Source organism: Grus americana, chromosome 9 (assembly GCF_028858705.1).
Source record: "Grus americana isolate bGruAme1 chromosome 9, bGruAme1.mat, whole genome shotgun sequence".
Classification (NCBI taxonomy): domain Eukaryota; kingdom Metazoa; phylum Chordata; class Aves; order Gruiformes; family Gruidae; genus Grus; species Grus americana.
This window is the reverse complement of record NC_072860.1, coordinates 24,985,466-25,129,644: the sequence shown is the minus strand read 5'-3', so window position 1 is coordinate 25,129,644 and position 144,179 is coordinate 24,985,466. Positions and strand designations below refer to the sequence as shown.

Genomic DNA, 144,179 nt, shown 5'->3' with positions numbered 1-144,179 from the left:
TAGTTTTGGTGGAGAACTTAAGTGAAAGATAGTCCTCCTCTCTGGTACCAAGCACTTGCTGAGGACAAAGATCAAATCTGGTGGAAGAGGAAATTCCCTTCTTGTCAGAGGACGTGGCTAGCTGTCTCCCACACAAGGATCTCGAAACTGAATCCTCCTTTGAGCAGTAGGATCTCAAGGTATCCTTGGAGAATGCCTTTATTCAAGACTGAGTTTTTGTTTTATGTAACAGTCAAAAAAAGGCCAAAGGTCCACCTTGAGACAAACAGCACTCCAAGTCACTGTGATTAAAGCCCTTCAGTTTATACATCAACAGCATACTAGGAAATTATGTGGGTAGTATCCTTGCCTTTTGATCACACTGCCCATGGAACTCTTAATCCCATATATTTTTAGATCAAGTGAAGATTTCATTCAGCCCATGGCTGCAACTTGGAATTTACAGAAGGAAAGTAAAAGGTGCCTTCATAGTTCCTCCTGTGTGGGGAGCTTGACTGGTCTTCATTTTCCCGGCTCTCTGCTGGACCATCCAGCTATGACTCCAACCACCATGGTGGACTTGCATGAGGAAAAGAAAATTAAGCCACTTTTTCTTTCTTCACTTTTCCTTGAGGTAGTTTGCTTCAACTGCACAGTAAAATGTCTTTTACAAGGACATTACATATTTACAGAACAGAGAAAAAAAAGCTCCTTTGGGGGGATGAAGGAAAACATCTGAGATGGGGGGAAATCTCCAATTCCTGAAGGAGCTTATTAGTTTCAAACAGCCTCGTCTTTCTGAAGGGAGGGAATAGGCAGTGCTGCTTCCGTGGCAGCTGAGACTTTTCAGCGACATTTTTCAGTCTGTGCATGACAAGTGCTGAAAGATAGTAAAACCAAGATGTATTTGTTGTTGATGCAGTAATAATTACTAGTAAAATTGCAAACTCTAATTTGGAATTGTTGACTTGATTCAGAACCTTTTAATGCCTTTACAAGACTTGCTCTTACAGATAGCTGGAAAAGGAGATTGCTTTTCTTTTCTGCATATGTTCTTTTTGAACATGCTGGTTTTATTTTTTATATTTGTGGCGAACTGAAATTTCGGCAAGTCTCCATCAGGCAGGTCATCAATAAGTTATAACGATCCAATATGCTCATGGGTATGGTTGTAAAAACTTCTAACCCAAAAAAACTCATGCGCATGGCATGCTTAAAATATTTTAATCCTTTGGTAGTAAGTGAAAATAATTTCTGTAAAAGTGTGATTATAGCCGAAGTCTCTAACCAGTCTTTCCTCAAAAGACCTGTGTAAATGAAGCTTCTCTAGGCATTTCTACATGATCATTCCACTCCTTTTATTTTGCATACTGGTATTTATTTTAAAATATCATTCCTATCTCCTTAGCTGATTCCATGCTGCTTTCTTAGATTATTCTTCACCTTATTTTGACACCGACCCGTCTGGAGCACCACTCTAACCTCACGTTAGATGTCCCTGCCACGTACGCGTGGATCAGCTGCAGAGCATTACAGCTTCCCGAGCCTCGGCTCCGAACTTCAAACAACAGCAGCTCAAACTTCCAACTCAGAAGTTTGTCGTTTTGGGTGCTGGCCAAAAACCATGCTGTCAAGCTGATATAAACCATCTGCTATTGTATTTACCATTTTTCTGGCTCTATATAACTCTCCGGTTTAGAGGCAAGTCCTTCAGCGTAGTCCTTGAATACCAAGTCTTTGATGGAAGGGACAATATGGTCATAAGCCATCAATTTAACTGAGCTCAGAAAAAAGTGCCATTAAAATCACAAAATGCCCCCCCCAGCCACCTGTGGGACCGTGGGCCTGTTGCAGACAGAGCCACAGAAGGTGGCTGCACAATCTTGGTTACCAGGGACTTGGGAGGGAAATTGTTTTTGTGATGACAACAGACACAAGCACAGATTTAGAGCTTTATCTTTTCCTTATTGAAATTTATGTCAAAGCTTCCTTAACCAGATAAAAACGTTTCAAATGTTTATCCATTTGGTTGAAAGCTATTTCAGCTGGAGGATTTAATCAGAATGCTAACATTTCCACCAAAGAGAAGACAGGGAAAAGTTTTATCATAGTATTTTGGCATGATTGTTTCTCTTCTCAGGTAGAATCAGAAAGGACAAACACAAGCAAAAGGCAATCATGATGCTACTTGCAAAGCTGGCTTTCGCAAAGGGGGTCTGTCTCTGCCAAGGTATGCAGGTTTGAAAAGAATGTCTGTGGATAAAGGGATTATCATATCTGACCTGCCTCTAAATGGGCAAATAACATTAGTTTGTAACAACTAATTATTTTTTTATATCCAAGATGACTTGATAAAGAGTAGGGGTCAAACCATGTAGCAATTTCATCCAGTTCGTGAAAATGCGGCAGGAACTAATCTCTTCGTTGTGCTGCTGTGCAGTGGTTGCAGAACAGCGTCGATGGCCCAAAGGCACGACCCAGACTCCTCTGTTCGTCGTAAGCGTGAAGCTGGGGTGAAATGGTAGCCTACGAAGTGAAAAACTTATTTTTTTCAGAGCAGTCACCTGGCTATCAGTTTTGCCAGAGTTGACAGAAGGGAAAGGACAGCAGACGCAAGATGATGATTCTGGAAAATCCAAATAATAATAAAAATCCACTAGAAGTAATAGTGGTTTAAGTAATCTACTTCACCAGACTTTAGAGCATGTCACTCTATAATCTCCACAAAAATAAAACATCAGTATTTATCTGTCAACACTGCTGAATATATAGTCAGCAAAATCAGAAATAGGCCTACATAAAATAAAATCTGGCAAAAGCACAGAGACTGCTTTCCATCCGGCACTTTTCAAAATGTCACTGAATGACATATTATTGTATTTTGCAGCAGAAACCACTGCTGTCCAAGTACTGAGATTTAAACAGACATATTTATTCCTGATCTGGCCCATCAGCTAATTAATTTTCTTTTTTATTTTTTTTTATTTTTTTTTTTTAGAAGTATGTTACAAAACTTCGGATAATATTGATGAATTTGTCATGGTATTTTTATCCCCGGACTCTACTATGCTTTAAGGAATCTTTTGGCTAAACAAAATTTCTGGCCTGTAATAAAAGCGATGAAAGAGAATACAAGCTTTTGAACTTCCAATCCTCTCCATGTCATGAGATTACGCATGAAGCACAGAAATTATTTCAAACCCAAACATTGTCTCTGGGTGTAATAGATGCAAAGCCAGAGCCCTTTGGCATCTACAGCACTCATCAGCATCACGGCCAGAGACTGCAAATCCTTCCACAAAATTATGACAAACCTGATTACTAAAAAACTGTCAAATCTTTCCCCGTCACGTGCAACCCAGCAATCAAATACGAGCCTACAAGAGCTTATCTGATAAATCCTATTTCTCAACCTTATTACCAAAGGATAAGCTGCTAAAACAAACCCCACCCATTTTTTTCAATATTGCTCTGAGTTTTTAGAATATGCAGTTCATCTATATTTACCTGAAAAGAAATCATAAGCGTGAGTGGGGAGAAAAAGGGAAAGAAGCCATTTTAAATATGAGGTTTAAAGAAACTGCTCAGCAAAGAGAAAACAATCCCGCAGAACTGGCCAAGTATAAAGTTCAGTGTCTCCTCTGTTTCCACCTTAGGTCCCTTCAGTCCCATCTGTGTCTCCTCTTGAATCTGTGGATTTGATTAAGGGCCCATGCTTAAACTAAACCTTCGCCATCATTTAATATCATTAAATCACACATGTGATAATGATGAGTCACAGCAGTGTCAGGGAACTAAAAGACCCTTGAAAACAGTGTTAAATGAATGGCAAATCTTCTGCCAAGTGTTGTATTTAAATAAACTTGCTTTGGTATTGCTTATGCCTCAGCACTCATCTTCAGGACTGGGGCTATTGGTGTTTGAGTAATGTTTTACCAAGACAGATGTCCATGGAAGCAATTTTGAAATTATCGGTGTTCAGGAAACCTGATTTTAGGTAAAAAGAGTGATTGTCCAGGGACTAGAAGTATTTCTATACTCAGGCTAATCAGGGAGAAGGATATAACTGCTACACAAAGGCAGAGGTAAAGGTAAACAAACTCAAATAATAATTTTATTCAGGATCCTCCTTATAAACACTTCTAGGTAATTAAAATTATTATGAGAAATAGTGCATTATTGTACAGCAAAGACACATGATACAGTTGCGCTATTTCTTATTGCTAATTGTCCTTTAATATTTCTACCAAAGTTGAATCTTTGGCTGTTCCTTGTACACCGACCCTCTCTCTTGTTTTTTGAAAAAAGGTAAAGGACAATGCTGAAAATCTCATCTCAGGAAAACATTTTCCATTCTCTAGTCACATTAGTTTTATCCCCAAACAATGCGCTGTACACACAAATTGATAAATCATATTCATTGCTTATGCAAGGCACAATATATTCACCACATTGCACTCAATAGATCAACATTACAGTGATTGTTTTATTAACATTAACATCATATTATTAATGTACAATTTCAGCAGCTTCTTTATGCTAATAGTGATTAATTGTATTTCTATTTTGGAAAACAGCCTACCTCCAGTGATGTATTGGAATAACATTTGGTGCTAGCGTATTTTCTGCAAAACTTACAAATAATTTGGTATAACAGATAAGTATATGACAAAGTCAATCTGTCTTATTAATCCTGTAGCAGATTTCATGAGACCATTCTTTTACAGAAGTCAATCATTACACATTTTTCTGTTGTTTTTCACTAAACACGTCTCCAATGTCACTATTTAAAATCCGGACATGCTAAATCAGGATCTCTCCTAGGTCTATGTCATTAACTTCACTGGGCTTGCACCATGTTTTATTTAATCCAAACATTTCTGAAGTTCTGAAGATCTGTGACTCCATCCTGTTTAAGGGGAAGAATGTGCAGAAATTTGTTCTGAAAATAATATATGTAATATGGAAATATTTTTTATGTGAATTTAATACTTAGTACATAATCAAACAGGTTTCAGCACTAGAAGAAGCCCAAACACCAGAAATTTAATTCACATTCTGTGAGATCTGCAGGGAGAGTCAAAAAAAGAAGTATTAAATGCTCATCATAGAATTTGTACCTGAAATGGTGGGGAAAGGTTCATAAAAATCATTCCTATTCTCAGAAGAACACTTCCATATTAATTTTATTTCCAAAATAGGTCACTCTTTGTTATTAAATAACTATTGCTTGCTTGATTTCTTTTTTAAGAGGAAAACTACAAGGCTGGCATGAAACTTGGGAGGTATTTTTGTCTGGAATGTACTTTTAAATGAGACCTACTTCTACTCCTCCTAGTTCTTTTCTACATCTTGTACTAGTTCCTCTTGTTGAACATTCACATTCAGAATGAGATTATGCCCTAATTTCTTTCCTCTCACTCTGGGTTGGTTGCAGAGCCTTTTTTCCCCCCACTCTGTTCACTGTCATCACTTTTTCCAAAGGAGGTGGGATGAAAGGGATATATTTATGGCAGTCCTTTGTGATTTATTTTATATTTTTTAAAATGTGTGACATACTGGACCAGATCCATGGGTGCACACCTACACACAAATTCAGGAACAAGAGAAATCAAACAATGTTGGCATGTGGACAACAACTACGTTTTATACCATCGTGAGGGCAGGGGTGATGTTTTACCTATCATATTCACAAGCCATATAACAAAGACGCAAGAAATATTCAAAACACTGAGTAAAATGCAACGAGACCTAAAAAACTCACTGAGTTTATATATGAAAACATCAAAAGAATCTCGGATGGAGATTATCCAGATTGTGGAAACAGTGGAGTCAGTTCCTCTCTCATCTGCACGAGATGCCCAACCCACCAGTCCATACGCAGTGCCCACGCTGCAGCCACCCGAACGGCACTGTGACCCACCAGCACTGTCCCTTCACCCCTTTCCCCACCACCTGCACCCCCACAGATACAGATGTGCCTGCTCCATCATGGGTGCTTGGAGACAGGCAGCCTCTCATTAGGTTTCCTGATGAGGAGGGAATTTATTACCACGGGCAGCTTGTCCCTTTTGCCACAGTACCAGAGCATCCACTGTAAAGATGGCAACCATGGTAACTGTAGCTGTATAGTTATATAGCTCACTTTTCTGACAAATTGGCCGCAAAGTGCTTCCCGTATCTCTTTTAAAAGTAGCAATTATGGTATCTCCTGCATTTTATCTTGCAGTAAACCACCTGATTTTAGAAGTTTTTAGGAAATATCAGTACACAGTAGTTGCCATTTGGTGTTTCTTGGCCTCATAAACCCTGTTATTATTCATTTTGTTTTGCGCAACCGCATGCCAATTAATTTTCTGTTAAACGAACTTACCTATGCAGGAACACGCAATCCCCAACTGAGAAATACTTGTTCATTTCCCCTTCTCATTTTCTTCCCCAGGTGAGCTGCAGGCATTTAGATACCCATTATAACTGGAAATCTCCAAAGCTGTCTAGTGAGAGGTCGTCTGTAGATACCAAGATGCAATCCAAAATTTCTCCTAAACGCTCTGGGACCGAGCCATGAAGATGAATTCCTGCAAAGCGCTCGTGTGTTTGAAAGGGAAGCTCAACTATATTGCCTTTAATGTACTGGGTTTAATCCTCCAGGTTTTGTACCATTTCCTAGTGTTGTCAGGTCAACTTTAGAAATAGGTGACATACCAAGATGTGACAAGGACCTGTTTTCTTAGACCTCTACCAGCTAGAGGCGATTGCAGAGTATGCATATGGTAGCTCTTCTGTGCTTGGTATAACCTGTACCTGGACCAAAGTCTTTACTGTATGCAGTATCTTAGGAAGTATATGGCCCTTGAGACAACTGAACTGGCATTGCTGCCAGAATAAGCTATGTTACGGCTAAATAATGTTACGACCAAAAGAAGATCATTGTGGTACAGGAATTGGTGGGAAAAGGTTTAAAGGGAACTTTTTTTTCCCAAAGGGTCTGTGATTCTTCACCTTCTATCGTTACAATCTAAAAATGTTATCTGTATTACCTCAACAAACTGGTTTTTAAGACTTTACAAGTTATTTCTGTGTGCATGTACATCTTTTCCTCTTTGCTCTCTTTTATGTGTGTGTGAAAAATGAATAAAAGCTAGGCAATAAAATAAAAGATATTTCATTAATAAAAGCTTTTCAGATCTTTACTTTATTAACCACTAGTACCACTAGTCAGGGGGAAAAAAAAAAAAGATCCTTCACAGTCAGAATTCCCAAGTGGATTCTCTTAGACAGCAAAAAATGGGTAAAAACCAGCTGCATTAAAAAAAAATATGGAAAGTACCAATCTACTGCCTTCATTGCCTCATGATTATGTTACATTTATCTGATGAAAACAAATACTTGCTATAAATGTAAAACAACATGATCTGAAGCAGAAGTACTGGTAGTCTGGCACACAATTGAACCATTTACATCAAATAGATTGCAGTTATTGCTAACATACCATTTTCCCATCATATTTTGTATTTTTGTGACTAACCATGCACTAAAGAACTGTACACAAATGCTTCATTTAGGAACTTTTGATTTGTCATGAATGTTCTACAGCCATCAAGTGAATTGCTGAATATTAAAATCTTTTGCTGTTTCATCTAAGTATGAAAAAGAATGACATATTTTATAGGATCAAATAATCACATCCTTCTTCCTGTATTCCTCTTTTTGGAATGTAAAAGCCAATGTCACACTAAGAAATATTCATCTAAGTTTCCTACTCTGCATTTCTCAGATAAATTTTTATCATCATTTACATATACGTGGTATTTGGCACTAACACACAGGAAGACAAGAAGCCATCTTTCAACTTGTGATCCCTGCAGTAAATTCTATTTTTGGGCAATTCCTGAGCTCACCTGAAGCCCTGTTGAGGCTGTGCAGCACAACATTCTCATACACACTTTGCAAGTCTCCTGCAAAATCAGTCTTCTCCTCTTCACATCTACAAGGGAGCTCTCCAAGCGTGTAGGGGGAACTCTCAAAAATACTAAGTATTTTTAAAAGGAAGAAAGATCCCAAAGGTTTGATGGTTCCATGAGCCAAGGGATATGTTTCCAATGAGATGGTTAAAGTGATAGGGTGACATCATGCCTATAGTTAATCAGATACAGGCATGAATGGCCTTGCTATTCTGGGGACACTGTTCCTGAAGAAAACGAGCCCCAGGTTGGCTAGGACTCAGACTTGGACTGCAACTGGTGCTCCATCCTGGAGCGCAGGATTTGATTTTAGATAGACTGGGACTGTTATGATGACAGTGCTTATTGTGGCAGCTGGTAATTTCTATTGCTCCAGTCTGTAAGTCTGAAGTGAAGAACGACGGGGAAAATATCATGAGGAAAAGTTTTTGGTGCTCCAAATGTGAAGATTATGTGAGGCTCAAAGGGGTGAAGAGAAGTGTTTGTACCAGAATTGATAAAGCAATCTAAATGTTTCAAACATCCCTGTTTTATAAACAATGATTAAATTATAGTAAGTAATTAAAACCAGTACTGTTTGATTTCTCTTGCTAGTTAGTTTTTCTTAATAGAGGACATTAGACATCTATGATGATGCTCTCTGACCCTTTGTACCAAACACGAAGAAAAAAAACATGTTGCAATGTTGTGCTTCGATAGAGTACTGAAGTTTAACACATACATTCTAGACATCTCATTTCTGCAAAAACAGGAGTTGATTTTCCACTAACCGAGATAATTTCCTAGGTCTCAGTTGAGATAATTTCCTAGGTCTCAGTTGAGACACTCCTTATTCGTATAGCTGTGAAAAAGGAAGGTCCATAGTGTTTGCAACAAACTCTGCTTCTTGCCTGAAGATAAAGCAACCAGAATTACATTTGTAGCAGGAATAACCATGGCCTCTGTCCTATTGATTTGCTGTGCTATTGCAGATCTGGAATAGTGTCTGCTCCTGCCCAGCTGGAGGTGTTCAGTGAATTTCTGAGATTTAAATATTTACTGTTCTTTCAGTAATTTCTCAAAGTTTCTCTGAGTTTTTCAACTTGCCTAATCCTTAGACAACCTACACCTATGGAAGTAAAACGTTTAAAGCTGCCAAAAGCCAAAGTACTTTTAGAGAGGGCATCGTGTATTGATTATTGCCAAATCTCAGTGGACTAAGATACTATGTTATTGTCAGCATTTTTATTGCTGCCATTGCTTTTTCTTTTTTTTTCCTTTAATAGTTACAAGTGTCTCTAATATACTTTAGACCAAACTTCCACCGGCTAGAAGGCACTGAGAACTTTTCATAAGAACCATATCTAGCTTTGAGAGACAGAAAAATGAATATACTTGCTGCGCTTCTCTTTCTATCACACGTTGTCAGTCAACAAGCAAAAAAAATAGAAATGCTGGTTTTGTTTGTTTTGACGAGCAAAGGGAATAATCTTGTTCTTTTCTTGGTCTAGCTATCCCTTTGCAGACTACGGATATCTTATATATAATGTAAAAATGTTATAGAAATTGAAATGTGTGAAGGGTAGAGAGAAACAAATCTATCGGCGTGCATAGAAACAGGAATTCATCAGGGGAATTGGGCTCAGAACGCACACGGATAATTTGTGAATGACGAAGATTCTGCCCATCTGGCAAATTTTATGAAAAGTTCAATTTGATGCATTGTATGAGAAGCAAAGCCTTCCTTTCTTCTGTTATCCTCTCTCTGCAGCTTGGTACATATTTACCCTCTTAAAACAACCTTGCACATAGCACAATGTCGAAAAGAGAGGCGCCGGCTCTTGGTCCCAAACTGTTTATGGTCCTGTTGGAGCCGACAGGAGCGATGCAGGGCTGGTAATAACCATAGACCACAGAACAAATAAATAAATTCAAAATCCTGAGAACGATCTACCTGTTCTGCACATAATGATGCATCTTAGTGGCTAGCAAAATTTTATTTCTGTATTTGTCTTTGATAAACAGTTTTTTACATCTCCTGCTTTAGCATATTCAAAAATCATATCAAGAGATTTTCTCCTTTTCTCATGACATAATTTGACATACTCCCCGACATTAAGCAGACCTTTTTTTTTCAGATACCAATATCATGTTTCTGTTCCCAAACAGACCCAGATAACCGAGGCCACTGCCAGCGAGACTTATCTGCAGAGTTTCTATCAGAAAAAGTGCAGTGTAACACAGGTCAAGTAAGCTGGGCTTCGAGTGAGAGAAAGGCAAAATTAACAGAAAAGCCCAGCTTACAACATCTGAAATGAAACACTTGTGCAACTTGCTGGTCTCTGTGATTTTAACGTCCAGGAGGCTCAGGCTGGCCTGAACGTGCTGTGCTCAAGCTGTGCATACAGTACTCCTCCCTGCAGGCATGCTAAATAATATTTTTATTTCTTCCGCTCCTCTCTTCTGGGTCAGCCCGAAGTAGGGTTAGTGTCAGTGGGGATGGCATGACAGTTCAAACAGGAACCTCAGGATTTCCTCCTGCATTTTGAGACGTGCCATTCCTGTGTCTCGGTGTCCCTTGTAAAACGTACTGGGGTGGAGGGAGGGCACCCAAGGGGTCCCCGGGAGAGACGGAGCGGAGCAGGAATGCTGCAGCCGGTTTCCGCCGGCACGTGGAGGGAGCAGAAACCACTCCAGAAATGAGGTGTGGAGGTAACCGATCTCCACTTGAAAGGACTTTGAGAAAGCATGCAACTGCTCGGGTTACTGGGATCAGCGGGTGGCAGGGAGGAGAGCTGCCCCTCAGCTCCGTGCCCGCACAAGGCAAGCGCGCTGGAAAACGTGCTGGGCTGTCACCCAGGTACGCACATTGTCACATCAGGGGTCTTTTCTCAGAAAATGTTTCTTCTCCTCCTCTTCTTTGGTCATTCCTATTGCTTAAGAGGAAGCATGGAATGAGAGTCAGAGCTGTACAAACTCCAAGGATGTTTCTGCGTTTTACGAGCTCGTTTGCTTATCTTCGCTTGCTCTGCAGAGCACCTTTCAAACCGTCTCTGCAAAGGCAAAACCTAACATTGCCATTGTGCTCATGCTTTCAAACAATGCAGATTTTTTAGCAAAGTTCTAAGCAAAATCTAAAGTCTTTCATAAATTCTACGTACCCGGAGAGAAGTTACAGAGTAAATAATATGGATCACATTGTGAGTGTCCTAGCTAAACTCCTCCTAATATACAGTGCAGGTCAGCAGAACAATTCTGCGGTGAATTTAATTAGCAGAGTTCTCCCTTCCGCATTTGTTACACACAAACACTTCTTTGTACAAATAACATTATTTTCTTTTTTCCTTTGCTTGTGTTATTCCCAGTGGCTATCTTTTTAGTGCCATTTTGCCATTTCTTACAGGTTTCTCTGTACTGTAATTATGCCAGTCTGCTTTCCAAATATACTTTTTTGGTACTGAAATACAAAGGTTGGGAGTGCATGAAGAAAGGCAGAATAATTTTCACAGAATTATTTCAGTTACTTCAGAGACTGCACATAATGTTTTTACAACTTTCCATAGATTTTCCTTCTCCCTACACTTGCACATATTTGGTAGTCACTCAGACAATGAAACATCCCGACTATCGCAGAGTAGGAAAAGAAACCGCTGCGCCTCTATCTATTATGAGCGCATAGTGCAGTCTACAGAGATATTTTACATGAGACAAGTGGTTATTGTCAAAGAGACTGGTAATATGTTGCCTGAACATTTTCAAGCTGGCTCTAGGACTGTATATGCAATGCTAGCAGTGATGGAGTAGGTACAATATTCCTACAGTAGCATAGTTCCCTGCAGACGTCAGTAGGTTTTATCAGGCTCAGAGGGAATGTCTGACTGTTTATTGCACTGCTGAAGTTCTCCTGCTTTGAAGAGCTCAGACCAGATCAGTCTTTTTAAAAGCACTGACTCTTTAATTTTATATTTTTGTGCTTTTTTACTAGGAGTGGGTCTGAACTTTCTGCAAATTTTTATCAGAAACAAAAGATGCAAAATATTTCCCAGAGATTGCTCTACAGTCCATAATCTTGTATAATTTCAGGTTTGAAATGTGTAAACATGATTAGCCTACATGACGATTGCCATATAAGATAAAACTGCAAGAATTAAGTTTCTAAAATTCCGAGCAGACTTTGGGACTGGGTGGTAATAGTTAAACGTATAAACTCCAGCTCTCTTAAGATAAACAACAGCAATCCACCGAGGCTGGCTGCGTTGAGGTACTGGATGGATATTCAGAGATACCTACTTTAAAATATTTGTTCATCAGTATGGGAGGCCAGCTTTCTTGCATTAGCTTGAAACTCTCCCTCCAGCAAGGTTATAGAGTGGCATTATAATTTCATAATAAGATGTAGTGAGGCATAGGATGAGCACAATCTTCCCGATGATATGTATAAGACTACTCTGAACTGAAGGCACAAGGAGGTGCCTCACATTAGACTATGGGAAATTACACAGCCCAGTTAAAATATTGACTCAGAACTTTATGCAGCAAAGTGCTTCAGCTTAAGTCCATCCTTTTTCAGCAAAGCACTTATTTTTGTGGGTAGCTTTAAGCACCGACATAAGTCAGTTGATTTTTAATAGGGCTTTGCTGCATAGACGCAGCTTGTTGAAACTAAAACCAGAAAAGCAGTTTCGCAAGGGCCATCCAGTTTTCCTGGCAGAGCCCAGGAGGCATTAGCTCTTACATTAGCTCCCCTCTCCTGAGAGCCTGAAGCAGAAATGAGATTTTGCTCCCTGCGGGCACAGCACCTCTGCCTTTCTCCGAACCCTCGGCTCGTTTGCTGGCCGAGGGACAGGTCTGTCACCGTGCCAGGCTGGGGAGGAGATGCTTCTACCCGAGCAGCTTCACTCTGGTACGCGATCCAGGGCAATGGCATTTCTGCTATTCCCTTCCGTTTCCCGCGTGTACCTACCCCAGATAAACTCTTCTCGTCACTCCTCAGAGCACGGCAGAGACAGTAACCAGACATCTGACTCCATTTCCTTCCAGGCACCTGCTTGCTTGAAAACTGTCAAGGGCAGCAAGCACTGCGGTAGTATTAGAAAGATAACGAGCAAAAACCTTACCCTGCCAGATCTGCACGGCTGGTTATGAAGGAGCTAGGGGGCCTTAAAGTCCAAAAATTCTGAACCACATACGACCCAGGGTTGCAGTAATCCTGTTGATGGCAATTTACTTACACACACACAAAAGTAAAAAGAAAGAAATCCATATTCTTAACTCTACCGTTACACAACTATGATTTACCATCTTAGTATCCATCACAGTGTTGAAGCCATAGCAAAGCAGGTAACCTCCACAGGGTCGCCAGCTAACGCACCGGACTTTGCAGTGTCACATGTCACTATTTCTGAGGTGGGATGAAGTCCACAGGAGCCGTCGTATCACCCCGCGATGAGGTTTGCTACCGTGCCGCTGCTGTTAACAGCCTGCAGGAGCAAGCTGAAGCTGCTGAGATCTCTCTGCTTTATAAGGCTAATCTTGTGTTATAGTATATTATTGATATTTCCCTAAAGGAGGGGGATTCATCCTTTCTAATTATAAGAAGCTGCTAGAAAATAAATGAAACCAATTAGTAATAAAAGACAGATCTCAAGAGGGTTGAATCCAGATTATCCATCGCAGATGTGAACTGGAGGCAGCTAATGGCAAAAGACTTTGGTCTCTAACTTCTCAATTGAAATACTACGGCTGAGTTGGTGGCTGTATTATAACACTATTTACAGACACTGTGTGAAATCACAGGCATAATAAATCCAGGGAAAGTGCTAGCAAAATTGAGAGGGAAATTCGCACTTCATTGAATTCAGTGTCAACTTCCATTAAATTCAAAGGGACATGAAAGTCTTCACGGTGTTACTGAGCATCTGTAAACATTTCCAAGTATGCCCCAAGTTACAGGTTTATTTTTCAGTCCAGAGAAATTGGCCAGGCAAAGGTACATTTATTTCTTATTATAGAAATAGGAGAACAAAGGATGAGATGAGAGACTTAATAAGAGAGCAAAGACATTTTAAAAATTTATCCAAATCTTATGATATTTGGGGTGCTACACAGTTTGGGAACCCCATTGGATATGGGGAACCTAATCTAATATGACTTGGTTTTTTTTTTTTCCTAATATGACTTATGGAGGGGGGGTTATGGTTCTTGGCAACATACATTCATCCTAGTGTGGCCTCAAAGGCACTCAGCATCCTCACATTTCAGGTCTGATATGCTTCATGTTGAGGCACTGAACTAATGGACATGTTTCACAGAATCACACAATGGTTGAGGTTGGAAGGAACCTCTGGAGATCATCTGGTCTAACCTCCCTGCTCCAGCAGGGCCACCCAGAGCCAGTTGCTGAGGACCGTGTCCAGATGGCTTTTGAATATGTCCAAGGATGGAGACTCCACAGCCTCCCTGGGCAACCAGTTCCAGTGCTTGGTCACCCTCACAGTAAAATAGTGTTTCCTGATGTTCCTGTGTTTCAGTTCTTGCTAATTGCCTCTTGTCCTGTCACTGGGCACAACAGGAAAGAGCCTCGCTCCATCCTCTTTGCATCCTCCTTCAGGTATTTATATACATTAATAAGATCCCACTTCAGCCTTCTAGGTTGAACAGTCCCAGCTCTGGAGAATGCTTCCTCCTTAGCTGTTTTCATCAAAAGGCAAAATATCAGCTAATCTCAAGGCAGGGGCAGCAAGATCACTGGATTTTATATTAATTAATAAGAAAGTTGAAATGAGAAAAAAAGAAAAACCCAACCACACTGTGATGAGGTTAAAGAGCTCTTGTTTAAATAACGTTTCTTGCTTAAATAGCACAGGAAGAAAAGAAGAGAGGAAGGATATCTAAACATTTCAGCGATAAACAGTATTTAAAGTCTGTGCCCCCCCCAGCACAGGAGAGGCAATCTTCTATCCTACAAAAGCACAGCTGGCATTAACTCTTTTCTCTGTCTTCCTGTGGTGAAGGTTATAGTCAACAAAGCATTGCAATTCTTGGGCATGTGTGACATGCTATTACTCATACATTCATCTTAGTTATAAACACCTGCTTAATTGTTTTGGAGTTTGTGTGTGTGTGTCAAAGCATAACCTGTACATTGACTTCTGCTGAAAGAGTTATTGACTTCTGTTAAGAGAGCGGGGGCTGGCTCAGCGGCTAAATTAGGGTTCACTTTAAAGCCTACAAACTTCAACTGGTTTTCATTGACTTCAGTCACCTTTAGATGAGGTTTCTAGTGCAAAATATTGAACCTATTTGCAGAAAAAAAAAATCTTAGGGAATGAAATCAAAAGAAGATTGAAAATAAAATCATAAAGTTTTCTTGAAATCTTGGTTTTTAATTGCTGCTCAGAGCTAAAAGGGCAAACACAAGAGATGGGGTAAGCTCTGCTAGCCTGAAGCGTTAATCGTTATAAACTACCTGGAGTGGTAGGAAAGGCAAAATTATATTTCTCAAGAAATGGACTGCAGCTGAATTCTGTGTATGGGAACACCCTGGTTGGCAAATATTATGGAAGATCACCTTGTCTGGTTTTTTAATGATAAATCAAAGCAATACAGAGGAATACTGCAGATTTCTTACGGTTCCATAACACTGAATAACAGTCCAGGCAACACAGAGAGGAAAAGCAAGAAATATAAAGGAAAGAAGAAAATATACCTGAGTAACTGAAAACTACCTGATGCAATTTACTAGAAGGATACAAAAGGAAAATAGAGGGCTGGCTTAGTTATTAGTGAGAGATATTAATTAATGACAAAGGAAAATGACCTTTTCTGGAGATTAAAAAGTATCACAATCAGGTGAACTCTGCATTCTGGTGCAGAAAAAAATGTATGTGTTCACATGATGTAGTTTACTGAATTTTAATAATCTAAATAGTGACTGATTACACACACACACACACACAGAGGCTATTTGACTGGAGGAAATGGTACTTCTCGTTGAAGACTTTCTTGATTAATGAGTTTCTTCTTTTACTGTTGTACGTTTCAGGTTAGTCACAAATCCGCGTCTGAAGTTCGGTCGCTGCATGTTGCTTCTCTGGTTGGAATACTTGATGAGACTGAGTTCCACCGAAGGAAGCAGCAAAAAGTTTTTCTTCATAATGCAAGTGGCAGTGAAGAAAAACTACACTGTCAGCAGTTCTGACCACCTTTCTGGCTATGTTTGGCAAACCTGAGACCTACAATCCATCAGTGAACTGAGCTTCTCCATATAGTATTGAATTATAGCGTGCCTCAGAAGCAGCTAAGATACCTGGCTAGGGGACTATAAAGTGAAGTCAAGCAGATAAGTCCTGATTCCCAAACAATGAACGAGAAGTTCCATAATTCACACAGAAATACCCTTGGAGCAGTACACGTATTTATTGCAAACCACAATTCATTTCTTTACATTTTATTTTACAAATTCTCCATTACTTGCTTCAGTTACAGTGAAATGGCCTACTGTATTTCAAGATATTTCAAGCTGATCTTGTACTTCACTTTTCTATGTCAAGAAATATTCAGACAATTGAACAATCAGATTACTGAAAAGCTGTTAAGTGCCTTGTGATACAAGGAAGTTTCAGCTATTTAAGAACTAATGTGAAAAATACCAACTTATACGCTATCAGGTATGTCTAAAAGGGAAAAAAGGAAGAATAAGTCAATACGATTAGACAGAATGGCATTCAATAAGCACCCTTTTGTTTTGAAATTGTGAGAGAATGTTATTTCTTAGGAGATTTTCCTTTGGATTATACAGGAAGAAACCTCTACTCTGTAACATGCATTTTGCCCTCGCAATCTCCACGGTTTGTAAAAGTAATCTGAAAAGAATTGGACACACAGAAATGAGAATTTTTTTACACTGGAAAAGCTAAAACGAATCCTCAATATTAAAAATTGCAAAGATTACTTATACAAGAAAAGAGGTGTTCAATCCATCACTTTTAAAGCAGAAAAGAGGTCAAAAAGAAAAATGTTGCATTAATGACAGCTACTTGGCAATTCTGGAGAGATTTCTCCGGAATCAGAAGTTGTTGAGTTCATTTGAGTGGGAACACCACAAAACCATTACTTTAAACATCTGGTAACTTTGGCCAAAGGACTGAGTGAGTACTTGCAACTAAGTGCCACATAAAAACTGAATAAAACTTAGAATCGTAGCGTCTGTATTTTGCTGCTCTTTATAGATTGATACTTCCCAAGCCCTCAGTACTGAACTAAATCTGCTCGCTCTGAGGTTAAAAAGGTAGGAAACTATTAACAGACAAATTCCCAGAACACCAATAGGTAAAATGAGACGCAGGAGGTTTAAATGAATGTGTCCTTCTTTTGCACGAGCTTTGAGGAGATCCAACTTGCACTTGGTTTCTGTTCTGTGTGAACCAGGCAGGAGGAACCACCGCCATCCATTCGGAGGTTGCATGCTTTTACCTGCAAGGTTTGCAAAATGGGTAATTTAAAGGGGCTGGGGGGGGGGAAGCAACTTCACTGTAAACCCATAACTTTTCAGCACTGCACTGAACAAGGTGTATGTGAGCGAGCAGCCTCTAAACTGACCCACGGCACATCGCAGTGGGAATCGTGGGGCTGGGTCAGCCAGGAGTAGGAGGAAGGACCCTGACATGAGCCCACTCCTCTTTGCTCCCGGATCCCAGGTTGGCCTGACTGACACGGAGGGAAGCCATCCGCCACTGATTGCCAAAGGGCAGCAGATACTGGTTTGTATCCTAAACTGATGTGTGTTGAGCGTAAACCCCTTTTTCTCGCTGCCCTGCTTTCCCTCCCAAGCAGATACTGCGGTGCTGCCCGTAGCACGGCTTTATAGCTGCCTTAGTGCAGTGTCGGAGAATGCCTGGTAGAATAAGCGACTGGTTTTAATTCTTATAGGATATCCTGATCACAGCAAATGAATGAAATCTGGCTGTCAAACACCGAGGCTGTGTTCCAACTGCCAAACCCTCGCTTTCCAGTCTCAGAAATGTCCCCCTCCCATAGCACTATCATTTCTGCACTATACAAGTTAACAGCCTGAGTTTATCTTGCTAAAATCCTACCGCTCTAAAACATATTTAAGTTACACTGAAAGTCTACATCTGTCTTAGAAGGTACCGGGAAATTGGCAATGCAGAAAATTCAGTAATTTGTGAGTCATGTGGTCATAAAGTGAGAAAAACCTTCTATCAGAAAATAAGGTTTTTTATATTATATATCCAAAAGATAGTAGAAACTGTGGTTTTAACAGAGTCTCTGGAATGGAAATGCAACCAGCTTGCATTCACATTTGAAAAAGATCTAAGAATTTATGGTAATTGAAGATGGAGTGCCAAAGAATTTACCAGTGCCCATTTCCATCAAAATTTAAGTCAATGACAAAGTATTAAGACATTTTCATGAAGTCCAAAGGATTGCAAGGAAAGTGAAAGATACTTTTAATTATAGCATTTTCTATCAATATATATTTACAGAAGTAGATATACCCTACAGAAAGATAGCAAGTATTTGTATGAAGAAAGGTGAAGAGGGTCAGAAAAAAATGCACATTCTAGAGAAAATAGGGAATATGGGTACTGTAATTAATGGATCAAATTGCCGGGGAATTGCAAAGAGGATCAGAGGGTAAAAAGATAATTAGCAGATCAAAGGGTAAGAAGCCATGTGTTGAAATAAAGCGGTAGTGATACAGACAGCTAAAGAGGAATTATTGACCAATAATTGTATTGCTTTAGGCAATGTATGCTTTGCTAGAACCATTATTAACAAGGGTTTTAATGGACTAACCTGTTTTTATAAATGTGAAGTTATGAATGTCAACCGCCATGAATTCATTGTAAACCCACAGCGCGCTAACAGTAACCTAGTTTTTAGGAGTTTATAACTGTAATACCGAAGGGTAATAGAAGGAATTCTGGCTGCAGCGGCTGGTTATGTGGTCAAGGAATCTTCCTTTGAATACAGAAATAACAGAGTGTGATTTTCAGAGATTTGACATAAGGCTTGTTCTTATATCAACATAAATTGCATAGTTTATCCTGGAGCGTGTGACATCCTCTGTGAATCCTCTCCATCGCTCTGAGTGAGTTTTATTCCCTCCGTTATTCAAAAGGTTCAAAAGTCTGCCAACAGAAGACCATCTATTTTCATGCTACAGCACACCTGCCTCACCAGTAACGAGGCTAGATTGAATGAGTGAAAAGCTAATGGGGATCCAGAGGTTTCCAATTGTCCCCTGAAGTACTGTCTCACCAAAAGAGCGAGACCTCTGCCTAAGTGGGGATTTCAGTCCTGTTTTCATCAGCCCACCGGGTTACAGGCATCAGGTCCTGCTACGGCTGACAGCATGGGATGCGGTTAGCCAGAGGTTAACTAGGTGGAAAAAGCAGGTAAGACCCTGTTTGTGCTCTGTACTTACAGAGTTCAGCGCAAAGCGTTGTAAGAAACCTCATACCGTTGCTGCCTTACCACTGTTTGAGGTAGCTAAAGCTATTAATCTGCCATTTTTGTGCCCAGGGATAGGGAAGAAAATTCAATGAGATTTTTCTTTATTGCTTTCCTTGCTCCGAAGTGTTGTCAAATTGTATTGCTCAGACCCAATCCAGCCGTTCCTTGGTGTAAGAGTAGAGACCTATAGGCTGAGTTTTGACTAAGATCCCTCTTTGCAGTTCTGGACCCACAGGGGACAGTCACAGGCTTGGGAGCTCCTGTAGCGGTTGGTCCTCAATACCGCTCTCTAGAAAGGAGTTCTTGGATATACTGATCTTAATATTTTTAATAATCCATACACCACCTGAGTGTGGATCAGGATGGGAACTGCTGCAGTGGATCAGATTTATGGTACAATTAAACTAACCTGTTGAGAGCCTTGATGAGGGAGCAAAGGACCCTCAGGTGAGCCGAAGGCATGCTGCCAGTTTTGCTAGGGATTGGCCGAGGAAAATTTTGGTTTCTGCTTCCATTTTTCAGAATCCATTCATCAGCAAAATAGTAGAAACACGTAAAATGTAAAGTAAATGAACTGGTGGTATTTTTACTTAGCATCTAATGGATTTTCCTCTGCAAAGTGAAGCACATAAGTACAGTTTGTCCACAGGTTTACTCTCCCATTTATCTCATCATTAAGAGAAATCTGGGGGGGGGAAGTATGTTCTGAGGTGTGGACTTTTTTTTCTTAAATAGTAAACACCTCCCAGATTACTAAGTGATGGAGAAGATTGAAAATGTCAGTCAAAGGAGCTCTTGTGCTTCTGCTGAAGGCAGTGACAAAACTTTAATTAACTGAAAGTCACCCAATGGTCTAAAACTGGGAGTGCTGAGGTCATTCCCAAAGACAAACGTAATATAAAAGTCTTGCTGAATGGAGGCAACTGTGTGTACCTTAGTATATACTTGCAGTTTTGGGTTGTAATAATCATTCCTGAAACCAGCATTATACCAGCAATGAGAGCTACAAGATTCAGCTCTTCTAGAGAGCAGAGATGGGGAAAACTATAACTATTCAAATCACTGTAGCACTGAAAACAAAACATGAAATGAGATGAATGTCTAGATAAAAAATTTGCTGAAAGGTAGCAAAGCAACATTTTTCTACAATTCTAATTCCTAATTTAAAAAAAAAGTTAAATATATTTGCTTTAAGTCAGGAAAAATGAGGCATGGTCAATGTTATTCAATGACTGATGTAACTTCAGCTAGCAGTTTCTATAAAATTTGTAGCTCTGTAATTAGTGAGTGAGAAAAGCTTAATATTTCAGAAGTATCACTTTGGATGTGTAATTCCAGCTGGTTCTCACAGTCCTAAATAAGGTCCTTGTGCATTACTTTCTAAATAATTCTTGATAAATGATCAGTCACATCTCTCGCTGCTTTTTCTGGGTTAATACCCTAATTGTCTCACATACAAGATAATAAAATAGGATCAATCTAAAAACTCAGTTGAAACGTATCTATTTTGTAAGAAATGGTGCTGCATGTACTGTAATAGAGAGAGGATGATGAGGTACCCTGAAGTGATTAGACATGCTGCAAGAGTGAATTTAATTTGGAAGATTGAGAGGTGTGGAGATAACTGCTTTCTGCCTACACACTTTCACCACTGCTCAGTATAACCGAGGACTTATAAATACTTTATAAATTAAAGAAATTAACCACAGCACTCCCAAACTGCAAGAACCACCTACACCATTTGTACATTGTTCTATTAATAGTGGCTAAAACATTAGCTCCTGCAACCATGGCATATATTAAAATGGAGCAGAATTGAAAAGATCAGAAGCTGGTGCTATTTTCCAGGCAAATACATGGATTTGGAGGGACTACATACTCTCCAGTTTTAAAACAACAATAACTTCCTGGCTATGTCCAGATCCCTGACCAGAATGATGGTATTTTTAAAAAGACAGTGATATATCTAATGACCAGATTCAGTAAATCCCAAGAGACAGACTGCCATAGCCTCTGCAAGTGTCCTCAAGGTGCTGTGATGCTACCAGGAAAGGAACTTTCTCATCGTTCACTTTTGCGTAACAGATCCTGTGCTAAAACTAAACTTCATTTTTCCTCCTAATTCTCCCCACACTAACCAAAATCATTATGCAACTAACCCCCCCAGCCCAGCACTTCTGCTTGCAGCATGCCTAGAAGCCTTATTTAATCTCACCTGCAATCCAATTAAAAGCCTCTCAAAAATTCACACCTGCGCTAATTGTAGATTCACATCACTGCTTTGTAGTCATTAAGTCTATGAGTTAAAGTTTTTATGAGTGCAACTAATCTAGTTTATCAACAAAATGCTGGAAGGTTTACGTGCTAAAACAAGATAATCAGTATTCATGCTTCAAGATTTCAGCAGGGGTCAGGAAGGAATTATCTTGTCTTATGAAGCATTTCAAAATGGCTAATTATGTTTGTTCATAAAATTTGGTCCTAAAACAATTGAAATCAGAGTAAAAGCTTTTGAACTTTTAACTGTGAATGACTAATTTGGCTGAGGTGCTGATTTATATCAGTTTGAAAATACAAACCCAATAACGTGTAAGCCTCCCTCTCCATGTTGCTTGCAAAGGTTGAAAACCTACTGTTGAGAGGCAGTTGCTGATGAACCTATATTTCTATGTCTGTATGTGTGCACGGATGCATATACTTGAAGAGACAGGATTTTTAAAGCAGTGGTTGTCTCAGCTCACAGAACAGAGTTAAGGTTGATAAAAATTAACCATGTGCACACAGTTTCCAAATACCTCTTGTAGATCCCTCAGATACAGTACTGTCTAAAATTTTCCATTTTGCTAGAGATTTTTTTTTTTTTTAAAAAGGGTTTCTTCACCCTCATACAGCAGCAATCACTGACCAATGGAAAACCCACCTAGAACCTTAGACAGATGAGGGAAAATAAAAACACAGCAATGAGAAAGAGAGAAATACTTGTAATTCAGCCAGGGATTTTTTTTTACTTTTTTTTTTTTTTTCCTAATGGATTTTTGCTCCCAATCCACCCAGAGTAAATCAACAGGCATGTGGCATGTACTACAGATGGATCAGCTGTGGTAAACATATACAGCTGCACATATCTGTTACACAGGTGCTTGGGTTTAGACTCGCCGGCTAGCCAAGAGCAGTCAGAGTTTTTGGCAAATGCCCGTAGTTCCACGGATTGGAAGAGAAGAGGCAGTGGGAAAGCAGTCAGCTGGCACTAGCACTTTCCATAGCAGCCCCCAAGCCCGAGCCAAACCTGCCGCTCTCATTCCTCACCCCACGTGCTGAATCGCTGTCAAATTCCTAAACCTATTTTGCAATTCAGTGGGAGGTTTTTTTGGCTGGAGTTATCGGAATGGAGACGCTGGGATACTTAGCACCTCTGCGTACAGTATTAAGCCCTTCAATTGCTGATCATTCTGGGGGCAAAAGTGCTTGTGTGGGGTTTTTATGGGTTTTTTAACTATTACTATTTTTCCCTCTTGTCTTTCCCCCCCTCCCCCCGCCTTGTAGTCTTGTATTTTATTTTTTCCCCTTCCTTGTCTTTTTTTTTTTCCTTCTTTTTTTTTTATTTTATTTATTTTTCTTGTCTTCTCCGTGCAACCGGAGGGGAAGGAAGGGCGGGCAAGAGCCCTGTGTGGACAGGCTGGCGCGTGGCAGTGGCAGCACAGGCTGCTCTTTGCTAGCTGGACACACCACAGGTGTAACTGAAGTACAGTGACGTTTATTATGTCCCTCTAAATAGCTGCTGCTGAGGTTGCAGAACCGGTGCTGAGCCAGTAGAAATGCATGAACCATAATCAAGCCTGAGAAGACAACGTTATGATGTTGACAGGGACAAATATATATCTCTCCACTGTTAATGTTACGTTCGGATTAATCTATGTGATATCTGCATATGACAATGGGCCAAATCACTTGCTGATGATCCATTGTGATAGGAACATTAGAGAGGCCTACAGAGGTCATATTAAACTTGTACATCATGAAAGATGTATAAATTTTTCTGACCATTTCATCAGTTTTTCATAATCTAAGATAATTTTCTCTCCAAGACTCTATTTGAAATAACTAAAAAAAAAAAAAAGGACTTATATTCCTGATGTTGCAAAGATACCTTTCCAACTATGACCTGATAGAGGTTTGCCTCCACTCCTTGCGATTAACAGACATATATGAGTTGTCTGTTCATGAAGATCTAAATTCTGCACATATATCTGTGTTGACAGAGCAGCAATCTCTGCTCTGTAAAGAGTCCGAGACTCTAGTGACCAAAGAGGGCCAAAAATCCAGGCTTCCACTTAAACAGAAATTTGGCTTTATCAGTATGATCTTAGAATCACAGAACGGTTTGGGTTGGAAGGGACCTCAAAGATCACCTAGTTCCACCCCCCTGCCATGGTCAGGGACACCCTCCACTAGCCCAGGTTGCCCAAAGCCCCATCCAACCTGGCCTTGAACACTGCCAGGGAGCCAGGGGCAGCCACAGCTTCTCTGGGCAACCTGTGCCAGGGCCTCACCACTCTACCAGTAAAGAATTTCTTTCTAATGTCTAATCTAAATCGACCCTCCTTCAGCTTAAATCCATTACCCCTTGTCCTGTGATAAACCTAGAGGTATGGCCAAGGCTTAGGACAGCATACCCATTCCAAAAATCCAAGTTTTGAGTGTCAAATCTGTAATTGGGAGGAAGTCTGGAAACCTTGGGGGGGGTCCTCAGTTCTGCTAGAGATCAACCTTTGGGGTCTGAGGGGCGCTGGTCAAAGCCAGAAAGCTTTAACCTTGGCTAGTCCAGCTCTGCTGGTCAGCCCCAGACCTAGACTGGGGTACCCTAGGCATCCCAATTCTTTTATTTTTTGATACTCCACCAGGACCAAAGATGGGATTTCACTCAAATAACACTTAACTTTACTGAAAGCTTATCTAACCCAAATTCTTTTAGACAAAACAAAAAAATTGGTGGTTTTAATTAAACAGTTTTGCTGGGAAATTTCTGACTTCAGTCCTCTTATGACTGTCTCTAAAATATGTGTGAAGTGTCTGTAATTTAATCAGTGTGCTGTTAGCTTATAAACCTAATGACAACTGGTTTAATGCCAACATTTTTGTTGGCACTGCAGTTCATCTTATTATAATCTTTCAGCAACTCTGGGAATAAATTCAGAATTCTTGTTTCAGATATCAAGAATGATAAGAAAGAATAAACACATTTGCTCTAGTTTCACACACAAAGCTTGGTTTCTTGCCTCTTTTGAGCCAAAAGAAAGCTTTAATTAACAACATTACATCTTCAGTGAGGTCTGGGTGAGATATCCTTCTAATATGTAATCATCGCTTTAAGCAATGACACAGTATCCTCAAAACAATTTCCAACATAAGTTTGTTTGACCTTTAGTCTGCAACTACCCACAACTGGACTGTTTTTTTTGTTTTTTTTTTTTTTTTTTTTTTTTCACTCTTCATTACCTTAGCCACTTGCATGCAAGTACTTAAGGCTTTCCTTCTTTTGCATAAGTGTGGGATATGAATATATGACTACATGATATATTGATTTCATATGAATGATAAATGGAGATATTATTTCCCAGCGTATGAAAAAATACAAAGCTAGCAATTTATTTACACCAAGAAAATCAGTAAAACCACACTTCAGAAAGTGGTTTAACCTTTATTTTAATTCTGCTTTTCTTTCTTCTTCCCTTCACCTTTATTCCTTGTTAAGAATGTCATAGGCATGGTATGCATACTGTGGAAAGTATATTAGTCTTCAAATAGACCTTATCCAGCCTAGCTCAGAGCACGTACAGACAAAGGACACCTTCCCAGCAAAATATTTTATAAACTGCTTTGCAACCTGCCCTTCCCAAAGGTTATTTGTGCATTTTAATTAGCTCACATTTTTTTTCCCCCCATTGATTAGGCTGATTAGACAGACAGATAGTGAAATATAGCTAAGAGGAGGATATCTAGAGATAAATGCTGCTTTTAAATGTGCTTAGGTGTTGCTGGTGCTGCCAAGGCTCACTGTGGCAGATCAGCACCCGACACGTCCATGAGGCACACCACCTAAAGAGCATGGGGAGAGCCAGACCTGGCTCAGCGACGGACAGAATGTTCATCCTTTCATATTTTTTGTTCAGTAGCTCATCACTGGCATGAGGGATATCTGGTAAATACCCAATACACTGTAGACTGACACAGTTCTCATGCAAATATTAATAGCGGTAACTATGCTAATGTACATAATGAGCTAATTACCTGTGGTATAAACATGAAGTGCTGCATAAAGAGGGCTTTTTAATCCCAGATAATTTCAAGTTTTAATCAGCTTGTTCAAAAATGACCAGTTTTTCTGATTGCGCAGGTTGTATTTCCAGAGAATACAATAAAGTGCTAAAATGTGGTTTTCCATAATTTAATCGGGAAATAATTGTATTTCCTTAGAAATAACTGAAAAGATAAGTCATCATCTCTTGCAGAATTTGTCCTTTCTGCAAAAATAAATCCTTTCAGCGTAGGACTCCTGTGTGGTCAAACTGATTGCCAGAAAGAAAACATTCTCTGTTCATTATCTAGATCTCTTCAGTCTACTCAATTCAAGAAGGAATTTTGCAAGAGCTCGCAAGCACTAGAACAGAAAATAGATGCACTGAAATGTTATTACATTTACAGAAAGATTCAGGATAATTTATTTATGAGATGGGTTGTTGTTTTTACATACTCCTTATGTTTATAAAATTTTTGGCATTTATTCTTCTCAGTTGGGCCAGTGAAAAGCAGCCAATTAAGGTGTGATTCAGGCATACAGCTTCCAACCCCATCCAGAAGCAGAGGTAGAAAGAAGAATTATCCAAGGGTTTTTTTTAGAATCTTCTAATAGATTCAGCTCAAGTAGGTAGAAAGGGATCCAGGAGATGCCTACTTGCATGGCAACTAGAGCTCACTTGACCATGTCAAAGAGCTGGGTCCTTCCCACCAAGGTCACAATGGCTCTCTGCAGTGATCTCCTTCCCCAAGAGGAGCCAGAGCTTTGCGGCCAGGTCCCGCTCTCCTGCTGAGAGCTGGCTGGCTGAGCAGGGCTTTCAGGGCTGATTTCTGATGAACATGCTGATGTGCGGATCGATGCTCTTCTGCAGGTATAAAAATGTGTCCGTCACGTTCCAGTAAATGTGGGGCTGTCCCTCAACTAGGAGGCAACTTGGTGGACAAAAAAATACCATAATTGGAGTTTACCTCCATAGCAGGGACTTTTTACCAGTTGAAGACAGTGGGTGCCCGAGCAGGGAAAGCTGCGAGTTCATTACCTTGTGAATCTGTAGGTCTTTACTCCTTGAAAAATGAGGATAGCAGAAGCAGAGGTGTCAGTTTTTCTGGCTTGTTTCACCATTGTACTTGCACACAGGGTGTCGATGATTTAGGCCTTCAATACATAGCTTGAATACTCTCTTGCTATGGTTTTGTCCTACAGATTTGGCCATAAAGCAGCAATGATTTGGGCTTTAATGGCACTCTTAAAACTTTTCGCTCTAACAAGCAAATGTCATTTGGTGCGTCCAGCAAAGTTGTTATCTCTTTATGTTTATGTCAATTAAATTATGTCTGAAGCAAGGTTTAAGTGCGGTGCCATTGCAGTTAAAGATCAAACCCGACTGTGTTTTGCGTGGCAATACTGTAAAACACTGCTATTTCTATTAAAAAAAAAAAATCCATTTTTCTATAACAGATTACATTGTTTCTTTGAAGTGTGAATTTAAGCAGCTAGTGTTTATAATATGTACATCATTAATCGTTAGGTTTTAATCTCTATAGTCCTATTTAACACAGTGAAGCTTCAAAGGGTACAGATGCCTTATTGTTTATTGAGGTATGAGGTAAAATATAAATGAAAGATCTGGGGAATCAAAATTATATCCATAACACTTTTTTAATCTGCATAACATATTTAATGCTAGATGTGTTAGAAAGCTACCTGTGTATTTGCCTGATGAACAATATAATACGGACCTACTGGAAAGGGTAAACATATTAATTAGAGCCTGCACATCTCTGCTTCTTGCTAGTGTAATCATTAAATTGATTTTTCCAGTCTGACATGTAATTGTTCCAGCGATGGAATCCTGCTTTCCACTCTCGTTCTGCTTCATCAATATTTCCTGTAAAACATGAAACGTGTTACATTAATCTAAATTTGAATCTCTTTATATGCTAATTGAAAAATAATTTTGATTATTAATGTCATTTGCTCCAAATACAGTATAGGATGGTCTTTTACCTTTACATCAGGAAGGAAGCACTACAAAGATGTTGTTCTGGCACACCACAGTGTAATAAATATACTTATGTATGGGCTTTTTGCTTTTGGGTAATACTTCTGTCCATGAAATTCATCATTTTAGAGCCACCTTTTTTTTTTTTTTTTAAAAATCCTCAAAATATTACTTTGGTTCAGTATACTCTACAGTGAAACCTACATACCCTAAAAGACTATGATATGCAGACTGAGATAGGTGCTTGCAAAGATGTGGTGAAATCGCAGCCTTATTCAAGGCAACACCAGTATTGCCATTAATTTCAATGGATTCCAATGGAAGGCCAGGATTTCGCCCTACCAGGGAATAAACGTGCAAGTTAAATGAATAAGGGGCACAAGTTTCAGGAAGGATGCTGTAAAATGTGCACTATGTCAACATGAAACCATCTTCTCTCTTCTTTTTCATTCTAGCATATAAAGTATTTGCCGACTAATCCTGTGTCCCAAGGCAATATTTATTGCCAAATTTGTTATAGGCATCAGAGCAGAGGGTGAGGATGAGAAGAGTAATAAAAATATATCATTTTACAAGGTTCCCAGAGTATTTTACGGACAGGGATCACTTCCTCCAGTCCCAAAAGGTAATTAACGCTAGGGAGAAATGCAGTGACCTTGCAGGAACAACCCATGCAACAGCTAAAGGAAAGATAACATGTGTAGGCTGTATTGCATACTGTGGATTATTATTTTGGATCAGTTGTAGACTTTTTCTTAAAGTTTAGAAACCATTTATGATCTATGAATGCCTTTATTCATTCTGGACTTAATTATCTCAGTGTCCCATATTGACATAGCTTGCTTCCAAAAAAAAAATTGGTAATTGTGTTCATGAGATAACAGTTCTATGGTTTCTTTATGCTCTTTTGACTTTATGTTCTTCTGCTGCAGTAGAGCATAGGCCCTCTCCCTCCATAAATACACAGTTTCCCCCTTTTTTATGATCTGCCAGCACTGCAAGTTTAACTGGTTATGTGAAAATGAAATACTTTTGTGTTTTACACATCAGTAGAGCAAATATTCTGGAAAGAGAGTTAACAGATTCAGAGATTTAGTTTGGAGAAGCATCCAGTAATTTGGTTGCTTATCTGCAGTTTAGCTCAACATTTCCAAACCTTTTTGGTCTGGAAATCCAGATGGCAATTTAATGAGACTTTGAAATGAGATTTACATTACTTCTTGGTTTCAGTGAGACCAGAAATAAAACCAAGATACTTTTTCTTGGGGAGGTTCTATACTTCTGCTTATATTCAAGAGGAAATTGTGAAGAGCAGATCTAGAAAAAAATATTAAAAAAATTAACTACACTCTTCTCCCTCAGTTTATAAACTCCCTCAGTAAATAAACTTGGTTACATCGGAGATCAAAGAAAAGTTCAGATAATTTTTAAAATTTTTCTGCAGGCCACAATTGTCATTAACTCAAAGAGGATTTGTAAATGCTGGTAACTACAAAATCATGTTTTGATTACTAAGCCGTGCAGATGTGACTCACAGAGGTATGGGGAGAAGATATGCACAACATTTTACTTTCCTGACTCTAAGAACTTGCCTTTGCATGTTCCTTCATTTAAAGACGTAGCCCGTGTCTTGCGTAAAGACCAAACTTTCCACATATGTCAAATGGATTGGTGATTGAGCGTATGAACCAGTACTAGTAGTATTTGGGGAAAAATTCCTCAATCGTATTTCTTGTCTTATTCTTGATTATGAGTATCCAGTTTTATTTACCCAGGCAAAGCCTCCACTTATGAATTAAAAAAACCCCTGTTCCTTCTTTAATTATTCAGGTTTAAATGTGTTTGAAGTCTGGCCAAAGACTTTAGAAAGTGGAACACCTCTACCACACACACATCTTCAATTAAAAGTCACTGTTCTAGAGTATAAATTAATGAGGCATTTCAGTGCTTCTTAAAGATCACAGTAAAGAAGAGAGTCAGCTAGAGAAAGCAGACAATGAGAAATTCAGACTAGCCACCATTATGAATCTAAAAGACAGCAGGAGGAAGGAAAACACTGAAATAAGAACTTGGATTCCCATTTGTTTGCTTTTTGCAGTGATAAGATCCAAATTGAAGTCACAAGTCAATGCATCCCATTATCACCAACATCATCAATCTCTTTGAAGCAACCACCCATGACTTAGATGAGCTGACAGCTAGAAGGCAAAAAAAAAAAAAAAAAAAAAAATTAGAGAATTCAACTTGACCGATAATTACAGCTCAGAGCACTGGGTTACTACAATGTGCTGCAATACTACGGAAGTCAGCTAATAATACCGTGAGGTTATTTTGCTATATGCAGTCATTTAGGCAATGCCAAACTTCAGAGTAATACCAATTAGCCTAATGCAAAGCCCACTGAAGTTTGCAAGAAGAAAAGGGGAAATTTCACAAGGCAATGAATCATGCTCAGAAAGGTCCCAGTTTAATGGACCAAAAAAAAAAAAAAAAAAAAAAAGAAAAGAAAAGATTTTAGGGGTTTTTTTTTGATTCTTCAGCAGTGTCAGTGCAGACAGCTGGCATTTCTTTTCTTTCCACACAAGCATACAGCCCTTACTTTAATGGCATTATAGAAAAGTTAAATTTATCTCCATACCATCATTTGTTGAACTGCTGGATGTGCCAATAAAGTGCTAATCTGAAATGTATTTTTGTGTATTAACATTAAGATTGGGACAAAGGCCACGTAGCTGTTATGATATAGTATAATTAATAAGGGAAGACAAGTTAGAATTATTTTTCTGTCCTCAACAGCTCATAAATGCAGGTACCTGTAAACATCTCGATTCATTAGTATGATAAATGCTACAAGTTTATCTATGCTGTAGATTCTCATGGTGATAGTTTCTACACAGATGTTCAGCGAGGAGAAAACAAATAGTATCTATACTTCAGTATTTCTATTGAATGTTCTTTAATAACACACTCTGAATATCAATTTTTTCTTAACCACAACAGTATATTTGTTTCCATATGCATTTTTAAGGACTTGGGTGTGTGTGTGTGTGTGTGTGTGTTATTTATTTATTTATTTTCTTCTTCCAAAAGTCAATAGAGCTCTCTGGGAGATGAAATATTGTGAGGGCTGTTATCTCTCCTATGACCTGGCATGCAAGGTACTGGAGTTAAAAAGAAATCAGAGTGTTAAGGTACGTAGCTTATTGCCCATAGGTGCACTGCCTACGATCTTCCTTTGTCGGTAGGTGCAGTAGCATTGGTGAGGTGACTTTTAACTAATTCACTTTTCTGCAAGCATAATGAGTGTATCATCTAGCTCTGTGGAAATCGAAAACTAATTCTAATTGCTCACATTTTTAATATTCTTACTACCCTGAGTATTTAGCTCTATAGAATCCAGATACTGTTTGGAGGATCAGAGCAAGTACAATTATTTTTGGTACTCACTGGTCAAGAGGTTGAACTTTTCACTGCCTCCACAGTCAAAATCTTTTTAGGGTTGTTTTAAAATATAATGTATTTATATTACCCACTTTGTTTGATTTCTCTATAGATGATATATGATGCAGTGATATCAAATAAAATAGAAAAATATGGATTATGTGCATTTGGCACACTAAAATAGTAATGGAATAATAACTGGAAAGCTTGGCTGCCTGCAGCTTTCTATAATCAAGCGGAAATGGGCATATATATAAATTCTTAGGGCTTTAGATGCATTAAAAATTATGTTAGGCTACCTCCTTAACACAGATGCTTTTATAATTAACATATGATTGCTCTAAAAGCTACTTGAGTCACTTGCTGTTTACTGTCCCTCGGGTGTGTTTCTTTTAGAAGCAGTCATCACAAAAAGTTCTGGTGGTTGTCCCAGCGCTCACGCCCTCGAATGAAATATCAAATGCTTCTCCTGGGGTGAGTGGGAGCGGAGGGTGTTCTCGGTGCCTTTGCGATAGGGTTGAAATCTGTGTAGAATTTGTCTCCAGTTGGAATTGAGAGCCCACGTAAGGCACGTCTGGGTCCAGTTCGCCTGTCTAGTGATTAGTATCAAGCTGGACACAAAACTACAAGTTTTGACTCATTTCTTCAATCACCCTTTTATATATTGAAATTGAAGGAGAAAACATTGAGAAATCTGAAATCATAGAAAGTACAGATATAAAGGCCAGTATTTTCTATATGGCTGTTACTGTTGTGTTACTGTGTGAGGCTTATTTCTTTCTCATCAGTTTTCTCGATCCATAACCATGACAATTTTTTCGGAACACATCTCATTGGGTTGCTTGAGGAAAATGGAAAATATCTAACCATAAAGATGGCAGGAACTAAATATTTTCCTCTTTCATACATTTAACTGCCTGAAGGAACTCGTCTTACCCAGCCTGTCATGGGAAGAGGCTTGCTCGGGTGCTGGACGCGTTTGGAGCCGGCAGTTACATGCCGAGAAGACCTCGAGGGGGTAGCAAGGCTTGTGCTAGGAGTGGATCAGCAACTAAACAAGTGGTTCGTTACCAAGCCCATCCATGTCAAATTCTGACCACCTGGCACAATGAGAAATCCCCTTGCAATTTCTGCAAAATAAGTTGGTTTGATTGTCCTTTTCAGGTTCTACCTGATATAATTCCACTTTGTCTATCTGAACACTACTTGAGCTATAACTTGCAATAACAACATAAAATTTCCTTGCTTGTTGTTCTCTGTCATCTTATATCATATCATGTTAAAGAACCTTCTTTTTCTAAGAATATTTCAATGGAAGAAGTAATAGAAAAGCTAGACCCCCAGAAATGGAGGAAATACATGTATTTATGGCATGCGCTGTCCTCTGGGCATAAAAGGAGATAGGAAATGCAAAATAAGATTTCAGTGAAGAGAATTATTACAATATAAAGTATTAGATCATGTTTGTTAGCAGAATCTTAAAGGTTTCTTTGTCAGAATTGTATAAGATTGTATAGGCAACATAAATATAAACCATAGTATTTCTGTTACAATATTTCAAGGACTGATAGATGTAGATACATGACAAAGCAGCACTACTTCTTGACAATATTCTTGTCTCCTTTCTACATTAGGATCCAGGCACCACAATTTTTTTTTATTTTTATTTTTTCTAAGAATATGCTGACAAATTTCTTTTAATTAAATTCTGTAAATTTGTGTTGTAAATTACTGAATATGACAAAGTGACGTATTTACACCTCCTGGCAGATCCAGAGCATTGCTTTGTCATCCCTTGCACCACGGGACCATGCAAAGCAACGCTGCTGTCCTGCCAAGATGTGTTGAACTGTGCCTGGTGATGTGCCCTCTTCTGCTCCAGCACAGAGCCTTTGGTTATGCACGGTCCATTTGTAAGATGCACGTTACTCAATAGGGGTTCACAGCCAGGTTAAAGAAATATGTAAAATAGTTCAGTTCTCCTGGCTCAGCATAAAGGACTTCTCAGAATTGGAGAAACCTCCCTAAAATCCATCCATAAATTTGGTATACTGTGATTTTGAAATCACAGAGTATGCTTTATAAATTATTCATTTTACCTACTGATTTTGCTTCTCTTGATTTAATTGAAAAACATCTATTGAATTGAGAGGGGATAAAAGTTGAGCCATAATACAGTTATAAGCTCAAATGAGAAGGGAATAAATTATTTCAGAAAGAATCATCTGTGCACCGTGAAAGTTTACATATTTTTAAGACTAACATTTAAACTGAATCTTAAAGAATGCTTCTAAATTACTAATTAACATTTTAAAAGTGTATCTTATTTTTGAAATGAGACTTTTTTTCCTCCAGTCAAACTGCAGAATGCAGTACCAGAGCTGCAAAATCACTTTATAAAACCAATTCCTTTCAAAGTCCAGAAGCACAGAGGCTTGGTGTGTTTGGTGGGTTTTGCAAAAACAGTGAGTCAGGCTTCTAAAGAAAAATCTGAGTCCTTTGTGTTCAACCGAGCTTAAAGTTCCAAACAGCTCGTTATATTTTTCTGGGTAGTGAAATCTCATAAACATGATGTATCCACAGTCAGGCACAAATCAGTTCTATTTTGCATAGGCAAATCCTGAAGTCTTTTGGTTGTCATCAATGACTGACACTCTAGAAATAAAACACAAGGCGCTCTCGTGCGAGATGTACAACAGAATCCCCTTCTGGCAACAGCAACGTACTTAATATCCTCTGTGGATTAGTTGCATAATAACATAATCCCATAAATAATAGATAATATAATCCCCATATAACATCCCACGATGTACCTTAGACACACAAAGTTTATACAGAACATCTAAAGCCTCCAGAAATCCCAGTGCAAGCTCCCGCTTCAGCGATATCTTTCCTGCTCTCTCCAGTCCCCCCAGAACCAGAGCCAGGCAGCGCTGAAACTCACGGGGGGGTAGCTCGAGAACAGAGGGATGCAGCACTCTTAAAACATCTCACGCTGTGGCTGCATCTGCGTTTTGGGGCAGAGGAGCTCCACACCACACTGGTCCTGGGGCTTGGCCTGTCCCCAGGTTTTGTCCTAGCACATAACGGGGTGGTGAGCCCCTGGCCAGAAGCATAGGGTGCTTTACAGGGTACGCCATCACCATAGCATGGACGGTTCTGTCCAACATTGAACATCTCATGGAAATTTGGTTACAAGTAGGAATGTAAAGATGTAAAATAAAGTACTATGCTAATATCAAGCAATAATCCTTGTATAAAAGTTATATAAAAGCACCTACAAAAGCATTTTTACCTGTCATTTCCAGGACTTTGGGAAAAAAAATATTCCAGAATCGACACTGCTGAGCACGTAGTTTTGTCAGTATCTCTGAAGTGTCGGTATTTAATGTCAAATATTTTTGTTCGGTACTGGTGAAGACTGGCCATCTTGTTCCATTAATCAGGGTCCCATTTGGAGTTCTAAATGAGAAAAGAAGCATTTCATTCGGAATGAGAAATTACCTCAACACATCAATAAAGCATTTTTTTATTATTATTTAAAAGTTATTTCAGCTAAAGTATGTTAGTTTGAAATTACTGAAGTGTACTCTTGTAACAACAGGGGAAAAAAGGAAGATAAATTTGATTTAACTTCATTTAGAAAAAAAGAACATTGTTTATATTCTCCTTTTGGGGTGTTCTGTGTTATCCCCAAGGGGAAAAAAGTTGATAAACAACCATATACAAACTATACTTGTAGAATTTGGAGATTCTCACAGAAGCTGTAAATTATGATAGATGATTTTAGAACAAAGTAACCAACCAGTTTAGGAGGTTGAGTGGTTGATGTTTTAGTTGGAAATAATAGATTGGACTAAATAGCTCAGATAAAAATACAAGTAAAGGTACAAATAACATTTAAACTTTGGATGAGAGCTATATTGGGAGAGAAAACAATTATTTCTTCTTAGGGAACAGTTCCTCCTTGAAGTATGCTGAGCCCCATCAGTGGAGTGCCAAACATGAGCAATCTCAAATCTTTTGGAAACCAGGGAAGAGGAACAGAGCGCTTGGCCCTTTATAAAACAGGCTCGGCACGTTAAAGGATCACAGCTGTTGGGATTAGAATAGTTGTGATAAATATTTATAATACAACACAACTTTTAAGGTTCTAGGGACAGACATATAGTTTCTCCCCTCCAAAAAGGACAGTATGTAGTATCTATATGACCAGAGAAAAAATAATTGGTTTAAGTGCGTAGAAAAAGAACAAAATGGGGAGCATTGCATAGGGGACAAATGAAACAGATTATGATTTTAGGAAAAAGATGATTTGTGACTGTTTAAAGTATAAAGCTACGTTAGCTCAGAAGAGGTTAAGAATACAAAATTATACATCTTATTGCAGTGCAAGCAGAAGGACTCCTTTTCTAGAAGCTGGTATAAAGGAATGTGGAGTTTAGGGCAGAAAACCAGTATCTGATGATTCTTGGTGGGATAAATTAAGGAGCGCTATTAGCTAAGTTAATTTGATTATCTCTACTTCACTTTTCACCAGGACTCTTCCCAGAAGGCAGCGGTCAGAGAGGAGTACAGGGTGTGTGGAGCCCACTGGAGTTCTGTTTGCCAAGAGTGGGAACAAGGTACCGGGTGTAGGTGGGAGCAGTCAGAGCACAAGGTTCAGCTGCTGAAATAATATCGATATCTCTTAGTCCATTCAGAATGCATCAAGTTTTCGGCCCATGCTTTAGCCTTCTGGAGTCTTTGGCATTGGCTGCTTACAGAAACGATGTTAGAGTAAGAGATTCAGCATGTCATTTCCTGAATTGCTCACTTCTTTACTAATTTTTCTTTACTAATTCAGCTCTGATTAACCTATGGCACCCTTTTAAACTGCACATTTATTTGTGGCTCACGAGAATGATGACTTAAGCAGAGCTGACTTGCACTTCAGTTCAAGATCGGAACACTAATGGTGCTGTCAGTATTCATTTAACTGCTTTTACGCTATGAAATAAATCATGACATTCCACATTATAACTTACAGGTGTGGGGTGGTGACACAATGGCTGCAGATGTATTTTACTAAAAGTGATTGAAAGAACTGTCAGATGAGCGTCGCATTTTGAAATACCTGAACCTGCTGATTATGACATTCTCTCTGCATTTCTAGGAAGCTAACTGTTCAAAGAAATGTCCAGTAATTTCCTTCTTAGCTTCATTATTGAAAATTTCCAAAGTTAAAAAGTAGCTCCCAGTTTCAGCAAAACAGAGATCACAGGAGTATAATTTTTAACTGGTAAGAACAAGTTATGATTATAACCTCATTGTTCTATCACAATTACCATTCATTCCTTCTTGCTAATACCTTCATAATGAGAACTGCAGTGCCCAGAATAATCTGAAAAATTCCCTGTTCTTTGCACCAAAGTTTAATAATGTTCATATAGAAAATTAAAAGTATTGTGAGAATATCCTTACTGAACAGAAAGGAATCGAATAGGCTGCACAACCTTGTCTCCGTCCATCTATGTTTGGACGGACATTCTTGGTAATAGATTATAGGAACTTGCTTCTACTGAAACAAAGCTCAAAAACCTCTATCTTGTGCATCTACCTTGTGAAACACCGATCGCCTTTCTTAGACCTCTGTCCATATCTACAAGCTCTAGTTGGGAAGACCTTCATTTTGTTTGCAGAAAATGTGAGCTACTTCACTGAATGTTTTTAGAAAGAAGCTAGCTCCTTTTCTACACACTTTTTAATGTCTGCAGGAGCAAGTCTTATGGCAATTAAGAAATACAATTATTGTAATTGCTTCCAGAGAAGAAATGTAAGAGGGGAAAAAAAAAAACAAAAAATAACAAAAAAACCCCAAACCCAAACAAAAAACCCACCTGTGCTTAAACTTTGGTGTAAACAGAATTTTTTTCATTATTTCAGCCATTTTTTTCCCCTTTGCATATGCCCTGGTGTTATAGGCTGGACTCTCTCCACTTTCTGGTAGTGGTACAGCAGGCTATTTATAGTTAATTACTTCATTAAGATATGTCCTGAAGACAACTGAACTTATTTTCTCATTAACTTGAAAAACAGAGCATCTTTTTGAGCTCGGTCTCCAGTAAAGCTGCTCTCATGTCCTACCTTTATACTTCTATGTGCTCTCAGTGAAGTTCAGGAGCCTTTTTTAGCCCTGTGCTCAGTGGAAGTTGCTTGGTATTACTCACTGTTACTGAGGTCAGGTTGTTCCTCCTTTGGGTATTGTATGTCCACAACAGCCAATAATATGTAATTCTCAAAACTCATTTATAGGGAATATGCTAGATTGGACATTGGAGTGAAGAGGGTTTTAGAGGAGCTTATTCACTGATAATTTTTATATATTTAATGTTCATCTTCAACAACTTTAGAAAGAGAAAGTTAATTTGGTTCAGATGGAAAATGCAATAACCTGAACACAGTTTTGTTAATCATAACATACGCGCATTATCATTCTCATTAATATGATCAATATAGCCTGAAATACAATACTCGCTCACTGCACATTTATTAATTGTTACATAGCATTACTTCCACAGATGGTTTATCGTACACATAAAAATATAATTAATCATCTACCTGTTTTTTGGTAATCATTCATGATATAAAGTACCTGTAAAATATTCACTTTATTTTCGTGAGTGAACTTTGAATAGTTTTCATTCTGCTGTGGTATCACCGTTTCTTTTGTACTGTTAAGTTATATTTTGATATAGTCCACAAAAGAAATATTTCTCTGATAAGTCTCTTGAAAACAGTTTTAGGCCTCATTTACCTTCCTAATGAGCACTGTAAACACTAACCATAGCACATGCTAGCTTAGATTGTCCCCAGCTCTCACTGTATTCCCGTTTAGCTGCTGTATTTGTAAATGGATCAGGTTAACATGTTGTGTGTTTCTCTAGAGGAAAAGAAAAACAAACCCCACATCATTTTAGCTGTCTAACACCAATGAATTATACCAACCCAAACTCACTAAGAGGTTCAGAGGCTGAAACACAATTTTACCTCCAGTCCCCGGTAGCCCCTTCCTCCAGACAGACAAATATTTGTTCTGCCTGGCTGAAGCTGTTCACAGAGATATTGCTCCCTGAGAGGAAGCATACACTAATTTCACCTGAGCGTGTGTTATTGCTCTTAATTGTCTCTTTGGTTGCAGCTGCCTTCCCTCCGACCTGCTCCGAGAAGAGCTCAGCAAGCTCGTTTGCCCGCAGCTCACCCCGCAGAGGATTTCCCGTTCCCCCCGTTGTGCGGAGCGGCGGGAAGATGGCCCCTCCACGCACCGCCTGCCCCCCTCCTGCTCCCATCGGCGTCCCCACCAGCCGCAGACCCCAAGTACGCTGTAAGGCAATTTCTTCCTTGGTGCTTCCTGCAGGTTATCACCAGACCGGCGTTCTGCTGGCATGGGTCTCGTTAGCTGAACGGGTCGCCAACTGAAATTAATGAAAAGTTATGATAATGCCGCTGCACCCTCTGCTTCCCCTGTGCGGGAAGAATTGAAATCAAATGGAGACCTGTTCCTCCTAGGCGCGACTTTATTGACTTCACCGCTGATGCTCATTTTCAATTTGGCCCCCTTTTCTTTTAAACAGCTGGTTTAAAGGGAGGAGAGAGTGAATATGAGTAATTTTTTATTAGCTTTCACGATTCCTTGCAGCTGTCAGGCAGCACTGGCAATCAGCTGTTTTTCATGGGATGGCGTTTCACGGTGTGTTTCCATGGGCACAAGATAACAGGGAGGGGGAACGGCCTTAGAGCGAATGCGACAGCGCTAACCCCGTCTCTCGCACGTTTTCTACAGTTGGATTGCAAAGCCTTTAAGAATTATGGAAATAGTCAGCTCAGCATCAAATAAGAAGCATACTGTAAATGTTTCACGCCAGGGGTAGCTCTGGGAGCGACGGATGGTTCTGCACGTGTCTATACTGAAAAAAAGGAGCTGCTGGAGCTCACGCAGTTGTACCCGAGGCCGCCTCGGAGCGGCCGTGCAAAGGCTACCGGCAGCCTGGGTATAAAACTTGATAGGAGTGAATGTAATTAATAATGTGCTGAGAGTTTGTGCTTGTACAAATACATATTTAACTGCTTTTTCTGTAGCATTGGAAATTTTGGTTGTGTCATCTCCTATATGCATTTTCTGCCTGCTGAAAGGGAATAAGATAGCACAGGGCAGAGAAATCCAAGGTTCAGGAAAAATGAAAGAAAGGATGAGAAAGCATCAACTGGGCTATAGTATCAACAGCTGATCTTGGTAAGGGGTTGGAAGCAGAGTTATCCGGTTTACAACCGAAACAAAGATGCCAAGCTAACCGATACCACAGACTAAACTCTCACCGCGCGACACGTAAACATGCCTGCTTGCTTTAATGAAGCTACAGGTTGATTTAAAAAATGATAGGATGGTAAGGGCTCCTGGATAACATCATCCTGTGATGGGTCCCCATCAAAGCTCTGGCCTCCAACTCTTTGCTCCCCCACGGGCCGGGCCGGGCCGGGCCAGCCTTTTGGGCCTCCTTCTGCAGCACAAGCCTGAGTCCCTCCTGCTGGTGCCGCCATCAACTGGCGATCACGCTGACCTCAGAGGACTCACAACGGGGAGAGCATACGCTTTGAGGAAAGGCCACAAGATTTGTACCTTAAAAATTTATCTCAGTTTTACAATTGCTTTATTAGTGGTTGTGTCAGGTGGAACACCATTAATCATCTTGGCACTAAGCAACATACCCAATCAAAATATATTTATTTATCTAACCCAAATGAGTAAACCTTTCCCCCCCAAGCCTGGAAGAAAACATTTTGTTGCTTTCCTCCTTTGCCACTTGGACGGAAGGGCACTCCTAATTAGCAGGAGAGCTGACGAGGAGCACCAGGTATGTCTGTGCAGCCTCAGCCCTCCGGAGCACCGCTCGCTGCAGAGGGGTGGGAAGCGTTTGCGGCATTAGTCAGGCGAACGTATCCAGATGTCTCACATAATTTCTAAAGGCCACGATGCATGTATACCTACATTCATTTTCTCGTTGCAATGTAACAGCTGTCAGGTTAATATCATTTTTGGGCGGTGGTGTGGTCCCCAGTAGGGTGACGGTGTAGTGACAGTGCATGTTTGCGTAAGGCTTTGCTTGGATGGTACGACTGGGAGATTAAAAGATAATTTTCAGCCCAGTCCTATTAAAAGAAGAGCAGATTTTACTGTTAACTACTGGTTGAATTTTCTCAAAACCTCAGACAATTTGGCTTAATGCCAGTTTCTTCATACCAGGCTATTAGTTTCAGATGACTCAGTGTTAAGTAGACACCGGAGAGGGCCGTGAGGTTGAAGACTCAAAGTCCTTAACCTGAGGTGCGGTCCTAGCTATTGGAACAAAGAAAATGAACCTGTTCAGGAAACATTCCTTAGAAGAGTTAGCAAGGGAAAGGATGAAGAAATATCTGTAAAATAACACCTGTAAAAAACCAAATATATATATTTACTCTAAAAACATCCCCAGAAACTCTAATTACTCTATAAACTTTCCATTCAGAGACTGAGGCCTGTATAAATCTAAAAGGCTCTCACTGCATGAACATGTAGGGTCCGTCTGATGCAATATCACCATCAACTGGGTCCACCTATGTATGATTCTGTACAATGAATTTATTCTTAGATTTTTTAAATTCAGACAGTTATCCAGACCATTTTCCCAAGTCAGCTAATTGCCTAACACCTACTAAAATGATTTGATCCCTGGATAAAATCTTTACATTATTCCAAAAAATTTTACATTAAATTGTACACATTGATGTTTTTGGTTATTAGAAACTGCAAAAGCTAAGACTAGATGACAGGGGCACTTTTCTGTCTGTTATCCAAAGCTTATGAACTGGCCCATTTGGAATAACAAGCAGGGGGAAGTGCCACCCCTAAATAAGTGAATTGGAAAGCTGACACACTATCACTCCACAAATACATATATTACATTTGATGGCGCTACTGCTACCAGTTGGTGCTCTTTATACATGATACCATGTAACAAGTTACCTCGCTGGTTTTTATTTAATTGAGACAGCTCTTCAGAGTATTCCTTAATATCAGCTAATCGCTAACCATCCTGCCGATTGAACTGATGGACCCTCTGGACAAATGCGCTGCCACACTTAATATTTTATTGTAAAATATTCTCTTAAGGTCTTTATCCTCTTAGACTAAAGGGAAAGACAGCAGCTATCTAATCTATCAGTTGAAAAGGCTGAGTGGTGCCATTTGTAGTAACTAAGCTCTAAAAATGACCATACTGAAAGGTGACAACTCAGACAGAGGTATTGTCAACCTGTGCAATACCGGGTGGTTGGAAAGCATCCGTGATTATCTGTTTCACACACTAAGCTTCCCTGCAGCCTCATGGCATCAGCATTCTCAAGGTATCAGGCCTGTGTTCCTGTGGCACTATGAAGAACTGGGGAACTTAGAAAAAAAATAATTGGTCATATTTAAAAACATTGCTCTATTTACTACAATTTAATTCTTGCAAGAACTCTTGCGAGTCTTGTAGTAATTAAACCTTTCTCATTTATTTGTTCCTTAATAAGATGCAAAAATCATTGGTTCTGTTTCTGCGACGTTTGAGCCTTACTCGGATTCCCACTGTCACGAATGAAAGGACTCACGATTGAGTACTGCAAGTCTGAGAGAGGTGGCAGATTTGAATCCTGCAAATTACTTTTCTTAAGTGGCTGTTTACGGGAAGTTCACTATATTCTGTTGTGCCCAGTTCTCACTCACAGATCACATACGTGAGTTCATTGTCTAGTGACTATGAAGAGCCCCTGATCCACAGCAAAAGGAAACCGCTTTGCAAGTTATGTCATAGGTAAATATTATTTCTTCTGCTGATCCTTGAAGAAATCTGCAGGATCCAGCTGGCATGCTTTTTAACTGACAGAAATTGGAGAAGGATCATGGCAGCTAGGCTTTCTTACACCTTCACGGCCTAAATAAAGCTCAGGATATTCCTTCCAGATTCCAGCTTGGTGACAGCAGTTGTGTGTTTAAATGTCTTAAACTATAAATTATCGTGGTATGCGCTATTACAACTGATATCAGTTTCAGGAAATGAGGCAACAAGCTGTTGCTTCTTTTTTGGTCTTATTGTGTTCTGCTCAAAACAGCCTCATGAAGCACCCATCAAGTTGAGAAGATTCTTGCTTGTGCATGTCTTGGTACTTGTTTCTGAGTTCCTGCTATATATATATTAGGGATTGACAAGGTAGGTCTTAAGGTATTGGCCATAAATAATCTAGTATTTGAGAAATTTAGATCCAGGATGTTCTGTCTTAGCTCTTTAGGCACGCTTGCAATGCATTTAGGAGCTCAGTGCCTGAAATCCCCGGCTCCTGGCTCAGAGTCTGCTCTGCTCTCAGGAGTAATAACGAGCCGGGTCAGCCGAGCCAGAGCTAATGATCGCTTCAGACCCCGGCTGTGTATTTGGAACCCCCTGGGCCCACGCTGGCACTGCTGCACGTAGGTCTCCACTGTGAAAGCACCAGCAAAGCTTAGTGCTATTTCAGGAACCCCTGCCCCAAACTCCACTATCTTTATATCATATGATGAGATGTGATTATCATGCAAGGTCTGGAACAGCAGTCCCACCGTTCTGTCTCAGAGACACTAGCACTAGAAACCTGAAAGCAAGTTAAAATGTCCTTTCCTGAGCAACTGGTAAAGTTAAATGTGACCAGACCTTTCTCTAAATTTAGCTCTAATTAACAATGAAGATCCACATTGATTTAAATTGTCCCGATATCCTCTGGGCCCCTCTGAGTGAGGACTATCAGACCTGTGTCTCCTGTCCTCTCAGCGAGTCTATACTACCACCCTCAACACCTGATGCTCAGAGATCCCACAATATCTCAGATGGCGCATCCCAAATACATGCATGTTCTGCACAGTTTTGAAGAGAGTCTAAAGAAGAGAGTGAGACCATGCTGAGCCTCGCAGCTTTCTCATCACAGAGCATTATTTCTGGCCAGAGAAAAGAAAGTAAGCTCTGAAAATGGAAAGAGCCTGTGATGCTGGAGGGTGCCACAATAAGAAGGGTGATTGGCAAGAGGGGAAAAAAAGCCAACAAAAAATCCCAAAAGTAAACAACCTAAAACCAGCAAATGATCTTCAACCTAATGGTATGACTTCAAGAAGACAAAAGATTTGAAGTTAAATTGAGTTCAGGGAAATGGATGAAATTTTGACATTAATGTGGAGATAATTTTAAACCACCAAAAATATGTTTTATCCTGTCTTGTTTTAAGAAATACTTATTGCTCAGCGTGATGTCCGCAGTCACACTAAGCTGAATATGACAAGTGTCTAATATAACATACCTACAACATATAATTGTAGTTGTTCACACATTTAGATTATGTATTGGGATAAAGCAGTAAAGAATTTTCAAATGTATTTTATTCCTTCTGTTTAACATGCCTTGCATCTGATAACTCAATTTGCATGGTGTTTAAAGACCAGCGCAGCACATTTTGAGGTGAATCAACTTACTAGTTAGGGACTGATCCAAATTCAAACAAATGGAACAGACTCGTTGACTTCAAAAGCTTTGGATCAGGTCCCAGCTGGAGAAATACCTGTAGCAGTTTACAAAAGAAGCTTTTTCTCCTTCTAGATAGAATTCACAATGATGATTTCACACATTCTCCAGGACTTCAGGTTTTGGTGTGAATATTCACAGTTCATCTTTACGTCACTTTTGAATAGACATAAGACAGGCAAAACTATGGCTTAGTCCTTCTTTATTCTGAAGGAATTTTTTGCCTTTTTTTTTTTTTATATTTCTGTAAAGTATTTTGTAACATCCTTATGCCCTTTCATATGGTATCAATTTTAGCTTTCAAGGATCTCTTTTCAAAGCTGTTATTTTTTTACACTCTTGGCTGCAGCAAGAAATCAGATGAAACTATAGGCTTTCGTCTTACTTTTAGAGGTTGAAGAGGGTTATTTGGAAATTGAAGAAGGTGCTGAACCTTCTGAAGCTTATGGAAGCTTCATTATTATGAAGCTAATGGAAGACGGTGCTGAACTTATTGAGAACTGAGGAGGAAATAACTGCCATAGAAGGGAAATAAAAGAATGAGTAGACAGGAAGGCACATGGCACTTGCTCTTTTATTCATCCTCTGAAACTGGCTTGTCTCCTCTACAGCCTCACTTCTCCTTCTCATGACCTGGAAAAACATAAACTTACATAGTGTTTTAACCAGAATTACTCCCTGGGACAAACCTAAAGAGACTGTGTAAAGGGAGAGAAAAATGTTTTTATTGCCATGGAACTATTAATACTGTGTTTTAAATTCCCAGCGGCTTGGGTGAAATTTGTCAGCCCAGCTGGTTGCGAGAAAGAATAAATACTGTACTCATATGTATATGATTGCTGTTTCCATCTCTTGCTTTCTCTCCCATTAATAGTTCATCCCAGACACTCAGAAATTGTTAGATAAATGGATCCAATGCTTTCCTTATCTCTAGAGACCAAGTTTTCAATACAGGCTGTGTAGCAGATACTATACTAGGATATAATATTTGAGATTTGTTTTCAATTGTAATTGCCCTAATCATGATTTCTTTTCAAGATGGATGATCCACATAGCCCTGCACCAAATAAAATCATCTAGATTCATTGGGTCCTGATGGACTTCATCATAGTAGCATTTTCTTGGTATGTTCCACTACTGCCACTGTTTTATTTCAGTGAATGGTAGGAAGAGCATAAGTCAGAAACTTCAACTACCATGTAATCTAGGCCAAATTGAGCAGTCCTATAAATGAAACCATTATGTAGCTTTCAGTAGCGTGTATATGTGTTATTGCTCCATCTGAAACAGAACCACTGATTCTTCATGATGAGAAATGTAAATAAGAAGTTACAGTGTTCATAACCCTCCAAATAAGATATTTTAAAAAATACAATTAAGTTGTTTTCTTATCGCTGTTATAAATTCATTGTAGGTTTGACATCTACAAGTGGAGATTACATATCTTTCTACAATAAACACATTCCAATTATGTCCAAGCATTATAACATCCTGTGAATCTGATTTCAACTACATTCTGGCATTAAGAGGGAGATCTCCAAACATAGATATTTGGACTGAGAGTCATGAAAGGCATGCTCTCAAGAAGAAATACTATATAAAGAGAGGAGGATATCTCAGCCTATTCAAAGTCCCTCTCTTTCAAAGTTGGGTGGACTTTTGTGGAAATTATAGTATGCAGATTACTTCATAGATAGGAAAAAACAACTATTTAAACCTCTAAGCATTTCCTGTTATATAGAAAATTCACTTGGAGGGTACTCCTTGAGAACACCATGGTGAATAACATTCGTGAGAGGCAGATATTTAAAACTTCATTAGTTAAAATAAAAATCATGCTATTTGAACAGCAGCTCCAGTAGAAAAAGTATCTCTCTGGTGTAAATTTGAGGCAACACTCTTTAGAGTTTGTATTGTATGAAATTAGGAAGTTGTCTTATGTTCCCTCAAGGAAAGGTAGAGAACACAGATGGTGGCTAGAGATGTCTGGGAAAGCAGATGATGGCAGCTTTTAATTTTCATCTGCACTAGCATATAATTGTGTATCATCACTAACTGTAAGCATGAAATGCCTGATTTCCACTTATGCAGCTTCTAGACTTGTGGGGACAGAATCTCACGAGTCCCATGACTAAATTGCTAACTACATTTACCCACAACTGACTTCTCTTGCAGCTGATTGGAAAAAAAATTAAACACCATATTGAGCTACCTTCAAAAATATGGTGTTAGGTAACCTCTTCTGCTCCTCATTTCCTCTTTTCTCCCCTTTGCCACTTCCCTGAAACAAGTCAATATCTTGTGTTAGGGAGTAAATTAAAATGTGTACCAAAAGGTTTCCATTCTTCATGTGAAATTTCTCAGTAGGACTTCAGATTAGTGTTCCAGAACCACCTGGAAAAATGGGGTTTGCAGACCTTTTAAACTTCAATTTCTGTCTCTTGATGATGAAACAAGGAGTAAGCTGCAGAAAAGTAGCATGGAATAAGAGTGCCCCTAAAAAGAGGATTAACCGTGGGTGAACACTAATTAGAATTTCACAGTGGCTTTTGCAACCATGTGTGTACATGCCTGCAAAAGTTATGATATAGGGAAAGTAATCCCTAAACCTAGATTATCTCTGAAGCATATTGCTTTCATATGTGAATCTGCCTTACACGTATCTCATAGCAAGTTCATGTGTGCATTTACTGCATTTCACTGTTCACAAACCCTTTCACCTCCCCAAATGGTTAGCAAGTGTCTCATTTTTGTCTCTTATGTTTCCATCTCTTTTTGCTCTTTCTCTCTTCTTTAGGTCTTTTCTTGCTCATCTAGCCTCTTGCATCCATTGCACTCCCTTCTCATGTTTTCCCATCTTCCTTACTCATGTACTTGCCATCAAACACTAAATTATTTCCATCCAAGCTTCTTATACCCACTCCCTAATTTAAGGTAGCAATCATACTATGGTTGTATTTCAACTCTTGGAACAGTTGTATCTCTGCATTCCTCTCCTTTCCCCAAAACATATCTGTGTAGGTTCTCTTCCCAGTTCCGGGCACAGTGGGGAACCATGTCCAGTACAGGCTCTTCTACCTATTTCTCTTGCAAGAATGGGAAAAGCCACATCCAAGACATTTCCCTTTCTTTTACAGGGTCAGCCAAAGGCAGCATAGCTCTACAAAAACCCACCTCAGAGAGATCCGCTTTCTCATTTCTTTTCTTGTGCCTGTGCGTGCATGTTTATGTGTCTCTGCCTCCGACACAGGGAGTTCACCTTGCTCAGTCCCAGGACCGTGCATTATCCCTGGGGGGTTTTGATTTTGCAGCCTTTGGCAATTGCATTAGAGCTTACCCTTTTCCATAAAGCATTGCCAGTGCGATATTCAAGGCAAACCTTTGCATTGTAGTTTCAGGTTTTAGTTTTATGTGTCATTCAATTACTCCTACAATATTTGGACATTTCCTTAATAGATGTTCTCACCTCATGTTTGAAAATAATAGTTTGACTCATCTGTTGGGAGAACAAAATTTCTATGGACGGAATTGCTTTTGCTGCACATATGGAAAGTAACAAGACATCTTCTTGTAATTTTGCAGTATTTGTAATAATATTAAGCCAATCTAAACCATTTGTATCCCAGACCTATTTTCAAAAGATGACTGAATCAAATACTCCTGGTTTCAGTTTTGAAATTCAATGACAGCTCGTCAGCTTGCAAGCCAGGAAGAGAGAGATGACTGCCAAATGAGAGTCTCTAGTTACTGATTTTTTCCATGATGCACTATTTCCAAATAGATTGCTAAAAAGATGTTTCCATTACTGCTTCTGAATATAACAATATGTATGGACCCTGGAAAGATGATGAGTCACTTTTAAGAACCCAAAACCAGAATGTGAAGGTAGAGAAACAGGAGTAAGTTTCCTAAAATTTGACTTTTTTTTGTTCATGACTATGATTTCCACATTTTTTTTCATGGCTCAGAGGTAATTCCAGCGAGTGTGAGAATGCATGTGCCCTTTTGGGTCAAAAATAGAATCATAGAATGGTTTAGGTTGGAAGGGACCTTTAAGATCATCTAGTTCCAACCCCCCTGCCATGGGCAGTGACACCTTCCACTAGACCAATTAGACTATTAAAGCTTTGCTTTTCCCTAACATGGGAAGGGAAGCCTTTCCTTTCCATATATCTTTTTGTATTTTTAGAAACCCTTCTCATGCCTCACACTCCTTTGGTTTTCACCTCACACCCAGAAATCTTCTGTTCTGGATTCTTGACCTGATCCAGTTAAATCACTAGTTTAGATGACAAATTACTTCTAGGTAAACATGAGATGCCAGAAGCAGCAGCAGCCTCAGGGAAAGCCTCTTGGTCCTGCTGAGCTACAGCTCCCGTGCATCTGAAGACCCTGTGAGGACCAGCACCAGGTCTCAGCTGAGCAGATCGAACCCAGGCACCTGCCTCTCTCGCCTCTCTCCCCGCGAACGTGGGCTAATCTCAGAAAGAAATACAAGCCACGGTAAATTTCTTACCATGAAATGGCTGAGTGGTATGTAAAACTTCCTAGTTTCTGAAGTATTAGAAAATTAAAAGTGGTTGGAGTTTTTTATTTTCCTTTTTCCCACAGTATATTCATTCCCTTCCATACATAGAGTATATAGGTCCCCAGTTCAATCTGCTGTCTGGACTCTATATGAGGCTGTTGGTTTTGTTCTCACTGTTCTGAAACTACTCTCTATAAACATGTTGTGATAAGTTGGTAACAAAAGCACTGAAATTTATTATATGTCTACCAGTGGAACATCAGGGAAAGGCAATAATAACCAGGAAAAGTGCTTCAGAGCTTTAGTGGGACAATCAAAGCCTCACAAATTCCCCTAAAACATAGGAGGAAATATTTCAAAGGCTTCACTTTATAGAAAAAGCTGCAAAGATTTGTTTCAGCAGTTGTAAAACTGGCAGTCAGACAAGTTTTGCCAGTTTCCTTTTATCCAAAACATTTTTCACAAAGCCTTAAAAATATTATCTTTGTACGTTCCACTACATTCTTATTTGAGTTTTCATCTCATCTGATTTGTCTGTCTCCTTGTCACTTTACGTCACTCACGTCTAAAGAATACAGTTACCAAATCTAATGAATAAAGTAACGCAAAAGGCATAACCTAGCAACCACTGATTTGGGATGCCATATATTTTTTCATGATAAATAAAACTTCCTCTTACTAGAGTTAGCAGAGCATTCTGCTGTGTATGATTGATAGTACCTGTTAGTGGCACTTGCTCGCTTTCAAAAGCTTTCTGAAGAATAACAAAAGTGCAGCAAAGAAATGAATTTTAAAAGTGTTTAAAAAGAGAAATTTGAATTCTTTTACCATGGATGTAATTTTAAAAAGCATGCTGGAAAGCATTTGGGAGAAGGCCACTGAAAGCTAACTGAATATTGCTAAAATTAACTCTACTTATACACAAACATAATCATACCAAGCCCTTCCATATGATATCACACTATGGTTTCCTGCTGAATACAATTTGGCCACATCTTTTTGCCGGTTTAATTTTGATGACATCTGGAATTTTATCAAATTATTTTAAGGCTAACAATTGATATTCAACTGCCAATGTTCTTAAATACAAGAATCAGCTGAGAACACCCTAGGTCAGGGTACATGGAGGAATTTTAAATCAAAGCGTAAATCAAGAACATTGATTTTGGAGTCTGTTCTTTCCTATAACCCAAATATTTTATTATACTTGATTTGTTCAGACAGTACCAGTAATAACCCTCTTTCTTCCCTTGCTGGTAGAACAGAGAGTTTTTGAGGACGTGACAAAAGTGTTGTTCTTTCAAGGCTCAAATACATGCAAAAAAAGGTATTTTATGAAATTATGCTGATAGGACCAGGAACAGCTCGCGTACTTGGTCAACCTTACTTGATACCAAAAGTTCAGTTGTTAAAAATTGTAGTGATAATGAAACAGAAGTGTTCAAGTGATGGAAAAGGAATTGCTGCACCTGGAAGCTTTTGTCTTCCAGTCCCAGGAATTTATTGGCATTTTAGTAATAGTTACCTTTCTCTGCACCTTAACGGACATCAGTATCCACCTCAAGATTGACTTGCGCTGATCAGTCAGGACGTTCCTACCTAGGCACTTTCTCCCTCAGTACACTGAATCCAATTTTAAAGTGAAAAGGCCATTGGAAGATGACAAGTGTTCAGCTGCTAGCAGACCGCAGACACCAGCACGCTGGGGAAACTGGAAATGCCCGGGACTGGAGGGCAGAGGCACCTCAGCCATGCTGGAAGGGCAGGAACTGGCTGCACCTCTCACAGAATACAGGACCGATTATTGGAGTGATGCTCTTCTAAACACTGTCAGTCATAGCATGGGATTTTCGTCCACGTGTAGCACAGCCTTGCAAGAGTCTAACAGATAATCTGTACCACCGATTACTTAGATCTGCTCTTGAAATCAATCCTAAGCGTATTTATGAGGAGAAGAGATGCTGCGAGTGTATAACTGGAGGGCACGTTACACTGCCAGTCTGCGTAGCCACAGCTCCGTGGTGGGTGCTTACCTGTGTCCTGTGGCCTATCTACGAGCATCGGGGTGAGCAGTAGCTAGAAGTGATCCAAAGGGCTGATCCTAAACATCACCAGCAGGAATCTTAGTGGCCCCCCAGTCTGTCCTTTCTTCAAGCTACTCCGCGTTAAGTGCTTGAACAGTCAGATCAACGAGGTAGTTTGCTTTTTTTCCCCTTCATTTTTCTCAGACTATTGATATGAAGTAACATTATTTATATGGGTAAATACTGCAGACAGTGATTAGCAGCCTGTCCCTACGTGCAGTAACAGAGGTAGTTATGGTATCCATAGTTCCAAGGGGTTCCCAAGCTGCTTAATCCTATTCTGGACAATGAACCTGCAGGGAATCTCATGACTGAAAAGCAGTGGGTTACTGTCAAAGACGACTATTTCAGCAGGGTCTTCACAGAATTTATGCGCATGTAAATATACGGTAGATTCCTATAAATGATGCTATTTCCTTGGGTACTGAAGAGATATTGGTGTATCATGACAGCATTTAACTTCAAGCCTCACAGATGAAATGTCAGTTTCTGTCTCCTACGGAATCATCTACATTGCCCATTTCCCATTCATATTCACAAATAAAAAAATCTTTATTTCTGTTAATTTTCCAGCGAAAATGGTCAGTTATTACCTATATATATTTTTAGCAAGGATGGGAAATAAGAAGTGCCTAGAGACTTGGAAAATTGCATCAGCTACTGATGGGGGTGGTGGTTGAGTGGGAAACTCTTGGGCTGGCTGAAAGTCTCCTTTTGTTTGCTGAGAAACGTAGAAAGCAAGAATTTCACGTACACTCTTGGGATCCTTTGAAGGAGTGACTTCTCTTTTTCTCCCTAGCATCTTTTCTTTTGTTCTTACATGACATTTGGTATTTCCAAGAAACAGAAAATGCTCCTACCAAGCATTTGGACTTTTGACTTTTCATATCACCATTTTTACTCCTCGTGCTCATGTGAGAATGAAAAGCAGAGAACAGTAAGGTCAAAGTGTGGCCTTGAAGAACCCTCGTGAGAAACACGGAGCCACGGGCTGCGGTGCCAGCGGTGACATGGGGCACACGGCTCCGCGTGCAGTGAGCCGGGCCACATCTCGGTCCCTCCCAACCAGAAACTACCAGGAGAAAACCTATTTCTTTCAGCTTTTGTTGCCTCTACCTTATCTCCTTTCCTCTGCGGGCTGCTCTTCCCTCCCTTCTGCTTTTGTACTTCTGCACATTAGAATATTAGGTCAAACGCCCTCAGTAAAAGTTGTGCTGTACAATCTTTCTGATTTTCATCTTTTTGCTTGATTTTCTCCTCATCTACTGGAGACATCAATGGTAAAGTAATTTTCCTCTCAGATGTTTGTCCTTTGATCGTGCCAGAGTTTACTATAAACATTATGCCAAATGGGGCTTCCCCAGTTCTTTATAAATGTCTGCTGTGTGGTCAAAAGTGCCGGGAAAACAAGGATCAGCTATTAGTTTTGTAATTATTAACATTTTTTAAATTTTATTTCCCCACTCATTGTACACTATGAATAATGTGTAACAGAGCCTAAGGGGTCTGTCTTTGGGACGATGAGGAAAGTGTCACCTAATGGGTTAATACCGATCTGATCTTTTCCTGGCACATAAATTGCAAGAGAGTATTGTCTACCCTAATAGTGATGTTTTTAATACTTGCGGTGGAAGCAGAGGGAGGGATTATTTGCTGTTTGCTGTGGAAACCACTTGAAATTCGATCTGTAGGCTAATCTAATTATAGTGCAAATGATAACCAGACTAGATGACAGGACCGTCTTCTATAAACTTAAACCTGAATGCACCTTATGTTGTTTAATTTTAGCTAACTACAGTGACAGGGACAGTCTACTCTGTTTTGCACAGCAGGTAATTGAGATTTTATATATGTATCTATATTTAAACATAGATAAATATATAAATACATACTTGTAAATACATATAAATATATGTATTTATATATAGATAAATCTATCATATCTTTTAAAGATGTTTATATTTAAATAATACATAAATATATAATATATTTTATATAATGTATAATACATTTTAAATATTTTATATATTTATGTAGATATAAAAGATTCATAATAGATATTTTATATATATATATGTGATCCAGGGGAAAGTAATAGTTCACAAAAAAGAAAATATATATTCTGAGAAATCTAATATAGACCCGAATTTCTCTTTTCCTGCTAAGAAATAGTTCTGTTTAATGGAAGGATCCACTATGTGTAGTATAAGAACCTGACTGCACACTCCTGTAGGGCAGGTTGTAAAGCTGCAGTATGTAATAAGGAGCCTTCACTCAGTCTACTCGCCAGGAAGGGCCTGATGACACCAGCTTCAAAGCAATGTTGTCATAGCATGTCTTCATGATGCAGGAACTGGTACCAAGCTTTACCTGACCTCATTGTGCAGACTTCATCTTGGGAATCTATCAATCAGATGCATTTTTGGCATTGAGAAATCAACCGCGCAGCTCGATTCCAGAACGTACACCCCTGCTGAATGCTTTTCTCAGTGCTATGGTCTTTCACACCAAATTCACATGGAGTGGTGTCATCAGGCTCCGAGTAAAGAGGGAAGCAGGAAGAGCTCATAAATTAAAGTTTAGATCAAATTTTACAAGAATAAAACCTGTATTAAAACATTATGCATTTGATGAGTATAGCTATCTGTATAGTAATTTTCTGAGTTCTAATATCCTCTTCACTTATACAAAAAATATAATAATTATATTCAACAAAGAAAGGGGAAAGAACTTATTAATGTAATTAATATTCCTAAGTATCAAGGCAAACAATCTATCACACCTATGGATAAGCAAATCTGTCAAAAAAAGAAAAAAAAAAGGATACATTTAAAAATAAGCTGTTAGTTCACCTTGGAGCGTAACATAAAGGGACTACGCAGGGCTCGGGCAGCGGCCAGGCTGCCCGCAGGTTGGTGCCAGCCCCGAAGCGCAGCGTGTTTCGGAGCAGGGCAGGCACACGGCAGCTCCTAGCATAACACCACGGTCACGGCAAATAGCACTGTCCTGGGATGAGTAAACAGGGGAATATCAGGTTGAACTAGAGGGGACGGATGACAGCTGTAATTAGGACTCTTTGGGGACGACAGTGTTTGGTTCTAACAAGGAAAGTTCCAACAAGGTGTTGAGGAGTCACAGTGTTAAAGAAGATGCATGGTTATTATTTAAGGACCTGAAAAATGCATTCTAGTGAAAGCCTCAAGAGTGTAACCTGTTTTGTTTAAAAAAAAAAAAAAAAGGAGGATTTAACAAAGAAAAAAAGGAGGGGGATTAAGGGTTATTTGCATGGAGCCTAGAATTATCTCTATATGAAACACAAATCATAATGTAAAGCTTAGAAATTGTCAAGAAAAAAATAGTGTCTGTAAATTGGAGAAGCAGAATAGGCAAAACACAAAACTTCCTTTTATAACTGTAACTGTTTAAATGTTATTAAGCTGTAGAACCTACCAACATTAGTTCTGGCTTTCCCTCACTGGAAATGTTTAAGTCCCACCTGTGTTTTGTGTTATGTGCAAGGTTGTAAGGACTAAATGAGCACAGTGGTCTCCTCTGATTTCTAATCTATTAAGAGAAATAGTTAGAGCCTTTTCCAAAGTTGATTTCAGTCTTTACAAATCTACATATCCTTCACAAACCAAATGAAGAGTCCAGCATGGAAGTAAAATTAATGAAGGATTTTAAAATGTAAGTTATTTAAACATTTTTACAGTGTGAATTAAATGTTTGATTGTATGTTTTCACAGTTACAGATTTTTATATATATAACTTTCTCAGGGGAGAGCACAAACTGTGCTTCTGAGGAGACAAGATACCTCGCCATCCCATCAGGTTTGCAGCCTTGAGACTAATCGTACACGACTGTGGTAGCGGCTGTTTTTCTTATCGCACTGAGATGTTTTCATTTCAAACTGAATATTGCACAACCCCGCCATGCAGAGCGAGGGCTGTCTCACTTCTCTTGGGCTCCAGCTAAACAGACTGAATGAGGGGTTGTATTTAATCCATTTCAAACATCCAAATGAAATATGCTTATTTGCTTCTTAGGCAGGCGAGGACATATTTCACTTAAAGATGAGTCTAATGGAAATAGCAAGTGCTTTGTCATGGGCTTCAGTGAAACCCAGGATTATACTTACAGCACACATGGGAAGACAGGCTTTCTGAAAAGAATATCCTGCAATTCCAATCACTTCATCATGTGAACATAATATACCTCCATATTATACACCTGCATGTTCTGAGCAAATTACATCTTAAAGGAAATGGGGCTTTTTGCTCCTACTTCTACTGTTGGAAGCCTTTCCCTGAATTTGAAATATTTTGTTTCTAAAACTTGAAACCGTGACTTCCTTTGTATCAACTGCTGCCATGGCAAAAAAATGTTTTGTATTTGCTTTTACGGGTGGATACACATTGTTTTCTTAAGATCATCCAATACAATGAGCTATGCATCAAGAGTTTGTTCTACAAAGACAGTGTTTTTATCAGAACTAAAACAGGAATTCTGGATAGCCGAACAATTAATCCTTCCTCAATAGTCTCATCAGGCTTCAAATCACCATCAAAACGGTTAGGGTTTTTCCACCTATGAAACAACAAGCAACTGACCAAGCAAACAAACTTCCATAGTAAACTTACCCAGTTTTTGCAAAAGTTGCCCAGTATCTCAACATGGACCGGCTTAAGATTTCTTCAGCTTTAGTGTAATTCACTCTTCTTTCTAGGGGCAATCCGAACACAAACTCGATCTCATAACCATGCATTACTCCCATCCACTCTGGCCAAGGGAGCTTTGAGGATCGGTGTTCAAAGAAATAAAAAAATGCATTGTGTCCTACTTGTGCAAATTTTTTGGTGAATTCCATGGCAGGACATATTATATTGTAGTCACCAATAACATCATCCATGGCATCACGATAATGTTCTGGCTTTTGCTCATTTTCCCAATCTGTATACTGAAAAATGATCGATTCTATCGCAAGTTGGCTTGCTTCTGGGAAGGACAGAGTTAAAGCTGCTTCAAATTCTGTTTTATTGATCAAGCTATCGCTATCCTTGCTGAAGCCAGGGACTCCATATGCTAGAAATGCTGATCCTTCATCTTTATTAACACCGACTAAGATCTGTGTTTGTTTGAAAAGGCCATTCTCAATCAATGTTTCTGGCATGTCCATGAGAAAATCACCATCCACAGTTGGACAAAAATATACTTGCAAAAGAGAGTCATATGTTATAACAAAAATTTCATTCTCCAGTATATCCTTTGGGTCCTTGTCTTGGAGGCAAAGAATTAGCTCTGTCTCGTTGCTGGTGGGACACTGGAGTTGTTTAGCTAAAGCCACTGTTCTGTTTCTGGCTTCAGATGCTGTTATTGCAGCCCAAGGGGCATTTGCAGATCCACTTTGCATGATGGCTCTTGTGAATAAAGGATGGCTTTTAGGAGAAAGGATATGGTAGCTGACAGAAGCCGAGCCAGCGCTCTCTCCAAATATAGTCACACTTTTTGGATTGCCTCCAAATGCTGCTATGTTCTCCTGGACCCACTGAAGTGCCAATCTTTGATCAAATAAACCTGCATTTCCAGGAGCTTCCTTGTTTCCTGGCAAAGCCAAAAATCCTAATGCACCAGTCCTGTAGTTCATGGAAACTACAATGACTCTTTCTACCCTGGCCAGAAACTTGCCATCATAGACTGGTAGGGAAGTCGACCCACTCTCAAAGCCACCACCATATATCCACACCATGACAGTTGCATTCTTTGGTTTGGGAGAAGGAATCCATACATTAAGGTATAAGCAGTCTTCACTTAGATTAGTTTTTGGATTCCACATCTCTGATCCAGGAAATCCCGGGTAAGTTGTATCTATAAGCTGGTAACAAGAGTTTGCATGTTTTGTGGCATCCCAAACATCTGACCACTTCTCATGAGGTTCTGGTTTTTGAAATCTCAGTCTACCGACGGGTGGCTGTCCATAAGGTATTCCAAGGAAGGCTGTCACAGTTCCCCCCAGTACCTGCAGGTTTGTCCCTCTGACTCTGCCTTTCTTGGTTGTAATGATGTTATCTTCAGGCATTACCTTCCTGATGAACATATACAGGAGAAGAAGCCACATAAGAAATCTGGTGTAGAGATTTGTACCATTTGTCCAAATCATGATGCCTGAAACACAGGAAAAAAGAAATTCAGAATTAGTATTGCAATATATCAATACCAGAGCCAAAACAGTTTATTCAAAAAAGGTGTAGGTCATCCCAAGGCAATTGAAAATAAGATGGTGCTGCTGCACAAGGCTCAGCAGTCTTTAATCAGAAGTTCTTGTTAGTTGTGTTGCAAAGACTGTGTTTAGTATTTAGTATGTGGTACAGTGCGTCAGAAAAACTTTGTCACTAAAAAAACCATAGAACTGAAGAAGCCAGGCCAGGGAAGGTAAAGTCATATAAGCAGACTCCGACTACTTCAGTTAGCAGATGACTTAACCACTCGCATTTCCACTGGCACGATGAACATTTTATGACCTGTGACGGAAAACACCATGCCCGACTAGCCATTACTCTGTTAGAGGTTACTCTGGCGATTTGTATTCTCAAATCAGAGAGTCATAACAAACATCACTAGGCACAGAATTTTCCACACATAAACACGCACCCGATGAACACTGAAAAGGGGCTTGAAGCCAAGCTTTAATCCAAGGATTTCCAGGTCCACTTAAGTTTTGAACTATATGCCTGTGTCACAGCAGATGCCTGGGCTGAAGACGCCATGGAGACGGCATTGCTATGAACTCAAAGCACTGGGTGATTTCACTGTCCTACTCATATGTCTTAAGATCCAGAGGTGTTTTACAAGGGAAGCACATGAAGGACCTCTGAACTGACTGTCAGTTCATCAGCTCCCGCGGGCGCCTGCCTACAGAGGTACACCAAGACCTAAATGAAACATTTCTTTCAAGAGCTTTTTTTCTCTAAAGCAACTTCACCAAGTTAACAACCATCATAGTCACTAGAAATAGCCATACTTCTGCTACTTCAAACGAACATTAAAATGCAAAAAAGCCAAGGATTTTTCAATATATGTAGGTGGCGCCTAATAATTTAGTCTTTGTTTCCTGAGAACTTTTCAAAGTGACAGTTAACATTGTCTTAAAGCTAAGGGTATAGATGCTGATTATGCGCCACGTTTAAGCATACTAATAGTCCTATTTACTCCAACATTTTCAAATGCTGTAAGAACCCCAGTATCTTGCCCTTGCAAGTGAAAAGTCAGAAAAAGACTATTTACATAAACCCATTTCTACGGCTTACATATTTGAAAATGCTCAACAAAGCTTCCTTCTATTTTTTGCTTTTTGCCCCGTCGTACATAGTGTACTCTGTCCTGCCATTTTAAACAGGCCATTCTTTGTTAATGAGAAGCACTTGTGTCCTTAAAAGGCATGAGGCTAATTTCTGTGGAAAGTACAGCTGTGGCCTAATCTGAGCTCCTCTGCTTGTTTGTGTGTTCTTGGAAATCAACGGAGAAAATACGGGGGGTGGAGAAGGAAGATTTTGTGCAAAGAGGTTCCTAACGTTGAGATAGCATCAAAGGAGCAGGGAAGAAACTTCAGAGGCAATATTTTTAGCGTACATCTAAACAGAAAACAGATAAATTTTAGAAAACAAACATTTACGCTCTTGTCTTGTTATTTAAAAAAAAATAGATAAGGTGGTGAATGGGTGCAATAGACTTCGGAGTTGGTCTGACACTCCACCTAGCCTTCAACTTAACTTATAGAAACCTGCAAATGCCCGCACGTATGTTAAACTTTAGAGGTGTGACTAAGTCAACCTGGATGACTCACGTGGTCCAGCAGCTCCCAAGGAGTTTGGGCAAGCAGAGGCTGGCTCCGGCAGCCTGCAGTGCCCACACAGGAGGCTCACATCATTTAGTGGCATTTACCTCCCCTCTCCATGTGCCAGTCATTTTTTTTTTTTCCCCATTCATTCCCCTAATAAAATCTTTTAAGAGCTGGGTGAGAAAAGGTATGGAAAGATTAGCTCAGGGCTAAACTCTTTCAGCCTATCTCCCTGTGAGAAATGTTAACAGTATCTAGTTGGGTATGTGTGCACCCAATGCACAGCACTGTCGATGGGAAAAATAATTCCGGTGTCTGTTGTTTCACTGACACTGCCTTTCTTCGCATACTCACTTCTAACATACCACCGAGGACAGAACCACAACAACAAGCTGGAAATAAGAAGAGATTTTCAAACAAGTGAAAATGACACCAAGAAAAGCAAGAGACGTTAAAGTTCCTAACGCTTTTAATATCTAAATAGTAATTAAAATTAATTCCCTTCTGCACTTTCCTGTTAATTAAAAAGAAATGGAATGGGAGGAAAACACTGTAGCATTGCAAAACACAGAGGCATAACTTTTGACCCTAAGAAGTTTTAGATAAGAATTTTATGAAGAAAAAAACTAACAAAAAATTCAGGTCTGTACCTTTGTAATTAGTTCTGCAAAAGAACAAGTGGCATTTTAAAGAAAAAGTTTGAAACGGATCAAGCTTGAAAAACACAGAAGTTTTGTACTGCTGAATGAGAGGACTTGTCTAGTCTCGAGTTACTCTGCTAATATTAACAAAAGTAGCAAGTGACAGAGAATGATTATTACAACTTGAACATATGGCAAATATTACTTTTAATAAGGTTTTTAATGCTGCATTAAAACAAACTCAACAACGTAAAGCACACCGAGCAAAACAAACATTACTCGATTGTTACTATGAGAGTGAAAGGGTCAGAAGATTGCTTTAGCTCATCAACCTTAACCGAGCAGAGATATATCATATAATGTATTTGCATACTTTAAAAAGCTGCTTTCGTAGTAGTTTCCTCCAGCGAAAGTTAAACAGACTATACTTTTGTATTCTTATTCAGCAAGGGAACACAATTTATTTCAATGACTCTTTCCTCTCCTTGTAAATCTTTACCCAGCCAAAAAATCTATACACAAGACTATATAATCACTATTTAAATAGAAAAGTGGCTTGAATTAATAAGCGATTTCTAGCTCAGCTTAATTTACTTAGCCCAGGATCCCTTGAATAACACCAAGGTCTGCTACGCACGCCTGCTTACTCGTTCCATTTGCAGAGCAGAGTGAGTTTTCCCAAGAGAGCAACAAATGGGCAGAGCGTAACACGTTAAAAGATCCCAATCCCCGTGCAAATCAAGCTGAACTGTCAATTATCCTGGCAGACAGAGACGTGTAAACAGAGAATCACTTACCCCACTTCTATTACAAGAACTACAAAGTTTTTAAGAGTCAGGATCTTTGAATACTTCAGGGAAAATGCAGTATGCAGCTGCTGCTTTAAGCCCGTGAATTGGACAGTACTGACATTATAATCAACTGTTTCTGACACAAAGCTCGCGAGAGTTGGCAGCAGCAACTTGATCTGCAGGCAGCCGTTCCTTCCCGTCTGACATCTGCTCAAAGGCTAACGGCAGAGTGGTAGAAACGCTACAGAGAGAAAATCAGGCACGAGCTTTTTATAGGAAAGGGAAGATGCAGTGGTTTGTTCTTAGCACGGGGCAACAATTTTATAATCTGGAAAGACAGAAAGAATTATAAATATAATAAAAACCTGCCTCTCTTTCCTTCATCTTGCCTAGAGCACTGATCTCACCTGTACATTTTTGCTGTTGTTCAACTCAAGTTTACGACAATTCTAAAGTACCTAAAATTTTTGTTTTCTCTCTAAGATAAGTAGTTATTTTGGGGTTGAAGCAACTGTGGCCGATAAAAAAGGAGTGTCCTCTGCACAGACATGTCTACAACTGGCAAGCACCAGTTGTGTTACTTGACTCATGGCCATCTCTAGGCTTCTGTAGAAATCTGCGTTGTCCTCTTCCGATGGTACCCATACGGCGTCACGCGCTGTTCTCTCTCTCTCCTTAGGCTTCAAAGAGGAAATCGCCCATGGTGCTTGGTACCCCGATACCCTCCTTCTGCCTGAACCTCTGAAGCATTGTTTCCACCAGAACGCAGCACTGCAGGTGCAAAGCCAGTCTAACCCGTCGTCAGGGCTGCAGCACAGCCGGGGACATGTCCCACAGTGCAGGGGGGGATAGTTAAACTGCAAATGTTTTGAGGGACAGACGAAGGCAGAATAGAGAAGAGGGGTGGAGAAGATAAATAAATTACATCTACCCTCACTACAAAATGTCTCGTCGAACCCACATCCCTGAGCCCCCACATGAAACCAGGTGGCCACCCCGTGGTGGTGGGGCGGCTGGGCCCCAGCAGCATCTGCTCTCTCGTGCTGCTCTGAAAAAAACCCAACTTTTCCACAATTTAAGGTTTTCTTCCACCAAGAGCCTTTGCTTCCCCCGTGAGAGCTGAAGACAATTACTTTCCCTCTGTTTAATAATCAAACTACAGCTCTGTTTCAATTACACAAAAGCAATATTTGGCAATGCATAGAACAGGAATAAAGCAGAAATAAAAAATTAAGCATGAAGTTTATAGACCTTAGCATGGAGACTACAAATGATTTTTAAAAGCTAGCATGTGAAATAGTGTTTTAATAGAAAAAAGCTCAAGAAAGCGTGGTCATTTAGATCCTCCCAGTAATTTTACAGTCTAACTTTAGGATCAGGCGTTTCAAAGGTACATTGGGGGGACCTGTCCACCGGAGAGGACGTGTCCCAGTCTAGACCTAAACCAGGTTATAAATCCCTAAGCTTTCAGCACGGAAGCCTCCAATATAGCTGCTAGGTAGGAATTCAGAATTCTTAGCCGAGATTGTTATCTCAGTAGTGTAAATAGAAATATTTAATAACAAAATAATAATTTAATAACAAAACAGGATTAATTTGGAATTGACTCTAGTGGCAACTCTTGCTGATCAAAACTTCTCGAGTGCAGTTTCCTGCGGGAAACGCTAAGTTGTGCTCTTGAAATGGAGGCAGTTTGCAATGTTGTCTGATGTGCGCATTTGCTGACTTTCTCTAATGCCTCTTCAACCCATTTGGAAACACGGCCAGGTGACACACATTTGTTTCATCGCTGTGACATCAGAGGAATGGATCATAAGCCCCAACTCTTGTTAGAGGCCACTTTTAAATAAGGTATTTCTGATGTTCATGACAAACCATTGTGTTCTCAACCGTCATCGCTGCCTTCAGCAGGAGACTCAAAACACTGAAAATGCTCGTTCTGGCTACATCTATGTTCCAGCACCGGCCGTGTCGTCCTACCCCGGCTGTCACCAGCGCTCCCTTCCCCTCTCCTCGCCGCCCTCCGCTCCCCTTTGCAGCGCCCAAGGCACCTGAAACAGCCTCCTGCTCCGAGGTGGACGCCGTTACTAGACGCGGAATGCGGAGCACTTCTACGGACGCTGAGGAGGTGACCCTGGCGTAGGTGAATCAACTCTCTCAGGCGGTAGGAAACACCGAGTTCAGCCGTGGGGTCACCTCGTGTCTTCAGGGGAAGGGAGGCATTAGGACAGACTGTTTAGCCTGTTATACTTCTCGGCTATTGTACTTTAATGTTAGACCATTATGCTGTACTTTTTAAGAAAATTAAGCCCTCTTCTATAATTTTTTCCTTTAATTAAAAAATTAACATATAAATTAAGGTTTCACAAGTGTGTGCTGTGAGAGGAAACACTTATTTTAGTTATTACTTAGCTTACTAAAAATACCTGAGCGAAAATTAGAGATTAAATACATTTAATGCCTTTAGTAATTCTGTGTAGAGTGGTCATTTTCTCAGTTTTCCTTTGGGAGCTTGAAAGGAAAGGAGGTACAAACCAGCAGATAGAATATATATATGTGTGTGTGTGTGTGTGCGTGTGTGTGTATGTGTGTATAAGAGCTGTTACACATACATACATACATACATATATGTACATATGCTGATACTTTTAAATATCTCTATCCATTTAGCTACCTATCTATAATGCTGGGGGTTTTTTGGGTTATGTAATTTTTTATTTAAAGCAAGGTTCTTAAAAATCACCACCAAAAATGAAAGTGCCTTTTCACTGTTGAATGTGTACGTATGAAATAGATGTCACACTGACACAGTAATTTTGATATGAGAGAAGTCCAAATCTCTTAAGAAATGAAAGGAAAGGCCAGCTTTAGGAAAGATTGACATTTAGTAGACTAAGAAGCTTAGAGAATTTAAACAATATGTATTATAGAAATATCAAACATTTTTGTTATGATTTAGTTCATTATTAAACTGCCCTTCAGGATATTACCTAAGCATATGCAGATGTTTACACTTATGAATACCCTAAATTCTGCACATTTTGGGTTATCTTCAGGACTTACCTAATAGAGCTGAGAAATGTAGGAGAGATAAAACTGTTTGGAAAAACATATCTCAGATATTTCTGGTGGAAAACACATGCCTCTCTCCCAAGGTGTCCTCTGAGATTTCAAGGTCCACTTGCACGTGAAGAGTCCCGTTCACCAGATTTGATCCTACCCTTCCAAGCCATCTACAGCCTCAGAAAGAGCACCTGGGCTCCTGTAAGGGTAACTGGGCTGAAAAGCTTTGCAAATGTCACTTCCAAGTAAATGATGTCACGTATGAAGTGTGTGCATGTGTGAGGAAATATTTACGTGCTAATAGTATGTAAAAGTAGGAAACTTTTTTTTTTTTTTTTTAATTGCTGAGAGGAAAATCTACTACACTATATGAAACGTCACTTGTATGAAAACGTGGGGAGGTTTTGTTTAAACTCCAGCCTTGGTAAGCTCCCTGGGCGGGGGGGGGGGGGGGGCAGGGGTTTGGTTGTCTCTGATCTCCGCCTGAGTTTTCATGCTGAGCATCTGTGTGACCTTGGCTCGAACCTCTGAGAAGCCCGCTATATTGTGAGAAAAAGCTGTGAACAAAACAAGTAAACTCAAGCTGCACAAAATACGAAAGGTGAAATTGCAGACAGGGGTAAGATTGCCGAGACGGGAACAGTTAGCAGCTCGAGGACGCAGAGGGAAAAACACCGAAGCTGCAAGCTGTGATATCTTCAGGTAAAAAACCCAGAAGACGGGAGCTCAGCAGCAGCAAGGAACTACAGATCTCAGCTTTGGGGCTTGCATTCATGTTATTCTACTGTGCATAGGAGGAAATAAATCATTGCCTTTACTTTTGTGTATACCCTGCTTGCAGAGTCTCTTTCCATACCCAAATACAGTGACCCCAAAAGGTTCCACCTTTCTCCTCTTTCTACATTTCTTCTGTAAATCTCATACCTGGTGCTGCACACAACCCCTGTGTATACCCAGGAATGCAAAAAAAGGGACACCCTAAATAAACCTGGAGAGCACCTAAGTGCTGCTGCAGGGATTGTAGCTGGTGGTCAGAGCCATCTGAAATTCTGTTGTTATTCTGGATATTGAAAGAAGCCTCACTCCAGGGGAGCTTCCAGGACTAGCAGAAGTTCCCAACGATAGATCTGAAGGGTAATTTGATAATATTAGGAAAGGTGTCTTAGATACATACCATGAAAATGGATACCAATTTATTAAGTATACAGAAGACACTAACACTCACATAAGCCATTAAACATGATTATATTTTCCTCTTACTGGTTCAATTATGATCCGCTGTACATTTTTCCTTATTACTCTAATTGTAGGTTGGTATAATTTCCTCTTTATTAGCACAATTATGGTCTGTACTTTTATAAAATTCTTGAAGAAATCCGAGCCAATGAGAAAATATTGCCAGTTAAAAGACAAAGGTATTAATATTATTATTATTTCTTTGGAATGTTCACTTACTCTTAATTCCTTATGGTATTCTTACGTAACTCAGTATTTTGTATCATATAGGGATCAGATTCAATAAAGAAAATAATAAATGATTAATGTGCACACAGTATGTCTTGCATGACGTTATTATAGCCTGCTGTTTAGTTTGTAAGAAAACAGGCAAAACTGGAGTGTTCAGCAATGAGCTGAAATCTTGTGTGAGCATGATATAGCTAATTAAATTGTAAGTTAGTTTTCACGGTTTTCTGCAGAAGATTAATTATTTGACAGTATAACGGGTTTCCATTTCTGTTTCCTTTTTCCTTCCTATGGATAATAAAGCTCTAATTGTTTAAAATTATGTAAAGATATCTGAGTAACCAAGCTTGGTTGCTGGTTATCACCAACCGACAGCAGTGTGAAGTTCACAATGACAGTATGTCCTCATACCCAAACTCTGCGAATAACTGAGAAGTTTGAGGGATAAACGAGCTCATTTGTTAAGTAGAATTTGTATCTACCTGGAAGGCACAAACTCTTTTCAATGCTCCCAATCCTCACTCTTTGGTTTTTGCCTTATCACTAATACGACCCTCCATCTTTCAGTTCCTGCATCCACAGGAGAGATACACATCTCTCATGAAAAATGCCACAGAGATGTTCAAAGGTTTAGCTTGAGCCACTGCAGTTTTCAGATTTCAATTTCAACCAGCATGTTGAAAACAGGAATGAAAGAATTGAGCCTTACATCAGGACCTGCTGGGACCTGCGGGTGGGAAGTTACAGAGGAAACAAGGTCAGTGTGCCCCAGTCCATTCTCCAATAAATGGTTATAACATATAACAATACCTGAATATGTCACAACTATGGATTTTAGTGGAAATAATTAGGCGTTTGTCATGAAATAAAACTTCAGATCCACTGGTGCCCTGTCGTTGCTCTGCATGGGTCTGAAGCCTGTGGGAGAGGAGGTCTGAGAGGTTACTGCAGCCCGCGTGCAATGAAGGCAGCTGGGCTGCACCTTGCCAATAGCTTTGCTCAAGAAGGAGGAAGGCAGCGTCGATGCTGGTCAACATCAGGTCACAAGTTTTATTTTTCCTCGCCATGACTGCATCAGGGCAAGACTAAAAAAACATTCCAGAACCATCCTTCCTTTATTTTCTATAATTCACAGCTGATTTGATCTCTTTGCCTATGTGTTTCATGAAAGAAATATACCTTTGGGAAAAACGGATGACCCGGGAAGAGGTTGTGCTTATTTTCTTACCTCTGCGGCACAACACACGTATGCGCACACTGACCTCGGCCATCGGGTCATGCCCAGAGACCGTTACGCTTGTGAAAGCTCAGGCACCGCTGAGCACTGCTGTAGTCCCATCAGAGAAGCAAAATTCTCAGGCTGAGTGACTTTTTAACAGAAGGCCCTTTCGTTCTGTGGATGTGCAAGCGTTGTGTAATGATGAAAATCTCATTATAAACATCTGTGCAAATTTTTCAGGAAGATGCCATGATTGGTGAATATCAGATAATTCATCACAGTGCCATCTGCTTGAAAAACAGAGTTGTCAGAACAGGTGGCTTAATGGTAAAGTACAGTAGACTTCCTCAGGTCTTGCTATATGTCTACATATTAAGTACATAACATTAACTTAAAGGTAACATGATGTTCAAAATACGATGCTCAACATGAAGTTCAAGGATACAGGTCAAAATACTAAGGGCATTTTGATTCCAACGGCGTCCTTACAACATGAATCGCGTATAACTATCAGGAAACATTATTTTACAAAAGAGTTAGAATTATTCTTCATCAGTAATCTTCATTAGTTTGTTAACAGCACATTCTGCTCAGGGTCGTTCTGCCCTATGCAGATTCCTGATGGATTAACCCACCCCATAAACTTATCCTTCCTTCTTCTCACCTTCATTTGCACCGAGGAAATCATACAAGCCTGAAACAGCACTGACTTTCCCCAGTCCCTTTCCATCTATCATGTAGTAGCATTTTAACACCCAAAACAATCCATAAGCGTACTTTCCCTTAGCAGGGGTTGCAGCAGGTTGAAACAGGAAAGGAAAACTTCAGCGCACTGACAGAGAGCGCGGTACCACAGGCAGACCTCGCAGACCTCGGCTGGGGAGAAGAGGCATTTTTAGCAGTTGCAGGAACGTTACCATTCTCTGCTCATTCTCTCACTTTTGCCTGAAGGCAGGTTCAGTACAAAATGTAGAAAGACAGTCGGCAACCTGAAGGACTTTCTATTTAAGTTATCAGACCCAGGGATACTGGGAAATTAAAAGATGTGCCCAAGAACATCAGGAAGACTGAATTACATTCAGATACCCAGAACTTTAAAACACAATCCCTCTCGCTTTGTTTTAAATCCCCCGGTTTTATAGCTGCAGTGTGGTTTCCTCTCAATATATTACTAAAAATTGAAGACATTTTTGATGGTAATCTTGAATAAAAGCAGCATTTCCATCCATTTTCTGCAGTAAACAGAAGTCAGCCCTTGGGATTCAGAGGCTGCGTTTTCTAAAAGTCACCACAGGCAATAATCAGAAGATGCTGCGGAATACTCCTGGGCTCCTGAGCTGGTAGACGTACCATGGGGAAGGAAAGCCACGTCAGAGCGGTCTGCCCAGGAGCTGCCAGTGCCTCTTGTTGGAGCCGCCGCCACAGCTGTGAATCTTTTGTGCGCAATAATTAATCATAATAAAGGTTCTAGTGAGGATTTGGTCTGGAAATGGATTCAGAAGGCACAGATGGACTATCATGGCACAAAACCATGCACTTTCGTTTTTGCCAAAGCAGCGACTCACTTGCCTTGAAGAAAACCCACAGGTAGGCAGGCAGGAGCTGCTAAGTGAGTTTTACGTGGTTTGCCTTTTATTGCCCATCCTGCAGGAGCACAGCTTTCATAAAATGTCAGTCCATTTCCCAGTGCCGCTGGAGGAATAAAGTGCAATGGCTAAGACTTGCTCAGTGAAAACATTCAAGCGATTTTTAATTTTCATGTTCATGCAAAAAAAAAAAAAATCCCATCACAGCTGATGAAAACATCGAAGATTTTGAGTGTCGCACAAAGAAATGCAAGTGCCTGTGGTGTTGCCTTTCTGATTAAGCACGCTTGTACTTATATCAAATATGAACTGTCCTCCCCGGTGCAAGGGCATTTACCAGTGTTTAGGATTTAACCACGTGAAAAGTGAAAAGCAATTTGCTAACTCTCCTATGCTGCCTTTTCTCTCCTCCTCCTTTTATTCCACACCCCCCTCCAATTTTTAGTCAGTTATTCTCAGTGTTGCCAAAAAATGTGCAGTGATGTTATTACGTGCAGAGTATAAAAAAATATTTTTTCTAATAACTGTTAACAGCAGCCGTAAAACAGCAAAATAAAATAACACTAAGAAAAACAATCAATAAAAACCTGTACAAGAATTAAGTATTGGTGCATGAAATAGGAAAAGGGGCTGAATTCAGAGTGCTTTATAGAGAAACCTGGAAGCTATTTCAAGAGAAGGTGGGCAAAAAATAAAATCTATTAAATGTTGCTGAGATAATTATACCAGAACAGACAGGAAACAAGATATTTGACCAAAGGGAATGTAAGTGAATGGATCCAGCTCTTTTCTATGCTTCCCAAATCATTGTCCTTTTGGGCTTCAGTGATCCCAGTGTGTCACCATGCAAATGATTTTAAGCTAATGCTGAGACAACTGTTTCAGCGATGGGTGCCTGGACACTAGGAATTTAGTTTGTGCCAAGCACCTGATGCATGGGAAATGGGGATTCAGTCTATGGGATCAGTTTAGAGCTTCTCCAAATTAGGGAGGAAAAAAAAAAGAAAAAGAAAGAATAAAAGAAAAAAAGAAATAAGAAGCCCTGCAGTGTGTTCATCACCAGTCGCTCTTTTGTTGCTCTCACCAAGCTGCCCTACCCGCTATTGCAGCCACAGTGTGTCCGTGGGTACCTCCCTATCCCAATATGCACACCCAGACATGTCCAGCTCATCTCTGCAAACAAACCCGAAGACCATCTGGTCGGCAAGCAGAAAATGGGACTGTGCACAGCCAGTACCTAACAGCCTTCAGAACTGAGCCAGGGCAAATATAAATAAGCATTTATTTTGGATGATCAAATAAAGACTCAATAGAATCAATCTATATAAACAGCTCCATGCTCTGGTGTCTGTTCTGTGGTCTAAGAGGTTTTTACCCCTGAGCAATGTGGGGTTAAGCATGCGTAGACAGCCCCTGCCTTAAGCAGTTGGAGGGATTTTCAAGCTCTGCCTTTGGTATCTCCGGTGTTCTGGATGTGGGATTGCTACGGGATGAGCTATCAAAGGGTTGTTCAACAGGCATGCTGCTGTCTGTCTAGTATGATACACTTGAGCCAAAATATGAGCCAGGAGCCCGAGGGTTTATGGGTATTAAGTGGCGATTTTCCAGCTCAGCCATTTTCATTGCATACGCAGATTCAACAGCAGAAGCCACAGAAGTGCTTCCTGTGCCTCAATAGATATTCATTCAATAAAGTGGCTGAAAGACCGACATATTGCCTCCTCCTCCTCACCCAAAGATCCTGAGGGGGGAAAACACAGACTGCTAAAGCCAACAACCTCACTTGAATAATGGGTGTGAGGTTCTCCAAGCACAGTAAAACCCCAAAAGTCTGCTGGAGATGGCAGTGACACCGCAGTGAATGCCCAATCCAGTGATGATAACCAGCATTTGACATAGCAACCTTTTATTTACTGATTTGTGCCACTTTAGAAATTTTTCCCTCTGTCCCATCACCGGGTTAAAGATCTTTACCAAGATCTCTCTGAATTTGCTGTAGGGAAATTTTATTGTACATTTATACAGAGCAAACCTTTCAGAAAGGTGTACTGGGTCTTCATGACTGGAGTTTTGGTCATGATCAGGACTTTTCGTGTAACGATGTGTGCAAGGAGGATCAGCTATGAGCAGTTATAGTGAAAAAAAAGCTTTCAATTTAAGATAAGTGGCACCTGGTGGAAGCAGAAAGATGGGACGCACACACTGAAAACCACAAAGCCACATTTGTCAGCACATACAGCATATACCCATATACCACTGAAGAACAGAGAGGTGTTTGTCCGAGATAGGGTCAGCCAGAAATGAAGACTGGAGTTTTTGGCAGGAGCTGGCATCTCAACAGCAGTGAAAATAAGAGGTGGGTTGAGGGCAGGCAGTGAGGATAAGTCGTTCAGACTTGGAGCGCAAGCATCTGCCTGCTAGCTCCTGTTGTCCCCATGGTGCCTCAAAGTCGCATGAAATAAGCCCGATCTTGGCTCACATTAACTCGTTTAGTATAAATCTTTGGCATGGCGTACAAGAGAATGTCAGCAAAAATGGAGCTGTTAACGCATGGATTTTTAGCACTATATACAATATGTCTGGCATTGCTGTAGTGCTGTTAGCAGGAAGGACTCTGGCGCCGTCACGATGCAATATGCCATTGCCTACCGCAGTTATTAGCATGTCTACCTTTGACAGGATGCCTTAAGAGTTTCTCCACGGGACAGCTGCTATATTACATCATGTCAGTGAACAGGATAGAGCTATTAATGACTTTTAATGCGATACTCCGTATCCTGACAATGCATGCTATTAGGCGGTCCTTAATCACCGGATCACGGATATTGATATACCAACCCTAACAGCTCTAAGGATGTACGGTGCCAAAGTGTACTACCCACGTCTGCAACAGTATATAGTAAAACCATTAGGCAAAGACTCAAAACGTTATTTAGTTCAAAGGAAAATTATGAAATTTCAAGCCTGAGCATCCACAGATCCGGTGTATGCTAAAAGTAATCTGAATTTTCATTTTCCAGGTGCCCACCTATTCTTGGGTTAATGACTGAGTGTTACAACCAGCTTTTCAAAGATATAACAAAAAAAATCGCTGTTGATTTTCCTGGCAGACTGCTTGCATCCCTTTAATTTAGGAAGCAAACCATTTTACAATAATCACAGACATGTAAATGAGCCAAAACTGGTGTTTATTTTGTTGCTTTCCAAATTTAAGCTGACCTAAATAATTTAATACAAAATTTGTAGCAATGAGAACCCAATTTGGTGAACACATATGGGAACACGTTGAATTTGTACTATGGAATTGTTACTCCTCTGAGTAAAAGATGATTCGCCCGCTAAATGTCCTGTAAATGCTGATAGAGCATCCACTTTGGTGGCACGAATGGCACTGTGAAAACAGTCCAGACCCTCTCTGTGTTCCCTCCCTTTAACACGGAAACGGGAGAACTTTCTCTCACCCAAGCATGAAAACTGGGTACATGCTTACTCTCTGAGTGGGTGATACTCAGCTGTCAAGACTGGCAGGTGTCCCAAGCAGTATGTTAGGTTGCTGATGACAAATTCTGTTTGCTTACATGAAAATATGGAATAACTTTAGCAAACAGTAAGGGAAGCAGGGTGGGGACTGATCCTGTCAACGGTGGTGTGTGTCCATCCTGCCCCAGACACTACCCAGCAGTTATGGCAGTAGGGGCTGATGGAGACACGTCAGCTCAACCCACCTGATTTGAGGTTCTCCATCCAGTAATCAACACTGTCACCTACTTTGTGAGCAAAGCAAAAAGCAACATCTGAACTGATGGACTATAATTACTGAGTGATGAAAACAAAACATATTAAGCAGGTAGACCTGTTGTCACTGTGCTCACTGATAATTTTTAGCAAGCTGAAAAATATTCTGGAGTTTCTCCACTGGGAAGCAGGATGTGTGGGAAGCTGGTACAAAGGCATTTCATCTCAGAAGTGTTTGTTTTCTGTTCATAGTTACGGCTAGCTGTGGCAGAAATGAACGTGCTTCCATATCTGCTCCAGTGGGATGCAGGGATGCGGGAACCGCACCACCTCCCTGTGCTTCAGTGGATTATAGGGAAAGGTTGTGAACAACAGGATTTGGTCTTTGACCATTTTGTCCTCTAATTCAACACTCAAGGAAAAGAAAACAATTCTTTGTCGTCTTTGTTATTTTTTCCATTCTACACTTTTCCAAAGCTCTTTGTACAGTTTTTCAGAAATATCGTCACTGGTCTTCATAATGTTTTGCCCTATTTATGTTTCCTCTATAAAAAGCTAATTCATATTTCCTCTCTAATAAGCTAAAGCAGAATAAGAAGAATTTTCATAAATTTCAGCACACTTCATATTTTATATATATATATATTCAACCACAATAAATGAAACTTAAGTGTGAGCTTAAATGTAAGTCTAAATGCATCATTAATCATACTTCTGTGTGGATTGAAGAGCTTTCTTGGACCAAGACTGTGAATCATACTTCAGCCATGAACAGGACTAAAGTACAATGATGAAGCAATGAGAAACCTTAGCATTTACTTGTGGTGACAATCCTATAGGAATCTTCGTTGCATAAAAATAATGCTACTTTTAGCTCAAAGCACTTCAGTCTTTCAGTGCCTCGGTAAGCATCTCTTAAGATCCCTTTTCTCTCAGGCCCCAACCCACACAGCCTGAAATCAAGGGTTCTTTCTGTCAAGTTAAGCAGGATTGAGAAGTCTGTGTTTTGGACACAGCCTGAAAGTGAAAAAGCTTGCAGAGTCCCAGGACCAGTCCCAGCATTGGACTGGAGCCCCACAACTAGTGGCTTTTGTCCCATTCTATCTGATCAGCAAATGAACTGAATATTGTAGTTTGCAGAAATTTTGTTCAGCAACCACACCAGTGCCAGCTGCATTGCTAGTAATATCATAGCCCTTTCTTCTGAATCAAGCAAAATAGAAAATGTAATTAATTTTATTTGAAAATTCTGTCTGAGCATATTTGGCACCCGTTTCATTTCACTGCCACATCAGAAGATACACTCTGACCAACATCACATACCCTGAAGACACAGAAGAAAGAGAATAAACATTATTATTGGTGTTTGAATATTCAGTCTATGTAAATGTATTATATACTTTGCTTTGTCATAATAGAAAAAGCAAGCAAGACAAACTTGTACTGTTTTCTGCACCCACTTTCCTTTTGTCTTTTTTTTTTTTCAAATTTTGCATAGTGCGTATTGCAAGCTTTTCTTTTTAGTTATACGCCTCTAGCTATTACCTTGGAACAAAAATTCAGACATACCCAGCACAAAACCACATGAAATGGCTTGTCACAACGGCGCCTCGAGGTTTCAGAATCATAGATGTTGGAAAGGACCTATTAATTTATCTTTTTGCATATGCCCTTGCAGTCTAGTCTTTTCTATTTACTCTGAAAACCTCAGGTAAAATGGTATCTTACAAACGAATTAATGAAAAACAGCTTCAGTTCTGTACAGAAAATGAGTGGGTTTCTGGGGAAGGGAAAGTCCTGTGTTTTCTTGTGCAGCTACCTGATCGGATGCACTGGAATAAGGGTAAACCACCAGGTTGTGCTGTTGCCCTTAAGCAATGTGCATCACCAGGGAGCTGTGCTGCTGTGCTCATCTGCTGGCTGCTGTTCGTCTGGGAAGGCCCTAAAATCCTAGAAAACCAGAAAGAAAACAAGTCCCTCAGACTCATTTTGCTCTTGATTATACAGCTCAATATTTTTCATAGGACCTTGGCTCCCGTTGTAAACCACTGGCAGTGTTTGCTGGCCGTGAAATTCAGGTACAAAAATAAACACTCCATCTGCACAGGCTTAGGATGCAAACAGTGCAGAGCTGATCCGAGAATTGATGTTACACTCAGCGCAATTTCCAACAAACCGTCCGTTAATGTTCAGCGCTGCAGCTTACTTTCACTACTGCATTTTTCCCCACTGCTTAGACTGTTTCAGTTTTTCAAAACTGTATACTATTTCAGAAATCAGAAGTGTAGTGTGGAGAGAGCTCAGAGGATGCCTTGAATAAGCAGAGACTGAAGATGCTGGACACCACGTCCGTTTGCAGTTGGAACCTCAGTGCTGCTTGCACTAGACTAACCCTTTGAATCTTATGAGAGCCTCTGGCATGCTGGACTAACCCATAATTTTTTCAGAATATCTTTCAGGTTACCCTTTTTGATAGTTTATACTTAAGATATTTCTTTTTCTTGCTAATTTCTGAATAGATTTATTTTTTTCAGGTTCCCCATTACACGGTGTCTAAGCAAATCACCACTCAACTGAGCAGATTTTTTTTTCTACAAGACTGACCACCTCAGACAGTGACGTGACTCAAAACTACCTTTCTGCTATGTCTGACTAAAGAAATATATTAACTGCAGAAAAGTAATAACATCTTCCACTAAATAGCAGAAATTTTACATAAGAAGTATGTGCAAGAATGACCATGCCAAGTGACCAAAAGTAAATCAACAAATGTCAGGGAAGTTTGCAAAAGTAAAGTAGAAGAGCAGGCTAAACATATAATGATACGTGTCAAACCAGCACAAAGCTGAGTCTCAATCAGAGGTGATGCTTTTGTATCTTATTGCCACCCAGAGGTTTTTCTTCCTTGAATTTGTCCAAGCACTTTTTGCGACCTCATGAACATCTGGCGACAAGATCCATTGCATAAATACTTGAGCCGTGAAAAACTGTTCCTTTCGCTTTGCTTTTGAACCCACCACCTGCTAGTTGTACATGGCATATAGAAAACCTGGCTAAGATTCAAGGCTGGATCGTGATACTTTCCCTCATAAAACTAGATATTAGACCAGTTTTAGGAGTTTGAGGCACAAGAGACAAGACCATCCAAAACAAAACAAGACAAGACCAAACTGAGGACCTTTAACCCTAGGCTAAGTCAGAGTCACATTTGGAGATTATTTAGTTTAATTTTAACTTCCACTTCACTAAGCATTTGATTGTGTATTCTCTTCTAAATATTCCCAAACCTTTCAGGATCATTCCCCAGCTACCCTTCAACTTTTTGCTCGGTGCTGGAGTAGCTTTTCCACGCTGCGTGCTTTCCTCTCGATTGATGCAACACATACTGTCTTCTATCTTCCCTCAAAGTACCCCAAGAAAAAAAGCTTTTAGCTCCGCTTAAAAAAAGAAGAGGGGGAAAGGCTCCTCCTCTTTTCTGCACCTCAGTGGGAATACACTGGATCGGGAATTGTTCTAATACGAGAAACGCAACTCGGGTTATCGAGCTCCCAGTGGGGACCTGGTACCGTCCTGGCTTGTGGATCACACTTTAGATGTTGCAGGTGACATGCTGCACAGTTACTTTATCTCCTAAAATAGTCTCCCCAAGAACGCAACCAGATTTTTAGCTACCGAAAATCAGAGTAGCACTGTTATAGCCTGCTTCTGTACATCTATTTAGCTGAGGGGCAAGTCTGTGCATTAAGAAAGAAGGTAATTATATGTTGGACGTTTTCAAATTTCCTACTGTCTAAATTGTTGAGAAGCAACAACTATTATGTCAAGCCCAGTGTTTCAGATGGGGTGATAAATGTAAATATAAAACTCCAGGACATTTACAAAGTCGTGAAATAGGGAAAAATCCCCCCGTTTGGAAAGGTTAAAAATCTTGCCCCACAGATCTGTTCAATGCCAGCAAAAGAGTTAACAGAGAATAAAAGCAAACCTAAGGAGATCATTCAGTTGTAGTTTTAGAAGGCTTATGACACAATCCATCACCAAAGCCTATTACGAAAATTTGAAAACTACAGGGTAAAAGGTAAATTTCTGCCATGGATTAAAAACTATTCATGAGAGAGAGAAGACAAAGGAGAAGAAAAGAGATCTGATTCTTGGCATGGAGCGAGGTTAATATGGAGTGCCCCAAGACTTGCTGCTGGGACTGATTTTTGTCCCTTTGAATCCCTGGCATAATGCAAACAGTACTAGCTTACTCAGCAAATATTCTGCACTTCTCTACTGCAGTAAATACTTGTGCTTGCTTGCTTTAGATCAGGCTCCCGAGCCTGTATGCCTGAACTTGTAATAGCACCCACAAGACTATCAGGGCACACAAAGAGGAAGCTTAATCTCGATGTGGTTACACTTCAGTAGAAATGTCCCAAGGGGAGAATCTGTGTTACTTGTGATTGCTCATAAATCAGAACAAAGACAATTTTTCTTTTAAACCATTCGGTGAGTCTGAAGCTCTGCAAGGCAGATAAAACATATTTTTCCCTTGTATATTGAAAAAAATTGTGGGAACCATGCTGCTGCTGTGTAAAACATTGCTATTATGTCTGAATGAATGGCATGCAGCATCAAAAAGATTCTTTAAATCCCAAGTAAACACCATCTTAAAGGTTTAAGTCATACCATGCATGTACACAGATGTTCAGCACGGAAGTAAATGGTATACAACTCATTTACCAGTAAACGTAGCCAACTGGAAAAAATGGTAGAGGAAGTTTCATACAGATGGAGATTCATGAATCTACCAATACAGACACTAATGGATTCAGAGATGGTTGTTTAACTCAAAAAAAAAAAGAAAAAGAAAAAAGAAATTTAAACAGCAACTCAGGAAAAATCTCTGTTCATTCTTCAGAAGCAGCCAAAAGTGACTGCTAGCAAAAAAATAAAGTCCAATTAAAAAGTTTGCTGTTATTTCGCATCCTCTTGATTTTGAATTCAGCTTCAATCACAACATGGAAAACATGTAAAACATACAAAAGAAGCAAACGGAAATGTCTTCTAGGCAACAAGAGCTTTCAAAAGTGTAAACGTACTTTTACACACAGTTCTGTGCATTTTTTTTACCAGCAAAATCAGCAAAACTCTTTCTAACTGTGCAATGTCTCAAAAGCTGAAAAGCTGCCATGGTCACACTGATTAGAGAAATCTGACTCAATTATCCTGTGCACATATATCAAGATAAAAATACTAAGTACAATGAATACTCATGATTCAGAACATAAATTGATTAACAGTCAGTTCAGCCAAAAAGTCGTCTTCGTGGTGTATTTCATACTTAGGCATCATGGCAGGAGGAATTGGCAGAAAACAAAGTTGAACATTTAATTTCCATTGTCAGTTGATGAAGCAATGATCTCAGAAAATCAGTTGCCTTATGCCAATGCATATTGATATGTGTGACTATCTAATGTTTTCATTTTCATTATGAATAATGCTGCCTAGTGTAGGCCACCTAAAATATCTCATTTTTCTAAAAATGTGATTGGAAGCCTTCCCAGCTTACACAGTATGTTTGCCCTTGTGAGAATAATGTAGAACTGAAGTCAATAATCGTATTTTATTTCAGGCTGTGTGTAGCACATGCAAAACATTCCCCTTCTATTCACAACGCAAGATTAGCAGTCGTGAAGCCTTCATGGTCTCTGTAGAGCAACTGGTGGAAATCAACAGTTGATATCCACCTAGAAAGGAATTCACAAAGTATCCCTGATCTTTACTGGTATTGGTAAGGATGTCTACAAAATTTAAAAAAAAATGTTCATAATATTTTTAAAATATGTATTTTTCAGTGTCTCCTTTTCCTTTTTCTCCAATACATAGATTAAGGTCAGCCTGAGGTTACTAGTTTATTTTGTTAGAAATGTAGCATCTCAGTTTCCATAGATTCCTGTGCTACTTTGCTGATAAGAACACAGTTTAATTAAGCTAGAAGGCCTACTAACCGTAGTAATCCCAAAAGCATCTGTTTGTTGGAGCAGGCTGATAGCTTCTGCCCACGTTTTTCCTTCTGAACATGTTGTTTAACAAAATTTTTTTGTTTTTTTTTTTTCCACAGGAAAATTCTTTTAGACTTCCTGCTTATCATGTCCAGACCTCTACTGGTCTAAGAAATCATTATATATTATGTCAGTCATTGCTTGATTAAGCATAATCTTGTAGTTTCTTGCTCACTTTGCTCCTAACGGAGGAGCATATGACAATCTCAATCACTTCTGATTGGAAACTTACTCCCTTTTCCAGAATAAATGTATACACAACTATTTTTAATATGAATGTTACCATTTCCTTTTATGTTTTCCCCTCCTGGATATTTCTTTATGGTTAAATTCATAAGAAGGAAACATTTGCATTAGGTGCCTCATTTTCCTAAGCTAAGCCAACCTGCTTCAGTCCATCAGGCTTTGTGGGGATAGGAAAGAATTTACTTTCCCCTCATCATCCAAGCAAACCTTCTCCACCTTGTCCCTATTTGAAAGCATCATTCTTGGCACAGAAGGTTCGAAAATATATGCATCATTATTGGAAAGTACACCAATATCTCGTACTTCATGTCTTATTTTTATACAGCTATTCCAGATTAACCAGAGCTGTCAAATTCTGCTGTTTGTCCCTGAGTGCATGACACGGTTTGATTTGACGTTACAAAATCAAATAAGCTTGCATGATAGTTTGAGATGAACACAAACGCAGGAATACCAGAAAGTCCTCCAAGACGTAAAATCTGCTTTCTGACTACCCTGCCACGTTTTCTTGGCTGCTCTGGACACAGGGCTTTCTATATCGGGTGTAGAAGTCATCAACACCAGCAGTAAGCTGTGTGCTGGTAACTGTGTTATTATGGTCTTATTTGAAAAAGAAACTGAATCCACAACGTTTTCAGCATTGCAGAATGATGTACTTATTTGAAAACAGAATCCATAGTTTTTCTTCCCCAGTCTAAGTTCTAAAACTTCATCTTGTTTCTTGGAAGTCACTCTGGTAGAGGGCAGGCCATCAAAAGGATAGAGCCAAGACATAAAAAAAGAAAAATAAACACTTTTTGAAAAATAATTATGCTACACAGAAAAGAAGGGCCATTGGACTGTCCAGAGCCATTCCTCCTGCCTTCCTCGCTTGGTTTACGGGACCCCGGTGCCTGTTCTTCCCTCTGGGCTCATCGACCCCATCTATTTTGCAGTTTTGTTGTGGGTGAGAGAAATGAGGGCAGACCATTTCTTGAACCAGAGAAACACTGAGAACACCGATAAAGACACAAAGGAAATAAAAGCAGGGCAGGCGGCGCAAAGTAGGGCTGGGATGACCTGGAGTGAGTAGCAAGACCTGATTTGTCCATTATTTGTAAGTGAGGTGGTAATTCAGCACCATCACTGGATGGTCTACTAACGCAGCCGCTGTGGATGGCACAGCAGGACTTGGGGACCCAGACTCTTTTTTTCCACACTTCTGCCTGATTTCCTTCTCAGTGCAGCTTTGCACCAGTACTCCCCTCTGCTAGGTACGAAGTAAACCGCGGAGGCAACCGCGTTCCCTGTCCACAGCACGCACCCACGTGCACAAATACACACGCAGCTCACAGTGGAAACTTCTTCAGAGATTTTTTTTCTCCTCAGAAAGCTGCTTTGTGTAATTCCATACTGACTGAAGGGATTTGCAGGGGAAAATACATCCAAATTAAAATCAGTCACTTTAAAAACATGGAAGGAAAATTGCTGTGCAACAGTCATACTTCTGCCAGAGAAAAACAGGCTTAGAAAGGGAAGAAAAGTCTTGCTAAGGGTTTTTCAGCTGGGAAAGCCTGGGAACTCTATTTTTCAGAATTCTTAGAAACGCAATGATTTACTGCTATTGCTCACTAAAACAAGTATGCTAGTTATGGTAGAAGTGCAGAGACTTTTATGCAAAGACTGAAAAGACGAGGAGCTCAGGGAGCCTGCAGCAGCCTGACAGACCAGTCCAACTTCTCCAGAACCCAAAGACCTGAACACCAACGCTGACTGTCCAGAAACCAACCTATAAACCGAGATCAATCCCAGGAGGAAGAATGCAAAGATTTAACTAACCCCTACAGCAGGATCACACGTGTTAATCAGCTTAGTTACCTACAGCATCGACCTCAGCACTACATCAGCTAATGAGTAACTTCACCTGTGCCACAGCCCGTCCCTTGTTGCTGCAGATGGCCTTGGGGTCAGCTGGGAGAGAGAAGGGAAGAAGCTGAGGACAACTCGTGCGTCACGAGGAAGCTGAAGAAGAAGGAATAGCCACTCCTCAGCGCTTGGCTTCAAGCAGCGAGCTGTCAGGCACGTTACACTAATAACTCTAATTTGTAACTGCGAAAGCTCCAGGATATCAGCAGTGCCTTGAGGAGCCGTGGCCAAGGATCAGCTGCAAACAGCTGCCTCACCCGGGAGGAGCTTCCCCAGCCCACAAAGCACACAGCCTCCCCAGCAGAAGCAAACAGCACTTTGGAAAGGCACCATCAAGTAATGGTAAACTTCAGTGTCTGAGTTTTGCTAATCTCGTGGCACGACTGCAGCGCAAAGAAAAATACATTTGAAGTATCAACCTTATTGCCAATAGTTCTGTGCCAGTGGAGTAGCAGGAAATCAGCTCAGAAGTGTTTGCTCTGTTTCTTCTGTTTACAACATGCTTTGCACAAAAGACATCTGACAGCATTATCAGCTAGAGAGAAATAGCTGCAAACTGCAGTGTAAGTTCAAGTGCATTTATTATGGCTGGATTTTTGATGATTGGAAAATTCCCAGTGGGATCTAGGAGATGCGAGCAACTGACATTTAAAACATTTTAATTTCACCTTAATGTCCCGCTAACACTTTAAAGAGAAAAGAGTACATGCAGTTTCATTTCACACTGATGGATAATTTTATCTCATTCGGTTTACTCAACCTAATGCTAATTCTCACTCCAACATTACTGTGCAATTTTAAGGCTGACATTTATTTCTTTGACCGTGATAGATTTAGATGATGTCTTTTCCTCCTCCTCTGGAGCACTGCTAATTCCTACACCAGTCCCCTTTGCTCGGGGGTGGCCCCACAGAAGCTGGGCACAAACCATCTCCTCGCGTTTACCTTTCCGTGTGTCCGTACACCTTGCAGAGTCACTGGGTGCGTGTCCCCATGTGGCACGGAGGTCTCTATATGCCCTTTTTGGGGTTGTCTGAGATGAGATTATTTAGTAGTAAAATATAATAGTAAAGTATTGCAATACGTTTAACTGCCTATACGTTCTCCTAGAGCACATTTCAACAATAAAGAGTATAGAAAGGACCAACAACGTGATGTTTTTAGCCATCAGCAATTAGATAATTCTCTTTTGGGGTTCCCCCAGAGGACGACCCCCATTTTCCCACTTAACATCTTTCGCGCGTGCTCTGTGCGCAGCCTAAATCACAAGGCAAGGTAGGTCTAGCGGTCTGTTCCAGGCTTTGGGTGCAATTCAGTCCATTTTCCCAGAAGCACGCCTTGGGATTGGCGTGGCTGACTGCAGCTTTGAACACCCCTGGTGCGGTGCCAGTGGCAATCTCTGCAGGGAGGGGACAGTCCAGAGTTCAGGACTGAAGGACACCAAAGCACCCGGAGCCCCCCGCCGCGGCGCTGACGGGTCCGGCTGGTGCTGCTCTCATCGTTTGCCCGCTCAAATGTCAGACCCGTGACGTCGGCAACAAATTTACACGGAAATGGCGGGAGGGAAACAGCACGTATTTGTTTATTTACTCTAACCTCCCTGCCTGAGCAAATCGACACTTCCACTCTCCCACTTTTAACGCTCTTTCGCCTGAAAAGGAAGCAGAAAAGACCAACCTCAGAAGCTGATTTTCCCGTCTTGCTGCGTCTTTCTTTGAATAAAAGAGCTTGCTCAGGCCAAGAACGGACTACCAAGTAGCCAAACTACTTATATCTGCGATTGCTGTTACGTGCTGGCAGATAAGCATCAGGTTAAGGAGCCAGGAACATCACATGACTGACAAGATATGCTACTTTTTCATGTGTAAATAATGTACTTAAGTAATGGCACTTTGGCAAACAACTGGAGGAAACGCACACATTTCTGCTTGGCTTTGTTGACACATGTGTGCATTTCCCACTTTGCTGAGACCTTTGCCTACTATAGCGTATTTTTATAGTTGCTGATAGGACTGGAGGTTTTTGTTTGTTTTGAAATTCTTTCTAAGATCCAAAACAAGTACATGTAGATTTAATTTTTTTTCTTTAACTTTTTGCAGTTTTAATTCACAGGCTCGATTTGTCATTTGAGTGGAATGTGCCGGATGCCATATTGCTTGTATTGGAAAGAAAGAAGCATTAAAATCCAGTGTAACTTTGGGGTAGCCATCAAATATTTGACTTACTCCAGCTGCTCACACAATCATTCCCGGGTTAAAGAGCAGGTTGCTATTCTGCTCTTGAATCCATTAAGCGAAACATTAAACACCTTAAAAGGTTCAAAGCTTCAGAGGGAGTCTGGAGCCACTTTTCATACAGTGATAAGCTACAAATGGGTGTTTGCAGCAGAAGTAGGCACAGCCACAGCAGCACCATGTGTAGCTAATTAGGCTAATCTTAATGATTAACTGGTAACAGGAGAAATTGTGGTGGTCACAGGTGGTGTGGGTGACACAGACTTTAAGCCTTTTGAAGGACAGGGCTGCTGGGACCTAGGTGGGTCTTCTAGGTGCTTCCAACTGGTTTTCCAATTTTAGATTTGTGCTGCTAGGTCTCCACAGATGCCTGTTGTTCTGGGAGCTTTCATGCAGCCTAGTTAAACCAGACAGGTCTTTCCCCCTGTTGTAAGCTTCTGCCTCGCTGTAGTAAGCGGAACTGCACCCCAAATATAGTGTTTCTCTGCTCAGATTCTGACCATGCCCACCTGTGATATTTTCTGTTCCAGAATAATCCTGGTGAGTACCAGCACATCCCAACAGGATTTTTTTTTATTTAAAGGTGTGTGTGTATATATATATATGTAAAGATGTAAAAATACAGATGTGTTTTTAGTGATATTGTGCTGAAAAGAGCTAAGGGACACCAAAGGAGTCTCCTGTGAGCAGTGTCCTGGGTGAAGCTGATGAGAGTAGCAAGCACATGATGGCCGAGGAAAGAGGTGAGCATCCTCTCAGAGGAAAGAAAGCTGGACCAGGGGAATGACTTTTGGGATGAGAAACTCATTAGGACACCAGACTGGTGTTTCTGAGTTAGAGTTTCTGTTTATTTCTACAGTATTTAAGAAAGAATGGCTTGGTTTGTGTGATTTGTAAATAAATATTATTGCACCTAAGAAATACTTCACATGCCAAGTGTATTATTGTACAGAAGCAGACTGCTTGCTGAGGTTACTTATTCTGATTATTAGTCTGTGAAGTATGTTCACTGAGACCATGAGATTTCGCCTATGGATAGTAGACTTATTCTATATACATTAAGATAGCTCTGGCTTTCCGTATTGCAGTTTAGAAATATAATCTACACACACTTTACAAGACTTTACTGGCACTTTTGATCCTTGACCTGTTCGTATAGTAATTATTAACTAGCTTAATTCTGAGAACTGTGCTCATGTTATGCTTTTACACAAGATATTTTGGCATGATAAAACGATGCCTATTACAAGTCAAGGTTGTTTTTGCTCAACCAAAACAGCCACATTAATTCTAAATTCAGTGTAAACAAGAAACAGAATAAATGTTTTGCAAATAGAAGAACAAACCTGGCAAGGAATAAAACATATTCATGCTTTTAAGTGCATAATACAAGCGTGCAGAAATACAGGATTTCAGTTTTGAAGAATGTCAGAACATTTTACGGTCTATGGTTTCTGTATTTTTTCCCTTTGCTTTTGAGTTAATTCTTCATTTTAACCAGCCTTAATCTGTTTAATTTCAGGTATTTCTAACTTGTACATTTATCCAAGCCTGAATGTTATTTGAGGCTGAATTGGGACTGGTTCTGAATGTCTTTTCAGACAAGTGCCAATCAGAGCAGTCGCTGACTGAATTTACCTGAGGACAACCTACAAGCACAGAACTCCCCTACTGATAACTTAATCTGACTCATGTAATAGCAAGACTCCATCGATACCGATGATATGATCATAGTTTGTGTAAGGATCAGAAGATTTATTGGCTTTAATAACTTACTATTAGATGATTTTTCACATCAGTGCTTCCTTGAGTTCAAGTCAAGAAAGTCATCTCCTAAACTATACTTGGATAGACCAAATACACTCACTTTTGTAACTTTCTCTCTAGCAAATATGTTTTCCAGACATCCTACCATCCTTTTTCTGAGCGTTTCCAATTTTAATTATCAGTTTGGGAACTAGGCTGCAGAATTAAACAGATCGTTACAATAATTGCCTCACGAGTGCTGCATGGACGTATGCCACCACTGCCCTGCTTTTTCTCCTTCCTGTGCTGCTCATGCCTTCACGTGTTGTGGCCTTGCTCTTTCCTGCAGCGTTGTACTAATACTTTATGTTCGGCTTGTTATCTACGATCCTTGTTTCTGCAGTGCAGGATATGTCAATTTTTCTAAGCATAGATATATGACGTTGCAGATGTACAAGACGTGTTTGTCTGTATTTAAAATATATGTGATTTACACTTAGACCTGGCAAACCTTCCCTAGTATTTCTTTAATCCACGATTCATTTTATATTATTATCAAATCAAGACAAGCTCCTGTCAGAAATGGCCAGAAACTATTTTTCAGTGTGTATGACCGCAGACTGTAGTCTTGTGCAAAGTCTAAAAATAGTGTTTTAGTGTTGCCTAAGTCTACTGCTGGTCATGAAAAATGCTACAAGCGTGAGTGAAGTCCCATACTTTAACATGTCCTGAGATATGACATGGTGTAGGTCCTCTACTGGTGTAAGTAGTCATGCTGAAATCAAACTGAATGAACTTGTGATCATTTATACCAAATAAGAATTGGTATTTCCTAAGTTTACATACATTTATCTAGATCTTATATTTCCTTTTTCACACTGGAAGAAAAAAAAAAAACTTACTTATTTGGCTTTGCTTCCCACATTTGGTAAAGAACTGGGAAACAAAATTCAGAGGGTGGAAAATGGCAGAAATTGCTGAATAGAAATAGCTACCTCCTCTATCATAACTACGTTGTGGAATTAAGTCATTTTTTTACATTTTCTCTTTGCTTAATATTTTTGCATCGAGCTCTGCTATGTAAATGAGTGGGCACATGCAAATAAACAAATTTACTAATGGTCTTTAGTGTTATCACTAATTTTAGAAACTAAAGACCTAAGAAAAGACTGTGGTCAGAGGAGAAAAACCTTTGAAAAGAAATCTTACCTCACCTATGGATAGTATTTCTAGCAAAAGACAGAGTAACCTAAGAAAAAGCATGGTAAAAAACTCCTCTGCTAACAAATGTTTAGGTTACTGCTACAAATATTTCCATTTCCATCACAATAAAGCCTTGTTTGCCTCTAAGTAGAGCAAAACAGTTTAAAGATATTGACGTGAATACGAGATTTGAGAAAAGACTATAATTGTAATCAGAGAGGGGTGAAAGTAGAGGGAAGATTACATGATCAAAAGGTACAAAGAGCGTTTATTCATTTCTAAGAACAATTTATCCTATGCTATTTCTGCATCTCCTGATGTAGGCTTTAAAACATACAGAACTTGCAGAAGATGAGGCTGGAAGAAGATACTAGTCTTTTTAAGATAGATGTATTTCATAGCGTTGTGGGGAATAGAAAAGATTACTCTCCGCATTTCAATAGCTGCGATTCAATCTGATTTTTAAAAGTCCCCAACCATACAACTTCCAGCTCTTTCATTATTCAACAGTTTAATATGCTGCATTTCCTGATATTTACATCAAATGTCTTTCATCCCTTATAATATATTCCCCTTACCTGTTAAAACTGTACTTCCGCATAACAAAGTGAATGATTATTACCCTTTCAATAAGCTTATGTCCTGAAACACTTGAAAGCTGTCATTGGGTTCCTTATTTGGTCAAATTATAACCACTTAATTCTCTTCATTTTTATTCCCACTTCATTTCTCACCAAAAAAACCCCTAATTTTTTATTCTATCTCTTCTTTGATTTCCTTCTAATTTAACATCTTTCTGGGAGAGCATTTCTTATAGTTGCAAGCAATGGCCACGACAAGGTTGCAGAAAATCCTTGCTTTGTGACTGCCATCTGTGTCCAGAATCCTTTGAAGTCCATGGCTGAACTTCCATTGGATGCAAAGGGCACTGAATTCTCTGTTTTATGTTGGGGTTTTGTGGGGTTTTTTTTTTTTGTTTGTTTGCAGAGAAATATTTTTACTCCCTTGAATCTATTTTGGCCATTCTTCATCTATGATTCTTATCAGTCCCTTTTTATTTCCTCTCCTTATTGACATTTCAAATCTTCTCAAATGAGCATAATCTGTGCATTTCATTAAGATCTTATTTATGCCTTTTTTTTCTGAATCATTAATGAAGATACAAAGTAAACGCAGACTAACAATCAGTATGTGTTACCCCACTGGACATTTCCAGCCATCTAGTTGCACAGCTGTTTCTCTTAATTTTTTTCATTTGTCTTTTAGCCAATATTCAATCCACGCGCAATTGTCTCCAGCCAAGCTCACTTGAATTAATTTTTCAATTAAGATTTCATGAGACAGTGTCAAATGCTTCACTAAAATCCAACTGCCAACTCCTATACTGTTTTTTTCTTTTTTTTCTTTTTCTTTGCTCCCCCCCCCCCCCCCCCCCCCCCGCTCTCTCTGTTTAAAGCTCATGCCTTCAAGTCCTTCGCACAAAGACATCAGCAACTGTTCCACGTGTGGAGCACTTTAAAATTGTGCTTGCCAACAGGTAGACTTGCAATGCCCTTTTGTCTAAGGACCGTTTGGCTCGGGGTTTGCAAACCCTGGTAGAGACAGACCTCTCTCGACTCCTTGCAGAGTGACCCTGGTGTAAGCTGAAGGAGGTACAGGGTTGTTCTAACTAAATCCCCTCTCAGACTCCTAAGTCCCTCCATGATTTTAGTTCACGCAGCTTGAAAATATCTTCTCTCCGTTCCTTATCATCGTACAAAAAGCAGCAGATGAATTTGTAATTGCATTCACTGATTTTTATACCAATGAGGGAAATTTCTTTCCACCTACAGCCATCATCTGGTGTCCATGGTGTGCCCAAGCCAGCAAATGCAGGCTAGTAAATCCAGGGTGCTGTTCCCCAAAGGGTCTAAAGATTTGAGTTCTGACAATCTCATTCCTGTACATTAATCCTCTGATATTTCTATGGCTTTCAGAGGGACTAATCATGCAGTGAAGAGCTGCTTGTTGTTAATTAAAAAAAAAAATATATAGTCTAACCTGGACATTTTAAACCTACTCTGTGTTTCTCATTGAGGGGAGATAAGGAAAAGATGGTAGCCCAATGTATTTATGTATTCTTTAACATTTAGTTAATTCCTTTCAATCACCGAAAAAAGTCATGAAAGTAATTGTTCTTGGCTATGTTAACTCACTGTATCCTTGATCCTCAATTATTACAAAGGAAGTTTTATGTGATGCAAGAGATGGTAGCTCTCTACGAACCAGAACGTATCATTCATGTCTAAGCCAACAGTAAAAGTAAATCTCCAGCCACCAGGATGGATTTCAAATGAATTCACGGTGACTAATTATAAGGTGACTAAATTTCCTTCATTCTAGAAGAATATTACTAGAAAAATATTTTATAAACTAGTCAAACTTCTGCCAATGTCAGGGAACCAATAAGCAAGTTTTTGAAAGATTAAAATGCCTTCGCCTTCCATGAGAAAAATAAAGGGCCATCAAAGCCTGCTTTTGTGGTAGCCAGAGACTTAGATTAATTGCTGAAGGATTACGTGTTTCTTTTAAAAAATCACATCTGAATCTATGAAAGATTTAGAGAGGCCTTTGAATAATGAAGAAAACCATTGAAATTAAAGAAACCAAATGGCTTTTATTTTATTGCAAACATATTTTAAGACTTGACAACAGTTGCAGAGTTCCCCTAATTTTTGCTATAAAAGGGAAGTAAAACAACGGTTTATTGTAGCAATACTTCATACTGCCCTACTTCTGTAAATTGTCTTTAAGCTCTAGGGGTAAGGATGGAACATTCATGTTTTTAAATTGGATACAAAAGCAGTTTCTGTGCTGCGGCTGCTGTAGCATAAATTGCTACACAGAGACTACCAGATATATCTAAACATACTGATGCTCAGCAAATTGTGAACATTTTTTTGCCTTGCTTTACCTGCAATGCTTATAGTTCGTGCTGCTTTTAAATGCTTTCTAATATTTGGAAGGTATAACGCAGACCTTGAAAATGTTTCCTGCTCGTAGGAGGTAGCATAATTCTCCTTGAAACAGACCCAAAACTCTCTGAGCTGTCCTAAAGTTTTAAAATGTTTTAGCATAACTAATTTATAATATAAATTGGCTGACCAGCGTGAACCTGGATCTTACACTGCAATTTTTTATGAGGACATAATGTTCTGCCCACAATAATGGAGAGAAAATAGTACTTATTAAACTTTCATTTGAGAGCAGCGGTGGGTCGTGTAGCGTGTCACGGAGGTGATGCTCTCTCCAGGCCCCACAAAGGAGGGACTAAAGGGTGGCCTTGCCTCATACGCTCTTGGGCAGGTGATGTATTTGGGATGCCGGCTGGGCGGTGTGATGGCCTCAGAGTCACCCAGCGGGAGCAGTGGCCGTGTCTGGAAAAAGGTCCTGGGACTGCTCGGAAAGCAGCTGAGCCCTTTGCAGGTGGTGGGAGGCTGCTCGTATCTGCTCAATATTCCAGATGGCATCTGTAATAATTACATCTAGAGAGACGGCTAGGAAGGGAGCTGTGCCATTAAGAAGCCCTTGCGAAAGCCATTTGAACTGGCTGCTGTATTTCGCAGACAAGTACATAATGTGATACTGAGCAATTAGACATTGAATTAGCAATTAGATATTGAATCGAGTAGATCTCTGATGTAGATACCAACTGCCTCTGGAAACTCCTGCCTTGCTCATACCTTCATTACGCTTCCTTTGCTGTTCGTTACAGAACAGACTCATATTCTCTGTAGGAAGGAAAATACATTTTAAGGCTATTAAGTGTTAACGATCGGATTGTAAGGTCTTATTCCTTTATTTTAAGATATTCAGTGCGTGAGAGCAAAATGAGCAACACAACTTCTACAGCAGTATCTCTGAGAAGTTTGGATGAGATTAGCAAGAGGCTATTTGCAAGAATAGAAACGTAGCTTTTGTACTCACAAAGGGTGGGAAGGCCAGTTGTTAACTGCAAGATTAGCAATGCAATCATCTGATATTTTAAATATATGAGAGATCTGAAACATGAAAACAAATTAAGCCTTGCTACAGATGAGAAAACGTTACCTGAAAATATGTACGTATTTAGAGCTTAGCTACAGCAACAGATGCTGTGTCTGAAAAAAAGGTATTTACAAAGATGTACAAAGCTACCTCTGCATCTTACCTCCAAATTGCTATAAAAGTCACAATAATTACAAACTAACTTTTAAGAGAAGAAATGTGTACACACACAAATAAGCAATGTGAAACAAATTTTTTCTTGTTTCCAAAATTAATAAATACATTGAGGTTTAATTAGCAACAGTTTATAAGGAGAATAATTTTGAAAGTAATATAGGTGTTCTTATTTGGTTTTAGTGCTCAGGTACTAGATTTCTTTTTTTTTTTTATTTCAAACTGATGTTATGAAACCTTGAATTTGTTATAATAGGAAAAATGGCAGTTTTCTTTATTGCTGTTTCCTTGCCTTAGAAAAAAGCCTGACAAACATGTCTATCATCCTGTTCAGTTCAGAAGACACAGCACAATCTGGATGCAGTGGAAACTCATTATATTTTTTGAGGTAGCAAACATTGTTTCCATATCTCCCGACTAGTACTTAGTTTAAAAGTCAATGTTAAATTTACAGCAAAACGTGAGGATTACTATCTGGATTTTAAGCATCTGCACTTGTTGAGTCCTTTGAAATCAACTGCAATTTCAGCCCACTGGGTGGAATTAGGTATGTACATTATTCGTAGTATTATGTATCATTTTGCTTACTTTCCAAGCATCTCCAGCCGTTCTTCCTGGGTGTTAACCTTTGTTTTTGTCCGGAGAATGGCAAATGTTGGAGCTAACTGGCCTATAAGATGGAAATGAGAAGGCAGTCAAGGTTGGTGTTAAATGCAAGCAGCTGTCTTCTAAGCAGGACCTGACGGTATTTTTTAATCTGCATTTTCAAAACTATGTTTTGCACTGCATAGAAAACTTGGTTGTCTTTGATATTAATATTGTTCAAAAAATTATTTCCAACAAGACTTAGTCTTCAGGTAAGCATACTGTTAATAATTGGATTGTCTCTTGGACTCTCTTTTAGAAAAGACAGAGGAAGAAAACTTTTTCTGAATTAGACCTACAATGTATAGAACCTCGAGGCTGGGTCTGAAGGGGAGGTCGTTGTGGCAGGTGCAGCTTTTATCATCCTCACAAAAGATAAGAGCATGCAGGAGAGAAAGGATGAGGAGATGAGAAACCTACAAATCAGGCTCTAAATATACCGCCCTTAAAAAAAAAAAATCCTATTTTTTTAAACTAAAGAAGGAAATAGGTCTCATCAAGTGATTTGTCTCTATATTTTAATATCTTATAATGTTCTTTATAAAAAATATATATTTCTGTAATTCCTAAAACTCCTTTCAGAGTCCATTCATTTCTAAAGTTATCAAAAATATGTGAATGATGAGCAGCACCATCAGTATGTTAATCTTTCCCAAAAGAGAGTAGAACTACAAACACTGGTACCTTATGCCTTCTTTGTGTTAAGAAAGTTTGGTCCATAAATCGTATTTAAATGGTGTCCTGCAGAAGGTTTTGTTTTACATTATTAGAATGATTTCTCCGTGATATTGGATGCCGTGTAGAAAACGCGTTCACACAGAACAAACTGACTGCGTACTCCACTCATCCAGAAGACGATAACAACAGAGTAGAAGATATTGTTAGTTTGACCTTTTATCTTTGTTAGGAATGTCACTAGACAGATGTCCCCATATCTTTGTGATCATCAAGTATCAAACATATGCTGTTATCTAATCGTGGCTGCTTTTGGTGGATAAAATGGACACAATGCAGAGAAGTAAGGCTTCATTTGCAGAAAAAACCTGGCGAGGCGATGCTATATCATCCCACACTTACCACAAGACAGGTGCTTTTGGCAAAGCTTGGTGTGAAGAAAAAGAAGATTTATACTTACAGATTTTATTCAGATGCAGATTCCATGAGAGATTAAGCGACTATAACAAATGCGGGAATTTCTGTTCATAAAATTATGATTCATATCTATTTGTTCCTAACACAGCAGGAATTCCCAGAGATTCAGATGATGTATTAAAGCTCATTCTTGAGCTACCAAAAGTTAGTTTCCAGGTTCTGGACGACGTCTAGATTATAAGGTGGCTCATGAAACCATGACAAAATCATAATTATCCCTCTCCCTGCACTTCACTTTGGAGACAAAGTATATATGCTTTGGAGGCAAAGTATTTTCTGGTGTCTCTGCAGAATGGGAACTAAATACTGAAGCACACTTGGCCTCCATCATCCACAGGAAGATGAATTCTACGTTTTCATGATAGCAGAAGGCACGCGGGTAATGCTCAGGCTATACCTGGTATTAATCAGCTGGGAGTGCAGGGAGGTGGTGAATCTCTGTGAAGGTCGTCTTCTTCCTTCGTATGTTGTAGGCAGCTATAAAATTCCTGTGGTGTTTTATTTGCTGCTTTCTAAATAATATCCAAGAAGCAGTTAGCCCATAGAGAAAGAGGTAATTCTATGTTTTTCTTTAAGTATGCATCATTTTATCTTTTGTGTTGTGACATTGATTTATATATTATGCCAAAAATAGGAAATCTGCATTGAAAAAACAGCAACGCTGCACACAAAAGCACTCAGTTCAAGCATTCCTTAGCTTGTAAGTTTACCCATGGGACTTTAAATTGCCTCACACGGTTTTTTGCTCTTTGACGTTACCTTTCATTACAATATAATTTACTATTTTTTTTCCCACCATATCCTGCCACCTTCAATTGATATGACTCTCGCTACTCTCTAACAAATAGTCATTAAGTATTGCATCTAACCCTTGCTTTTCAGTGCATGAATTGCCATTATTCGTTGCATATTCTTCAATATGAGGTTGTTCTTCCTAAGTAGATGGGGGAGGAAAATGTCAGTACAAGAGGTAATTCTAGGTGCTGCCCTTGAGCTCACGGGCCATCTTTGTCCAAAAAAGAGCTCTCTTGACTTGTAGCATGCCCGTTTGAGCATCCGCAATGCAAATTTAAGTTTCTCCCTCCAGCAAAAGAGGGACATCTTTGAGAGGGTGTTTTTGCCAACATAATATACATGCTCTTCCACACACATGTGCATGCACACACAGAGAGCAGTTTCCTGTGGGGCACTTGGGTGCCTTCTTAGAGCTGCCCAAACGTAGCTGGCTTGGGGTGGCTGGACACAGGAGGAACTACAAGTTGGATGTTTCCATCTCAGACTATAACCTGATGGGCAGTCGCAGGGTCTCTGCTGGATAAGGTTCTGTGCACGATACAGACATGAAGAGAGGGAGCTCATTCTCTCCTTTACAAGTTAAAGAAGCACCCAGGATATTGGAAAAAAGTTTAAACCCTCCCTTTATCTTGTTTAGAACCAGCTCCCTGCTTCCCCATTTAATACTCAAGCTCCTGCCTATAACTTGCAGGAAGGGGCGGGGGAGGAAGAAAGTAATGCCTGATTTGACAGGAGGCTGGAAAGAGGGAAGGATGTGTGCTTTGCTGACAATTTAACATTAGGAAACCTAAGTGGAAAGCTGTTATCTTGTCTGTGAACCTGCCGTGAAGGGTGACGTGAATTGGCAGACGGATCACAGCTATTTGCTAAACAAATAAGAATGCTAAAACTCAGGAATAAGTTGCCCAATTCTAGTTTTTGCAGAGGTGCATGTTGCAGTGGCTAAATATCTCCTCTACTCCAGTTGACTCTAATTAGCCCTTTCTGTAACTTGGCGAAGGTTTGTTTTACCTTGTATCTCTACAGATATTTTCTCTACAGGTTTTTGTTTTTTTTTTTAAGTCTTTGAAGTTTTGGTAATTATACCTCTGCAAAGCAGTGTTGCTGCCTCCCTTCTCCGTCTCTTCATTCTATCTTTATCTCTACCACCCCTCCCTCCTTTCATCAGCTGCAAATTTCCACTTCTCTCCATTCACTCCTGCTCTTCCCAGCTTTTGCCACTCTCTGTCCCTGTTCACCATCTCTATTCCCGATCCCTCCCAGGTTCACTATTCCTTTATCTCCCTCTCGCTCCCACCAGGAATCTCCCACGCTTTTCAGGTGAGCAAGAGGACCAGGAATACCCCGACTTTGTTTTGTGCCTCTGACCGCAAGAAATTGCCTGCCAACAAGAAATTACTATTGCAGGGAAAATCCTGATCACGCGCTGCAGTAGGCTGCTCGTTTTGATCACGAACAGCGCAATTAGCAAATAGGAGGTGAGAGAGGGGAGAGCACGGAGAGCGGAAATGAACTGTCAGGTGTGTTAGCGTCTTGTCTAGATTTCTAACAAGTGTCTGTGGGCACACTGGGATTTTAGAAGCTTGTTACGGAGCCACGTTTGGATTTGGGAGATTTTTTTAATTTTTTGAGGGTTTCCCTGCATTAAAAAGAATTGTATTACATTAAAAAATCCCATGTTAGCTTCCCATGCTCAGAAATACTAACTTAAAAGTTCCTAGATTTAGCAATTAGCGCTGTTCCTGACATGACTTATGCAACATGACTAATTTCATTCCCTGGGCTGCAGTGCTCCACGGCTGAAACTGTTCTGAAACTCTAAGAAGTACTGGATCATGTGCTGGGGGTATCTTGTAATATATATAGCTATATCTGTATCCTTATCTATATTTACAACTCATTGTAATGTATAGAAGTGGTGTTTCTTCATCAAAAAGCACTGAAAATAGTTTCTCCTGTAAATCACAAATGTTTGAAGTATTTTAGAAGCCAGATGCTCCCACCCCCCAAGTTTCAGCCTGACATGGAAAACACCCCTTAATGATTTGTGAGCCCTTCCAGTAAAAATTTCCAGGCAACCATAACAGCAACTGACCCATAAGAGAAAATGATAAAGTCCCTTTGAACTCTGTGCTACCATCCAGTGTTTTATTACTACATGTCCTCTTAGATATTTTTCCTGTATTTAGTGTTGCAATTAATAAATATCCTTATATAAAGGTAACGAGGTGTCAGCTTCATTTCCAGCTAAGACCGTCTGTTGATTAAAAACTACTTTACAATGACATTAAGCTGCAAAGAACAAGTCAAAAAAAAAAGCATAAGCCCAAGACACTCACTGTCAGTCCCCATAGATTTAAATTTAATTAAATGAGAAAACCGCAGGACTTTTTTTGTTCACGCTGAAGATTCCCAGAGCTATCCCACGAACGGTATTCAGTTATTGCAAGTCATGAGCTCCGTTTGGAATATTGTTTTATCATTAACGCCGCCAGTCATTCCCCATTAGGGCTAGTATCTAAAATGCCACGCTGCCGCAATGAAAATAAAAGGCCTTGGCCTCGTGCTAAATATGTCCTGAGGATGCAGCCTATGTAATCACACCGGTTTATCCGTTTATTAACACGGTTAAGCCACTTGTTTCGGATGTGAAATGCAACACCGAAGTGGTGCTATTTTGAGAGGTGTCGGCCACCTGCTCCTGGATGCGACTGAGCCTTTTGCTCCGTAACACCCCGAGGGTGCTGTTATCGCCCTTTAAAACCAGACCCCCGCGGCCCTCTGCGTCACCCTCTGCAGGTGCCTGCGGTCCCCAGGCAGCATGGAAAAACGCTACGTGTATTCCCAGTAAATCTGATATTTATCCCAAAAAAGTATGAGAAAGAACCGGGTGTTGCTTCCTCACCCCTGCAAATAATTTGCTGCCCTTTGAAGTATGGAATTATTCATCTGACATTTTATCTTATCTATCTACCAGCACCATCAAGTGAAATACAACATCTTTGAGCCCAGTTTTCTTTTTTTTTTTGAATTTTAGCTTTAATATTTGTAGGTTTTCTGTTCTCAAAGATAAATTAGGAAATAAATGAGCCCCCAGACAGAGCTGAGAATATAGAATGTGATAGCAGTAATGTACAAAGATGGACATGAAAATGTCATCAGCAGCATTGCTGGATATGTTCTTGTTAATAATTTTTCAGAAAACTGGCTTATAGTATCAGGGAGAGAAATAAAAAGAGGCTGAGGAGATGAGAAGAGAGAAGAGATAGGGGACCGAGAGCTGTACAAACCAACCTCCCCAGAGCCTCTCACTTGCTCCAAAAAAGGGCACCGTTGTCTTCGTAATTGCTGAATTTTTTAACCTGGCCCAGTCTGTGTGTGAGGAGCTGTCCTTTCAAGCAAACACTGCGACTTTTTGAGATTAAAGGCCAAACCATGTGTTCATGAATTTTAATGTAAACAAAATCAGCTTTTTTCCTGTGTTTAAGATCTCTCTTTACTTTGTTGTGTGGGGTGAGGGGCGCAGGAGCACATCGGCCAAAGGGTAAGTTGCAGCACGCTGGTACATATGTTTTCATCTCCGGCTGAATCTTATCCTCCATGCTCTAAAGAGATCACATTTACAACAGAGACCTGAGAGACTGAGACCAAATAAGTACCTGGAGCACAGCTTTTCCCAAACGCCACTAATAGAAAAAGAATCTGAAACGAGATGAGCCCTTCTGCCTCTTCCCAGGTTTCTCTGAATTTGCTGAAGTATTTGCTGCTTCTGCAACAATAATCATTAATAATGTTATTCATTTCCAAAGCATTTTGCATGTATTTTTTCTTAATTCCAGCAAAGTAGCTAAACCTTTCTGTCTCTGCTTTGTTAGTTGGGAAGAGGCACGGTGAAGGCAGAGCTCGTTCCTTGCTCTGCAGCAACGTATTGACAGACCTTTGGCTGAAGCGTGGTAGCCCCAGCTCCATACCAATTAGCCTCAGCAAATATTCAGGCCAAGGTGACCTGTCAGAGGAGTTCAAAAAGCAGTCTTGCAAAGTAGCATCTGCAGAAGGTAACAACCGCATTTTCTTACATCTTTTCTGTCCTGTGGATTCCTCGGTCGCAGAAGCGAATGTGTTCCTAGCACGGTTGTTTTGAAGGAGAGCTGATTTTACAGGGTGCCTCCCATCCCCAAATTTTTACTTTTGAAGCTCTCCTGCTAACTAATGATGCTGATGCACCAAAAATGCCATCTGCCATTTCTGTACTGGCACCTGCCCTGCACATAATTTTGAGCATCTCATATGGTAATGCCAAAGAGACATTCAGGCTTTTAATCTGCACCATCCACCTCTCTCTCGATCCTTCTCAAATGTAGCATCTCTTCTTGTTAGATATTCCTGTACATACGTCTATACAGCTACAGCAACATCCAGAGATACGCTCTGGGAATTAAAAATGCAGACTCTGTGAATATTTTTGGGAAGGAGCATAACTCCTATTACTTCACAACTTCACTTTGAAATCTGCAAGACAAGAAATACCTTCAATTTATTTTATCACTGTAATTTAATGGTACATATATTTTTCCTGTTTAAAACCAAAAGTCTGGATGAATAACTACACTTTAAGGTATATTTGCTCTAAAATGAAAGGGATCTTGCAACTGGTTTTGATGCCTGCAGTATAATGGTACTGAAACACCTAAAATGTAATAAACACTATACTTTCTTGTAATACATTGAAATAATGTTACTATTATGAAAAATTCTGTTCGTGTCACCAAAAAGCGACTGAATTAATGGTCGATCCCTTTGAGCTGCAAATGCTCGTTCCGGCCTGAACTTCTCCAACAAATGACAGTACTGTGACGACAGCCTTAACTCCTTTTCACAATCTTCTGCCTGCATCTCTTCAGATACTATTATTTTGGTCCAAATTCCACTTGACGCAACCCACCAACTGCAACATGCCTAACTCCAGAAGAACTCTGCCTTGGCTGAGCTTCCCGCTGAAATGACGTTTTTGTTTACAGCCGCGCGTTACTTGTACAGCACTTGCTCACTCTGCTGCATCTACCGCGTCTGTGCTGGAAAAGCCACTCGACTGATTTGTAACAAGTTCAGCTGAATGCCGCTCTGCCAAGGATCAAGCTACACCACGCAGCGCCGTGGGACGGATCGAGGCTCTCAGCAAAGCAAAATGCGGCAGCGCCGTTTGATTGCTCTTCTGCAGAAGGACCACTTGAGAGCACGACGCTCTCTCCGCTGCCAAGACTCAGTACCAGCACAACAGGACTATTTCTTACGGTTTCTTTTTCAATCGCCGCTTGAAATTTCGGTGCTGTATCCTAATAGCTAGAAATTAAGATTATCCATGCACACTCCTAACTTCTGTCCGTCATCTTGCTTTCAATACAGTAATATATATTTTTGCTACCGTATCTAATACAGGCAAAACTGATTCTTGTTTCTCCGTTGTCCACTCTTTGTGTCCAAGCTTAGCTGGGTCTGCTTGTAGGGAACCGCCGGGCACACGTTAAAGGCGGGGGTTGTAGGCTCCACATGGGGACACCGGGGGTGAGGATGCACAGGAGCCCTGGTGCAGCTGGGATGCGGCGTCCGCATCCTGCAGCCCTCATGGAGGAACGGTTTGTACGGTGCGGCTGCTCAGGCATGAAAGTTCAGCGTGGGAGCAACCCAGTTTTGGGGTATTACATTTAGGGCTTGCTAGATAGTTAAAGTTTCAGACCTGAAATGTAGAATGAAGCATAGAATGGTTTGGGTTAGAAGGGAGCTCAAAGATCATCTGGTTCCAGAATATCAAAGTGACTTTTCCCCCCACACACCCCCTAGACAAAGAAAAGAGTGAATTTCAATTCCCATCCCTCTCCCCTTCCATGGAGGGGATTATTTTAGTTCTGCGAAGCTGATATGTTTAAAGTTGGGGGAGGAGGTGTTATCTGTTGTATTGCACTTTTATATTCTGCACATTGGAGATTTGATACAGAATATAAATAAGTCTAATGATAAAAAGACATTGTAAACCAAAAAAACATACAGCATCTGCTTTTAAATTACTTTTACTCCTTGTTCCTGACACAAATAATGGTCAAAAAAGCAAGGCTTTTGCATAAATCATTTCCATTTCAATGAATCAGAGGTAGCCAACGGGAAAATATTTACATCTTTGCTTGTTCTATCAGCTTCTAGATTGCACATATCGTCTCAAAGCAAAAATCCTTTGGTAAGCTACAAAAAGATAAAGATTTTATTGGCCAAGAGAGAAAACTAGAAGGATGAGATACTTTAACATCTCTCAGTTAACGTGGCAGCACAGCAACAGTGTAATGCTGAATTGACAAAAATTACTTCCATTCAGTTCAGCAATCCAAACTATTTTGGTTCCAATTAAGCAAAAGAGAAAATGTAGAAAATTGGATCAAAAAAAAAAATCAACAAAATATACTGATTAGCTCAACTAAAAAGGCCAGAATGAAAAGGTTCAACTACACAAGGGCAGAATAGAAGGTTGAACCTTTGGAAATGACAAGAAGTACGGAATAAAATAAGAGGTGGTTATAGTTATTTTGGTTTTCACTGTTCTATCTTCACTTAAAATGTTTTGATTGCAAAGTCCAGGAAAGATTACCCGCTAGAGGTTCTATTTTACTTGTCAATTATTTAGTTCCTTTATAGGGGGGGAAAAAAAAAACCTAAACAAACAAAAAACCCTTTGGCCTTTGATCTCTCATTTTCTCTATTGAGAAACTATATAATCATTTTATAAAATGGAGCAACTGTTCTTTTATCCCTTCATTACATCAGCTGATTCACTGTGCCAAGAGAGCAATGGAACCACAAGTTGAAATGAAGTGTAAATTAGGAAATCGGTCTCTTTCACAAATTCCTTTGAGCGTGTTGCTGAAGCGGTCTGGCAATAGCCACCCAAGATATTCAGTCATATGAGAACAGCCTAATCCGCTTCAGGATTTGATGTCTTTTCTGTTTGCTCTTCACGCCATTGATGCCGTTATTACCCAGCAGAGAGTGGCAATGAGGCCTCCAGGAAGAGATGAGGTGACTCAAGGTGGGGTCTCGGCACTCCTTTAGCCTCGAGAGGCCTTTGGAAGGAAGAAGGGAAACAGAAATGAAGGAACATCTAGCTGCATCTATCAATCTATCTGGAACGCATCTAAAAAAAAAAAAAAACCAACCCACATTTTGTTAGGAATTAGCCAGTGGTATTTCAAGATGGTCCTCATCCAGCTGCCATTAATATTACATTCCTATTCTCTCCTATGGAAATTGGATTGAATGCGAGCATGCCGCTGGAAATAAGTGTAAGGAACTGAAAGGACTGCCATTGAAAATGCTGAGCCTTCTCTGCACCTGCTTTTTGCCCTGTGTTTTTGTATTGATCTTTTTTTTTTTTTTGTCTTATTGACATGTTGGGAATAGTGGTTAGCACTCAGCCACAGCATGTCGTGTCACAGTGTGTGCCGTGAGTAAAAGCCAGGCATAAAAATAAAAGTTACAAGCAGATGTATATGCTACCACAGCAATAATAACTAGCTCCTTTCTGGCACTGTTTACCCATTGAACAAAGTGTTTACAGAGAAACGTACAATTATTTTCAATTTTACTGTAAGACCTGGACCAAACTGTGATCTTAATCTTACACTTTTGTGGATTAGACCTTCCCAAGTACAAAACTCATATCAGCTTTACTGGAAAGTGTCTACTGCATGTATAAATTCAAATGATGTTAAGGACATTTCTTTATTAAATTTGCTACAGTCCAATGAGACAAGTTTTTAACAGGAATAATTAGGAAATAGTTTCTTTTTTTTTCCAGTTAACATCTGAAAACAGTAGCCTCACATTAACTTTTCAGTTAAGAAATGCTGGGTTCTATACTAAAACATTCCAACCGATCATCTTAATCAGTTGCGTTGATTGCTAATTTTGTGTTTCCCCTGCAAATATTTCACAGCCTCGGAGCTTCAAAGCAGAACGTGTAGCTGGGTCTTCTGAAGCACATAGTTAAAGGAACACTGAAGTGAAACTCTATTCTTGATTTATTCTCAAGCATTTATGTTTCTATTGTTATTTAAATTTTATTTTCCACATTTTTTTATTCTATGTTATTGATTTTGTTTTATACCGTAATCTTTCATTTCTGCAGTATTTCTGTCCAATGTGATGTAAGACATTTGATGCACCTAGCTTGCAATTATTTATTGGCACTTGCTTTGGAAATGAAAGTCCAAACTGGTTTCCGTGGCAGGAGTAGCATTTTTATCAGTTTATTTAATCTGCCAAAGGACTAGGTGCACTCTGCTGCCATTCTGCCCCCCTTATTCCCTGAGTACGTTTCAGCGGAGGTGAGCTACGGCAAGAGGTCTAAGGGGATCGATAACCGCACACCCACAGGCTTTCATCTCCAGATCCTGGTTGGAAAGCTGGCTTTTGACCAAAGTTTGACAGTTTGACAGCTGTTTGGTCATTTATACAAACTGAATTGGTGGCCTCCATCCAGTTGCTTGTGCAAGTAGGCAACTGCATCCAAATATTTAGATTAAACTAGTACCTTTATCTGGATATCTCGGCAGAGCTGTCAGGTTTGAATGTCATGGAGATTTGTCTCAGGAACCGCACCAGTGCCCTGCTAGTGCTTACCCAGGTCTTGCTGGGCTTCACGAATAACTTTTCCAAGTATTCCTAGAGATGTGAGCTGCACATCTTCCGGAAATCTTTCCATCTGTCTTTTGCAGAGAAAAGTAGGATAGCAATCACAGCCCTCGGGCTGGACCAGGGACCAGAACATCGGCTCCTTGCTGTACAACTCACTTTTAGCTTTCTTGAGCCCTAATCCCCCAGCTCTAAAATTCAGATGAGAGAGTAGCGCTGAGGATAGCGTGAGTATCCCGCTACACTGACGCTATATACGATGTTTTGCATTTCAGCACCTTTTGCACCTCGCAAATCCGCTCTGATTTCCCAGGCTGTTGTATTGAAGAGGAAACCAGTTCACCATGACAGCATCACCAGGCACGCCTCAGAAGCAGTGACCCCACAAACGCCTCTGTTGACACTTTCTCTTAATTCTCAAACTACAACATTTTTTTTTTTTTTTTGTCCCATACTATGTGCAGGAATCCACACCAAATTTTATTTAATTAAACATTTATAGCATACTAATTTAATGATGCTGTTGTAGCAACGCTCTTGGCAATGATCCAGTTCCCTCATTGGAATAAACTGCACAGCCTTCGGCTTCATAGTTTATTCACTTGGGGACTGTGTTACTGCCTCATAAAACAGCGCGATAGTACTATTATCACTTAATTATACAGCAAGCTTTTTCAGACTTCAGTGTCTGCCTTCCTACATCAGCCACGGCATATTTCTCTGAACCCCATAATATGCAGGAAATATAAATTGGTCTGTTTGAACATGCATAAATATATCTCAGAAAGCTGCTTTGTCAGTACTTGGGGAATTATCAATATATTATACTCAAATGTGATAAATAGCTACTTTAGAACAAACCAATGAATACATTCCTAATGGAATTAATTCTAACAGGTATTTCTGAGTCATCATCTGTAATTCCTTACATAAAAAAATCCCAGCAACAAAAATGGGCTACTTCTCTGGGTAATAAGTATTCAGAGAAAAAAATAAAAAAGAGAGAGAGAGAGAAAGAAGTGCTGAAACTTAAACTGCATAATCATTATCACTAATTATTGGTATCTGCAATAGGTATTTTTGGAGGTAATTTCAATAATAAAAATATCTAAATGTCACACATAGCCACAATTTATTCCAGGAGATCAAGGTTCCTAGTATATTTTCTGTTTGATGACTAACGGACTTTTTTCTGTGTTGAGACACTTGTTGAGGAAATATTGCTAAAAAAGAGAAGAAAATACACAAGCTAAATCAAAATATTAATATTTATTAAATCCTGCTTATTTTAGGCATGTTTAAGCCACAATTTCAAATAAATTTAACAACTGTAAAGCATAGGATTTATTGGTTTATACCTAATTTCTATAGTAAATGCCATTTATTAAATATATCACTTATGCTTTTTTTAAAAATAATCTTCATACTGATTTAATTAATGCCCAGAATGAAATCTGAGCTAGGTTTATATTAAAATGAAAGGCTATTTTCAAAGGCTATTAAAATGTAAGGATATTAGGTAATCCATATCTGTCTCCAGATTGACAAAATTGATAGAAACGTTGAATGCTTAATTTCCCTTGAAACAGGGTTGGAAATAAGAACATTTGACTTATGTGACTAAACAAAGATTCACGCACTGACTTTTCAAAGTTTTAGATGAAGTGACTGGTCCAACTGTCCCAGTTTAATGAGCTCATTCAACCCATCGCACAGGTCACACCTCTTCTGCTCGCCGTTCACCCCAGATAGTCATCTTCCATCTCCCAGCGTAGCACGACCAGCTGTCTCCAGCCAGCTCAACGGCTCTCCTCCTCATAAATGTTTTTCTTAGAAATAGCATATACAGAGTGACTCTGGAACAAATCTTTAACGCGGTGCCTCATTCTTTTTTTTTTTGGAGGGTTGCGAAACATCAGCATCCACGATATGAAAGACCACAAGTATGTGAGAAATGGAACTATTGTGCTGACTCCGTAATTTAAAGCTTTGCAAGTCTTCCTGTTTATGTTAATATGTTTATACTAAAATACATATCTAATGGTAAAACTGAGGGGTTTAGATTCTATCGTTTTTCACGTGAAAAGGAGCAAGAATGAACTTCACTGTCTTTTCTAAAAAGATTAAGTTTTATAGCTACATTTTATAGGCTTTTTCTTGTATAAATACTTATCCAAAACCCAAAAACATAAAATAAATTTTAATTTGTTATGTAGAAGGGGAGAATAAAATTTTATACATTCCCTGGTATATCAAAAATTGCTTTCAGTGATGACTAATATCCTTTATAATTATTAAAAGGGTATATTAAAGTGATTTAAGCATACCACACTATAGTACACCAATAATAGTTCTCAATAATAGTCAGGTCATAAATACCTTTGAAAGGCTTGAATGATTTTACTTAGTTCTTTTCTCAGACAGTGGAGCACATGAGGATAAACATCTACTTTGTATTTCATTTTAATTGGCTCTTATAAGACACCTGCTCATGTGACAGTGAGGCAAAACGGGGCATCTACTCCAGATATGACTAGAGTCGCCTGGAAAAGAAATATTTATTTGAACATATGGCCCTCTTTTTTTTTTTTTATTTGATTGTAAAGTATTTATTTGTATATCCCCCACAAAAGCTACGACAAAAGCTTTACCAATTTAAACCTTAGAATTATGAATGGCAATGAGTAAACGTAATCTTGAAGAAAATGTAAGACAAAAAGTATTTTATACTTTTTTGTTGTCTAGAATATATAGAAAACTCACACTTTTGTTTCTCTCAACCACTTACCAAATAATTGCATTATTTATATTGTATTAACTTCTCTAATGATGTGCACACAAGTTAAAAGTAATGTTTAGAACATAAAATAATGCTGTTTATGTGCCATTAGGTATCTGCATAGCATTTAAATACTGTCTTCAAGTGGATTTTTTAAAAAAAATAACACTGATTTCTTTTGAATAGTAGAAATTCAAGTCTCTTCTTGGCTAGTAGGAGAGAGATTAAGTGATGGTGTCACACCAAAGACAACGAAAATGAAGTTTTCTTGTCCCTACTGATAGGAAAGGGATGTGAGGATTGTGCGATTTGTATCCCCGTGAGCAGGAATTCGCTCCTGAGAGAGTGTAAGAACGGGGCTCCAGTAAACCTTGAACAATTAGTACCCTGTAAATCATAATCTTTCTCTTCCATCAATTTCTGTCATTCAGATTCCAGTTTTCTTATTCAGTCTCAGCTGCAAAATAAAGAGAAAATACTGGGACTCCCCGCTGGAACCTGCGACTTACCCAGCACCAACTGCAAAGCCAAGCCCTATCCGTTTCCATCGCAGTCGAGTCCCCATCCCCGCACCAGAACTGGATGGATGCCGTCAAGCTCCTGAGAACTGCTGTTCCAGCTCCAGAAAAAAGCATTGAAAGGACATCCCCAAATTAAATCCATAGTTATGGATGTCTCAGAGCATGTCTCATTTCCTAATTTGTTTTACTTCTGCTAATCTTCCTGTGAGCGTGCAATATTACCATCCTTTTTACATAGGTGGTAGTAACAAGTGGTTATTTTGTGTAGAAGGAAATATTAGTGGCCCGGGCTGCGTGATGCAGGGTAGAGGAGTACAGGCGGCTGTGCCAATAGGGACGGCAAAAGATGCTTCCCATACAGTAAATTCTGGCGTAGAGAAGAGCTGCAGGCCACTAACAGAGGAGCACGGTGCACAGCACGGCACACGCACAGCACCGCGACGCTCCAAAACCTCTCAGCCCTGGTCTGTTAAGTAGGAAAAGATTGAACCTCATCTGTGCCCTCCTCTGAAATCTAGGGCAAGAGGCTTGGAAGGTAACTGCTGACACTGTAGCCAGCTGCTTTTTCACAACAGAAAATGTAAAAATAAAAATAAAAATGCTGAACTACAAACTTCGGCAAAGGAGTAAAGTTCAGCTGCTGCATATTCATAGCCCATCTCTGAGTAAGCCTTCTTCCATTGACACATACCCTTCCTGCATATCAAACGCTAATGCATATTTATATATTCATAAAGCATGCCCAATATTTCAGCATTCACGATTATTTACTACGCACAGGTATGCAGTCTAAATTCAGGTGGCATCTAATTTCCCATACTGTAAATTCACCTCCAGACTGTATTATTATACTCCGTGCACCTGCAGAATCATAAGGTATTTCACCGCTGAGGATTTTATCTTCAATTATTCCTCAGCCTCCATATTGCAGTTCTTACAGCATTACGCAATACACAGCCAAATTTATCTCCAGGTACATATTATCTAAGCTTATATGCCTATCAGCATAAACAGCCTATCATAATGCTAATTCTGGTGTTAGGATAGAGGCAGGAAACACAGCTCCAAAGATACGAAGAGGCTTGTGTTGGTTTTTCTTTTTGTTTTAAACCAGCAAAGAGAGCACAGGTTCTCTGAGTCTTTCTGAAGAACTTGGGAGGTGAGTTCCCGGGCCTCAGACAAGCCAGTGCCAAGAGCACGCTTGGCAGAAATTATGAAATATCTCCCAAATTAATCTTTCCATGAAAACGGCCATTTAGTTGGGAGCGAGAGAGCCCACAGCTCACTACTGTGATTTTTTTTTTTTCTCCTCTTTTACCCTTCCCAGCACTAAATATAGAAACATGAAGGCATGAAGTGCCAAATTTTTATACTTTATTTAAAGAAATCAAGAGCTATAAAAAATAACTTAGAATGACTAAAAATTATTCTCTTGTACACTCCTGACAATTGAGTTCTTGTCGCACATCACTCACGGTACTAATTTTAAAAATCAAAGCTGTAGAAATAAGCATTGTTCTATTCTTTGAATGTTAACCTGCAAGTCTGAATCCATATCTAACCGACTACCATAAATAAATATAATAAATATGGCTTTTTTTTTTTTTTCCCCAGCACTGGAATGAATATGTTATGCTTCCTAGACTGAATTCATATCCTAGGCAAATTCTAATTTCATTATTTGTTCTCACGATAGAAAAATGTTAAGGCATTTGTTGCCACGTACAGCAGGAGGATCTTGTCTTCCTTCTGTATCTGAGAATGTATTTAAAAAGAGGAATTCAGGCTGTAAACCAAGACATCCAGTGACAAAGAAGTAAACCAAAGCATTTGGGGTTACAGATAAGACTGGCACTGGCATCGGTGTACTGTCGAAAGGCACTTGTTTCCTTTTAGAGGGACATACACATTTCTGATGAGAAAATTCAGCAGTTACTTTTAGACAAAAAGTCACAAAGGGAAAAAAGAAAATGCTCAGTAAGAAAATATGTAGATAAACATGAAGATGGAGGAACCTAATCTCAACAGAATCATTTCTGGAAAAATCCATGCTGTTAAAGCTGAATACTCCATATACTTCTTACCACTGAAGAGAATACATTAAAAAGAGATGTGTGGAAGATACGTACGTACCCAGATACATTTGAACATATCTTCCTTTAAGATTCAAGTAAAAATACAGATACATTCCATTGTACTTGCTGAAGCTTTGTGACAAATGTGAGGCTGAAAAAAATATAATGCTAAAATACAGTTTTACAGTTTGAATATATAATCTTCTCTTCTTATCCGCTGATAGTCTAAATAACTCCTTGCTATTAATCCTATCCAGACAACAGTTAAGACCTTATCCTGTAAGCAGTCATAAGATGCTTGTATTATTTATTTCAGTTATATATCAGATTTAATCTTCAATTCCTTGAGATAAAACCAGTTTTGTTTACTGTAACCATTGGCAAACCCGTCGCTGCAGAGATTTGAAGGGATGCACGCCTTCCCTTCCGTCTGTAATCGGAATACTTATTCGCATTAAGTTTTAGCTAGGAAATAACCTCTAAGGAACAAAATATATGCTTAGTAACATCTCACTATTTAGTACTACTTTTTAAGCTCTCATCACACAGGAATTAGTTATCGTTTTGGTGGTATCTTATTTCCAGGATACTTTATTCATGAGTTAGCATTACTTTGTCAGGTAGCAAATGACAGTATATTTTAATAATAAATATCCTAATATTTAAATCATGATTGTAGCACCTGGATCACATCAAATGTGTATTACAAAAGTGTTACAATGCAAGCTACCAAAATAGTCTCTCTTCCAAAACTAGTGTTTAAAAGTAAACTTCACTGAAGAAAAACAGTTTACCATCTAAGGCCATCTCTGAAGTGTTCACATTATGGTCCAGTTATATAAAGACCTAGCTCAAACATCATCAGTCTTTTTTCCTACCCACATTTCTGTAATTCCAAAGTTTTCTCTGTCCAGTGTCAGGTATTACAGCTGCTATTTTTGTTCTTTGAGCAAAGACTGTTCAAAATGAAGACAGTTGGGTAAGAGATACCTACAAAAGCAAATACAAGCCAGACAGCTGCTATAAATGTGTACTGAAGAAAACGGAGCTCCTTTCATTTGCACCATGTAAGGACCTAGCATTTTCTGTTCTGACAAGACATAAAAAAAATTCCTTCCTGTGAATCATCTACAACCTGCAAGAGAAATGTCTCAGGAACACGTGCCGCCTTCTAAATATTCACATCTCACTCTTATTTAAATAAAACTTCCAATAAAAGAAAAGTTATATCTTGGGGAGTAATGCATATTCAAAGTAAATATATCTCTGGAAATTGCTTTAGAAAAGCAGAACTAGCCAAACAGCCACTCTATAATTTGTTGCAAGAGTTAACCTTTTATTTAGGATTATGGACTTAGACCTACTGCCATTACTCACATGAATAACTTCTCCTTAAGTGAGTAGTACAACTGCATTTCAAGGGCTTTTCACTAAGTAAAAGCAGTTGGGCTGAAACCTAACTGTAAGAAACATGTTCTTTTAAATTAAAAAGTGTTTGTGTAGGGGAAGAATGGCCAATAAATTCCAGTTAAAGTCCATTCTGTTAAAACCTTGAATGTCTGCTATAATAAAGACTTCACTGAAAATTAATAGTACCAAATACTTCACAGGAGGGTTCAAGTGCTAGGTATATTTCCAGATAACTAGACAATCCTTACCAAGATTTGTTTGAGGCAAAATGTGTTTTTTTCCTAATCTTTCCAGAAGCCCTTTCCAAAATGGGTAAGAGCTTTGAATTCAGGCTGGTTTGCCAGGCATCCAAGCAAATTATCCTGAACTTGATTATGCAGATTTTCCTGGACTCCAAGCAAACATTTATTTTTGCAAAAATGTTGCATATTATACCAGGTTTCAGCCTTGGCTACAGATTTCATAGGAGTTTGGAAATGCAAAGGACAGGGGAACATTTTTTTGCATGGCATCGCCTAATAGTTCAGTTACAGAACTTGTCCAATTTGCTGAAGGTTTCAGATGGAGAATTATTTTTTTCTCTTCAAGAAAACTTGTGTTAAAGGACTTTCACCCTATAGAATCTTTTAACTGATTTTGATACTCTCTGGGTTAGATTAGTGCATGATGTGTGACCTAGGACGAGGCAGCTCAATCCTTACTAGAAGTTAGCTCACCATACAATATATAGAAAATACCGTATGGCACGAGAGTGGTCTGAAAGGGAAACACTCCTCCTCTCTGCGGGTGATGACATTCAAAACCTCTTTTTTTTTTTTTTTTTTTTTTTTGTGCTGGAAAATCAGGATGCTTCTCCTTTGCAAACACAGCCCCGCAGCCCTTGTTTCTGCAGTTTTGTTTTCTGCACTTTCTTTGCCCTCTGCAGATGGTTGAGGTTGCAGATGGACTCGGGAGAGTCAGGCTGAGCAGGACAGCTGTTGCTTCGCATCACTCTTGCTATGATTCCGAGCGTTTGTCATTTTTATGTCAATGCCTCTTCGGTTTGTTTGGTTTGAGGTTTTTAAACACTTCGTTCATTGGAAAAACAAGGAGGAAGGGAGGGCTGGCCAGCTGGCAAATGAGACTGAGCTCGAGAGGGAGAGGAAGGAATCAGGGCAATCACATCTCTCCTGACATTTAATAGGGGGTTGGAGATTTTGTGGTTACGTACTTAAGTAGTTAGCAATAAATCCAAGTAAGGTGATGTATGTAATGCAAAATTTAAGATAGCATTTTACATTTATACTCCTTCTTTTCATCTTTTGAACTGTTTGCCTATTCTCCAAGCACAGACTGAAGCAATCACTGAAACAATTACAGAGAACATGAAACCCATGAAATCCAGGCAACATCCTCGTTTCGTGGGGGAGGGAGGGCACGTATTTTTATAGAGGAGGCTTTGGTGTTAGAGAGTCGTACGGCTGTAGTACGGTTTGGTTTTCAAAACAAAGAAGGGCAACTCTGCAGAACTAATATCTCTATGGGGAATTTTTAACTTAAATTCCTAAGTGCTGAAGAATAATTTAATGCCCCTAGAGTGTACTTGTTTAAATTAATTACGTCTCAAAACTATCTAAAATTGTTACCTTTTATCTTGATTTTTCAGTTCCCCTGACAAGACGTGGTTCGTCTGATACTGATGAGCCAGAATTGATCCTGGGGTTTTGCAAAACAAGTGAAAGGCAATGGGAAGACTTTGGTCTGTGGTGTAGGGGAAGTAAAGTATGACAGAACACAAAATTCACAAACACAAAACACAAAATAGACCATCTCCTTCAATTAGTAAAGAATAACTGAAAATAGCAAACATATTTTCTACTTTATTCTTTCAAGGCTGGCTTAGACCAGTAACCCATGTATTAACCACCATGAGCAGCTTTGATATGTCCTGTATGAAACTCAGATTTGCTAGTGTTCTCCCCAATCCATGTCGGTAGAAAAGTTTTTAGGGCTTAAAAATAAAAGGCTGGATTTCCATATGTTTAATCTTGTGACAAAAACAAAGCAATTTTACTCTGGACTATGTTACATCACCTTCCCGCCCAGGGGCTTCCCCAAAAACATGACTCCTGATTTTTAAAGGCAGCTTCTTGTTTGCATTCACAATTACCTACAGGCAGAAATATTCAGCTAGCTACCTGCCTGCCTTTAATGATCAGGCACTGTCAATACATACATAACCCCTGCTTTGCTCTCCTCAAGTTTAATAGTGGCTAAAAAAAAAATATCATTCACTGCAATAATAAACCCGTATGCACAGATCAGACTCAGGTTCTGCCTCCTTTTCATGGTCAATAACAGGTTTTTTGTCGGTTTTTCTGGCAACCAGTAGCACTGATCTGCATGGGACTGGCTGCTAGAGAGAGTGCTAATACTGGTAGGGGAGTAAGATTCAAGAAGGCAACCCTACGTGAATAACAACGTAAGCACCCATTTAACTTTAAGCACTTCTTTATGGTCCTAGAAATTAATAGCTTTACACATTTGGTCAAAGTTAAGCATATGCCTAATGCCTACCTGAATTAGAAATTAGATCTTCGAACCTGACTTTTGCTTACACTGTGTATTACTTTGTTGGTAGATTCATTTTAGGAAGATAGGAAAATAACAGTCATTCAAAATGGTATCTTTTTGCAATTAAATGTTACTCATACAGTATGTTCAGCACATCAGCAATTAGCGTTTTTCTTCTTAATGTATATTTGATTATATAACAGCCATTAAATGGAACTAACCATACAATTGTTTCAATTAGATTCTCTAGTTCTCTAATCCAACCAAAACCACTCAGAGTTAAGAGGAAAAAACCCAAAACATCTTATTACTGACTTTAGTTTTCTATTAATTATATCACTGTTTATTTTTTAGGCTTAGTTTTTGCTTTGTGTAACCTGACAACTCATCATAATTGTCTGATTTACACTTGTTAAGTCCCGTGTAGCACACGTGTGGCATCAGATCGTTTGCCTGTATAAACCACAACCTATTAGAAGAACTGTGGAAAAAGACTATTTCACCTCGTATACAGTTTTTATTTATCATTTGAACATGCTCACTTGCATTGTACATGGTGGAAATTAAGTGGATCAATGCCCTTTTTAATAATAAAAGTCCATTTTCACTTGTTGATAGTCTTATTCAGAGCCAGTTATGCCAGTCTTCAATACACACATTGTATCTAACAGTTTTTAGAGCTCAAATCCCACCATAAAGCCAGGTTTAAACTCAACAAATAAACCAGAAAATCATGCGTTGCTAGACAGCAGAGATTTCTCACTCTGTGAACACAGAAAACACAAGGTATCCAAAACTGTATAGGGTCAGCTGCATTAGAAAGCTTCAACGCATCCAAAATTTCACTTGGGGACTGCTGTAAACCTATTTTCTGGCAGCACTAGATGTGCTGATGGGTTAGGACTGTTGTGTGGTGGCAGGATCCTGTGCAGAGTTCTGACATTAGTGGATCTCTACAGCACTGCCAGCACGGGGATGTGGAAAATGGCAAGCAGAAGCTATCAGTTGTCATACGTAACAAGAAACACATGACTCGTCCTCTTTAATTTCAGTTAATTAAAGCAAAATAAGCAAATAAGCCTCGTAAGCCTCCTATTAGTTTCAGTGGGAGTTAGATCGAGCACAGAATACTTCAGTGTCAGCAATGCTCTTTAAGACTGTGTGGAAGGTAGCTATGGAAGGAGCAGATCCTCCGTAACACGGAGCACTGTCATATGGAGACACCACTGAGGCCAGTTTCTGCTTTAAAACCTGGTAAATCAGAATTGTGTCCACAAAATCGGAATTTATCTCCACAAGAGACTTGCAAGTCAAACCTAGATATTAGCAGGAAGTCAGACTTCAATTATCCTTAACTACAACCTTTCCAAGTTTCTTTTCTTTTCCTGTCCCTATAATAACACTTGTGTTATCTCATATTAATATTAGATATGTATTGTTATTCTAATAACTAATTACAGGACTCATAATGCTAATGACGGCAATTTAGTTTGTAATCCCATCTGTTCACTTTATCAGAGTTGTTTATTTTCTTTTCTGCTTTCAAAATACTCTTGATTTGTAATTAATCATGCATTTTGACTTTTTTAATGAGAGATTTGCAGGGGTTTTTTGAAAATAAAATATCAGAAGGCATAAACAGGAAGTGGCACGGCACTGCAAAGAGAAAATACTTCTGTTTTCAGTGGCCAAATAATTGCAAAAAAGTGCCTATAAATGACCAATGGAACAGCTGAGTAACTTCTAGATAGTAAGTTGATCCTTTGCTGTTATAAAGTACTCCTGCAGAAGCCTGAACAAATGTTTCTGCTTTTCACACGCTCAATCCTAAAGCAGTCTCTGCATATGGTGTATGTTGCATTTTCATTTCCGCAAAATTGGCATTCGTACTTGTTCTCCTTTGGAGAACGGACTTGTTGAAACACTGCACAGTTATCTGGGAAAGGCAAAATATAGCGTATTGACGATCCTCAAGTGCTGCAATGTGCTCATGTAAGTGCTCCTGTATTTTCTTGTCTATATTGTTTATAGCGTTCTCTATAATTCTGTACTCTATGACTCTCATTCACGATAGATCAGGAAGTATTTGCTCATGTGCATTTATTTCTTAGTTTATGGGGCAGCCCGGTATGAGACTCTGAAGACAATATTGGTATAAAAATCATTATGTTCATTTAAAAAGACAATCAGAGCCTAACATTCTCACACTCCTTTTGCTTCCTATTCATTCGATATATGTTGAGGTAGAGAATAAAAGAACAAAGCACTTTTCAGAAAACTAAAGGTGCACAAAAGTACAAACCAAGAAGGGAAGTTGAAGAGATTCCCCAAGTCCCGTCTGAGTGAACGGAAGGTTTTGCTCATTTCAGTATGAATTTGCAACCACAGTCCCAGACCTTCCTGGAGAAAATTCTGCATTTGGTTCAGCATTATGTGGTGCTCCTGTATAAACACTTTCCTCTGCCATTAGCCTTGAAATAAACTTTTGAATAACTGCAAATTTAATTTTTACGATATTATTCTAACAGTTAAAATGTCATATTTTCACTACATAAGTAGTCCAGCCAAGAAAAAAATATTGTTTCATTACATTGATACTTCCAGCTTCTTCAGGTAATATGAAGTATTCGTTCTTGTGAATGGAAGAGGAAAAAGAGAAGCTAAAATAGAATAAATTGAAATCTTGGTACAAGACGTTCAGGACACCTCCATAGGAGTCAAATTTCCAGCCCTTATAACTAACAGTCTCCTTTGAACATAAGGATTGATACCAAGTCTGTTGTTAATTTCTTTAAAACTTTCTCACTTTCACTAGGGATCTTTAAATTCAAAAATATCTATTTTGGTGATATATTTCTTGGGTTCAATTTGACTATCCAGAAGGCAAAGGTGGCTAAAAGAATTAGCTCTCTGGTGAAGTTCCCATTGATCTCCCAGAATTAGTAGGTTATTCTACTTTGCATGTATTTTGGTATCTTCTAAGAGTACTGAAATAAATCAAAGGTAACAAAAACATTCATTCTCTAATTGCTTTATACATTTAACATAACATATTATTTATAAAACTATAATATGGTCTAGCAATCTTGTTCTGATACTCTTTTTGATCTTTAGCATATGTTTTTCCCCATTTCTCAATAAGTGAAAATTTAAACGCTCTCAAGCTTAATCCTGTTTTCATTGAAAAAAGGTAACAGCATTTTTGCATTTGTTTGGTCTTGGGTTTTTTGCATTTTGTTTTGTTTTTCTATCTATACTATTCTGCTTTGCTAATGCTTCTACACTTTTTATAAGCTGATTTTTGTTACAGTCTCTGCTAAGGTATACAGCTATTACTGCAAAGACTGAGAATTCCATCCAAATGGTTAATAAAACCACAATCTACATTTTCGTTCTGTAGAATTTTAAATGTATCAGTGTTTACCTGGTTAATTGCAATACACCATGTGTTGGGTTTGCGTGGCAGGGTTTTGGTAGCGGGGGGGCTACAGGGGTGGCTTCTGTGAGAAGCTGCTAGAAGCTCCCCCTGTGTCTGACAGAGCCAGTGCCAGCCGGCTCCAAGACAGGCCCGCCGCTGGCCAAGGCCAAGCCAATCAGCGCCTCTGTGAGAACATATTTAAGAAGAAGAAAAACACTTAGAGAGAGAGCTTTTGCAGCCAGAGAGAGGAGTGAGAAGATGTAAGAAACTCTGCAGACACCAAGGTCAGTGCAGATGGAGGGGGAGGAGGTGCTCCAGGCACCAGAGCAGAGATCCCCCTGCAGCCCGTGGTGAAGGCCATGGTGAAGCAGGCTGTCCCCCTGCAGCCCATGGAGGAAGGATGAGGGGGTGTAGCGATTCCACCTGCAGCCCGTGGAGGACCCCACGCCGGAGCAGGTGGAGGCACCTGAAGGAGGCTGTGGCCCGTGGGAAGCCCACGCTGGAGCAAGTTCCTGGCAGGCCGTGTGGAGCCGTGCAGAGGGGAGCCCATGCCAGGGCAGGTTTGCTGGCAGGACTTGTGACCCCGTGGGGGACCCCACGCTGGAGCAGTCTGCTCCTGAAGGTCTGCACCCTGTGGGAGAGACCCCACGCTGGAGCAATTTGCTCCTGAAGGTCTGCACCCTGTGGGAGAGACCCCACGCTGGAGCAATTTGCTCCTGAAGGTCTGCACCCCGATGAGAGGGACTCCATGCTGGAGCAGGGGAACGATGAGAGGAGTCCTCCCCCTGAGGACAAAGAAGCGGCAGAAACACCGTGTGCTGAACTGACCGCAACCCCCATTCCCCGCCCCTGTGCCGCTGAGGGGGGGAAGGTTGAAGCCGGGAGTGAAGTTGAGCCCGGGAAGATGGGAGGGGTGGGGGGAGGTGTTTTAAGAGTTGATTTTATTTCTCATTCCTCTACTCTGTTTTGCCTAGTAATAAATCAGATGAATTCCCTCTCTAAGTTCGGTCTGTTTTGCTCGTGACAACAATTAGTGAGTGATCTCTCCCTGTCCTTATCTCGACCCACAAGCGTTTCGTTATGCCTTTTCTCCCCTGTTTAGTGAATGAGGGGAGTGAGCGGCTCTGGGGGGCACCTGGCCCCAGGCAGGGTCACCCCACCACACACCATCTGTAACAGAGGACAGGAGAAGGAGGGTTTTTTCTTAGCCTCTACACGCAGCAGCCACTGTGTTACGTTATTGCGAGTTTGAGTTGGGCTGTTTTTACAGTTGTTTCTTGACAGCAGAATGTGCACTGCTGATCGTGATGCAAGTAAGTAATTACTTAAGACAAGAAAACATGGATTCTTCTGTTTGGTTTTGGTGGTGTGGGTTTTTTTTAATTAAAAACCCAAGATACATACCCTTCCTTCAGCCAGTACTATGATCAGAAATGTTTTCTTGTGTCTGAGAATGGGATTGAGACTTTAGTCTACATTCCTGTGTTTCAACACAGGATCAAAGCAATAGGTTTGCTATTTGCTACAGATCTTTTATCCATGGTGCAATGTGAAACATCAAACAAATCTCATTTGTTTTCAGCTAACACATACATAAAGAGACCAAGCCATTGTAATTACATGCACGTAACCCAAACTGAATTCATTTGGAGTTTTGTCTGCACAAGTAAAGCATATTCATACTTTCAGTAGTCACAGCTAATGCCCAGTCCTGTATAATGATGAGTGCTGGCTGTGAGACGTTAAACACCTTCAGGACAGATATTTTTATTTTATAAACATTTTTCAGTACCAAATACCCAGCCCAAGTGGCTGCACTAAGAGTGGTGAAGGAAGCATATTTTATTTATTTAGCTGTCTTCCCTACAAACAGCTTTCCACAAGCCCCGTCTATTGTTAGGTTCTGCCCCTCCAACTCTCTGTGTTGCTAATCGGGATTTCCAAATGCTGAGAGTTAACACAGAAAGCTTAGAGTTCAGAAATTCTGACTGTCATCACCGAGGGATTAAACAGAGCTTTATTCAGGTAACTCAGAACAAATATTGCTCTATGAGGTTTAAAACAAGTCATGCATCTAAATTATCAAACTTTCCCTGCATAACAAAACACCCCACTTGTATGCCGCCATAGGTACTGCCCTTTTCGCCAAAGGGCTTTGTTATAGCCCATCCTCATTTTTCTGATATTTTAAAAACGTGCATGGAAATGGTGTTGCTGAGAAATTAAAAATACTATTTTAGTAGATTACCTAACCCACCAGTAATCACAGGGAGACCACTCGTTCCCAGCTGCCTTCGCAGCAGTCAGCCCTTGAAAAGGGTTTTTATCTCCTGGGCCATGCAAGCGCCGTACGGCTGCTTGGAACGAACCTCCGCGCCAGCCCCGGCTGTACCCTCTGCTCGGTATGGACTAGCAGCTGGGAAGTAAGAGCAAGGGGAAAAGTATTTGTGAACGGATAAATCTGAGCTCTCCACAGGTACCGCTGGGCGCAGGCATGTGAGAACAGCCCCAGCGCGTGTGACGGCGAATGACTGAGTGAGCATCAGGACTGCCTGGACACATATTCACCAAAAATAGTGACTTTTGGCTTCCAAGAAAACGGGGGGGGGGGGGGGGGGGGGGAAATGTAAGCACCATACTGCTGTCAGGTAAGCTGTCCATAGTGCATCCCAGACAGTCTGTCCTTGCCTGGGTGACTTTTCTAATTTTGAAGCCTCAGTGCAAGAGGTCAGCGAATGCTTTAATTGCGTGTAAGAGCTGAACAGCTTTTGGCACAATTTACAACTAAGGTAACTAGTTCAGAAATACATGGCTCATTTAATTTTGAAAAGAGGGTCTAGTTTAATTTTTTATGCTGTATAGATAATGAGATTCCAACAGTCTGAGAAGTCACTGAAACATTATGATATTAAATCTTTGCAAAGAGACAGGAGGTGAAGGGAGAGACTCTTTTGTGTGAGTATAAAGTGTGAGGATTAGCAAAATGTGGATTAGTAAGGGTCTGCTGCATTCAATACAGAATTTAGGGTGAATTATTTACTGTTAGTATTACTTGCTTTCAGCTTATTAAAATTAACTCTACGACTTGGTAAATAATAAAAAAGCGTTTGATGAAAGAAATGCTATTTTTTTTTTCTAAGAACGTTACTTGAAGTTATTTAACAAATTCCATTTACTATTATCTATTAATAAGCATTAGGAAACATTCAACAGCTCATGTTGAAACCTTGAAGCATTTGAAGCAGATGGATTGTATTTTGGGCTTCATCATGAAACTTTTTTTATATCTCTAGTCAGATGTCTTTGAAATAAAACTCGTGCAAGACAAAGGGTGTGGGAGAAAAGAAATACTTTTTGTCCAGGGCTCCTGAGCTGAGAACTCAGCACGTGGTTGACTGTGTTGACTGCACTAAAATAAACCAGAGAGTGCTCTCCTGAAATAATGTACGGTCTATTCAACTGAAAATTAGGCTGGAGTCTGACAGCCAGGGGAAAAGCACATATCTAGTCCCAGTGACAATCAAAGTCCAGGAAAGTACGGTGGGGATTGTACGATCCGTTGTGTTATGTAGGAAAAGCGCTGCCAAGGTCCTTCACAATTACCGAGGAGCTATAAACTTGTATGTGATGTGACACAGTGAGGGCAAAAACGTGGGGGAAATAGGAATTGACTGCTTTGTTTTACAGGAGGCACACAAATCTGGCACCTGAGACAAGCAGCCTACTATTATTGTTACACCTAAATCTTGGACTCTTCCAGCAGAATTACCGAGTCAACATTTGTTCATATTTCATAGGTCCCATTCCACGTTTTGTTACCTTGATCCTTTATTGCTTCCATTTAATTACAGGGTAATCACCGCTGAAGTTTATGTTCCTGTCAGTTGTTTTGCTTCTGTAGGAATATCCATCAGCAGCACAGGAATCTCAGACGCTCCACACGTCAGCTTACACCTATTTTTCATTTTGACATGGTTTGTAGCAAATGTCATTACAGGATTGCATTTAAGCTGCTGGTGACAGCATGTCATTGTTCAATTAAGTTTTTAGACACCTCTTCTAATTGTATATTTCAGCACTTCATATTCCTATGATTGCTGCTGTTTCTCACCTTCCCCAGTTGTTTAAAAGGCACTAAAATCTCTCTCCTTACCTCAAAACGTGAAGATTGTGTTGACTCTATTTTGTAAATGTGACATTAGAATTGCACTGACAAAATCTGCAGGTTGACAGGCCTGCACAATGCTAACCGCCATCGTGAACCTGAGGGACAGGGTAATTCACCCATTGCTGGAAAATTGCAGCGGTGTCTTGAAATTTCCCCACAAAATGCTGTTTTGGGGAATTTCCTATATGGATAAAAGCACATTTCAAACACGGTTATAATGCTGTACTTGACCACTCTACTGAAGTACTTATAGACCATCCCAATTTCAAGGCTTTTTCTTTTTTTTTTTTTTTTTCCCAAATAGATGTCAATTGTTAAACATCGGTAAATGGACTGGTAAGTGAAATAGATGCAGAATAGAAAATCTGTTCGCATCTCTTTCTGAAGAGAGGTAGCTGACTATTTTCAACACAACTATAAAAGAAAAATTATTTATTTATTTATTTATTAAAAAAGAGTGGTATGATTTTGTGTGTGGATGTGTGGTTTTGTGGTTGGAGTTTTTTCTTTTCCTTTAAGAAAAAGCTCTGTTTTCCACAGAGCCTCTCTTGGAATGCAGCAGAACAAAACATTTTGGAGTCCTAAAGATGGAAATCTTTTATTGCTGACCCTTCATGGAATGACTGTCTTTGAAATACAGTGATTGTGAATCAGCTGGGAAACTAAGTAAACCCTTTCAATGACATAAAGAGAGTTTCTGGATGTCCTCAAAGGGTCCTTGAGTTTGAAACCTATCTGCTAGACTGGTTAGATAGGACTCAGGTACTATTTTGGGGAGAATGATGAAAATGCTGATCTTCTCTTTTAAGTTTTTGCTAGACGTATGCAAGCAGTTAGACTCTTCCTTAGAACTGAAACAGATTGTGCTTCTTTGAATAAGAGAAATAAAACTAGCTGTATATAAGAAATGTAAACATATTATAACTAGGAATGTATATTTTTCACAGCCATGATGGAAAATGTTTTTCAAAAAAATAGAAAACATCTAGATTTTTTTTTTTCTTTCCATAAGCCAGAACTCCATTTAATACCTAAGACAGGATGCGTAGGTAGGATGCAACACTGGGGAACAGGTTTTGAATCTTAGATCTCTGTTCAGGACAGCTTGGTCTCTAAGGAGAAACATCATGAATTCCTGTTTTAAATTGATCTGTAATACTCAGCACTTTGATTTTCCTTACACTTTCACAAGTGAGATAGACTTTGTAGTGTCTTCCCAGTCCTTGCAGTACCACTGCACAACATTAGGTTGTTTTTCCATGCAGCATGAAAATACTTTTTCATGACACACTATTTATTTTATGGGAGAAAAAAAAAAAACACCAAACAAAACCAAACCAAAAAACCACAACACCTGTTCAGCACCTCTGTGAGAAATATGAATTAATGCTTCAGAGGAACGAAATTAGATAATGTGCATCATCAAGGCATTCTACCATCATGAGACTTCTTGAGGCAGCAACAGAAATGAAGATGTGCAGTGAAGCTGATATCAAACAGCTCAGCCCTCTCATTTACCCGATGAAGCCAAACAAAAACTTCATAGAGGTACTCTGAGACAGTTAATGGCACTGTTGCAATGTAGTCCCCACCAGCATGTTCGACCTGAATCATCGCTTAGCATACAAAACACACACTAAGGATTTAAAGAAATACTTTGTTACCTGGTATGATCTTTGATTGCATGACACAGCAGCAAACACCTCTTGAAAAAATAATTTTGCATGTGAAATATTAAAAAACTTAATGACAAAAACCTGCTTCCAACAATATTGCAAACTGAGTTAATGTGCAAAACAACATCTTTTTAGAAGGTAACATTTTAAGTGAAGAATTCTTGAATTGCATTTCTGGAGATTTGGCAGTATTTCTAGTACTAACAGAGGAGATAAGAACATACGATAAATCTGTGCACATCAGTGTAGAATACATCTAGATATTTATTCTCATCCTTCCTCATACTTTCCTTTTGCCATTCTCTTTCTGTTCTTCCAGCCGCTGTCATCTCCTAATTGTATTCATATCCTTTCCTTGTACTAGACAAATTTTATTTATTTTAAAAGTATCGTAACTTCCCTCCTTTTCTTTATGCTTTGTTAACCTGAGTTATTTCGCATCTAGTACAAATCATTATATCTTCACAGCTTTTGTTGTCTCTGAGCTCATATATAGCAAGATAAGATTTGAGGTTTTTTTCCTTTTACTGGTTGTTTTTTTTTTACTGCAGTCTTTGGGTTCACAAAAGAAATCTTCCTGTGTGGTGGAAAGAGTCTGGCTCATGCTACTGCATCTTAATAGATAACAACATTGCCTGTGGCCAGGATTTTCAAGATGCTTAAATTATCCACCCATCTCCCATCAACTTTCATTGGATCCTTCATAACCTTTGAAGAAAATTGAGTGAGCATTAATTTTTATTTTCTTGCATTTAGAGTGTGTGTTACTCTTATAACAGCCATCTCAGACACCAATGAAAGTGATAAGCAAATCTTTATCTACAGAAAGGTGAGTGTGCAAGGGAGCAACAGGCCAGAGAACAAGCATGTTTCCTCCTGAGAGAGAACATAGGAATAAAAAAAAGATTAAAAACATCAGCAGCAGAAAGTCTCATAACAGTAGAAATTATTACAGGAAAAAATCTAGAAAGAGAATAGGTGCTCACTTTAACACAAACTTTGCGGAAAAATCTAATAAAAGCCAACCTTTCTACAAAACTCTACAAGAAGCTGAAAACATTTTGGGGGAAGGGAACGTAAAGGTATGCGGTCTCAAAAGCAGCATTTGTTAGTTGTTAAATTACGTTAAAGGCTTTGCGTTACTTGAATTCTCTGAGTCGACATCAGGCACTTTGATGAAAGATCAGGCGTTGCTCAACAGCGCGATGGACGTGGTGGTGGAACCAATAAAACTTTGGCTGTGCTATTTAAAGATCAGACTGGAAAGTCATAAAGGACCCTAGAGTGGCAAAATAATTTTATTCAATCATTATAATGCTACACATATGTTTAAGAAAAATAACTTGATTAAAAAAAAAAAAAAAAAGAGAGAGATTTATACCTGTTTTGGCCAGACCTACAGAACTATTCCAGACAGATTAAATGTGAGAAGCCCTCTGCACTGTCCTCATGCCTATTGTGTTCCTCAAGGCAAGACAGAGGAAGAAATAAATAAGGTGACAGCCTGGGGAGAAGTGTCTCTGGAAAAGATGTCATTGTCTTTGGGAGAATAAATGAGGAAGGATGACATGTAGGAGAAGAATTAGCAAAACAGCTCTTGACATTTGTTAGGAAGAAAAGAGCTCCCAGCAGCTGGAGACAATGCAATACTTCAACACGTGTAGGAGCACCGCAGAAACTGAAGATCTAATAACCCTCATTGGCAAAGAAGGTGGGGATTTTTTATTTTTTTTAAATGGTTTCATTGCTTTAAAAAATAAATTTCAAATTCCACCTAGTTACATTGTGCAATTTGTTGTTATTTAAAACTGTGTCTTAGGATAAAAAGAAGGAAAGCCTCCAGTTGTAAACTAGAAGCAGCTGAATATAGCTTAAGGACATTGAATTTGACAAATTGCAAAATCAGCTTTGCAATACGACTTAGTTTCAAAACTCTGCAGCCTTTTCCTAGGTATAAAATGCTGTTTCTGTGAATCCCTCTCCCTGAATTCATGTTTGCTTCTGAGGGCTGCAGGGTGATGGAGAATAAGAAGTTCCGGGATGTGATCGGTTATGCTGCTGCTCTTCAGTCCGAGATTTTTGTCTCTGCTCATGCTCAGAGCAGTGGCAGCAGACATGTTTCTAGATTATCCTGGGCAGTCAGAGCATGAAAAAAATTCCTATGCAGGAGCACAGAGAGGAGGAAATGATGGTCCTTGACTGAAGCAAAATAAGCCTGGAATTTGTCAGATTCAGGAGTGACTGCTGGCAAGTCACTGGTCTAAATATTCATGGAAAATGAGTATTTGATTACTTTTAAATTGAGTCCTTAATCTCTGTAGACCTCTTATGTTCTTTGCCTTACAGAAAGGGGTTTAGGAAGTATAAAATTACATATTCTTTTAAGGACTTAAAACTGTTTAGGGAACACATTTCTGCTTAGGTAACACATTTCTGCTTAGGTATAAAAGAAAAAAAAAGTTTAGAAATATGTACGGGTTTAATTTAAAGCAAAATAGGAGAACTTTGGAGACTGCAATTCATTTCATTCATGGAGGATTCGTTGAGATTTGTATCAGACCTCATAAAAGCTGAAAGTAGTGTTCCAGCTTTCCAACAGTCAGAGCGCGGTAGTGACTTTTCAGTGTGGGATTTGCTTTAACCGCCTAAAGTCCCACAAAGGAAATTAAGTGCAGTCGACCAGACAGCGTGTTGCATAGGTCATCACTTCTGCATTCGTATTTTAGTTGGATTTACCTCCTGACCAGCTTTAATTTGCAAATATAAATGTTTACGACTAGAAAATTGCGCAGACAAATTACATTTGTGTGTACCACTGGCAGTTGGAAATTCACAATGCCGATTCATTTATGCAAGTACTTGTTTCTGCATATCAAATGGTTGGATATGAAATGCCATTACCAAAAGCCCTTCAAATATGTGTTTTGTGAATAACTATTGGAACACTAGGATAAACATTTGGCCCTTACTTCACCAACATCTGCCTCAATAACAGGAATTACCTCCTGGTTACGGACCTATTAATATTTCCAAAATTGAAGGGACAATCACTTATGGGTTATCCCATCTTGTGTTTCCTAGGAAGCCAGTATCAGTGTTAACTATAGATTATTGTTTTCCTTTCCTCATAAATTGCTATTTGGGCTAGATTTTAAGGAAGGGAAGAAAAAATTCTAGATTTTGGCATTTCTTTTTCAGGTCTATACTTTCCAGCTAACTCAACGCAAACTCATGGGTTAAGGACATATTTTTATGAAGGCTTTTCTCTGTGAAAAGAAAAATGTTAGATACATGGGGAAGTGAGAGACATGGGAAAGTGATATCTGGAAACAGAAAATTCCAGTAATTAGTTAAGGTCAAACCACATGTCCCATCAGGGCTGTGGTGCGGAGCAGAAGGGAACTGTTCCTGGACAGCACGAGTGGTCCTGGCTGCTCCCAGCTGACCCATTTCCCAGGCGAACGTATGAAAACCAAATGGAACTCGTAAATATTTGTTTCCAAAATCAGTTGATGACAGCGAGTATAAAAAGCTGATCAAATTATTTTGCGACCTCTAGACATAAGTAGGCAGTTGAAATGAAATCCAATATACATGAACTTTACTTCCCAGGGAATAAAAAGATGATGGGGAGGAAAAGCTGTATGTATAAGACGAGATTGCTAATTTATGGGAAACAGCACATACAGTAAAAACCTCTGCTTTGTTTGATGATATTACCAGAGCACCAGTGTGTAAGTAGACTCCAATCCATTATGTTTTACACTTGTATAATTTAGTAGACTTGCCCAGTGATCTTTATTCATGCAAAGCTTTCTTCTGAAATTATGGCAGTTTTGCACTCAATACTCAGCCTGTATGGAATCATATATTTCTATGAATTAAACTGAGAAGCAATTTTCTAATTAGCATTACAATTGTTAAGAGAATGAAAGATTACATGAGTTGCAGTGAACAGAGACACATAATACTATCCGGCATTCGAGTCAGACGTATTTAAAATATACACTTCCTATTTTCTGAAATTCCCACTTCCAGCAGTCTCCAGAGTTTAGCAAGATCATAAAACTGGAGCAGCATTTCATGGAGTTCCTTTTAGTTAATATCACACTATTAAATAAGGTCTTTCCTGCAAGGGAAAGAAAATGATTGTTCTCTCTCCTAAGCTGACTGTGTAAAATGTTCTTCAATAAAATCCAAGAAATTAATATTCAATGATTTACAGTAAATCTCCTGAGCACAGGAGGTTTGCTCTAGACGGGAAAAGCAAACACTTACGGGGTACATTATTATGATAGCTTATGCTAATTAAATTGAAGCAGGAATGCTTAATTTATGCTTTACCATCAAGTGCAAAGGGGAAAATTCTTTCTTGGTTCAAGCTTTATCTTGTTAAGAAGATTTACCTCCTTATTTCCTATAATAAAGAGCTATTTTTGAGACTATACTGAGAAAGCAGAGGCTTGCAGAGCTTTTCTGCTAGTTGCCATGACACTTTGGATCTCAACCTACAGTTCAATACAGTAGCTGCAATTAGGTTAATTAGAACATTATCTCAAAGTACACAGCTATTGTACAAAAGAAGAAACATTCTCACCGAATATGCTGCTTGGTCACCAATAAATGATTTTTTTAAAAATTACATTTTCTAATGACAATGAATAATTTATTTCTCCTAGGGATGCTTGACATTTAAATATTATAACTCAAAACCTAAATACAGGATCCACCTAATATCATCTTAGGACATTTGAAATTTTTCTGACCTTTTGGTTATTTTCTTCTATAAAATGAGAGAAAAAGAAGCCCTGTAATAAAGGATTATACTATTTTAGCTCATTAGTTATTTCCAAATTCAAAGGTCTTAATGAAAAAATCATACACACATATATATAAATGTTAATCTTGTTAAAGGATTTTTTTTTATTATTATTATAGTATTCTCTACTTCTGTGTGCAAAAATTGACTAAGCTTTTTTTGTTAACTATCACAGCATCTAGAAGCTCTTCTCTAGGGAAAGGAATAAATCGTGCCAGGTGCTGTACAAACCAAATAAACAAAGCTTTCCGTCTACACGAAAAATAGCAGGCAGGTGTAGACAGACAGAGAAACACAGGAACTAAGGAATGAAAATGGTTAGCATGATGAGTGGGGGGGCGAGTCCATCAGGAACAAACTTGCCTTCATATTGCTTTTATAGTAATTATGAAAAAAATCTTTAAAGAACAAAAAAGCAATGATTTATGCATTTTCTGAAAACTCAGCTCCAGCAGAGAAGGAAATGGTAAGGTACCGGGAGCTCCTGGATGAAACACAGCTCCGTGGAACTCACCAGGACTTTTGTCACTGATATCAAGAGAAGCAGATCCAATTTTGAGAGTGCCCTTCTGAGAGAAATGTTCCACTACCTACAACTATTTTGTCCAGACGTACCCGAGTGACACAATTGGAACTCGGACCCTGCGCGTTACAAAAAGGGTACCCGAGCTGGGCGTGATGTGACCAGCCCAGATTTCAGACTCTCCCAGAAAACAGACCGGACCGTCGGTATGTTTTGTGGTCTCTAACACATATCCAAGCGTGCTGCCCGTTTCCTAGAGAAGCTGTGCACGCTGTATAAACCTGCCGTGGGCAATGACTTAGCAGCATACATCTCATGAATGTCATAGCTGTCGTTGTGAAATATCAAATGCCAAGATTTTCATAATTTATTTCCGCATATTTGACAGGCAGGGACTTTTTGAGGACAGAACTCTAAGTTTAAACATTTGTTTCTGCCTTTTTGTGTCTCAAATTTGTTCCCATTCCCCACCCCATTTATCAATCATTTCCACTAATCATTACTGCCTATATTTATCTTCTGCAATCACTATCCCTCTTTTCTCCACATCTTGAAGGAAAGGTGCTGTCAGACATTATGCAAACTATGAATATCTCCAAGGCTGAAAAGATGGAATACCGACCTCGTAGAAAATGATGGCAAAGCTCCCTTAACTTCAAGAAAATCATGTTTTCACTGATAAGAAATGGTATCAGCCAGATGCTCAGCTATGCACATGAACATAACTCAGCTAAGAGTGAGTTATGGTACTCTTGGCTTCTCGGACATTTGCCCAAAATCCAGGAGCACAGTTCATGTTTTAGGGCACTTCTTGACTTTGTTTTGATTCGATGTTTACACCAGTTCAAACCTCTCAAGGCCATTCTTTCTTTTTTCCTCTTTCTTCGCTGATTTGCAAAGGATGATGATTATTATGACCTAATTTTTTGTTTCTGTGAGGCAATTAGAAGTTTGCTGACCTGGCACTTTAGGTATATCTGACAAGTTAGAAACAAACCTAGAGGTAAATATAAATGCACATAAATCTCAGCTAACACAAAATTCGCGACTCGCACAGACCAAGTACACCACTAAATTCCAACTTGAGCCCAAAGAAATTATTTTGCATTCTGAACAGCCTTGAAGGCTAACAGAGAAAACCATTTCAGACCACAAGATGAAACATTTTTACCAAAATGAGGTCTTTCGGTTTCTTCTTTGAAAGATGAAGGAGAGGGGGAAAAAAAGAATTGTTTTAGATTTGTCTAGTATGTCTGCATTTAAAAAGAGGTCTTCAGCGGTCTTGTACTGTATGGCTACATCGTGCAACTCCTCCTAGAACCAAACCCGGCATAAGTGACCCAATTCAATTCCTGACTTCTCTGTGCCTGTTTCTTCATTCAACCTTTCCCATTGTTCTACCTGTTCAAGTGTCTGTTTACATGGTATTACTCAGTGAATCACAGAAGAAAAATTAAAGTTAGTATCTCCTTGCGGTACTTAATCAAACTTAACTCAGGGAGGCTGAAAATCTGCCATGATAGACACTTTCCATCTCAATCTGCAACACTTCGTCCTCTCGTTTCTTTTCAGCTCCCCGCCGCGAGAGCCAAAACAACAGTTGCCTGAAGTTTGAACTCGAAGTAGCATTTGGTCTTCCAGCTGTAACTCTTTAAAACAAATAAACAAGGAAAAATCTTAACTTCTGCTTGTCAAGGCAGTGAAACTCGCATGCGAGACGAGGGTATAATGTTAAAACGTGTTGATGTGGGTAGATTCACAAATATCAGAGCAAGTAAAATGTTAATTCTCCAATGTTACTGTTTGTTTCTCTTCTGTTTTCACTAAGTTTCAGTAAAATACATCTCCTCTTCTTCCAGGCAGCTATGGCTACTGCTGCCAACCCAGTTTCACATACTGTGATGGTAACAAGTTACATGGATCTCTCTCAGCTCCCTATTTCTGCTCATACTTATTCTAAAAGCCATTCTACCAGCAGTAAGAAAGTACATCCTTACCTTCTCTAATGCCTTTTCTCCCTCTTCTCTCACCCTGTGACACTGTCCGTGCCCCTTCTTACCTTTTTTCTTCTGTCCAGCTAAGACCCTGCTCACTTCACCCAAAGAAGCTGACAAACTGCAATCCCTCAAACCACAGCGGTAATATCTTCTGCCACTTGTGATCTGGAAGTCATCACATATTATCTTGTCTATTTATACTTCAAATTCTTCAATGGAGAGATTATCTGTTTGGACACTGCCCAGTGCAAATGAAAACCTGTTCCCAACCAGCCTTTTGGCAAGACTGAAAAAAGGAAAAAGCTGTTTGTGTGTGCCTGAGAGTTAGCGACATCCTTCTGGGATAAAAAAGTCTTTTGATTCATTTCTCAACCTTCAGTTGATTTGTCATGCAATATCTGTTCATAATCTCACTGACCATCCTCTAGCAGAAGGTGTCTCCATGGGTCTTTTGCTAATAATAATCCAGGACTCTCGTTCCTCTGCAGAGCTGCCGCCTCCTCCAAATACTTTTTCCTCATTCTGCTGCACTTTGACTTAAATAGGAGAAAAGGATGCAATACTTCTCAGGTCAGGAGAGACAAAAAGGAACAGAGAAGACAGACCCTCAAACCCCATCACTGTTAGTAGCAACACAAGCAGCTGATAGCTGGGTACTGGAAGGTGGAAATCTGGCAAAGCATCTCTCCTGGGTGATACAACAGCCCAGTCCTTGGTTTTACAGGATGTTAGGTGCCCACGCCTTAGGGTATCAAATTAAAATTGTTTATGACAAATTTCAAAGTAATTTATAACAGCTATATCATTAAGAAAAAGGAATCCTTAACCTCACCAAGGAGACAAGGTGTTTTTTACTAGAATATCAAAAGCAGGCTCCATTTTTTATGTGAAACAATAACTTCTGTGTTTTACAACCATTAGTTGACACTATTGTCAAAATTAAGGTTTCTATCCGTCAATTCTCCAAGATTCTGTGTTTCCTACAATACTGTGTAAAGTTACAGCTTCCTCACAGCTGTAATCTTCCACAATGTCATTACACAGGTAGGTGCCAGTCTCCTCAGGCAGGTATGTAAGATCCCAGGTAAATGAGTCCATCTATTTGTGTTAAAAACTGACAATCTCGTAGATTTTCTGATACCTTTTTATATACGTTAAACCAATATGCGTGCCATATATCCTTACTTACAAGAGCAGTTCATATTTTTCTTGAGTACTCTGTCTTTAACTCACTGATGCAATGCGGCAATTGTTAATTTTTTTTTTTTCCTAAATTTAGCAGCAGCAAATGTTACTTCATTAGTGTATCCGCCTAGGGTTTTCTTCACAATAAATTCTGCATAAAGGCTGCAGCCAGAAGACACACAATACAGTATTTTCATTTATACCAGGGTTCCGCTCATGGGCAGTAAAAACCACCAGTGTACAAGGATCGCCTGGCCTCTATTCCCCCTTTGCTTTGTTAGGCTCCTTCACCCCCAAGTCTAAGTACGCTTAAAGATGAAAACAAAGTGCAGTCTTCAGAGGGGGAGCATGAGAATGTTTAAAACTAGAATTAGAGAGAGAAAAATACAAGCAAGGAAGCAAATTCTCAACATCAGTTCATTGCTTCATGACCTATCGCTTGTTCCTTGTGAATTTTATGTGGGAACTGATTTATAGGGCAAATCAATCACTCCAGCAGAAAGAAACCTGTCCCTAAAACTGTGTGAAAGCATCTGTCTGTGACAGCACACAGGCAGCATGAATAAAGATTGAGTACAACATTCTTTGCTTTAGAGACTTGCCAAAGTTTTTATATAAAAACCCAAAACACAAATGAAGGAAACAAACCTTAAAACATTTGCCAAACCCATTAAAAAAATAAATAGATATCTAGTCATTATAGGTCATTCCTGCCCTATGAGCACAGTTTGCTACGTACATAACACGTAAGTACCGGAGAAAGGGAAACTGGGTGGAAGCACGCATTAGTGTACCAGTAGACATTTTAAGAGATATTTTGCTCCTTATTGGGAGCATGGAAATATTTACAGGGCACAGTTAGGGGAAGGGCCTTAACTACACTACACATTACAGCAGCAAAGCCTCCCTTCAAGAAGCAGACCACTGAATTGAAAGAAACGTGTCCCAGTAACAATTGCTAGCAGATAAACCGGGCCCTTGGCAGTGGGCGTACACACACCTTGCTTGCCCCGGTAGCCGCAGGGTTGGATCTGGAGAGTAGCACAGACCTGCAGCCAAATGACATATGACTTCTTTGAAGAGACCTTCAAGCACCAGCAACGCTCATAACTGTGATGCCTCCTTTAACCCAGATTGCCATGCCCAGCTCTAATTTGGTCCTCTGAAACAGATGAACTTAAAATAAAACTCAAAATACATTATCAAATTTGAAAAAACTCAAACTGTTTTTTTCAACTTTTTTTTTTTTTTTTTTTTTTACATCAAAAATGGGGAAGTGCCAGAGATTATGTTATTCCCACATAAAGTCCAAACTACTTTATTACCACAGACTTTAAGAGACTCAGGCACGATGCTGAGGACTAGCTGCAGGTGGACAGATGCACACCCACAGCTGGCACATGCGCTCAGTATCGGAGTACTGAAGCCAAGACGGTAAATCAGTGAACTAAGGCACTCGGCTCTGGTAAGAGAGAAGTATGGGTTTCATTATCCAAGATCTTCTCAGGGTAAGAGCCTTAATGGCTGCAATGAGCTCAGTGGGAAGGGATAGTATCTGAACGCAAAGGAAACCTCTGATGATTTTAAGTACTTTAATTTTTAACCCATAAACAATTCAGATGGGATGAGCTATGTAATAGCTTTTTTATGATAATTATGTCTATTTGTTTGGTCTTTTACCAGATCATTAAAGCTACTGAGGTTGCTGGAGAGCCAATTTTTTTTCTTGAACTGTTTTAACTGTTCCTATTTGATTGCTGGAGTTTAGTGATGATAAAGATTTATAGGCAGCCAAGAAAAGCTATTTTTAAAAAGATTGTCTTCTGAATATAAACAGTCCTTTCCTCTTGAAATAATTTCAGTGACAAAGTTTTCTCCTTTATTAAAAAGAAGAAAACAACACAGAAGAATTTATCTAGAAAATATGGTAACAAAAAAATATTGTTTTTCTCTGTTAATATTATAGGGAAAAGGAGAAGGCAAGCAGAAAGAAAAGCATTTTAGTAATGAGGTCTGGCACAAGTTCAAACATTAATGTTGCTTCATGCATTGGGACTGCAGGATCAGGCCACAGGACTGAAATCAAAAGTAACTTCATTCCACCCTAAGATTCAGCTTTGGAAGCTATTATTAATTTGACTTAATATCTTGCATGGGATTGCTGTTGTAAACCTGTGGGATGGGGTGGGTGGAGAAGAGCGAAGGGGTGTATAGATGCATATAGCTATAAATGCCTCCACCAGAACACGGAACTCTGACCTCAGGTTTAAAACCCATCTCCAGTATGACACAGTAGAGCACGTGTTGGCTCAAAGCAAATTAAGCTGAGACCTTCTAGAGCAACACTTCAGTTTTACCATTCAACAGCCTGAGGAATCAAAATATGACAGAAAAATACAAATTTACTTACACACTTACTGCCCAAAGTTTTGAACACACAATTAGTTTTAGATGGGCAGATTTTCCTAATTAAAGTTGTGTGTGTTTATGAATCTTAGCAGCTTTCTGTAGCACGCTGAGTCCAATGACAGCATTTGCCACCCGCATTGCAATTCTCAAAAATTTAATTATAATACCATGCACATATCCCTGCAGTTTCAGCGTCAGTTACTCTACACTCACATTAATATTATTTATTGTACCTGCCTAACCTTTGTGTTTTCTAATAGGTTTTCAAAGCGGTTTTACATACACTGCTTTGTATACTACACAGCAGTACAAAATTTAGACAGAAATTTGCATAATTCTCCAAGGTATAAGCTTATCTTCCATTCAAAGCCATTAAATATCATCTATTTGTATATCACACTCTTTTTTCAAAGTCTCAATCACATCTATATGCAATCCAGTTTCCAGGAAGCAGAATTTCATATAGTACATTAAAAGTAATTTGTTTCCTGCCATTAAAACTTTCATTTACATTTTTAATACTGTAGATTTTCCAGAAACAAATGCATTTTAAATATAACATTTTAAACTGATAGGTCAAAAAAGGAACACAGGTTGGTTGTGAGGCTATTTATACACAACTGTTGTATATGACCAGTCGTTTCTTAACTGATCTCAAAGTTGTCCCAACGTCTGGTGTGCATTGCCAGGATCACTGTGCCGCTGCCCCAGAGAGGGCAGGTAGGACATGAAGGTGGACAAGATCCAAGTTTTAGGAGGAGGTGCAATAGTCATGGACCCATCATCTCCACAGCAGAGATACAGTAAAACCTATTTCTCAGGACACTTCATTTCCACCAACTTTCCCTTCCCACACTTATTTGGTGTTTGTCTGACCCACGTGTCTGGTGCAGGGGCTCATGGTGCTGAACAGTTTTGACACAGCTCTGGATCAAAGCATTGGAAATTTGTCTTCTGCTTAAACACAAACTGTGTGATTAAAGTTAGTCCCATGTAAAATGTTCACCTCAAAAACCACTGTTGATTTTTTTTTCCTACTGTCATCATAAAACTCAAATATCAGTCAATTAAAAAAGCAAGGTGGTTTTTTTCTAGTTCTTTTTGATAAAAAGAGAAGCTATTGAGAACCAGAGGAAAAAACAGTATTTATATCCACTGTGATTCAAAGAAACATTCAGCTTCACAGGATTAATTGTCCTTGGAAAACAAAAAGGAAAAGTTTTAGTTGTGGAAAGTAAAAAACAAACACTGTACAAAGCAGAAAGAAATTGACATTACCATTTAAGATAGTTTATCCATGCTGCCCCTAACCAAACTATCCTGCTGCCACTGCTTCACTCTCTGGTGTCACCAAGGCAAATTCCTGGATGATCCATACACCAGTGGTTGGATTTAAGTTATCAGTATCAAAGGAAATTTGTTCTGTGTTCACAGCCTCGGCAGGAAAGAGCAGAGGCATTTGTGCAAGAGATCTTCATCCAGGTCCTGTGGTGAAGTTGACATACAATGGCCCTGGACACTCTTCTACAGTCTAATTCAAAAGTCCACAATGCTTCCCAAAGCCCTGTACCTAAAAAAAAGTAATATCTGCTTCAAATTCAATTGCTTTCCAACTGAGTTTCTCAATCATTTTTGGAAAGAATTTGAGAAAATTTAGGAAGTACATAAAAATCACAAGAATTAAATCACAAAAATTAAATATATTTCATGATTGCCTCAATACTTTGAAGTTGCTACACTAAAAAATGTAAGTTCTGATGCATAGAGTCTGTAAACTTCCAATGATTAATTTATTTATACTTTTTTCAGAATTTGGCTGAAGCAACAGATACTGAATACCTCAGAGAAAGATCTAGGATATGGTATCATGGTATATATGTGGAGACAGACTTTAGGTCCTCTAAAATAATTATCCCTACAGGAATTTCATTAGGTTAGAACTAATCATGAAAAAAAAAAAAAGATCCACTACTATGAAACTCATTTCATTGTGCAGGGAATTTCCTTTCATTGACCCAAGAAGCTGCACATAGAAAAAGCTCAATGGTTGCTTTCAGATAAAGTGTGTGTAGGGGGGGAAGTAGGAATGAATTTAAGTGGAAGAGAAGGGAAAGGCACAAACAACCAAGATGTGCTCCAACCTGCAGCACTTCTGCCTGTCATCCTCAGACAAAAACAAGTAAAGCTCTTGATATTTCTTGTATTGAGGTGACACCAGAAATAGCTCGTGTAAACCTCATATCACACACATGAGCAAAGCAAACAAGCACTTAAAATCTGAGTCTCCTAAAGACATAAAGATGTTTCATCCTATAAGGCAGCTACTGTATCTCCTTTGGCCTGGCAGTCACCAGCTCTGAGACAGCTGGAACAACAAGATTTTGTTTCTGTCAAAGCAATCGCAGAAAGGGTCATCAGCGCTGAAAGGGGTGATGAGAGAAAGCTGCCTGAATATGCCGACACTCATGCAAGAAGAAATAAGACTTGCATATTTGGGACCCAACCCCAGCAGAGTCAAAGTCCACATCCCCAGTGGGGTCTACCACACATGCCACCACTGCAAGGCCAGAATCCATCCCCTGCAGGAATAAGCATCTGCAAAGCCCTGCATATGTTTATGAATTTCTCCTAGCCTCTTCCAATCCATAACAATTTGCAATATTTTTAGATTCTTTTATGCATAAGAACTACAGTGCTCTAGAAATGGCTGAACTCAACATACGTGCCCTTAATGCCATTTTGACAGGAAAGAGCCAATGAACGTAACATATGCTGACAAAGGAATTGCTAATGATGAGTAGAAGAAATGACAGTGTTTGTTCTGCAAAATTCTTCACTTTAAAACTGCATGTGCCAATAGTGGCACATATTTCATATCTTTAATGTTCAACTTTGCTTGCCATTATAAAATAAATATTTGTCAAATCCCTGTATTCTCTGAAGTTTCCCCAGGCTTATGGCAGAAATTTCTCTGCTGCCTTAGACACTGATGTGTCAGCAGGAGACTACAGGAATTCAGAGGAGAAAGTGGGAGGTCAGGCCTAGGTAGAAAAGGAAAAAGACCTGAAGAGTTTGAGTCCAGTGGAGGGTGTCCCTGCCCATGGACACAGGTGTTGGATCTAGATGACCTTTAAGGTCCTTTCCAACCCAAACTGTTCTATGATTCTGTGAATCTAAACCGAGTCAAAGGACTGGCTCAAGTCACCAGGTCCATTGCCATCACACAGTGTGATCAAAGGGAGGGACACAGAGGTTTAGAGACATTTCTGAGGGTAGTTCAGAGTCAGTCCACTTGGGAGGTCAATTAAAAGTGATAGAAGGCCTGTTCACTGATTTCTGCCTAGGCATTTCTATCTGGCCACAGGTCTGCAAGTATCATGACGTGTCTTCCCCTAACATCTCTGCAGTTCTTCAAAAGCCCCATTCCTCAATAAATCACCTTGTACAACACCATCATAAATGACTCCCATATTACCAGATGGTCAGTTATGATTCTAAATAGCAAACAATGTTTAATGTTTACCTATGGCTGAGTTTTTCAGAAATGAAACAAGGCAGAATTTTAGAGCTGAATCAAAAATTTGGAAGCTTTCCTCCCACTCTGTTTTCAAAAATATCCAATTGATTTTCAAACACATTTTATTGACTTCTAGCGTGCTCCTAAATTACTTCAGCAATTTCTGCTCTAGGCATTGAAATGGCTTAAGACATCTTTGAAAAATCACAGTTGTAACGTTGAATACATATTGTTTCTATTTACATAAAAGTGTTTTGCCATTTTCAGAGCTTCCTCACCTGTTTTCTTGCAGCAAAGGCAGGGGATGGGAGCCAGAGTGTATCAAAAACTTTAAGAAACAAAAGAACATGGGGAGAAAAGATGTGGAAAGCTAAATATTTTAAAGTATCCATGTGTCAAAATTTTCAAGGTAGCTTAAATCTACATTTTTTGAAAGCAAAACATCTAAGTCTGTGATTACACAAAGGAGAATTTGAAACTAAATGAATTGGCAAAATAAGAAGGCTCTGATTGTGTTTCCCAACATTTCCTGCTTTATTCCAATTAACCATATCCTTATGATTTGACTTTTTTCTTTGCACTACTCGTTCTGAGACAATGTCAATGTTGAGTCCATAAGCATTTTGAGAACTAATTAAAATGTCTTGAAACAGTTTTCATTAGCATATATATGGTCATAAAAATAATTATAATTACTTCTTAGAGGTGGAGAAGAGTTAAGTTTGATTGATGGAATTAATGAAAACATGGACAGTTTCAACATACTAAATAGCAGAAACTTGGAGCATTAACTATCTACTATGCGAAGTTATAATAATTACAGTAAGAGCTAGAAAGATTAGTATTCAAAAAGAATAACGTACCTTAGAGCCTAAAATACCCATTGCAAATTACAAATGTATTTTCAACTGTTTATATCATTCTCAGAAGAAAATATCATTTTGATTAACTTCCAAAATCTCCTAGATTAATAGGTATTTGCAGTCTTACAGAGAGTACAATCAATCCCTCTAATCTTGTTATCAGATGCTAAACAGCTGGGTGACCTCATTTAAATGTTATGATTTTAAGGAAGTAATAATGTATAATAGTTTCCAAATGCCTGCTAAGAATTTGCAAGCTGTATAATACACCAAAATATATGCAAATAAATGACATTAAAAGAAGCATTGTAATTAGCATTGGAATGCATATAAACTGCTCGTGCAGCCATAAGCAACATAATCTTATTTCAGTTGTGCTGCTTTTAATTTATTCTCTCCTTTAAAGACCTGCAACACAGTAATGATATTTAGAAGCCCAGGTGAACCCACTCTGCAAATGGGCAAGTTGTTAAGCAGAATAAAAACCTCTTCACTCAGTAGCCGAGTCCCTCTGAAGTGAGCTGACCAGTTTGCAAGAACAATAAGAGATTAACATGCAAGCGGTACATCCTCAATATTGATTGTTCTTCTCCAGACGTTCACTTAACGTCGAAAGAAAACTCAAACCCAGGGCTGAGTGGCATGAAACTCCCTCTGCGGGGTCCAGGCTGGGAGCAGCCCTGAGCCACGCGCAGGGGGGCAAAGCTCCACTCCTGCTCCAGCCCTCACCCCCTGCCCTCTGCAGATCCATTGGGCCTGGCTGCTCACGCGTCCCTTGCTGCTTGGCCCTGGAAGGAATTTGCTGTTTCCTGCGTGATTCCGTCAGTCTGCTGCTCCTACCTAAGGCCCCATAGCTCAAAAGCAGACCAAGATGCTGACCGTTTGCTCTGGTATTTGCCAGCCTTTTGGGCAAATGAGCCAAGGTTCTGGTTCTTCTGCCTAGCAAGGGTTACAATAGGCAGCCTCCCCACAGCTCGCCTCTCAAGCATTGATTCTTACAATAAAGACGACTGCCAGAAAGCACGGGCTAAACCCAGGAGAGGAATCAATCCGGCCAAAGCCCCAAGTCAGGCAGCTTTATGTCAGCATTTAAAAAGTTCCTGATGGCTTTTAATGACATGGGCAGCAGTCTCAGATGAAGTAGAGCAGGGGAAAAAGGAAGCAGAGCAAGAACAGGAATCATTTTTAGAGCATAAAACTAACAAAGGCAAAACTACGGTCTACCAGATAGGAATTTCCAATTCCTGCCAGTGAATTTTGTTTCTAGCTTTGCTCGTAAAGAAAAGCCGTACTATCCCCTGCCATCACTCTGCGTTGCACATGGATGGTCGCAGACTGAGGCTGGCTGGACCTGCCGCAGGGGCTTGTTTAGCCTCCTTGGAGTTATTCTGTAGAAAGATCAAGGCTTAGTAATTTATCATGCAGAAAGTTAGTTTTTTAAACATTTTGTTCCTCTGTTGTTCACACGCAGCACTACAACGAGATGGCACTAGCTGAAAAGTACGTCCATGCCGCTACCCAGAACAGCACGGATGAAACCATTTTGCTCTGTCTTGGGTCTGTCCCTGCTGGGAACGCTCTGTCTCACACTAGCAGGACAAGGGGGATTCAGCTCTATTACAAATTATCTTCTGCACCTACTGATGTTTCTCTGAATGTCTCCCTGCTCCCAGCAGGTGGGTCCGACCTTCCTAAAAAGTGCTACTAAAAAAAAAGTATCTACCTCCCTGCCCTGACAGGCAAGAGTCTCCGTGTTACCTAGAACACGTTACGTTTCATGGCAGTCTGTCCACAATAAAAAAAATGACCTGCAAGTTCTGCATGCTGTCCCAGCTGCAACCAAGGAGAGGCTGACAAGAAGCACAGAAGAAATAAGTGATATTAGCTGTTCTGCCCATGTCTATGTACCACTTTATTGTATATTATTTCCAGATGACAGGTTGCTGATTTTTTTTTTTAAAGCAACTGCCAAATTTGTGAAGAATTATTTTGCAGTAGCATTAACTGCATTTAAAGGTCTTTTCTTTTTTTATAAGACATTTCTAATCTCACATCCCCCCCTCTAATCACACAAACAGTTTAGGCTAAAAAAAGCACTACATGGTAGGAAGAAGCAGGAGGGAGTGGGCACACACAGCTGTGCGTGCTGCTGCCAGGGAGTTTGTTTTCCATTCTTGTATTGATAGAGATGCTCTGACAATTGTTGTGCTGGATTCTCACAAATGCCATGTTTTGCAAAATGCCAAATTAAGGAGTGAAGGTCTTATTTTTTAAGCATTATGTTTTGAAGATATTCCCCCACCCCCCAAGGGAGCATATGGTGGAAGGTGACACATTTAAGGTGGTCTTACTGATGGCTGGTACCCAGGAAAGGATTACTCTATCAAGAAGAGTACCTGCTTGCTACCTGGTGTAGCCAGCTGGCATTACTGACCCACAGGTAAAAGCTTCCACCAAACAGTGGAGATAACTGTAGTCTCTCATTGCAAGGGGATGTAATCTGCCCTTTTCATTCTGCTTGAAAATAAACTACTGGCATGGGCTCCAACAACCCAAGGGCCCCTGCCTTTGAGCCATGGTCCTCATACTGGCAGTTTAGGGGGGAAATTTCACTTTTTCCCCCCTCTCAGACTTGGTTTATAATCCCTTGTATATAAACCACACATGCTTCAGTAGGACTGATTTATCTTCAGCACCGCAACAGAATAAAAGACAGCTAAAATGAACCAGGAATAGAGCACTGCTATTTCTAAATTAAATGGCAACAAGAAGACAGTCATAGGGTCCTAAGACCTATTGTAGGGTTCATTTTGACTTGAACATTACTTGATTAAATAAGGAGACTAATCCAAGGGAGTGCTTAGTCATTCAAAGAAATATTTGCAACTGAGTTGCAAAGGATGATCAGAGAGTTCGTCCTCGTAGAAAAGATGTCTTTGCAGCACATTACCATCCCTGATCTGGACCTTCACATCCGTCTCATGCCTTGCGCCAGGGCAGGACTGCTCTCCAGTGTGGGAAGTCTGGGGCTGGCTGGCAGCTTCTCTTTCCTGCAGGCTACCCTGCCCTTTACAGGGGGACTCAGAGTTTCTACCCTTCCACCAATTGTACTCCCATTGTGAGCTGAGAATAGGTTTTTCATCAATTATTCACTGTTCTGAAGATGTAAGAACTATCTCAGTGCAAATTTGTGTTTCTTCTCACTTCTCAGAATTAGACATTGGAAAGCATGTGCACCTCAGCAGAGAGCATATGGGAGCCACGTTCGCTTTTAGGGGAAGGAAAAAACCACACACACCTCTAGCATGCTCTCCTTGCCTATTTGAATGAGGACCTCCAGTTCAACAGTATTCCAGACTTATAAATAGGGGTGTTTAAAGGCACTGACATTTTTCAAGTAGAACTGTCAGAATTATTTTATATTAACTTCACCATCATTTTTTATTCTTAGTCATATTTAACCTTTCTCCACAGAGGGTTCCTGCCTCCAAAATTAAAACAGAAGTGTAGGGATAGCAACAAACTCTTTTTTGAATGCACACTTTTGGCATGGAAAATAAGGTATTCATTAACTAACATCCCATGAGTTGCATTTTTTCAAAATCTCTTAACCCTCCTACAATTTTTCCTAACATTACCACTGATAAACCTTGCACTATGTCAAAAGAAGAATTAGGCTAACTTTAAGCTCTTAGGATAATCCTAAGCAATGCTGCGATCCCACTGTTTGTCTCTGAAAGTATTTGCCATGAAATAAGAACAGTAAGGTTCAGAAAAACTTGAGTAAAACTATGTTCCCTAATTTTTAGAAAATTAGTTTTCACGCTCTTTCTCTTTTCTTCTCTGTCCTATGGAAAACAAACCCTACAACGACAAAACCCTGACAATGGTCTTTATAAGCATAGCTTCTTCTATTGAGCAGATTTCCACGTGCACCTTTTTACAGAAAATACAATCATTAAAAACTAACACTAACCAAGAAAAAGTAAAGGTCTAGGAAGATTACAAATAAAAAATATTGACTGCTTTGTTTTTAATGACTGATGAATTTTAAGTGTTTTTATTCTTATACATATTTTTACTCAGATTTAGTGTAACTTAAGCTATTTTCCAAATAACTCTGAAACAGGACAAAACCCTATATCTCCTGCCAGTTTAGAAATATGCAGGTGCTTGCATCTTTCAGAGTCTTTGTGAGTATTATACAACTTTCAAGTCTAACCTACTTTTCCTTCTTTTTTTTTTCCTAGAAATATTCTACGGTCCCTTATGAATGTTGCAAAAGATTCACAAATTCTAACTGCAACATAAAGCAGCAAAAATTAACATCTCCGAGAATATCATGGAGATGTGCAGAGCTTCCCCTCACACACACCCCAGTAGGCTAGACTTTGATGGGACAGGCGTTACAAGGAATTTTTCAGCCTCTCAAAACATATAGTAAAAAAAGTAATGCAAATTATGAACTTCCTGTGAACAATTACCTCTTCCCCCACGGATGAAAACATGTTGGAATAGACTGGAAAACACTGCTTTATATCCCATTAAGATTATGCTCTGCATCCCTGAAGCACTGTTTCCCAAATGGCAGAGTGTAGAAATTCCCTGGGCACTACTTTTTTCTTTCCACATGTCCCCGAAACAACCAAGCAAATAAACCCATAAATAAAACATACTGTACCTCAGTGGGTGGAAATCCAGACTGGGTTTGAAACACACATAGTAGTTTATTGACTCAAAGCATATGACGTTACTGCTGCTACAAGTAGCAGCTGCTTCTTCTGATATCCCAAGGAGCAGGACTGTCCTCCATCCACACCTTTAACACAGCTGAAAAAAGCCTTGTAGCATGTAGTTAAAAAATAGCCCATAATACATTTCAAGTTTTGAAGGAGAACACAACGAAATTATAACTCTACTATAGAGTCAGATCTGGGTGAGTTGAGAGCCACAGAAGAGGAAACTATTCCCACTGAATTCTGCAGAGGTTTGGCATGTGCAACTCAATCGCATCTGGCCAGCCATAAGAATAAAAACAATCCTTTGAATGTAATGAATCTGCTAGCAAAATCTGGTCATAAAATCCAATTTGATTATAAAAACACAAAGACTATTCCTGTCCAAAGATCAAGTGACAACACAGTGAACGAAAACATTCATAGTCTCAGAGTACATGATGTATTTAATTGGTAAGTGCTGCTGTTCACAGAAAACTCTGTGGTCTTGGTTTCAGTACACAAAGCTATTATATTATCAAAGATTCATTTCTTAAAAAGTGTATTACTCACTTTCAGCTAAAAAGTCTAAAGTAGTCCATGATACAATCCATGTATGACAGGTGACTTAATAGTGTTACTACAGAAAATAACATTTTTTTGGCTCTAACAGATACAACATTTCCTGCTCACAACCACTCAGAATGTGACAAATCATTAGCTTCAGCATTTCCATTGAATGCACTGAATATTGCCTCCAAAGCCATGCATTTCTTCTTTTAAAAGAAGGTAACCAGTAGGTAAGGCACAACTCCATATTTTACTAAAATTTTCCAGTCTTCCTCCAGTGCTTCTCCCCAGCTGTGCAGAGTGCTCCCCACACACATCAGCAAGGCTTACTCCACACCAATCTGCAAATTATGGTACCCAGAGACCTACAGAGAGCATAACTCTAAGAAATCTTGAGGATAATGTTATTATCTCCCTTCTGAAGGAAAGAGACATTTCTCCTTTTAGGGTGCCCAGGTAAAAGTGCTGGAGGACCACCCCACCTGCCCCATCTTTTGGTGGGGCACATGCTGTGACCACCATAGCGACAACTTCGCCATGGCTGAAGTGAGAGTGAATGAAATAGAAGTCTCTTATCTGAAGATGTTGCTATCTTGTGAATGTTTCTATATAAAAAGACAAACTTTAAAGTAGAAATCTAGGAATGAAATATCATGGTTTTTCTGTTGAAAAGTCAAAAATAATGCTACTTATTTTTCTTCATGGGGTAGAGAGTAGAAGAGGAAAAAATGTTTTCTTAGATTAAGTAGATGGGAGCTGTGACTTTCTGCTGTAGAGGAAACACTGGGCCTTTAAATTTGGCACTTTTATAACTATTGAGAACTTAGATCTAAGTAATAAGCCCTTGAACATTAGCATTTTGCTAACATCTTGAATGAGATGGTTGACTCTTGTTTTGGCTATGATACTCGATTGGTGAAGCAAATAGTTATCCCTCCTTTCTGTAATATACAAAAGGATAAATTTTAGTTCCATTTTTTACCTTAACAGTACTTCTTTTTTACTAACTCACCCAGATACCTGATTGTGCAGTAAAGTATTGATACATACAAGAAAAACCCCACAAAACTACAGGTTATGACGCATAGAGTCTATGCTAAAATTTAAGTAGCCTTCTTTTATGGGCCACTGCTCTGGGCTATATATTTTTACTCAGCATCTTTGATTATGCTGCCACCAGCAGCTTTCAAGACATAAAAAGGCAAATGACAGGTGCTGTCAGTGACTCGAACAAAAGCTGTGGAAATTCACTGAGCATGTAATACAGTAGATTTTAGCAAAGCTAAAAACCCATGGTAGCTTTGACTAACTTGATCTTTCAGAGAGCTATTTGAGGAAGAGAGTCACAAAATAATGAATTGGATGTAGCGTTACATAACGAAGAACTCCCCGGGGTCTTGTCTGCTGCCTTATCTCATAAATTGTAATGATTTTCATGTTAGATCAAAGAACAGCATAAACCAAAATTGAGATGAAAACAACTATTCATTGCCCTCAAGTGTATAGCTTTTGTTTTAAGACACTCATAAGCAGCACTGCAGAAGGTATTTCTCTTTTTACACAAATCATTGCTCTAGTCTTTTCTGTGACAGCATGAAAAAGTCTGCTGTTGGAAGCATACACCTCATAGGCCAGTTTTATCTGACTTTCCTCCCAAGTTATAGATAGCCAGGTGGAGCTGGTACTCCTTTTTGGTTTTTGGGGTGGAAAAAAAAGAAAGGAAGATTGTGTCCACAATAAAAGCAACAGAAAAAATATACCTTGAGATTTGAAAAGAAAGACACACCGTTGCTAGAGGTCACAGAAAAAAGGGGCAGAAATACATTAAATTGTATCTATGCAGCAAGAACAATATTCACTGCCATGGACTCAGCTGCATTGCAGCCTGTGAGTGCAATGGGCACGCTCTTCTACGTTCACCAGAAAGAGCCTTGGCATGGGGAGAACACCACGGAACAGGGTTACCTGGAAAGGGTTTCACCTCGTGGGGGTCAGGACATCAGGGAAAAGTTATGGAAAGCAGAAAGAGAATTACAATGCAACCTTGAGAAGCAGTAGAGCAACAGGACAATTCGGCACCTCCATCCATGGCTCACCACATCTGGAGTATTCTGATCTGTCTCAGGAAACAGGAATTTCTGAAAAACAGTTTAGATATAAGGACTGCTACATCGTTAACTTGCCATCAATTTCTAAGCAAACATTTTCAGCAGAGATCAATCCTGCTGGAATCCAAATATTGGTAAATTAAGGTCATAAAGGGCAGCAGTACTTCACAATTTAACACGTGTTGCAGTAAGTAGGAAAAGGGAAATCTTAGCCCTGTTCTATGAACTCCAAGTAGGGTAGAAGACAACATTGAGATCAGGTATAATTAAAAGGAATTTTTAAAAGTACAAAAGTTTAGGAAGCTTCTTTTCATGAGCACCATAATCACATACTTACAACAATGTAACAATTAGATTTCCTTTCTAGACAGGGATATAGTGAAATGGAAAGGTGATTTTAAGAAGTTATCTACTAAAAGAAATCAGAAATTATTTTTGAAACTCAAAGGCAAGTAATTTTTCCTCCCTTCTTCATGCATTATGAATGAATTAATTCCCCAAAATTTCTTAATACAAAAATATCTTATTACAATTCAGGGATAAAAATCTCATGAAACCTAAAAGGAAAATGCTTATTATCAGAAATGGAAAAATAATAGTTTGTCAAACTTAGCTTCATCTTCAGTTCATGAAATATTCACGAGCAGATCTTGAGTCCTTTATATTTGTTATTTGGCTTATGTGATATTTGGTCACTTCATTGTGTTTTGCTTATTGATCATCAGTGTTCAGCGCTCTGGATCTACATGGGATCTTTGCTGGTCAGCTGTGATTAATCACATAATTGCATTCATGTAATTTCTCTTCCTCGATTGGATATGATTCTCTAAAACAGGAGATGTTCTTGATGGTGTCTCAAGGGCTTTGAAACACTCAGATAGGGTTGGAAGATAAGTGGGTTAGGAAATGATAGAAAATGCTAAAGCTTTTTCTTTCTGGCTCACTGAGGCCTCAGTGTCATAGTTCCACCAGGCTAATGTAAGATTTATTGGCTGGTTACAGAATTTGAATTTAATTTTCTTTTTTCCATGGTCATATAGGTGCACGCACTGGGATATGAAGAAGGGAGGCAGATTTTTTTCCACCACTTGTGTTAACTGCTTGGCTAAGGATCTTAGGATCTGCTCCCTTGCAGTGGTAAATTATACACTAACAGTCTTAAAACCTATTTTGCTGTGTTCTCATGAGCTTCAGTTTTGGGTTAAGCCTCTCTGTATTTAGTGAGTTGCTTAGGGAGACTGTACACAGTGAAAGTTGCACAAATGCTCAGGCTTTTTGGACAAATTCAGTCTTATCATAAGCATTTCTCAGAGGACAGCTTGATCATACAAATACCTGGGGGAAAGCCAACCCGCAAAGAAAAAAAAATCTCTTTAAAAATATTTTTTACTTTTTCCTAGTAGTCACCATATGTCTCTTACAATATGCACCTGTAGCTGCCCAAAACTGCTACCAACTTCAATAAGTAATATTGGAAAAGTGCTATTTCAGGTACTTGACTTAAAGCTAATTTTATCCAGAATGCAATATTGTAGTCAAGAGTGCTCAGCTATGGAACAGTCTGATAAAACTAGATAAAAGCACATTTGAGTTACCCTCAGGGGTAAGGTCTTTACATGGGAGGAAGGAAAGAGTATAGGGTAAAACATATAGGGTAAAGAAGGGTATATGGTGTTTTCCCAGATATAGGCCCAGATGAATTGGGTTTAAAATTTGAGAATGTTTAATTAAAAATAAGTATAACAACCAAAAATCTTTCAAAAACTAGACCACTTCCTATCAACACTGATAGTTTCCAGCTTTGATGAATTATTAGACAGCAGGTAAATAAACCATACAATAAAAGAGAGAAAAGGAATTCCTTTTGTTAAGGATATAACTAACTCCTTGGACTAGTGAGCATTCTCAGTAAATTTAAAGAATGAAAGTAGCGTTCAGCATAGAAGGCTATGACTCAATTGTACAGAAATATCTCCAGCAAATTTGTCCTTTAACAACTTTATTATTCTGTTTTGAAGCACCTCAGAAAATATTTTTTCTTTTTCTATTCTTTCTGTTCTATTCCCCGCGAATTACGTTGATCGTACATGTAGCACTTCTATTCCCCGTTCATTACTTGCTTACCACTGAGCATCCTGGCAGTCTTCCCATCACTGCTACACCACAAAGCAGAACTAGATGGGTGGTTAATCCAGCCAGGAGCTGTCTCGGCAACAGGAGAAAACCCAGCTAGTTAGGGAGATCCTTAATGATGTAATCATTGGGTCATACCCTAGGGAGTTTCACTTTGGATGACACATTTGCCTTAAGCAGCATTTACCCACAGATAAAGTGTGAGGTTTGTATTTGGACTTAACCTGCTACGCAAGCTTGTCCAGCCACTCCTCCTGCCTCTTTCTTGCCAGTCCTACAGTTAATACATTTATATAATTATTTAAATATTTACCCTTTTTTAACAATTTTATTTTTTAATAAATGTATTGTTAAAATAAGTGGTAGATTAGAGCTAAAATTAGTGGTAGATTTAATCTATATAGGTAAAAAAAATTCCTGAAGTTCATTTCATGCAAATGTTTCATTAAAAATACACAGGAAAAAAATGAAGATAATTAAAAGCTCATGCCATTAAAAAGTCAGTTTAGCAAGACTGCTTTCTTCCACTCCTTTTGAGTACCTGGTTCATATATTTTCTTCTTTGAACTGCAAACCTGTGACCAGTTTTATGAAATGATGGGTCATTGTCGTGCAATATAGCATCCTCAAAAAGTCTCTACTTCTCATTATTTAATGAGAAGTGTCTTGTTTACATAATTTAAGAGGTAACTTCTTGCTAAAGTAATCCAAACACTGGTAATTTGGGTTGGGAGATGAAAGTAAACTTTATATGGGCATATTTGATCATAGACATAAATTCTGCACTAGGTTACATAAAAATACCATTCTATTAATTTTCCTATAGCTTGTCAGTTGCAGAAAAGGTTATTCATGCCTCAAAACATGTTAAATCCTGGTATGAACTTGAAGGTTATAACAGGTAAATAGATTAATTGAAAGGAGATCCTAGTCGTAAAGATGAAGATAGACTGACAGTCTTGTAACAACAAATCTTCTTTAATTCTGCCTCTAGAGTTAAGGTGTGGACAGCACACGTGAAAGTTTTGCCATAGCTTTTGCTGTGCAGGTTCCTTCCCCCCCCTCTGTTTTGGAGCAGTTTGTTGCTTTTTGGGCATTGTCTGAATCTGGAACTTGGAGCTAATCAAGAGGACAAACTGTGAAGCCATGCAACAAACGTGAACCACAAAGTTGGCTGACACTCGCAGAAAAGAAAATCCATGGTG

At 39.4% G+C, this 144,179-nt stretch overlaps 1 protein-coding gene and 1 long non-coding RNA gene across 3 annotated transcripts; one reads left to right on the top strand and one right to left on the bottom strand.

Moving 5' to 3' along the window:
- Nucleotides 1-27,274: 27,274 nt before the first annotated feature.
- On the bottom strand, nt 27,275-80,689 carry BCHE (butyrylcholinesterase). 2 transcript variants are annotated; one of them, XM_054835621.1, is made up of 4 exons: nt 80,562-80,689; nt 54,991-56,512; nt 34,437-34,603; nt 27,275-27,586 (listed from the first exon to the last, which is right to left on the bottom strand). In XM_054835621.1, exons 2-4 carry the CDS (start codon nt 56,505-56,507, stop codon nt 27,459-27,461), a joined length of 1,812 nt encoding a protein of 603 aa, XP_054691596.1. In that variant the 5' UTR covers nt 56,508-56,512; nt 80,562-80,689; the 3' UTR covers nt 27,275-27,458. The 2 variants fall into 2 exon arrangements, with proteins under 2 accessions (XP_054691596.1, XP_054691595.1); XM_054835620.1 differs by lacking the exon at nt 80,562-80,689 and adding an exon at nt 59,623-59,764.
- Nucleotides 80,690-81,393: 704 nt separating this feature from the next.
- LOC129210095 (uncharacterized) lies at nt 81,394-82,966 on the top strand. The gene is made up of 3 exons (XR_008578300.1): nt 81,394-81,658; nt 81,756-81,861; nt 82,641-82,966. It is a non-coding gene; the product is annotated as an uncharacterized LOC129210095 (long non-coding RNA).
- The last annotated feature ends 61,213 nt before the right edge of the window (nt 82,967-144,179 follow it).

Bases quoted from the DNA above. Each gene is read 5' to 3' on its own strand.
- BCHE (XM_054835621.1), bottom strand. From the start codon at position 56,507: ATGATTTGGACAAATGGTACAAATCTCTACACCAGATTTCTTATGTGG. The intron at 34,604-54,990 runs GTAAGTTTACTA...TTTCTCATTTAG, and splicing joins GCAACTTTTGCAAAAACTGG to AACTCCAAATGGGACCCTGA. The intron at 27,587-34,436 runs GTAAAAATGCTT...CATGTTTTACAG, and splicing joins CAAAGTCCTGGAAATGACAG to GAAATATTGATGAAGCAGAA.